General features: G+C 36.4%; 1 protein-coding gene across 1 annotated transcript; it reads left to right on the plus strand.

Moving 5' to 3' along the window:
• The first annotated feature begins 39542 nt into the window (after positions 1–39542).
• DNAJC10 (DnaJ heat shock protein family (Hsp40) member C10) lies at positions 39543–118428 on the plus strand. The gene is made up of 23 exons (XM_077154374.1): positions 39543–39770; positions 41149–41497; positions 42923–43088; positions 44505–44555; positions 48748–48830; positions 49757–49888; positions 50468–50561; positions 51671–51748; positions 53116–53159; positions 56582–56719; positions 67419–67508; positions 68237–68350; positions 69920–70034; positions 88916–89043; positions 89329–89445; positions 96634–96735; positions 97913–98068; positions 98856–98989; positions 99915–99968; positions 108023–108170; positions 113123–113242; positions 116979–117083; positions 117851–118428. Exons 2-23 carry the CDS (start codon positions 41258–41260, stop codon positions 117860–117862), a joined length of 2421 nt encoding a protein of 806 aa, XP_077010489.1. The 5' UTR covers positions 39543–39770; positions 41149–41257; the 3' UTR covers positions 117863–118428.
• The last annotated feature ends 3740 nt before the right edge of the window (positions 118429–122168 follow it).

The raw sequence follows: 122168 nt of genomic DNA on the forward strand, positions 1-122168 counted from the left end.
AGACCAATCTTCACTCTTAATTTGAATGAAGCTAAAAGATCTCTGTCTGCAATGTCTGAGAGTAGGGAACAGTTAGAAGTTCTTATCCTGATCAGGGATCTAATGAAATGAGAGAAAACAAAAAGAATCCCAAAACAGCTAAGCAGGTCCCAACTCCAAGGTGAGACAAATTTATGCCTTCATTCAGCAACAACAATAACAACAACAAAATGCATTTATTGGACATCTACGATGAAGGTCCAGCCTTCTCCCCAGTGTAAAATATTAAGAAAAAGTGTGACAAAAGAATTTGAAAGGAGCCTCCTGCTCATGTGCCCTAGGAACTAGTCAGATTTTGTTGAAATCCCAACTCAGACTCTTACTGTGTTGTCTAGAATGAATTATTTCACTTCTCCAGAACTATGATTCCTTATACATGAAATAGGGACAATTATGCATGCTTCAGGGAAGTTGTGAAGATTATAAATAAATTGCATAAAGTAGCTAATAGAATGCCTGGTGTATTGCAGGCAATCCATAAATGATACACCCTAAAGTTCTACCTTGAAACAGGTCTGGTTGCATATGGGTTTTAGGATTGTGGGTCTTCCTACATTTATCTCCATAACAAATTACCACAAACTGGGTACTTTAAAACAACAGAGTTTTATTCTGTTTTGGAGGCCAGAAGTATAAAATCAAGGTGTTGGCATGGCCATGCTTCCTCCAGAGTTTCTAGGGTGTACCCTACCTTCCCTCTTCCAGATTCTGATATCTCCAGATATTCCTTGGCTCAGGTATGCATAGCTCCAATCTCTGCCTCCATCTTACATGGTCGCCTTCCCTATTTTTGTGCCTGTATCTCTGTACCCTTCAATCAAAGCTGGCAGTGTTTCTACTGATAGAAAATCCTCAAAATCACTGTGGGTTTCCAATGTCTATCATGGGAATCTAATTCCATTAGCAAGAGAGTCCTCCACAGATCTTTAGTGGATAATTGCATCTGTATTTTTTTACTTCTTCAGAATTGACTGATTGGATTCAAGAGTCACACACTTATAATTTCTTCAGCAAAATGTTTTCCAGCCACACCCTTGCCCCTCTCTCCAAAGCAGGCTTTTCCAACAATGAATTTCCTACTTTCACATCCTTTACAATCTGGATAGACTGAGAACCTATCAAATCAAGTACCAGTTCCTCTTTGCTTAACAGTTCCTTCCTCAATATGTCACTTTCCTCTCACGTTTTACTATGAACAACAAGGAGAAACGATGCCTCACACCTTCAACACTTTATGTGGAAAAACCCTCAGCTGAATTCCCAAGTTTATCGCTTACAAGTTCTTCTTTCTGCCCAACAGTGGTAAAGAATTCAGTGACCTTTTCTGTCACTTTATAACAAGGATTGCCTTTCCTCATTTCAAATAACGTTCCTCATTTCCTTCTTAGTCCTCACCAAAATTTTTATTGTTATATTTTACCCACATCTCTTTATGCTGATATATGTATTTTCTAAGACAAGATAGGTTTTCTCTGCTATGCTCCTCATTTCCTTCTAAGCCCTCAGAGCAGTGCCTTAACTGTCCATATTTCTACCAAAAGTCTGTTTAAGGCAACCTAGGTTTTTCTATCATGTACCTCAAAATTCTTCCAAACACTACCCACTACCTGATTCTGAAGCCACTTACACATTTAAGGTATTTGATACAGAAACACCCCACTTCTATAACATTTCAGTAACTTAGTACGCAGTACCAAGTAATTTTGCATCTCAAGTCACCAGGTTCCTGTAGGTGGCCAAGATCTGTCAAATTCAGGGTCTGAGGAAGGGGATAGGACAATGACTCTGAAAGTAGGGGAATTGGTATAGGATTTACAAATGAAAAGTCATTAAAGTGAGTAATAATGTTAGGTAAACCTTCACGCAAACAATTCTTGGGATAGAATGTTAAAGATAGGAAGTCTTCTTGGTACTTGGATTGATCAGTGGTTCTCAAACTCTTTTTCTCAGGGGTCCTTATACTCTTAAAAATTATTGATGACGCCAGAGAATTTTTATATTTGTGGGTTGTCTACTGATTTTTACCATATCAGAAATTAAAACTGAGAAATTTCAAAATTTACTAACTCATTAAAAATAATAATAAATCATTACATGTTAACACAAATGGTTATGAAAAATTACTGTTTTCTGGAACAAAAAATTAAATGAAGAAGATGGCAGTACTTTACATCTCTGCAAATCTATTTAATGTCTGGCTTTATAAAAGAGGGCTGGATTCTCATATCTTTTTCTGCATTCAATCTACTGTAATATCACACAGCAGGTAACCTTTGAAAAACCTGTGAAAAGAATGAGACAGTTGTGAAATAAAAGTGAAAAAGAAATTACTATCTCATTATTATTATGAAAATCGTTTTGACTTCACAGACCCCTTGGAAGAGTCTTGGGGCTTCCCAAAAGCCCCTAGACCATACCTCAAGAGTGAGTGGATTAAATATATACATCTTTGTCCTAATGATTGACTGATATATTTGAAAAAGACAGTTTAACTCTCAGCTATATCTTAGAAAATGTGGCAAAGTGAAACATGCAATTTTCTTGCTTTTGCAACTGTCAAATTGATAAAGTAGACACAAAATCAAATAAAGTTCTAGAGTTTAACTTTTAAAATATAAATAACTTCAAACCTTTGAGGTATCCTGGAGGACTAAATATCATGGAAAGTAATGTTTTAAACAAATATTCTATATGAAGCAATATTTTTTCACTGGAAAGCCTCTTTTCTTTCCCGGTATACTTTGGCAGCTCATGTTGCCTAATTAAAAGTGGATAGGCCATGGTAAGTTCAAAGGCACTGTTAAGGTTGAGAATGGGAAGTTTGTCATCAATGGGAATCCCATTACTAACTTCCAGAGGCAAGATCCCACCAACATGAAATGGGGTGATGCTGGTGCTGAATATGTTGTGGAATCTACTGGTGTTTTCACAACCATGGAGAAGGTTGGTGCTCACTTGAAGGGTGGTGCCAAAAGAGTCATCATCTCTGCCCCTTCAGCTGATGCCCCCATCTCTGCCCCTTCAGCTGATGCCCCCATGTTTAAGATGGGCGTGAACCATGAAAGTATGACAACTCCCTCAAGATCATCAACAATGCTTTCTGCACCACCAACTGCCTGGCCTTCTTGACCAAAATCATCCATGACAATTTTGGCATCATGGAGGAACTCATGACCACCTGCCCACATCTACACCATCACTGTCATCCAGAAGATTGAGGATGACCCCTCTGGGAAAATGTGGCATCATGACCATGGGGCTGCCCCGTATATCATCACTGCATCCACCAGCACTGCCAAGGCAGTAGGCAAGGTCATCCCGGAGCTGATCTGTGTCCCCACCCCCAATGTGTTTGTCATGGATTTGACCTGCCAGCTGGAGAAAGCAGCCAAGTATGATGATATCAAGAAGGTAGTGAAGCAAGCATCAGAGGGCCCCCTAAAGGGCATCCTAGTCTATACTGTGGACCAGGTTGTCTCCTGCAACTTCAACAGTGACACCTACTCTTCCACTTTCAATGCTGGGGCTGGCACTGTCCTCAACGACCACTTCATTAAGCTCATTTCCTGGTATGACAATTAATTTGGCTACAGCAACAGGTTGGTGGACCTTATGGTCTATATGACATCCAAGAGCCCTTGGACAACTAGCCCCAGTGATAGCTGCTAGGAGGAAGGGAGGCTGTCAGCTGCTAGGGAGTCCTGGCCTCACTCGATCCCCCAGTACTGAGACTCACCCATCCTCCACAGTTTCCATCCCAGACCCCTGAGGAAGGGGAGGGCTGAGAGCCCTACCTTGTCATGTACCATCAATAAAGTACTTCCAGCCAAAAGAAAAAGTGGGTGGGAACTTTTGTTGGCTTAATGGCATTTTTACAAATTGAACAAAAATAATGGGGACATCAGGGTGACCATATGTTTCCTGCCATCATTTTGATGACCGTCTACCTTTTAGCTTTTTAAATAACAAGAAAGCCATTCAACTAATTAACATTACTGATTACTAAAAGAAAGAAATTGAAAAGAGCAGTTTTAATAAGGAATAAATCATTAGATCTTTGGATTAGAAATTTATTTTGATAAGGGCTATTCTCAAAAGGATAAATTCATGACATTAGAATTAAACTGTTATATTTAACTACAGAATATTGTTGATGTCATTCTGATACTATAAAACTCCTTTTTAGAAATGGAACAATTGCATTAATGAACTCACTACTATTAACAGGGAACATGCCAGATTTTATAGTCAGTGATGCTAATACTAAGCTCTTTTCTTGTTGAAAAATTCTGACTAATATAAGAGTTACAGCCTTTTAATGGAGAAGAGGTTATAAGTCTAATGCAAAATGTGAGAGGTTGGCTGTGAGGTACAATAAGACCAAAAGGAACTATTACCAGGTCAGACACTTGTATGTAGACAGGAACAGTATTTTGGTGTTGATGGACCTCAAAGACCCTCTAAGAGTCTCTTCCCTTCCTAAAATCCCATTCCCTCATTTAAGAACAGAGAATGTTTGCTCTATTTATTTCACCTCACAAGTCAATATTAAATAGGATTCTCTGTATACCAAAGAATTCAACTGATATTTTTATTTAATCCTACCTTTGATTATATTAATCTGGGCAAAAGGCATACTCTGTGTTTAGTAAAGAAATTCTTTTAGGTGTGAAATATATTCACCAAGAAGGAGGGGGTTGTATAACTTGGAGCTGGTTAGAATGAGTAATATATTCCAAAGTTGCCAAAATAAACTGTTCCAATTTAAAAAAGACAATCACAGAAGCAATAACTTTTTCTTAACACTCCACCCATGTTCTTTCTTTGCTTTCTTGTCCTGGCCACAACATTTTAAAAGCCGCATGGCTTCTAAAGCAAGCAGAAGTTGCAAAAAACAAACAATGGTTCTCTCCTATCCACTGCAATCTTATTTAATCAAAGATAACCACTTATGTGTTGGCAAAATGAACATTCTAATTTGGTACTAGTATTTTAAAAGAATCATTAAAGAGTAAGCAGTTATTTAAATGAGTTCCAGGGTTTATAGTCAAGAAAATTTGGTTTCTCCTAAGGTAGAATGAGGAAATCCAAAAGTAAATTTGGCAGTGATAATAACAGCTGATGCATAGCAATTATTATATGCCAAGCACTGTTTCTAAGCACATCACCTCTATAATAGTCTATTCATTTCATTTACTACAAGTCCATTTACCATTCGATAAAGTAGGTGCTAGTATTGTTCCCCCTATTATAAAGGAGAAAGTTGATGCACAGAGATATAATTAACTTGCCCAAATTCAATTGCCTAAGTGGTACAGCCAAGAGTCAAACCCAGGCAGTGAGGCTCTAGAGTTTGCTACTCTATTATGGTAGCAGAATATAACAGGTTGCTAGTGGCAAAAATACTTAATTTGCATCTGTTGTTTTCTTCAACTTTCAACCTAAATACTTTTTCATAAATTTATACAAATATTGTATAACTTAAATGCTCTAGTTTGTAAATTAGCAAGTGTTTCCTAAACAAATATTACTAGATCATGTGTTACTTAGTATTGTATGGCTATCCATTTCTGGAAAAAGCTTAGCATTCTAGCCTACGCAGTTATAATCCATGACATCTCCATTTACCTAATATGCAAGTAAATCCATCCCACCTCCTTCCCTAACATTTTCCCTGCAAATTTAAAAACCTTATAAGAATTAATTCATGAAGCTGGCTATTAACATTCAAAACTTAAATGGCAGACAGAGAAAAATGTCAGAGAGACAAAGATTAAGATATCAATAAGGCACAGAATGATGCATGTGGACAACCATCTAGTTATTTTTGGGTCTCTCTCTCTCTCTCTATATATATATATATATATATACACACACACACACACATATATTTTTTAACATGGGCAGGTACTGGAAATTGAACCCAGGTCTCTGGCATGGCAGGCAAGAACTCTGCCACTGAGCCACAGTGGCCCACCCTGGGTCTCTATATTTTAAAAGAGAACCCTTACCAGGTGAGGATTCAAGTACAACTGGGCTTGGGAAAGGGGGAAGAAATTAGAAATACCAAAGTTTTGTACAACCAGACACAAATGTGCAAATAAGAATGTTAAGGTATGCAGTCACAATATATTACAGAAGCTAAATGGGTACGAAAACTAGTAGCAGTAATTTTTCCTGACATTTGTACCAAGAATTGAAGCTTGAAGTTGAGTCATTGTTCAATTAGTCATAATTCCAATGTCCACTAAAAATTGAACTCTCCCTTTGAACTACTTTCAGGCATTGGGCAACAAGTATCACAAAACTGTTATCTTCAAGGAAAGGAAAACAAACAAGCTTAGCCTTACCACTGCTGTGGCTTTCTACCCAGATGTAATTTCTGAACACTGGGAGCAGTGGGGATGATCATAAACCAAGCCCAAGAACCGCAGCGATTTAAGGAAATGGAAATCGAAGTTTGGAGCATTGCAAGCAGTTAGATATTTGTGGGACAGAGATTAAGAAAGAAAGGAGAGCTCAAGAAATATGCATGGGTTCCCCTTAAGTCTTTGCTGAATACTAGATCATACATGCTCAGGGTGAAACTTCTCAAGACAAAGCATATAATCAATTGCAGCATTGTAAGCTGGATGATCCCCATCTTACCCAAGTTGGTGAGTTGTTCAAACTCTGACCAGTCAGAACAAAGAGTAGTTGATGATTTACTGAGATATTAATTGGGCACGACAGAGGATTTCATCTTAGTAGAAGACTAAATTATTCCTGAAGTTGAAAGTTTCTCTAGACCCACCCTAGCAATGATTTAAAACAGAACTTGAATGATCAAACAAGCTCACAAACAATTTCCCACTAAACAACAGTTAATGCTCTTTAAAAAGAGTCAGCAAATTCCATACACTTAACAATATAATTCTACGTTGTCTAGTATCCAATCAAAAATTAATAGACATATCAATAAGCAGGAAAATGTGACACAGAAACAGTAGGAAAAAATGCATAAATAGAAATGGAAATGCCAGAGATGAGGGAATTAACATACAAGGATATTCTAACAGATTTTCTAACTATGTATAAGTATTTCAATGAAGCAATATCACCCAAGCATATGATGTTTAACAAAATCCACTTCAATTATAAAGACAAAAATTTTTTATTAAAAAAATGAAAAAGATGTATCATGAAAAAGGTATCTTTAAAAGAGATCAAAAATATAATATCTGACAAATATATTCCCTGGATCAGATTATCTGTCAATTAAATACAGTAGAACACATAATCAGTGAATATGAAAACATAGCCAATAGAATATCTCAAAAAGAAATAACAAAGAAAAAGATTGAAAAAATTATCAGTCTATGTGACTTGTGAGATAATATCATCTGATCTAGCAAACCTTTCATTAGAATTCCAGAAGAGGAGAGAGAAAAGACCGGTACAGAAAAAATAACGGGAGAAAAAAAAGCCTGAAGTTTTTCCAAATCTGATTTTTTTTAAAAGTATGAAACCACAGATCCAAGGAGTCCAAACTACAGCAGGATGAAAACACACTCAAAAACAAAACAAAACAAAACACCAAGTTTGGTGGTTTGAAGCTGTATGTACCTCTGCACACACACTCCCACCCCCACCCCCCCATAAAAAACATGTTCTTAAAGTTAACCCACGCCTGTGGGTGTAACCTATTGTAAGTAGAATCTTTCAATGAGGCTACTGCAGTTAAGGGGTGACCCACCTCATTTAGAAGGGGTCTTAATCCTATTGCTGGCATCCTAATAATGGAATGAATACAGAGAGAGGGAGAAAAAACCATGGAAGCAAGAAGCTGAAAGCAACAAAATCTGGAAGAGAATATAGGACAAGCTAGACAAAGACTATCAGCAAGAATAAAGAGAGAAAATTCATAATGACAAAGGATTCAATAAATCAAGAAAAATGTTTATGTACCCCAAAAATAATATTTCAAAATATATCAAACAAAAACTAACAATAATAAAGTTTAAATATACAAATTCACAAATAGAGTTAGTTCCACACTCCTCTCTCAGAAAATAATAGAATGAGAAGACAGAAAATCATTAAGAATGTAGAAGACTTTGCAATGCTAACAGCTGACCTGACCTAACTGACATTTATAGAATACTCCAACAGCAGCAACATACATATTATTTGCAAGTGTACATGAAACATTTATTCAAATAGACCACATGCTGGGCCTTAAACAAGTCCAATAGATTTAAAATAATTGAATTCACATGAAATATGTTTTCAACCCAAAATGGAATTAAATTAAAATTCAATAATAAAAAGATATCTGGAAATTGTCACACTGTTAGAAATTAAACTCTTCTGAATAACTCATGGACTGAATTCCAACGGAAATTAGAAAATATTTTCAAGTGAATAACAATTAAAAACACAAGTTATCGAAGTTGGTAAGGTGCTGCTGAAACATTTAGAAAGAAATTTATAGCTTTAAATGTGAAAGGTTTAGGAGGCAAAAGGATGAGATAAAAGGACAGTACACCAGAAAATTTAAAGCGGGCGGATTTATTTCTGCACTCCGGGGCTGAGCTCACTGCACCCAAAATGGAGTGAGGTGAGTCAGTGCCTGGGTGATGGCGTGGGCGGCTTTTAAGCAAGGGGGTCAGGTGACATCCAGAAGGGGCGGTTCTCCGGAAGTCAGGTGATCGCAAGGGGCGGCTCTCCGGAAGTCAGGTGGTGGGAAGGGGTAGTTCATCAGTTCCGGAAGTCAGGTGTCCGGAAGTGGCGGTTCCAGAATCCATGTTGGGAGGGGTAACACAGTCTCCACCGCTCTAGTTGCAGTTCCCTTCTCTGTTCCCCCGACCTAACAAATGTTTATACTAGAAAAGAAGAAATATATCAAAGAAGCCACATTTTTAAAAAAGAGCAAATTAAACCCAAGTTAACTAGAAAGAAAGAAAGAAAGGTTATGAAAAAAATCAGTAACACAGAAAATAGAAAACCGAATATCAATTAAACCAAAAGCTGAGCCTAGAAAAAGATCAATGAAAGTGATCAGTTAGTAATGTGATCAAGAAAAATGAGAAACAGAAGACATTATCAAAATCAGGAATTAGAGACATCACTACAGATTCCCCAGACATTAAAGAATAATATGTGAATAATATGAATAATTTTATGACAACTTAGATGAAATGGAAAAATTATTTAAAGATGCAAATGACCAAAACTGACTCATGAAGAAATAGAAATTTTGAGTGGCTCTAAATCTCATAGAGAAGTTAAATATTTAATTGCAAACCTTCTAGCAAAGAACTCTGGGCCCAGGTGGATTCACTAATGTAAATTATACCAACATTTAAGTAAAAAATAAAATCAGTCTCTCCTGAAAAATAGAGAAGACTGTACTTCCAAACTCATTTTAAGAGGTGATCACTACCCCAATATGAAAAGGATAGGATCTAGAACCAGGCAAACCAGATTCAAATTCAGTTTGGCTCGCACTAGCTGTACAAACTTGTGCAAAGTAGTGAATTTTTTGTGCTTTAATTTTCCACGTGTAAAATGGGTATTATATCTGCCTCAGGAGATTTAGTAAAAATTAAATCAATTAACATGTGAAAAATACTTCAGAATAGTGCCTGGCATATAATTAGTACTCCTTAAACATTAACTATTTTCTGGTATTTTAATTTATTTATTTCTGTCTTTACCTTAGTAAATTCATCCTTTTCAGTTTTCCTTCCCAGGCGACCCTCAGATATAGCCATTGAGGATAATAGGAAAGGAGCAGTGTCTCAGAAAGTAGAAGAAGGAACATTGGAGAACAAGGTAAAAGGGAGACCATCTCAGAGAGCTGTCATATTGTCATAACCAAAGAATATACTTTTCCTGCCTTGCTTTTCCTGTCCAACAGGAATTCATATGTGCACTGAAGGAGTGTTTTGTCTAGGTTTCCCACTATATGATTTTTTAAATATGAGGCTTTATTGTTAGAGTTATCTAGTTCCTTCTCCATTCTTCTGATTGGATCCTTTACATTCTGGAAATGATATTCCTTGGGACTCAGCTCTACCACTTCCTACTGATTCCAGAAATCAATAGGTTGAATCCCAACATAGTTCAGATGCAGCAGTTTAAGGCCTGCTGCAGCAAGAAATAGCATGTATAGAAAAAGAATTAAAAGAACTCACCAATTTGTGCTGAAAGGAATCTGAGATGCATGTAGGCAATGGATTCTAAGAATATTTAAATCAGGAGGTCCAAAGGATAAGACTTGGTTGAGCCAAATTTATTGACATGGGTGTATTTACATGGGACTTGCCATCTACATGTTGACTTTGGCACCCAAAGTGGTATTAATAATCTGCTAGTTTAATTAATGGAAGCGCAGACTAGACTGTTTACAGTTAATAAAGTTAGCATGACAGAAATGTCCTGGAATATTGTATAGGAAAGTCTAAAGGCTCAGAAAAAAGGGTAAGGTAAAATGAATCTATGATGTCCAACCTGCTTTGCCACTCCCTAACCATTCTTTCAGGAAGACAAAAAGAACAATACTTTCACGAAGCTATCAGTAAATGCACTGGGGAAAGGAGTGGAAACCTCCTTGAAGAGCTCTGTGGTGGCTATTTTCTAAAGGCCAGCATGATCATAGGAAATGTTGCAGTAAAAATGATTGCTTGATCTCATTGTAAACAATAAAATCGCAGACTTGTAGCAGCCTCATGGTAGGGCTCAACTGACAGATAGGAGAGTGAAATTACAACAAATATGAAATGGTAGCCTAAATTATTTCTGCTCTTCAGTGATCTGAGACTATGGCTAATTGACTACAGGGTTGCAAGAAATATGGGCAGCTATCAATGTGATGCCACATGACACATATAGAAGAGAAAAATTTCAGCTTTGCCAAACAGAAAACTAACTCACGTCACCATAATGAGGATTCACAGCTTCTTACCTATGTCTCAGAACCACATCAGTTCTCAGACCTAGTGTCCCTCAACTAAGACAGAGACTTCAAAATGGCAATTGACATACACTGTGAATTTTCTCTTGAGACTTCCCCAGAAGAATCAGTGCCCTTTTACCAGGCCAGTCATGCAGTGAGAGAGGGAAATGAGGAAAGGAAATCAAAGGTATACAGATTGGGATGGAAGAAATAAAACTGTCATTGTTCACATGTAATAAATTGTATATATAGAAAATGCTAAAGATCAACAAAATCTTTTGGAACTATCAAGCAATTATAACAAGGCTGCAGGATATAGAGTTAATATACAAAATTCAGTTGCTGTGAACTCATAATTTCTCTCATAAAAAAAAGTAAGGTGGCCAGATATAAGGTCAGCATTTTTTTTTAATCAATGGAATCTCTCATTTCAGCAATAACAAATTAGAAAATTAAATGAAAAAGAATCCCATTCACAATTTAGCAATAACAAAAAATAAAAGGCATCAAGATGCCCTTTAATAAGTGACTGGATAAACAAACTATTGTGTATACTTACAATGGGGTATTATTCAGCAATAAGAAGAAATGAGCTATAAAGCTACAAATAGGACATGGAGGAACCTTAAATGCATGTTGCTGACTGAAAGAAGCCAGGTGAAAAAAACTACATACTATATGATACCAACTGTATGACATTCTAGAAAAAACAAAACTATATAAACAGCAAAAAGATCAGTGGTTTTCAGGGACTCAGAGGGATGGGAGCGTGGTGGGGAATAGGGAGGGATAATTGGTGGAGCACAAGGCATTTTTTTTTAACATGGGCAGGCACTGGAAATTGAACCCAGGTCTCTGTCATGGCAGGCAAGAACTCTGCCTGCTGAGTCACTGTAGCCTGCGCTCACAAGGCATTTTTTAGAACAGTGAAGCTATTCTGTCTGAAATCATTCTGCCAGATAAGTGACATTATCGTTTTTTAAAACCTATAGAACTGTACAACAAAGAGTGAACCCTAATATAAATTTTGGACTTGAACTTAATAATAATGTGTCAGTATTGAATCATCAATTGTACCAGACATACCACTCTAATGCAAGATGTTAATAAAGGAGAGTGTTTGCACCTGGAAGTGCAGCTTACTCTTCATACATGATAATTAGTAATTCTCCATTTCTTCTAATACATGTGTTAATTAGGTGCCAAGCATTCTTCTAGTTAAGCAAAAAGATAAATTGAGGCAAAAAGATAAATAAAAACTGATTCCTTATCTCAAAGAATTTAGAATAGTAGACCAATATTCAAAATATAATTGCAAATATATATATATATATATATATATATATTTATATATATATATATACACACACACATATAATTACAACATGGTGTGATAAATGCAATTAAGATCAAGTATGGAGTAGCCAACTATGCTTTGATGGCTTACATAATATGGTTTTTTAGAAGAAATATTGTCTTATTTTGCATGCTACTATGAAAAATACCATACAATGGATTGGCTTAAATAATGAAAATTTGTAGAATAATGGTTTTGAAGCTAGGAGAAAAACATATTGAGGCAGCAGCAAGGAGATGCTTTGCCCCAAATTCTGTTCCATTCTGTTACTGACTGCTTGCGATCCTTGGAGTTCCTCAGTTTATCCCAGCCTTGCATCCCATAATGACATCCTTTCTTTTCTCTTCTGGGTCTGTTGACTTCGAACTTCTGACTCATCCCTGTGGGTTTTTCTCCCTATGTATGACTTGATCTTCTACTTATAAAAGACTCCGGCAATCCATATTAAGTCCCACTCTCATTCAGTTGAACCACCATAACTAAAATAATACATTCATGAGATCCAGTTTGCAAGGTGTTCTCACCCACAGGGATAGGGATTAAGATTAAGATCATGTGTAAATTGGGGTACATAATTCAACCCACCACAAATATGAACAGGATTCAGAAAGATGGGTAGCAATTACCCAGATATAACTAAAAATAATCTCCTTATTATAGTATATTTCATACATATATGATTCCCTCTGAAGCATATGGAAATCCCTGAGCCATGTCTTCATATACCTTTCTCTTCCCACCATAACCAATTCATCACCAAATACTACATATATTAAACCTTACTTTTCTCTTGAATCTGTTCATTTCTCTGAATCTGCACTGTGATGGCTAGGTTCTGTGTTAACTTGGCCAAATTGTGATGCCCAATTGTCTGGTCAGGCAAGCACTGGCCTGACCATTGCTGCAAGGATATTTTGTGGCTGGTTGATAAACTGAAAGCTGGTGTATAAAATCATCAATCAGTTAATTGAAACTCTGGCTGATCACATCTGCTATCAACTAAGGCATTTCTCCCACCAACAAGATAATCTAATCAGTTGAAGGGTTTTTTTGGTTTTTTTTAAGGGAGAAAAGAGATTCTTTCCAATGCTTCTTCAGTCAGGGAGCCTTTCCTGTGGTATGTGTCCAGACCCTTTATGACAGCTGCCAGCTTCATAGCCTGCCGTATAAATTTTGGACTCTTCTATTCCTACGTTGTATGAGACACCTTCATAAATTTCATATTTACAGATCATTCCTGTAGGTTCTGTTTCTCTAGAGAACACTAATACAGCTGGGTACTGGGAGTCATTTTTGAGTAACAGAATCTTAAAAATGGAGTTTTACAATTGATTTTCTACTCTGATTAAGTAAAGAGGCACTAGTGACTCTGTTTCCAATAATCAAGATGACATTGAAAGTCCATGGGGTGAGTTGGCAAGAGAGATATGCAATTTATCACCATTAGATCCTGCTAACTGTGCACTTTTATGAGGCAAGGCTCTGGGTGAGAGTGTTTTTGACACCTTGATGGAGTTTTGTGGAATTAAGAGGTAGAATGTTGGCTGGTTGTTGATATATATGCTGAGTACAGTGATGAGGGAAAGGGATGAGCTGAAGGCTTCAAATTTGCAACCTAAGTGCTCTATGAATGATGTTAAAGTTTCCATGTGTGCCCTGAAAGAAAATTTTATTTCCTGTGGTTGCAACCTTCAGATCTCTGAAAATCATACACAGAGCCTCATTGTACAAGTAGCATATTTACAATGTAAACTAAAATCTAAACCTTGTTGTGTAGTAAGGGCTTTGATTGGAAAAGAACAGGATCCTGAAACATGGGTTGGAGATATATGGCTTGATAATGTTGGCAATAGAAAGATGGAATCTGCTGAGCCTTTGCTAGATAGACCTATAATGTACTTCCCTGAGGGAAGAGCTTGCTGACCTCCAGCCTGCCTTGAGGAAACAGCTGCCCAGCCTTCAGTCTGCCCAGAGGAGTCTGATACCCAACCTCCACCTAATGAGATTAACCCTTCAGTGCCTGCTAACCCTGTAACCACCTCCCCTGGAGAAAGAGCCCTCACACCTCTGTCTGGAGCTACTAATCTCCTTTCACCAGATGAGCTGCAATGGAATGCCCTGAGGTAATTGGCTTTAAAGACACTTCTATTCCTTTTCATGACCCACTCCCACCACGCCTCTTTTCCTCAAGACCTATAACTAGACAAAAGCCCCAACAGGCCCTGAAAGGTGAGGGACAAAGTGTGACCCATGAGGAGGTTCGCAATTCTCCAAGAGAACTGCATGAGTTTTACAATCTATATGGACAGAAATCAGGGGAATATGTGTGGAAATGGATATTAAGGATCTGGGATAATTATGTGAAAAATATAAAGTTGTATCAAGCTGAATTTACTGATATGGGCTCACTAAAGCAGAGATTCTGCATTCAATTTGTAGCTTGAGGGGTTAGAGAGGGCATTAACATTTGTTTGGATGGTTGGTTGAAACAGGGAGGAAAAGGTGGCCTACATTTACTGAGGTCAGAAGGCCAGAACTGCCCTGGTATAATGTAGATGAGGGGATCCAGAGGCTTAGAAAGATTGGAATGTTAGAGTGGATTTATCAAGAAAGACCTGCTTGTATACCTCAGAAATGTCCAGAGAACACATCTTTCTCCAGAAGCTTGGCAAATAAATTGGTGAGACTAACTCCATCATCCCTGAAAAGCTCTGTAGTTACCCTTCTCTGTAGGTCAGGTATTACTGTAGGAAGTGCTGTCACTGAGCTGGAATCCTTAAAAATCACATCCTGAGTTGGCAGAAGCCATGTGGTGACAGTTAATCACCACAGACAAGGTGGGCATGGCCACCATGATGGATAGCAGACTCAAAGCAACAGTCAAAATAATCTGACTTGAAGAGACTTGTGGCATTGGCTAGTAGATTATGGAGTACCTAGAAGTAAAATAGATGGGTAGTCTACTAAATTCTTATTTGAGTTATATTAGCAGAATAATTCTAGGTCAAATGAACAGAAGTCCAACTTGAATTACAAAGAGAGTCACAGCCCCTTAATCAATTCCCAGACTTGAGACAGTTTACAGACCCAGATCCCCTTGAATAAGGGGAGGGCTGGGTACACTTGGGAAGGACCCTTTTACACTGCCCAAAATTTACAGTTAACCTTCTTCCCACCCTTCCCTGAGGAGACCTATAGCCTTTTGCCAGGGTAACTGTGCACTGGAGAAAAGGAAATGATCAGATATTTTGTGACTTATTAGACACTGGCTCAGAAGTGACACTAATTCCATAAAATGCCATTCTGGTTCACAAGTCAGAGTAGGGGCTTATGAAGGTTAGGTGATCAATGGAGTTTTAGCTCAAGTCCATCTCACAGTGGGTACAATGGGTTCCTGGACCCATTCTGTGGTCATTTCCCCAGCTCCAGAATGCATAATTGCAATTGACATACTCAGCAACTGGCATAATCCCCATGGTTCTCTGACTTGTGGAGTGCTGGCTACTATGGTAGGAAAAGCCAAGTGGGAAGCCACCAGAACTGCCTCTATGTAGCAAAATAGTGAATCAGAACTAATACTAGATACTTGAAGAGACTGCAGAGGTTAATGCCACCCTTAAGGTCTTGAAGGATACAGGGGTGGTTATTCCTACCACATCCCCATTCAACTCTCCTATTTGTCCTATGCAGAAAACAGATGGGTCTTGGAGGATGACAGTGGATTATCATTAACTTAATCAGGCAGTGACTCCAATTGCAGCTGCTGTCCCAGATGTGGTATCATTGCTTGAGCAAATTAACACGTTGCCTGGTACCTGGTATGCAGCTACTTATCTGGCAAATGCTTTTTTCTCCATAGCTCTCAGTAAGAGCCACCAGAAAGAGTTTGCATTCAGTGGCAAGGCCAAAACTACATTTCATTGTCCTGCTTTAGGGGTATATCAACTCTCCAGCCCTATATCACAATCTTGTCTGCAGGGAACTTGATCATTTCTCCCTCCCACAAGACATCACAGTGGCCCATTATATTGATGATATCACATTGATTAGACCTAGGGAGCAAGAGGTGGTAACTACTCTAGGCATTTCTGTGTTGAGAGATGAGAGATAAATCCAACAAAAATACAGGGGCCTTCTATCTCAGTGAAATTTCTAGATGTCTAGTGTGGGGCATGTCAAGATATCTCTTCTAAGGTGAACAACAAGCTATTGCATCTGCTCTCTCCTATAACCAAAAAAGAGGTCCAGTGCCTCTTTGAATATTGGAGACAACATATTGCTCACTTGGGTGTGCTACTCCAGCCCATTTACTGAGTGACCAGAAAAGCTGCTAGGTTTGAGTGGGGACTGGACCAAGAGGAGGCTTTGCAACAAGTCCAGGCTGCTGTGAAAGCTGCTTTGCCACTTGGGCCATATGATTCAGCAGATTCAATGGTGCTGGAAGTCTCAGTGGCAAATAGGGATGCTGTCTGGAGCATTTAGCAGTCTCCTATAGGAGACTCACAATGCAGCCCCTTAGGATTTTGGAGCAAAGCCTTACCATCCACTACAGATAACTACTCTTCTTTTGAGAAATAGCTTCTACCCTGCTACTGGGCCTTAGTAGAGACTGAACGCTTAACTATGGGCCACCAAGTTACCACGAGACCTGAGTTGCCTATCATGAGCTCACAGGGGCTCAGGGACACAGACAGTTTTGAAAACCCACAGGGCAAAGTCATTAGATTTCAAGGTTTGAGAGTCATTCATCTTCGGGGCTTTAGCAAGTGGCAGTCCCACCCTTTCCAAGGGTCTACACAGAAGCCTGCATCTCTCCAAATGCAACCTTGGGGGATACTGGGGAGAACACCTTTTTCTCGGCTCCACCCTCTCCAAGCATTGGGGCCACATTCAGACTCTGCCATCTCCGGAGCACAAGCTCAACCCCTCCATATGGTGGCAGCCAGGCTCTCCCCAAACTCCAAGGAATGTACTTCACCCTCTCCAAGTCCTGAGGCAGCATGACCCTTCCACTGCAACAAGGTGGAAGGCCCATCTTTACCTTTGGGGCAAACTCACCCTCTCCATGGGCTTGGGTCTCCTCTCCTGGTCCAAGGCTTCTTGACTTCAGACCTCAGCCTCCATGGTTTTGCCTCTGAAGTTATACTTCCTCCAATGTATCCTTCTCTGAACCCTCCAGTCCAGATTGGCAGCAGCTCTGCTTATACAGATCCCACAGCACTCTCATTGGCTTTCTATGCAGTAGCCTTGGGTCATGCCCATCAGACATAAGGAGTTTCCACAAATCCTTCCTGGATAACTCCATGTCCAATCCTGTCTTTCTCTGAAATGACTGACGGATTTCACATTTGGCCAAATCCTCACATGGGGCACCATTCTTTGGGGTCTCCACTCCTGGAAGCCCAGAATTTTCCATAACATCAATTTCTGCTTTCTTAGTACCCAAGAGTTCAGTTCTCAGCTTATCTCTTTCCTGTCGCATTTCACTATAAGCTGTGAGGAGAAACCAGGCTGCACTTTCCACATTTAATTTAGAGATCTCTTCTGCTAAATATCCAAGTTCATGGCTTTTAAAATGAGCCTTCCAGCCAAAGTCACTAGTCAATTTTGCCAGATTATCTGCTATTTTAAAACAAGGATTGCCTTCTTTCCAGTCTGCAATAGCACACACCTCATTTCTGTCTAGGGCCTGGTTAGAGGTATCTTTAGAGTCCATGTTCCTACCAACAGTCTCTTCAAAGCATTCCAGGCCTTTCTATCAACCTCCTCACAACTCCCCCAGAATCTTCCCCTTATCCACTTAAAAAGCCATTCCAACATGTTTGGTATTTGCAAATACCAAACAGCAAAGAGCAGCACCCCACTCTCCGGTACCAAAATCAGTTCTAGTTTGCTAGCTGCCAGAATGCAATATACCAGAAACAGAATGACTTTTAAAAAGGGGAATTTAATAAGTTGCTAGTTTACAGTTCTAAGGCCAAGAAAATGTCCCAGTTAAAACAAGTCTACAGAAATTCCAATTTAAGGCATCCAGGGAAAGATACCCTGGTTCAAGAAGGCCAGTGAAGTTCATAGTTTATTTCTCAGGTGGAAGGGCATATGGTGAACACGGTCAGAGTTTCTCTCTCACCTGGAAGGGCATACGGCAAACACAGTGTCATCTGCTAGCTTCTTCTTCTGGCTTCCTGTTTCATGAAGCTCCCCAGGAGGCATTTTCCTTTTTCATCTCTGTTCTAGTTTACTAGCTGCCAGAATGTGACATACCAAAGCTGGATTGGCTTTTAATAAAAGGGGATTTATTTCATTAGTTCTTCAGAGGAAAGGTAGCTAACTTTCAATTGAGGTTCTTTCTTATGTGGGAAGGCACAGGGTGATCTCTGCTGGCCTTCTCTCCAGGCCTCTGGGTTCCAACAACTTTCCCCAGGGTGATTTCTTTCTGCATCTCCAAAGGCCTGACTGAGCTGCGAGTACTGAGATGAGGTATGTTGAGCTGCTTGGCCTGTGCTATGTTGCACCCTGTCATTTAAGCACCAGGCAATTAAGTCAAATATCATTCATTGCAGCAGGCACATCTCCTAGCTGACTGCAGATGTAATCAGCAACAGAGAGGTTCACTTACCATTGGCTCATGTCCACAGCAACGGAACTAGGTGCCTTCACCTGGCCAAGTTGACAACTGAATCTAACTACTCTCTGCTTCATGGCTGGTGCTGCAGCATTCTCTGCTCTCTCCGAATCTCCTTCATTCTCCAATATGTTTCCTCTTTTATAGGACTCCAGAAACTTATCAAGACCCACCCAAATGGGTGGGGACATGTCACCACCAAATCCAGCTTAACAAACACTCTTAATTAAATCATGTCCCCAGGAAGATGATCTGATTACAGTTTCAAACATACAGTATTGAATAAGGATTATTCTGCCTTTACAAAATGGGATTTTGATTAAAACATGGCTTTTCTAGGGGACATACATCCTTTCAAACCAGCACACTGGGTCACATGGTAATTCCATATGTAACTCTCTGAGGAACTGCCAAACTGGCTTCCACAGTGACTGTACTATTTTACATTCCCACTAAAATTGAAGGAATGCTTCTATTTTCCCACATCCTCTCCAACACTTGGAATTTTCAATTTTTTTTAATAGTAGCCATTCTAATGGATGTGAATTGATAATTCATTGTGGGTTTGATGTGCATTTCCCTAATGGTTAATGATGTTGAGCTTTTTTTCACAGGCTTTTTGGTCATTTGCATATTTTCTTTGGAAAAATGCCCATCATGTCTTTTCCCCATTTTTTTTATTGGGTTGTTTATTTTTCTGGTTGAATTGTAGGATTTCTTTATATATTCTGGATATTAATGTTTCTCAGATATGTGGCTTCCAAAATTTTCTCCTATTGTGTAGATTGTCACTTCACTTTCATGAGAAAGTCCTTTGATTCACAAAAGTTTTTCAATTTTGCTGAGATCCAATTCATCTATTTTTTCTTTTGCCACTTGTGCTTTGGGTATAAAGTCTAAGAAACCATTGCCTAAACAAGGACATGAAGATGATTCCCTGCATTTTTTTCTAGGAGTTTATAGCTCTGGTTCTTATATTTACAACTTCAGTCCGTTTTTGAGGTGGGTTTTGTATATGGTGTGAGGTAGGGGTCCACCTTCATTCTTTTGTATATGGAGATCCTTTCCCAGCCACATTTGTTGAAGAGACTTCTTTTCCAAGTGTGTGGTCTTTGCCCCTTTGTTAAAAATCATTTGGCCATAAACATGGGGGTTGACTTCTGAATTCTCAATTCAGTTCCATTGGTCCATATATGTCCTTGTGTCAATACAATGCTGTTTTGATTGTTGCGGCTTTGTAATAAGTTTCAAGGTTGGAAATGAAGTCTTCCAACTTCATTTTTCTTTTTAAAGACAGCTTTGACTAGTTGGTGCCCTTATCCTTCCACATAAATTTGATTATTTACTTTTCCATTTCTACAAAGAAAGTTGTTAAAATTTTGATTATGTTGAATCTACAAATTGATTTGGGCAAAATTAACATCTTCACAATATTCACTCTTCTAATCCATGAACTCAAAATGTCTTTCCATTTACTTAGGTCTTCTTTGACTTATTTTAGCAATGTTTTGTTGTTTTCTGTGTATTAAAGTGCCTCTATTGGTCTGTCTCAAACTGATTGGTAGGAAAAGATATGGTCCAATATAAACTTTCTCTTTGATTGTCTCTTAAAGTCAGTCCCAGTTTTGCTATTATTGGTGAGCTTTGCCTATGTTTATTCTGGTGCCAGTGTTTCTGCTTAATTGTTTGCTTTGTTGGCATCTGAGCTTGTTTACTTTTACCCCATATGCAGCTTATGTCTTCCTCTTTCCCAAGTAAATTCCAAATATGATTCTTGATATCTGGCTAAGAGGGTCCATCTCCTCTCACCTCTTACCTAGTCAGTATATTCAGCAAATATTTATTGTATGCTTACTGTCAGGCAAAACATTTTAACTGGATAATTGAGGAGAAAAAATATATATAATTCACTTATTCAATAAATGTTTACTGAGAGCACAATCTAATGAATCATTACAGTATAACCTTATTGTCTTGTTTGAAGTATATTATTCATAACAATATTTTATACCAGTCATATCCTAATGTAATTACAAAACCCAATATATACTATCAAAGAAAAATAATTTTGTGGTTATCTGCCATTTTAAAGTATCTAGTATTTCTGTTTGCATTCCAATAATACAAATAATAAAAATGATTTATTTTAATCTGTAATAAACTGATTTATTGTGCAGTTACTGTAATATACTAGAGTTATATTAAGTTGTTAACTGCCTCTTCAAACACATGTTAAGAAATAATTCCAAAATAAGTATTCAACCTTGCATTAGATATAAAGGAGACTCAGGTGCTAAAAGAATTATTTTGAGGCAGACAGAGCTGTTATCCCAACTGATTTAGTATGTTCTATAATTGAGAAAATGTTCACCGAATTATACTTTTTAGTGATTTACACGTATATTTTACAGGGGACATGTTCTGGCTATAGTGAATAAATAACTTTATAGTATCACAAAAAATGTTTTGGATTCCTTAGTTCCTTATTAGGATATGAAATTTTTTTGCTGATAAATGAATTTCATCACTCACTAATTGATTGTCATATTTTTGCTATGTATTTAAAAACTTCATGGAATGTTTTTTCCTCTAAAATTCCAGAAATGGAATATAACCCTTTAATTTACAAAGATATTGATAATATAGCAGAATACCCATAACTAAGGGAGGTATGAAATGAAGGTATTCTCATTTCATTAAAATAATTTTTCACACCTGCCCAAGACCACACAACCAAGTAAGTAGCAGATTATACTTATTATTAACCTACTACTCATATATGCACCTAGATTACAGTGCATATTTTAAAATTTTATTTGTGTTTTTTAATCAAGTGAAGACATTTATTTTCATGGAGACAATAAAGTTGATAAAATGGAATTAATGTTCACTTTGAAAATGACTACAGATTTAATTACAAAAGCTATTATTTTGTTATAATACCTTTACAAAATCATCAGCATTGAGGCTGATTTATATTTAGGTGTATTTTTTTAAAAACTCAGTATGTGGTTCATAGATGTTTGAACAGTTTGCATTTTATCCTCTTTCCCCATTTCCTTTTTAATTGGGGTTGAAAGGGCCAAGGGAAAGAGTAAGTTGGGTATTTAGTTGAACTTCTGTTTTAAAAAAAATGTTGACTACATCTGTTAAGCTTGTGTCTTATTAAACTTCCGGTTTCATTTTTGCTGGAAAATAATTTTGTCATTCTGTTTTTATAAGTACCATTAATGTATTACTTGATAGTCCTCTAAAAGAGACAGATCAGAAAAGACCTGTATGGTTTTAAAAACTATAGAATTGGAATGAATTGCTTTAAGGTATCTTCAAAAACAAACAAACAAAAAGGATTATTGCTTTTTCTGTGTTAGTCTTGTGCCCCAACCACTTTGCTTAATTCATTTATTAGCTCTAGTAGCTTTGTTGGGGATTTTTCAGGAATTTCTGAATGTAGAATCAAATAGTCTGCAAATACGGAAAGTTTTGCTTCTTTTCTTCCATTTTGGAGGCCTTTCATTTCTTTTTCTTGCCTAACTGCTCTGGCTAGAACTTCCAGTGCAATGTTGAATAACATTGGGTATCCTTGTCTTGTTTCTGATCTTAGAATACTTCTGAGGATTTCCTACATGGAAAGGCCTCTACCCATCCTGTAAATGTATCTACAAAAATGAGAAGATACTTATAATTCCCACATGCTTTCAGCACAGTAGTAATGTCTATTTGCCAGCACTCACCTGATGTTGTGCCCCTGGCATGCACTCCTTTTATAGGAGGTGGAGACCCAGGTTTAGAGCTGCTTTTAACACAAGTTTAACAGTTTTGTGATATTTTCTGAATGGTTTTTTCATCTTAGGTCCTATAATAAAATTTGTCAGCCACTAATATCTCGCATCTCTTCCATAATGAGTGCTTTGGTGTAAATAAGAATTCTTTCAATTAAGTGTTCAGGGATAAGAATTATTCCATCTTTCTTATAAATCCATCTACTCCATTCTTTTTTGTGGAATGTTTGAGAATTAACATCTGTTTCTTTTAAGTCAAAGCCTCACTCTTTTGTGCTCAACATATCACAGACTGAATACTGCGGAGAAAGTTTTTTAGTTTTATGTTTGGTATCAGATAAAGTACCATTGATAAGCACGGAGGTTTTAGTTTGGCTTCTGCTCTTGCTTCCAGATCTGCTATTCAATTGCCTTTTACAGAGTCTGTTTCTCCTTTCTGATGAATAAAACAATGTATTATGGTGACATCTTTAGACAGTATCACTGTTTCTAATAAGGCTAAGATTATGTTTGCATGTTTAATTTCTTTTTCACCAGGTATTAAAAGTTCTCTTTCTCAGAGGATCCGGGTTCGATTCCCGGTGCTTGCCCATGTAAAAAAAAAAAGTTCTCTTTCTTTCCAGATGGCTCTACGAGTATGAACTAGATAAAAAGCATAAAGTCTGTATATATGTTTATCTGCTTTCCCTTTCCCAGATGTAAAGCTCCAGTGAGTGCAATAAGTTCTACCTATTGTGTGACACACCTGGTGAAAGGGCCCCACTCTCCAGTGGAGAATTACCACTGCATAACTGGTTTTTCAAAGTCCTCTCTCCATGAAGCTGCTTCCATTAATGTATATCTCAATGTCTGGATGTTCTAAAGGTTGATCAATTAAGTCCAGGTGGCTGGAATAGACTTCAATTATTTGTATACAGTCTTGCTCAGTTTTCCCTTCCCCACTTGGAAGTAAGGTAGCCAGGTTTAGCCTAGAAGAAGCTTTTAGAGTGATGTTAGGATTATCTAGTAGAATAGCTTGATATATACCTAACCATCCAGCAGTAAGCCATTATCTGCCTTTCTATTCTAACAATGGCAATACATAATATGGTGTGGGCATAGTGGTGGGTTGTCATAAAGAATATTTTTCAGCTTCTTTGAGAATGTCACAGATGGCTGCTGCAGCTCTTAGGCATACTGACCATATTGTTTAACTGTTTAGAAAAATAGGCCATAGGACATCTGGAATTTCCTAATTTGTGAGTAAGCACTCTGTAGTAGTTGGGTTCAGGTGTCAACTTGGCCAGGTGATGATGCCCTGTTATTCTGTTGCTGTGGACTTAAATCATCAGCATACGAAATTCATCTATGACCAATTACATCTGAAGTAGGCTAAGTGGAGTGATTTCCATAATGAGTGACATTTAATTTAATTAGCTGGAGGCTTAAAAGGAGAGCCCAGCACAGCTCAACAGCCCAGCACAATTCAGTTCAGAGCCAGCTCAGACCCAGATATTTTGAGATGCAGAAAGGAACTGCCCCAGAGAAAACTGTTTCAACCCAGAAGCACAGAGGGAAGGCCAGAAGACATCACTGTGTGCCCGCCTATGTGAAAGAGAAAGCCAGAGGAAAGCCAGCTGCTTTTCCTCTAAGGAACTATAAATTTCTAACTAAATAAGTCCTCTCTATAAAAGCCAGTTCATCTCTGGTATACTGCATTCTAGCAGCTTGAGCAAACTAAAACACACTCCTAATACAATTTGTTTTTCTTTGGTTTTGCCTTTCATGTATAAAAATGTCAGCATGTTTTCTTGGGTTTGGGAGGCCTAGGGCTGGGGCTGTTGAAAGTTCTCTTTTTATTGTTTTTAAGGCATTTTTTCATTCAATAGTCCAATTTAGAGGCTCTTGTTCAGAGTGTCAAGGTTTCATATAAGAATTTTGCTATGAGTCCAAAAATTAGGTATCCAAATTCTACAAAATCCTGCCATCCCTAAGACTCTTCAAAGCTGCCTTTTTGTATCTCTGATACTCAGTCTAAAGCGTCTCCCTGATTTGGTAATAGATTTCTCTGTCCTTTGGATAGCTCAAAACCTAAATATTTTACTGACTCTTTGGAAATTTGGGCCTTTCTCTTAGAGACGTTGTATCCTCAGTCTGCCTAGAAATTCCGTTTGAATAGTATTCTTATCTGACGCCTTTTTTGGTGTGACTTGCTATTAGGATTAGTCTACGTATATTAATAATATCCTTCTTGTAAGTGTAAAACCTTACATCTCTGGCTAATGCTTCTCCAAATATTGTGAGAGCATTTTTAAATTCTTGTGGAAGAACAGCCCAACAATATTATTGTTTTATGTTAGTAACAGGGTCTTCCCATTCAAAAGCAAATAGTTCTTGAGATCCTGGGACAAGGGGTATGCAGTAAAAGTCATTTTTCAAATCTAAGACAGTGAACCAACAGAGATCTCCAGATAACGTAGTAAGTAAAGTATATAGATTTGGAACTACTGAGTGTATGTCTTCTACAGTTTGATTAATGGCCCAGAGATGTTGCACAAACTGATATTCATTTAAGGTGCTGGCTTTCAGACTGGCAATGTTGGAGTGAACAACAGGGTGGTATTAATTGATATTTCAAGAACATCTCTATTAATGGAGCAAACCCTTCTCCAGATTTTAATTTAAGTGGGTATTGTTTAACATGGCATTCAAAACCTAATTTTTGAAGTTTCACTTGGGCCTGTCATACTATTTTTGCATTTCTGGGTTTCCCACTGGCCCATGACTCTGGTTTTACAGCATTCAAGATTTTTTCTGGGATAGGTATGGTCTACTTATCTCCTTTGGTGAACAGCAGGGATTGTCTTGGAGGGACCTCTATTGACGAACAATCTGGAGAAAAGATTATTCCAGCATTTAGCTTGGTCAATAGATCCATTCCTAGCAAGGGAACTGGATATTCTGTACATACAGGAAACTAGACTTTAAATTTTCGGTCCCAATTAGGCAGTCTAGCATCTGTAAAAATGGTTTATTTGCTCTTTTACCAGATACTCTTATTATAGCAGCTGATTGGTTGGAAATCACAATACTTTTTTACTTAAGACTGAGTACATACTTTCTGTACCAACAAGAATGTCAATGAATTGCTTTCCTACCTGTATTGTTACCCAAGGTTCTTGGTGGGAGATTGAGAAAAGTGGGGTTTGTTCTAATAGAGCTCCTTTATTCCAAGTCCTTGTCAGTTGCATCATTATCTCATTTTGAGCATATGGAATTTGGATCATTTAGCTTCCCTCAGGGGTTTACCCTGGGGGCAGCTATGGTAATCCCTCTTCCAGTGCCCTTCTTTCTTGCAGTATGTACATTGGTTGGTTCCTCATTCCTCAGGAATTCCTTGAGACTCCTGAAGGGGGCCCTGGGGTTTTACCTTTGTGCTGTTATCTCATCCTGATTGTTTTTGATTCTTGAGAGCTCAGAGAAGTTCCATTTGCCTATTAAAGTATCTATTATCATTGTCATCAACATTGCTTGCTTTTGGAAGTACTGATCTTCTTTAACTTGTCCCATGTTGTTATAAACTTTACAATGATTTCAACAAATCTAGAGATAGGTAGACCTATTCCATGATCAATTTTCTGTAGCTTTCTCCTTTTAGCAGGAAAACTGAGCAGCAAAATTCATATTTAAATTTCTGGCATTCTCTGGACTTTTCAGATCTCTATCCACATACTGCCAGTGAGCCATACAAATACTTTCAAATAAAGCTGAGGGACCATCCTAGTCTCTGCCTGACTTTGTTTATCTTTTATAAGTTATAACCTTAGGGACCAGTTTTAGTTTGCTAAAGCTGTCATAATGCAATGTACCAGAAATTGACTGACTTTTATAAAGGGGATTTATTCAGTTCCAAGCTTACAGTTCTAAGGCCACAAAAATGTCCAAACTAAGGATGATACCTTGACTCCAAAGAAAGGCCAAGTGACTTTCTGGATTTCCAGTTGGGAAGGCACATGTACTGTGTCTAAGGTCCTTGCTTAGCTTCTCTGGGGCAAACTCTGGATTTCTTCTTGCCTTCCTTGGGCTCTCTCCAGGTTCTGACTTTTCAGTACTGTGGATCTTTGCTTAGCATCTCATGGCAATATCTGTTGGGCTCTGGTTTCTAACAGTTCTCCAAGCATCTGTGTGTCAGCACTCCAAGCATTTCCAAAGGTCTGCATCTATATCATGACTGGGCACTCTCTAAAATATTTCCCCTTTTCAAAGACTCCAATAAACTAATCAAGGTCCATCTTCAATAGGGAGTCACATCTCCATCTAATCAAAAGGCCACACCCACAATCGGATGTGTCATCTCTTGATGGAAACGATCCAATTAAAGTTTCCACCCTAAACAATACATCTACCAAGATTGGATAAGGAAAAGACCATGGGTTTTCTGGGGTGCAAAACAATTTCAAACTAGTTCAGGACCCCGTTTTGCAGACCTGCAACAATGTACTCTTTATAATGTTCTAATTTAGTCTGGTTGCCTGTATCATTTGGATTCTACTCAGGGTCTCTGGTTGGTACTGCTGAATTTGCTGCAGCATACACTGGGTTGCCAGGATTTTCTCCGTTTCTTATCTGCTTCCTGCTTTGCCTTTTCTATTACCATTATTCTCCTATCATTGATCTTGAGACCCCAGAGATGTGTCATTTGTCTCTTCCGTTATTGGGAAATTTAACATGGCCTAAATATCAGCCCAATCTGGGTTACATGTTGTAAATATCAAAGCAATTAAGCTTTCCATTTTCTTCAGGTACTCTCTAGAGTGGGTATTATTTTTTATTATATAAGTACAATGTGGAAAATGGGGTGTGCACATAAAAGAATCCTCTTGGCCTCCCTGTTTGTCTACTCCTATAGGCACTTGCCAGAGGGGTAGAGGCTTTTTCAGTGGCTCTGCTGCTGGTTTTTGAAAGCAGCCCTGGCCAAATTAAGTACCCTAACAGGTATGGGAGGGGGGAGACTATTTCAATCTTAGACTCTTTAACCTCCAATAAAGAGGAATACAAAAGAAGAGCTAGGGGAGCTTCTTCCATTTTGGATCTATCGGCCCCTCGGTTAGAGGGTGGAGATGGGGCAGGTGAGGAGTTAATAAAGGTTCTTTTAGATCCTCTGGATTTGAATCAGGGAGGATATTTTTCTTTTTTCTGGTAGCCTAGACAGGTAAAATTTTACATGTTCTTATCAACATTGATTGCTAGGAGAGACATAGCAAAGGATTGAACATACAATATCTTATCCCATTGCTGCTCTCTCCTGAATAATGACTCTAACTTTAATTCAGGATTCTCTTCTACAGAGCCAGTCTCAGAACTTTTCTCTCCTGATTCTAAATCATATTGAGGCCAGATTGTTTTACAGAATTAAACTAGTTTTGCTTTTTGCATAGGCTTATAGCCAAAATCTTTTCAACTTTTCAAAATACAGCCCAAAAGACTACATTCAGGAATGTTACAGGAATTAGAACTTTTCCATTTTAAAAGATTTTTACAATCAGTAACTAATTAGGAACAATTAAATAATAGAAATGCAGGAACACACCAACTAACAAATATAAACAGACACTTAACACTTACTATATTTAAGTAACACATACTACATTTAATAACTAAACCGAACATACCAAATGTTGTGGTTTGCTAAAGCCACTAGAATGCAATATACCAGAAATGGATTGGCTTTTACAAAGGGAATTTATTTGGTTACATATTCACAGTTCAGAAATGGATTGGTTTTTACAAAGGGGATTTATTTGGTTACATATTTACAGTTCTAAGGCCATGAAAATGTCTAAATTAAGGCATCAACAAGATGATACCTGGACTCTGAAGAAAGGCCACTGGCATCTGGAGCACCCCTGTCACCTGGAAAGGCATGTGGCTGGTGTCTGCTGGTTCTTGTTCCTGATTTGTTGCTTTCAGTTTCTAATTCTAGTGGCTTTCTCTCTGTAAGGGTCTCCTTTCTATAAGCATCTGATGGGTCCTCTCTTAGCTTTTCCAGGGAAAACTCTGGATTTCATCTTTGCTTAGCATCTACCAGGGTGTTTCCTGTCTCCAAGCATCTGTGCTTTCTCCACAATGTCTTCCTCTTAAAGAACTCCAGTAAGTGGATTAAGACCCACCTTGAATAAGCAGGATCATATCTCCATGGAAATAACTTAATCAAAAGGTCCCACTCAAAAATAGATCTGCCCCCACACGATTGGATTAAAATAACCTGGCTTTTTTACTTATTATACCTAGGTAACACACCAGCTAACAGTTAAATAGGCTTACTTAATTTCATTAAATATCAATTAATTCTTGGTTTACTTATTTTCCAGGAGTATACTCAACAGACAAACTTGGGTCAGGGCCTCAAACTCTGTAGAGAATGGTACCCAGAAAACAGAACGGTAAAGGGTTCAGAGCAAGGGATATTGTTCTGGAAGGGATATTGTTCAAACCATTGAACTAACTTTCTGATTCAATTTTACTCCTTGTTGACCCACACTCCCAGTTAGATGCCCTGACTTGAAACTGGGAACAGTTTCTCTCTTTGAAGCTTTTTGTTTGTTTGTTTTCAATATTTTTATTGACAAATCACACATATACGGTCCATAAATGGTATACAATCACAATATCACACATAAATGTGTATTTAATGCCTTGATCATTGTGCTGGTTTGAAATGATGTATGTACCCTAGAAAGGCCATGTTTTAATCCTAATCCCATTTTGTAAAGGCAGCCATTTCTTTTAATCCCTATTCAGTGCTGCATGTTTGAAACTGTAATTAGATCATCTTTCTGGACATATGATTTAATCAAGAGTGGTTGTTAAACTGGATTAGGTGGAGGCGTGTCTCTACCCATTTGGGTGGGTCTTGATTAGTTTACTGGAATCCTATAAAAGAGGAAACATTTTGGAGAACGTGAGAGATTTCTGAGAAAGCAGAGAATGGCATAGCCACAAGAAGCAGAGAGTCCATCAGCCAGCGCTTTAGGGATGCTTCCTGGGGAGCTTCATGAAACAGAAAACCAGGAGAGAGCGCTAGCAGAGGACACCATGCTCACCATGTGCCTTTCCAGCTGAGAGGGAAACTCTGAATGTGTTCACCATGTGCCTTCTCACTTGAGAGAGAAACCCTGAACTTCATCGGCCTTCTTAAACCAAGGCATCTTTCCCTGGATGCCTCTGATTGGAACTTTCTATAGATTTATTTTGATTGGAACATTTTCTCAGCCTTAGAACTGTAAACTAGCAACTTATTAAATTCCACCTTTTTTAAAGTTTCTGGAATATTGCATTCCAGCAGCTACCAAACTAAAACAATCAGTTTTTAGAAAAATTTAATCACTCCAGAAAAAGAAATAAAAGAAAAATGTAAAAACTCATACATCCCATACCCCATACCCCTCCCTCTCACTGACCACTGGTATGTCCATCTACTCAATTTATTTTACCCCTTATCCCCCCTATTATTTATTTATTTTTATCTATATTTTTTTCACTCATCTGTCCATACCTTGGATAAAAGGAGCATCAGATACAAGGTTTTCACAATCACACAGTCAAATTGTAAAAGTTACATCTTTATACAATCATCTTCAAGAATCAAGGTTACTGGAATGCAGCTCAACAGTTTCAGGTACTTCCCTCTAGCCACTTCAATATACAGTACATTAAAAAGGAATATCTGGAAGATGGTGGCTTAGTAAGGTGCATGGGTCTTAATTCCTCCTCCAGAACAACTACTAAAGAACTAGAAACAGTACAGAACAGCTCCTGGAGCCACGACAGAGACCAGACACACAGTGTACCCCATTCTGGAATGGCTGGACTGGCTAAGAGACTTCGCTGCGGTGAGGTCCCCGAGAGGCGCGCACTTCCCTGGGTCACGGCGGCTGGCGGCCGGAGCCCCTCCCTCCCTCCTTCCCAGGCCGGCTGGGAGATTTGGATCGGGTTCCCTAAGCCGTGGCAGCTGGCGCCCCTCCCCCACGTGCGGCTTCCTGGGCCAGCTGGGAGTCTCGGAACAGCGGTTCCCCAAGCCGCGGTGGCCGGCGACCGCAGCCACTTCCACAAACGTGGCTTCCCAGGCCGGCTGGAAACCTCGGTTCAGCAGTTCCCCAAGCCATGGCGGCCCTCCCACACGCGGCTTCCCAGGCCAGCTGGGAGCTTTGGATCGGCAGTTCCCCAAGCCACGGCGGCCGGCGCTCCTCCCCCACACGCGGCTTCCCGGGCCGGCTGGGAGCCTCTGAACAGCGGTTCCCCAAGCCACAGCGGCTGGCGACCCTCCCCCACAGGTGACTTCCCGGAGGGAAAGGAAAGAGTCTCCAACAGTAGTAGAGACTGAGCCCAACCTAACACCAATAGTGGCATTAATGAAGAACTACTGACTACTAAAAATAGGCCCTCAGCTCAGGCGAAACTGATCAAGGCAGAAGTCGCCTATTGGGCTAACTGAAAAAGAGGAAAGGGGGTGAAACAGAGACTTCTGCGGCTGTTTCTATGGAGGCTTCATTGCCTCTGGGCTCAGTGCTGGGACTACACAGGTTGCAACTGCCCCGAACAAAGAAACAGGCTGCTTTCAGGGCTCTCTACCACCTGAACCTTCCCTGTGGGAGGGGTGAAACACAACTCAGGTGGAATCCCTCTCTCAAGGAATTCAGTCCCAGGACTTCACAATTTGAAGCCATTAAAACCAACCTACAACCTTTCCTCTGTCTCCACCACACACCCAGCAGCGAGAGTCTTCCAAAGTTAAAGGAGCCACAACATCTTTTGCTGGTGGGACCCGCAGACAGACAAGCACCACATACTGGGCAAGATAAGAAAAACAGAGCCCAGAGACTTCACAGGAAAGTCTTTCAACCTGCTGGGTCCCACACTTAGGGAAATCTGATTAAATGCCCAGATGCCAGCAAAAAATAACAAATCACACCAGGAAAATTGAAGATATGGCCCAGTCAAAGGAATAAACCAATAGCTCAAATGAGATACAGGAGCTGAGACAACTAATTCTGAATATACGAACAGAAATGGAAAACCTCTTCAAAAACCAAATCAATAAATTGAGGGAGAACATGAAGAAGGCAAAGGATGAAAAAAAGAAGAAATGGAAAGTTTGAAAAAACAAATCACAGAACTTATGGGATTGAAAGACACAGTAGAAGGGATGAAAAAACAATGGAAACCTACAATGGTAGATTTAAAGAGACAGAGGCTAGAATTAGTGAACTGGAGGATGGAACATCTGAAATCCAAAAAGAAACAGAAACTATAGGGAAATAAATGGAAAATTTTGAGCAGGGGCTCAGGGAATTGAATGATAATATGAAGCGCACAAATATACGTGTTGTGGGTGTCCCAGAAGGAGAAGAGAAGGGAAAAAGAGGAGAAAAACTAATGGAAGAAATTATCACTGAAAATTTCCCAACTCTTATGAAAGACCTAAAATTACAGATCCAAGAAGTGCAGCACACCCCAAAGAGAATAGACCCAAATAGGCGTTCTCCAAGACACTTACTAGTTAGAATGTCAGAGGTCAAAGAGAAAGAGAGGATTTTGAAAGCAGCAAGAGAAAAACAATCCATCACATACAAGGGAAACCCAATAAGACTAGGTGTAGATTTCTCAGCAGAAACCATGGAAGCAAGAAGACAGTGGGATGATATATTTAAATTACTAAAAGAGAAAAACTGCCAACCAAGACTTCTATATCCAGCAAAATTGTCCTTCAAAAATGAGGGAGAAATTAAAACATTTTCAGACAAAAAGTCACGGAGAGAATTTGTGACCAAGAGACCAGCTCTGCAAGAAATACTAAAGGGAGCACTAGAGTCAGATATGAAAAGACAAAAGAGAGAGGTATGGAGAAGAGTGTAGAAAGAAGGAAAATCAGAAATGATATATATAACACAAAACGCAAAATGGTAGAGGAAAATATTATCCAAACAGTAATAACACTAAATGTTAATGGACTGAATTCCCCAATCAAAAGACATAGACTGGCAGAATGGATTAAAAAACAGGATCCTTCTATATGCTGTCTACAGGAAACACATCTTAGACCCAAAGATAAACATAGGTTGAAAGTGAAAGGTTGGGAAAAGATATTTCATGCAAATAACAACCAGAAAAGAACAGGAGTAGCTATACTAATATCCAACAAATTAGACTTCAAATGTAAAACAGTTAAAAGAGACAAAGAAGGATACTATCTACTAATAAAAGGAACAATTAAACAAGAAGACCTAACAATCATAAATATTTATGCACTGACTCAGAATGCCCCAAAATACGTGAGGAATACACTGCAAACACTGAAAAGGGAAATAGACACATCTACCATAATAGTTGGAGACTTCAGTTCACCACTCTCATCAATGGACAGAACATCTAGACAGAGGATCAATAAAGAAACAGAGAATTTGAAAATTACAATAAATGAGCTAGACTTAACAGACATTTATAGGACATTACACCCCACAACAGCAGGATACACCTTTTTCTCAAGTGCTCATGGATCATTCTCAAAGATAGACCATATGCTGGGTCACAAAGCAAGTCTCAACAAATTTAAAAAGATTGAAATCATACACAACACTTTCTCAGATCATAAAGGAACGAAGTTGGAAATCAATAATAGGCGGAGTGCCAGAAAATTCACAAATACGTGGAGGCTCAACAACACACTCTTAAACAACCAGTGGGTCAAGGAAGAAATTACAAGAGAAATTAGTAAATATCTCGAGGTGAATGAAAATGAAAACACAACCTATCAAAACCTATGGGACACAGCAAAGACAGTGCTAAGAGGGAAATTTATCACCCTAAATGCCTATATCAGAAAAGAAGAAAAGACAAAAATTCAGGAATTAACTGTCCACTTGGAAGAACTGGAGAAAGAACAGCAAACTAACCCCAAAGCAAGCAAAAGGAAAGAAATAACAAAGATTAGAACAGAAATAAATGAAATTGAGAACATGAAAACAACAGAGAAAATCAATAGGGCCAGAAGTTGGTTCTACGAGAAAATCAATAAGATTGATGGACCCTTAGCAAGATTGACAAAAAGAAGAAGAGAGAGGACGCAAATAAATAAGATCAGAAATGGAAGAGGAGACATAACCACTGACCTCACAGAAATAAAGGAGGTAATAACAGGATACTATGAACAACTTTATGCTAATAAATACAGCAATGTAGATGAAATGGACAAGTTCCTAGAAAGGCATGAACAACCAACTTTGACTCAATAAGAAATAGATGACCTCAACAAACCAATCACAAGTAAAGAAATTGAATCAGTCATTCAAAAGTTTCCCAAAAAGAAAAGTCCAGGACCAGATGGCTTCACATGTGAATTCTACCAAACATTCCAGAAAGAATTTAGTACCAACTCTGCTCAAACTCTTCAAAAAAATTGAAGTGGAGAGAAAGCTACCTAATTCATTCTATGAAGCCAACATCACCCTCATACCAAAACCAGGCAAAGATATTACAAAAAAAGAAAACTACAGACCAATCTCTCTAATGAATATAGATGCAAAATCCTCAACAAAATTCTAGCAAATCGAATCCAACAACACATTAAAAGAATTATACATCATGACCAAGTAGGATTCATCCCAGGTATGCAAGGATGGTTCAACATAAGAAAATCAATTAATGTAATACACCATATCAACAAATCAAAGCAGAAAAATCACATGATCATCTCAATTGATGCAGAGAAGGCATTTCACAAGATTCAACATCCTTTCCTGTTGAAAACACTTCAAAGGATAGGAATACAAGGGAACTTCCTTAAAATGATAGAGGGAATATATGAAAAACCCACAGCTAATATCATCCTCAATGGGGAAAAATTGAAAACTTTCCCCCTAAGATCAGGAACAAGACAAGGATGTCCATTATCACCACTGTTATTCAACATCGTGTTGGAGGTTCTAGCCAGAGCAATTAGACAAGAAAAAGAAATATAAGGCATCAAAATTGGAAAGGAAGAAGTAAAACTATCACTATTGCAGACGATATGATACTATACGTCGAAAACCCGGAAAAATCCACAACAAAACTACTAGAGCTAATAAATGAGTACAGCAAAGTAGCAGGTTACAAGATCAACATTCAAAAATCTGTATCATTTCTATACACTAGTAATGAACAAGCTGAGGGGGAAATCAAGAAATGAATCCCATTTACAATTGCAACTAAAAGAATAAAATACTTAGGAATAAATTTAACTAAAGAGACAAAAGACCTATACAAAGAAAACTAAAAAAACTGTTAAAAGAAATCACAGAAGACCTAATTAGATGGAAGGGCATACCGTGTTCATGGATTGGAAGACTAAATATAGTTAAGATGTCAATCCTACCTAAATTGATTTACAGATTCAATGCAATACCAATCAAAATCCCAACAACTTATTTTTCAGAAATAGAAAAACCAATAAGCAAATTTATCTGGAAGGGCAGGGTGCCCCGAATTGCTAAAAGTATCTTGAGGAAAAAAAACGAAGCTGGAGGTCTCACGCTGCCGGACTTTAAGGCATATTATGAAGCCACAGTGGTCAAAACAGCATGGTATTGGCATAAAGATAGATATATTGACCAATGGAATTGAATAGAGTGCTCAGATATAGACCCTCTCATCCATGGACATTTGATCTTTGATAAGGCAGTCAAGCCAACTCACCTGGGACAGAACAGTCTCTTCAATAAATGGTGCCTAGAGAACTGGATATCCATATGCAAAAGAATGAAAGAGGACCCGTTATCTCACACCCTATACAAAAGTTAACTCAAAATGGATCAAAGATCTAAACATTCGGTCTAAGACCATAAAACAGTTAGAGGAAAATGTAGGGAGATATCTTATGAAACTTACAATTGGAGGTGGATTTATGGACCTTAAACCTAAAGCAAGAGCACTGAAGAAAGAAAGAAATAAATGGGAGCTCCTCAAAATTAAACACTTTTGTGCATCAGAGAACTTCATCAAGAAAGTAGAAAGACAGCCTACACAATGGGAGACAATATTTGGAAATGACATATCAGATAAAGGTCTAGTATCCAGAATTTATAAAGAGATTGTTCAACTCAACAACAAAAAGACAGCCAACCCAATTACAAAATGGGAAAAAGACTTGAACACACACCTATCAGAAGAGGAAATACAAATGGCCAAAAGGCACATGAAGAGATGCTCAATGTCCCTGGCCATTAGAAAAATGCAAATCAAAACCACAATGAGAGATCATCTCACACCCACCAGAATGGCCATTATCAACAAAACAAAAAATGACAAGTGCTGGAGAGGATGCGGAGAAAGAGGCACACTTATCCACTGTTGGTGGGAATGTCAAATGGTGCAACCACTGTGGAAGACAGTTTGGCGCTTCCTCAAAAAACTGAATATAGAATTGCCATATGACCCAGCAATACCATTGCTAGGTATCTACTCAAAGGACGTAAGGGCAAAGACACAAACGGACATTTGCACACCAATGTTTATAGCAGCATTATTTACAATTGCAAAGAGATGGAAACAGCCAAAATGTCCATCAACAGAAGAGTGGCTAAACAAACTGTGGTATATACATACGATGGAATATTATGCAGCTTTAAGACAGAAAAAACTTATGAAGCATGTAATAACATGGATGGACCTAGAGAACATTATGCTGAGTGAGATTAGCCAAAAACTAAAGGACAAATACTATATGGTCCCACTGATGTGAACCGACATTACAGAATAAACTTGGAATATGTCATTGGTAACAGAGACCATCAGGAGTTAGAAACAGGGTAAGATAATGGGTAATTGGAGCTGAAGGGATACAAACTGTGCAACAGGACTAGATACAAAAACTCAAAAATGGACAGCACAATACTACCTAATTGTAATGTAATTATGTTAAAACACTGAATGAAGCTGCATCTGAACTATAGTTTTTTGTTTGTTTGTTTGTTTTTATATATATTTTTTGCATTTTTTATTTTTATTTTTTTCTCTATATTATCATTTTATTTCTTTTTCTGTTGTCTTGCTACTTCTTTTTCTAAATCGATGCAAATGTACTAAGAAATGATGATCATACATCTATGTGATGATATTAAGAATTACTGATTGCATATTTAGAATGGAATGATTTCTAAATGTTGTGTTAATTTTTTTTAATTAATAAAAAAAAGATGCTCAAAAAAAAAAAGGGATATCTATATAATGCATAAGAATAACCTCCAGTATAACCTCTGAACTCTGTTTGAAATCTCTCATCCATCTTCGAAGTTTTTTAAGGTACCAACATGCTCTGGTGTGTCAGCAGAACAGAAAAAAAACACCTGATTGATGAACCTCTAGACCAAACAATGTCTAGCGCTGCAAAGGGCTCAGTTACCTTGCTTATCTGTTCTGCTGGGGCCCCAGAACCATAGTCAGTTAGCTTCCTTGTTCCTTAGGACCTTTTGGTCACACCTGTGTCACCAACTGATAGCAGACAGACGATAAATTCTCTGTCTGATGCACTTGAATGACCAATTCCTGGGTTGCAAAGAAAGTTCATTTAAAGGTGCAAAGCAGGAGAGCAGATGGCCTATCAGCCCAAAAGTTTGTCTCCCTGAGTCTAGAGGTTCAAGGTTTTATGGATTCTAACAAGGGGATATGAATTCTTCAAAATTTCAATAGCACATATAAGCAGAAAGGAAGGGAGATAGAGTTATTTCAATAGCAGGTTGAGGCAGAAACAATTTACAAATGTAAAGGAGTGAATCTGGGTTGGAGCCAGTTAATTGCTGGCAAGTTCCTCCAGTAGCATTAGGTGGTTTGCCCTTACAAATTTCTAAATTAAAAAAAAGGACAAAGGCACTTGAGGGTTTTTACAATCATTCTCAGGGATCAGGGCAGCTGGATTACACTTCAGATATTTTAGGCATTTTCTCTGTTTAATTTATCAGAAAGAAAAAAAGGAATATTTATGTAATGATTCAGTAATCATATCATTCATTAAATCCTAACTCCTAGGTTGCATTTAGACTTAGGGAGACAGATTCGAGCTTGTTCCTTTAGCTCCTGTTCTCCTTACCAGCAGCTCTGTAATAAACCTTTTTCTCTCTTTGAAACCCTGGTGTCCAGAACTGATTTTTTGCCCACTAGGCAGTGCGCCCATTTTGTCCCAAATGATTCCCAAATTTTTTCTCCAGTCTAGACATCTCCCATAAGTTATATGGGACATACGTATATTGGACATAATCTAGGGTCCTGGAACTAGGCATATCCAAATAGAACTCTTATTTTTACCCTAAATAGGTCCTTGCTCACTGGGTAGTGCCAAGCCACCTCAGCTAAAAGTTAACCTTAAATCCTCCCATCTCCCACCTCCCACCTCCAACCAATCAGCCATTTCCTGCCAAATTGACTCTATTTCTCTAACACTCTGTAACCACTCTCCCTTTCTTTATTCTTGTCCCCTTTGAATCGTCTCTCCACATAGCTGCCAGAGTAATCTAAAATGATCTTACCATCTCAGTCCCTCATTTTAAATGGCTTCTCTGTCAACTACAAGATTTAAAAACAAAACAAAAAAACCTATAATCTGGCTCTTGCTTAATTTTTATTTGCTGTCTTGCTTTTCATTTTACCCTCGGTATTCTGTCGGTCGGCAGTGTAGGTTATCGATGAACATCATAGACTCTGGAGTTAGGCTGTATAGGTGTGAATCTCTGCTTTATCATGCAATCATACGTCCGTTTCCTCAACTCTGAAACGGGTATAATAACAACTACCTTTATAAGATTATTTGGAAGATTAACTGAGTTAATCCATGTATAATGTGTGCTTAGACAAGTTCCTATCACATATTAACAATTATTACGTCAGACTGTTTTTAACATTTCTGCCTTTGTTCACTCTACTTCCTTTTCTTTCCTGCTATATGCTCATTTAGCCATGGATTCTACCAATTTTTTCATAAGCTCACACTTGATTTTCTACCAATAAAGATACTACCTAATACAACTTATTTCATGTTCGGATTGATGTCATAAACTGGCATCCTTTTCACTTGTGATGTTTTCTCTTTTGATGGTCTAATATGTTCTAGCTCAATTTTCTAGTTATATTGCTGCAGGTCAAAAATGCAGTTTCACTCAATTCATTGCCGTATCAGTTAAGGTAAATGAGAGAAAGAATAGAGTTTGTGTAATTGTCCAGTTTCTAACGTGGACGAAGGTGAAGCCAGGAAATACTGGAGGATACTCAATAAATGTTTTAAAGTTACGCTGATATATACACCCCCACCCCCACCCACCCCATTGCCTGTTCAGCCCTGTAGGCCGACTGCCATCGACGCTACGGCAGTCAAGCTCCCGTTTTTCCGCAAAATTTCTTTTTTCTGCCTCACCCACTCATCAAACAGATAAATCCTCTACAGCCCCGCCTTCCCTTTAAGAACAGGATCTCAGCGAAATACCACGCCAAAACCCGCCCACCGAGTTTGCCCGTCACCAAGGCAACGGGACCCGGAAGAAAAGAGAGGGCTTGGCCTCCCTCAGTCCAGCCGGTGGCCTGTGCAGGGTGCTGGGGTGCGGGCTGAGCGGTTATCGCATGTCGCTCCGCTCCGGGTTGGAGCCGGAACCGGAGCCGGAGCCGGATCCCGCGCAGATGCCACGTCAATCTCAACCTGCACTACCCTTCCCTCCCCGCACCGCCGCGCCCTCCAGGCTTGCTGACTGTCCTCCCGGCCTGCGTCCGCCACGCTTTTCCCACAATGCCCCGCGCCAGGCCCCGCCCCAGCCTCGCCGTGGAAACCGGTGTGGGAGAAGCCGAGCCGGGGCGGCGGTGCGCTTGTCGCTGCCGGTGCAGCTTGTCCTCCCCCATCCCGAACGCGGCGGCCCGGCCGTCGGAGAGTGCGTGCTCCCTACCGCACGCACAGCCTGAGCCCGGCCGGCCGGGTCAGCCGCAGGATATTGAGGATGGGGGAGTAGCTACAAGAGGCGACCCCGCGATAACGAGGTGGGCATGGGCCGGGGCTCAGCCGGAACCGGCGTCCGCCTGAGCCGTCCGGGAAGGGAGGGGCGAAATTCCTGTGCGCCGGAACCTCCCCTCTTCTCAGCTCCGGTGGTGGTTTTGCGTTCCTTCTCCCCGTCTTCCTCCCAATTGTCTACACCACCCTTCCTCTGCTCAGCGGTTTCTAGCTTCTTGCCTCAGTTTCTTACTTAAGCGTCATTCAGGTTCCCTTCTCCAATGGTTGGACTTGAGACCGCAGACACCGGTTAATACTTGACGGTCTGGTTCCCCCAGCGTTTCCATCTTCCCCTTCCCCGCCTCCCATCCAGGAGTGGGGGCAGCTTGAGGACGTCCACTTCTCATTTACCTGCAGCTTCTCCCTTTCCAAGAGCTGCACACGGCCGTTCAGTCACCCTCGTCCTGGCTGAGAACCGCTAAGCAGGGAACACGAGTTATTTCAAAGTGGTGATTGAAAATATGCTCCATTTTTTTCCTAATCGTTTTTTGGCCTCCGCATTTATTTATGCCTATTAGTGTATTTTTTAATGGATGTGAAGGAGGGGTTCGAATGAACTGAAGACCTTTCACAGTTAAAGGCCAAGTTTTTAAATAGTCATTTAGGATTCAAGTTGTACCCTAGAAGAAAATAGAAGCAGGATATTAAGGAGATAAAAATTTTCAAATTATTAAGAAACTTTGAAACTCAGGTATGCAAATTTAAATGTGATGTGCTGAAGATTTTTACAGAGACAAGTCTAAATAACTGATTCCTTTCTCCCTTTTATGTTTCTTATTTCTATTTGTGCCTAACTTAAATTTTGCAATAAAATTACATCGTTAACTTGCAGTTTTTATTCTACTATTTTTATAAATATTCTCTACTTAAATTTGATGTAAGCGTCTTCTGAGAAGAATCAGGAAAAGGAAATGACCTGCCGTGTGAGTTGTCTATTACAATACCACTTCTGGAAGGAAGGGTTATTTGAAAAGTGCTACCCTTTGGAAAATCTATGCTTCCTTCTAGTCCCTCTAAAGTGCATTTCCTACAAATATCTGATTCTGATGAAAATTGGGCAACCTTAAAGGGCTGAAGAAGTAGTCAAAAAGGAAAAGGTAGTACCAAAAAAGGAAGCATCTCTCCCTTGCGTTCTGGTGCTGATCAAGTGTTTCAACTAGCTACAACCATTCACCTACGTTCTGACATCTGTCTTGAGTAATTTCGCGTTTCACACACCTTACTGCCTAGATGTGGGTAGATCCTGGGGTGCTCTGATTTGCCATTTAATGGAGATTGTATAATTGACCGTATTATTTGATGAACAAATGAATAGCATTATTAGTGTTACATTGGGATGTATTTTAACTGCTGTTTTCATCTCTTTAGATTAATGTTTTTGAGGCAATTTTGTGATATTTGATTCATCCTTGGAGTAATGTGAACAGAAGTTCTCAAACTTCCATCTTTTATCTACTGGAACCAGCTCTGTGTCTTAATGTTCACTTACGTCAGAATTGGTATAAGGAAAAGAATGGGAGTCTGGTTAAATAAAGGTGACTATATCAGAGACTTGAAAAGGATCGTTCTCTGTTTTTTAATAGTATATATGGCCATTTTAGTGGGAACAGATCAGGATTTTTACAGTTTACTTGGAGTATCAAAAACTGCAAGCAATAGAGAAATAAGACAAGCTTTCAAGAAATTGGCATTGAAGTTACATCCTGATAAAAATCCGGTAGGTAAAGATTTCTTTTTAAGCATATCTGATTAGTGTATTTTACTATGTTTTGATATGTATTTAAATTATTTGAAATAAGCGATTCAAAATGCTTAATCAAATAAAAAAATCATAATTCAGCTGCCTTACTAAAAACAAAAACAGCAAAATATTCTAGTTTAGAATGGTGTAAAAAGAATGTCAGTACCAAAATGCAATTCCTTCTTAATTTGTAAATTCATTTCCAACAGTTCTGTTAAAGACACTAATCCCCAAACAGAAATGACTGCAAAGTACTTGAAGTAATTTACTTAGAAGTTAAAGTAGGTTAAGATCAAATATCTTAGAACAGTAACAGGAAATTACTTTTTTTTTTTTAGAACTTAGTGGTTATGTCTTGCTAAAAATGGTAGTAATGGCTAATAATAACATAATTCAGTTTTCACTACTTTTTTCCTTATGCACAAGTGTAGGAATCAGAATTAGGACGTTATTACAAATTAAAACTTGAGAGCAGCCAAAATATAGTTAGCGCCCATCATAAATGTTTGATTACAAATCCAATACTGTAATCTTTCAAAACCAAGTTAGTTTTTATTTTTTTTTTGTAATTTAATTCTTAGCGAGATTTGGCACTCATAGTGAAGAGGAAGATGTGGTTAAGTTATTTTTCTGTTTTCTAATTAGAATTTTGAAAATTGAATTTATTAATTTGATGCAATAAAGCTGAGGAAGAGAAACCTTATTTTTTAAAAAGTTTTTGTGTGGTAACCTCCCTGAGATCAAAATTCTGCTACATTTCAGGTGTTCTGATTGTTCTCTAAATTTTCAGAATATGATTTTTTAAGCTTCTGTATGAAAAACCATAGACTTCATATGCAGGCATTATTTAAGTGAAGGCAGCCTACAAGAAACCAGTTCTTTGAAACTCAGTAACAAATGAGCAGTTCCAATCCAGTTTTGAAATGTTACTTTGGAATTAGTGTGTTTTATTTAATTATCTGATTGAGAGGTGTGCATACTATTTTAGTTCATATGTTGATTTTGCTTCAAATAGGGAAAGAACCTGCAACTCTGTTTCTTTGTAATTGTTTTAGGGGTAGACAAATAGTATTCACAATATTAAGGGTTTGAAAGTGTTTGTTTTTTCTCAGTTGCATTTCTTAAAAGGAATGATTTACATTATATGATCATATTTGTCAACCTTTGAAAGAATTAATTCTCGTTTCCTTGTTACTTTTCTTCTTTTTTTGGAAATTGTAGTTCCTTAGAAAAATACTTCCTTTTATATCAACCTATGATAACCTGTTTTATATATGCCACTCTTCCTTATCTGGTATCTAGTCACAGAAATCTCAGGATATAATTAAATCTACATAGAAGTTCTGAGAGACTTGAACTGTATATCTGAAACACTGTGTTATTTCTAATATTTTTAAATAGAATAACCCAAATGCACATGGTGATTTTTTAAAAATAAATAGAGCATATGAAGTACTCAAAGATGAAGATCTCCGGAAAAAGTATGACAAATACGGGGAAAAGGGACTTGCAGATAATCAAGGAGGAGGCCAGTATGAAAGCTGGAACTATTACCGTTATGATTTTGGTAAGGTGATAGGATATTACTTCTGATTTTTTGTTAAGAACCTCTCAATAAGTATCTCTAAAATAAGGATAACTTTAATAATTTAAAAAAAATCTATTTGTATTAATAGAAGTTAAATTTGAAGCCTTTTGGTATTTTTAGAGTCGTATTTTTAAAAGAAATATGTGGGCACGCCAGTAGTGATCACTTCAATAGAAATGCCATCCTTTTCATATAGAATCTTTATTAATAATGGTTTAAGGTGGTTACAGGAATAAGAAAGAAGTCAGGCAAAAGCAGAGGGAGGAAACAAGTTAGACCAAAGAGAGGAAAAGTAAACACAGGTGTCAAGGCAGGAAAAGAGTGCTCTGGTACCCAGTATTTCTCCTAGTCATGAATTAACCTTAGTTGCAGGCTAAGAACTGAAGTATGCTTTTATATTTGACTAAATAAAATATTTTTATTAAATATCTGGGGTGTTTGTTTCTCAAGACAGACTGACTACCTGTTCAACTTAATCTATTTTAGGAGCCGCAAACTGCATCTCATAAAAAATAGAAAACTGCATCTCATAGTCCACTTAATTTCTCAATTAAGTTTTATTGGAAACAGCCACACTCATTTGTTTATATAGTGTTTATAACTGCTTATGCATTACGAGGGCAAAATTGAGTAGTTGCAATAGAGATCATGTGTCCCACAAAACTTAAACTATTCATCATATGACATCAACAAAAAAAGTTTGCTGACCCCTAGTCTATATCCATCATTAATATTATTTTTATACTTCATACAGTAATATATTTTCTCACATTGGTTTTAATTATTATGGTACATAAAATTTATATTTACTACATAAGTTTGTCTCTACTTCAAATACTCTATAAGATTTTTGGTAGAATAAATATGGAAAATATTTTAAAGTGATATCACCTACAGAAACCATATAATCTAGGAACTAATTGAGATCTGTAATCTAGTTAACAGTAATGTACCAGTGTCAGTTTTCTGGTTTTGATATTGTACTAAAGCCACATAATAATGATGTTAGGGGAAGCTGCAGGAAGGGTACAGAGTATGTACTGTTTTTCCAACTTCCTGTAAGTCTATAATCATTTCAAAATTTTGAAAATTTAATAGAATAGAAATTTTCTCTGGAGACGAATTAGGAGAATATTAAGACTCCTTCTCCTCCCTGATAGTGCGTATCAGGAAACTAATATTAGATCTTTAGACCACTCTTTAAAGGTACCAGCAGTGTTATTTACCCTTAGCTTTTCTCATAGAAATTTGTTGCATATTCTTCAAGTTTGAGATTTAGCATACTAATCTGATTTTTGTTATTATTAAGACCTAGGAGTAAATAATTATTCTTATTGACTCTTTAACTGATAGTAAGGTTTTAATTTTTCAATTTTTGTATACTTTCAAAATTAGGTATTTATGATGATGATCCTGAAATCATAACCTTGGATAGAAGAGAATTTGGTAAGTTTGGGGTATCTTAGTTTACCAGGGATACTATAACAAATATAACAAAATGGGTTGGCTTACCTGACAAGCATTTATTGCCTCATGATTTTGAAGGTTAGAAATCCAAAATCAAGAAGTTGGCAAGGCTATGCTTTCTCCCAGAGTCAGTAGCATTCTATTGATGGCAGTTCTCTGGTGCATGGCAATTTCTTTCTCTTCTCTAGCTGCTTCTTCTTCTGGTTCTTGGGTTTTTCTGAGTGTATCTGACTTTCCTCTCTTCATAAATCCTCCGGTAATATGGATTAAGACCCATCCTGATTATGTTTGCCCACACCTTAACTAATAACATCTTTAAAGAAAACATTTATAGAGGTCCTCTTTACAAAGGTGTTCACACCCATGGAAGCATGGATTAAGATTTGCTCTCCATGTCCCACTCATCTAGCTCCTGGGGCGGCTGGGAGGCTGGGGGCCTGGCCTGTGGGATGGCTGGGGGTCTAGTGTGAATGGAAGGTATCCAGGGCCAGGAGACCATGCAGGCCCTGAATGACCGTCTGGCCTCCTACTTGGACAGAGTGAGGAGCCTGGAGACTAAGAATCGGAGATAGGAGGGCAAAATTCAGGAACACTTGGAGAAGAAGGGACCCCAGGTCAAGTACTGGGGCCACTACCTTAAAACCATTGAGGAATTAAGGGCTCAGTTCTTTGAAAACTCCAGACAATGCCCAACTGGCTGCTGATGACTTCAGCCATGCACCAGTCTGTGTAGAACACCATCCATGTGCTCCACGAGGTCATTGATAATACCAGCATTACTTGGCTGCAGCTGGAGACAGGGATCGAGACTCAAGGAAGAGCTTCTCTTCATGAAGAAGAAGTATGAGGACTAAGTAAAGGGCCTACAAGCCTGTATTGCCAGCTCTGCACCGGCCACGGTGGTAGATGTCCCCAAGTCTCAGGAACTCAGCAAGATCATGGCAGACATCCGGGCCCAGTATGACAAGTTGGCTCAGAAGAATCAAGAGTAGCTGGGCAAGTACTGATCTCACCAGATTGAAGAGAGCACCACAGTGGTCACTTCTCAGTTTGCTGATTTAGGAGCTACTGAGATAACACTCACATTGCTGAGACTTACTGTCCAGTTCTTAGAAACTGACCTGGAGTCTATGAGAAATCTGAAGACCAGCTTGGAGAACAGTGTGCAGGAGGTAGAATTCCACTACACCCTGCAGATGGAGCAGTTAAACGGGGCCCTGCTGCACCTGGAGTCAGATCTGGCACTGAACCGGGCAGAGGGGCAGCACCAGACCCAGGAGTATGAGGCTTTGCTGAACATCAAGGTCTAGCCGGAGGCTGAGATTGCCACCTACCACCATCTGCAGAAGACGGGGAGGACTTCAGTCTCAGTAGTGCCCTGTACAGTAGCAACTCCATGCAAACCACCCACCTGCTGGATCGTGGATGGTGCAGTGGTATCTGAGACCAACAACACCAGAGTTCTGAGGCATTGAGGCAGCAGACACAGGGTGCGCTTTGGAGAATGGGTGGCCAATAAAAACTCTTCTGCATCTTCAAAAATGATGGATGGATGATGGATGGATGGATAGAAAGGTAGAATCAATCTTAAGATTTTTAAGAGATAATTAACTACATTGATGGGTTCCATCCATATTTACCACTATTCTATCTCATCTTTAATACTACTCTTTGTAGTACCAGGCTAAGATGGAGAACATGGATAGTAGTATCAATTTGTTCTTAGTGTAAATATCACATTAGCCTACTTGGTTATGGGTCTCTTTCTGTTATCAGTTGTTTCTTTTGGCTTTTCGTTATATGGTCTAATCTTTTTATATAACTAATTAGTAAATAATTATAGAGTTATTTTAAGGTTATATATGTTCTCTTTTGCCAGAGAGGAGTTAGGTTTCCTTCTGGCTAGAGTCACTAACAGTCTCAGATCAGCTTTATCCAAATGGGGATTGAAATGATTCAGAAGCTGATCTTAGAGAGGGCTGATCACTTTTCCGTTCATCTTTCTGTACAGGATTCCTCCTTAGATGCACCCTGAACTCCATTTTTATCCCTCTAGCCTCATGAATCACTTGAAAGCACTCTTTGGTTTCTTGCCTCTCAACTACCTCTTTTAGAATTGGCAGACACTGGCTCTCCGAGTTCTTGTCTCCTCCCAAATCTTGGCCCCTTAATTTTTCACTACATTTATAACTCTGATGCTTTCAAGAGAAGTCTTATATGTTTTGCCCAGTTTTTCTGTTGTTTATAGAAAGAGAGTTAATCCAAATTGTATAGTTCACCATTACCAGCAGTGGAATTCTAGAGTGTTCAACTTTAGTACAAAAAGGAAAATGGAATTAAAAACTCTGTTTTAAACCTTTTTTAAAAATAATGTTTTGCATTCTTTCTATTAAATATGTTGCATAATCTTTCTGTATGTTGCCTTATTATATGAGCCTGTCATTATAAACAAGTCTTAGATAGTAGTAGCAAAATAGAGAATATCTTATACTTATTAGTCATTCTAAATAATACCCACACTATAAATAGGAATATTGCTGAAGACAAGCTCAAGAACTTAGAGATGCGCAAATTACTTGTTTCTTTTCTTCCATTTTTCTATGCCAGTAGAAAATATTAGGTCTAGTCGTGTGGATATTAACAAAGTATATGGTTTATAGTCTCCGATTATGTTTAGAAGCTGAAACTTTGAATTTTGAAGTATACTTGATCTATTCATGGTCTCTGGGTTATGCAGAAACATCCAAGTGAGCTTTGTTAATACAGTATTAAAAATATTTTTACCTTATTATTCAACAGTCAGTGAAAACTGTGCAATTATATTACATGTGATCTGTGAAAACAAAGTGCAAAGAAGGAAGACAATTTTTTTCACTATAAACAAAGTTTACTGTCATATTAAATATCATTTAGATTTATTTTACATATGTATTTTATTTAAGAAGTAATGCTTTTTTCTAATTTTTACTTTTGCTTTTTATTTTTAAAAAACACATTGAGCTTGGTGGGCCATGGAGGCTTAGCAGGTAAAGTTCTCATGCCAAAGACCCGGGTTCGAGTTCCAGCGCCTGCCCATGCAAAAAAAGAAAGAAAGAAAATCACATTAAGCTTATTTATTTACAGTTAGTAAGAAAATCCATTTTTTATATTTAAGTTTGCAATAATAATTCTATTAAAATTTTACCTAAATTAGTACTAGTTGTTGTTGGTCTAAACTATCCTAATTATATTGACCACCTACATAGAATGGTCTATTTTATCTAATTTTCTAAACAGTGCCAAAAAAATAGCCTGTTAAATCCTAAATTTTATATTTTACCTATAATGTATACATTAGCAATTTTTCAAACAGATGTCTTGTATTTGAAATGTAGTCGAATGTTGAGTCCTACACATTTCTAGTTAATCTGAATCCCTTATACATATTTACAATACTGTGCATGTTTTGATGCCTTACTATAATTTATGAGTTTTTGAAAATTTAAAAGTGAATAAAGTTCCATTTACTTACATCAGGTCATCTAATAGGTAACATATAACGCTTCATTGCCTAGACTTTATATTTAAATCAGTTATTTCAGCAAATCTGTATTAATGTTCTAAATTGTTAAAAATCTTGATCTTATGCTTTTCAAGCAATATAATTTTCTGAGGTAAATATTTTATTTAACGACAAAGATTACATTTTACTCCTCATAGTCCTTAATATATCATGTGAGTCTCTTCTTTAGGATTTTGAATCAGTCTTCAGAATTGCTTGATGAGCATGTGTTTAAGCTGTGCTGCAGTTAGAAGAGCTTAAGTCTCAGTCATTCTGTGTCTTTTCTTCATTTCTCTCATCCACACAAATTCTTACATGAGATTAGCTATTGCTTCCTTTTGCCACCTCATTTTACAGCCACATGGTCACATTTATCTTGGATTTCAGGATTGCTTCTTAAGTATGAGCTTGGGAGAGTAAAAAAAAGTCATTGACAGTCGAAATAATTTGTTTTCTTCTTTCTATAATAAGAAAGTTACCCAGAAAATGATACAGGCAGTATGAAATATTTATGACTAACTAGATTTTTTTCATTCTGACCCAAACAAAATGAAAATGTTTTTTTTTACTAAAATATCCATGGACCTTTAGTAAATAATTCTAAATTGCTTCTGTCTTATTTACTTTTAGATGCTGCTGTTAATTCTGGAGAACTGTGGTTTGTCAACTTTTACTCCCCAGGATGTTCACACTGCCATGAATTAGCTCCCACAGTATGCATTTTTTAATATCTTGATTATTAAATTTTTATTATTTCTAATTGATTTATTATTTGACTTTAAAAATGTTTTTCTTTCTTAAACATGTTGGCATTTTTTTTTCTATTAATAGTCATTGTAACTACCAGAAGTAGTTATCAGATATTTTCACATATGTATAATTTCTACATGATAAAAATTTCTCTTTAAGAATGTATAGCTTGGGCAGGCCACGGTCACTCAGCAGGTAAGAGTGCTTGCCTGCCATGCCAGAGGACCTGGGTTCGATTCCCGGTGCCTGCCCATGTAAAAAAAGGAATGTATAGCTTGATCCTGGAGATTATTCTTATACATTAGATAATATCCCTTTTTAGTTTGTGGTGTATTGGAGTGGCTAGAGGGCAGTACCTGAAACTGTTGAACTGTGTTCCAATAGCCTTGATTGTTGAAGACTGTATGACTAAATAGCTTTTACAGTATGACTGTGATTGTAAAAACCTTATGTCTGATACGCCTTTTGTCTTTTATCCAGGGTATGGACAGGTGAGTTAAATAAGTAAATATATATATATATATATATATATATATATATGGTTAAATAAATAATAGGGAGAGATAAAAATTGGATAGGTTGGAATACTTTGGGTCAATGAGAGGGAGGGGTAAGGTATATGGGATGTATGTGTTCTTTTCTTTTTCTTTTTATATGTCTTTCTGGAGTGATGCAAATGTTCTAAAAATGATCATGGTGAAGAATACACAGCTATGTGATGATATTGTGAGCCATTGTATAATGTGGTTGGACTGTACATGTGTGGATATTTCTCGGAACTATTTTTTTATAAAGATGATTAAAAAAAGAAAGTATAGTTTGAAGACTCTTCAAAGGAAGAACATTGCTCTTAGCAAAGAAATGCTTATATTTTCTTTATTTCTCATAGTGGAGAGACTTTGCTAAAGAAGTGGATGGCTTACTTAGAATTGGAGCTGTTAACTGTGGTGATGATAGAATGCTTTGCCGAATGAAAGGAGTCAACAGTTATCCCAGCCTCTTCATTTTTAGGTCTGGAATGGTAAGTGAAAAAGTTAACATTTTTATAATGTTTGTGCACCTGTATAATAAGTGAAATACTAGAGAAAATACAATATGTGAATTTGCAGCATGTTTTAATTTTTAAGTGCTATTTTAGGTACTATATAAGTAGAATCTATGGTCATAATAAATATTTTGAATTATATTATACTTTTTAGATGGCATTACTTTGCTGTATTTCAAAACTAAATATTTACCAACTTCAGTCTCTTTCTTAAAGAACATTATTTACCAGTGTGTGTGTATTGTACTCTAAACTCATAAAGTATTTTAAAGACATTTTCTCATTGAATATAATGCTCTGATACCCCATTTCTTTTTTCAGTTTTCAGTGATGAAACTGAAGCTACAACTAAATCTATTACAAATAATACTATTAGAATGCGTCCAAGGAATCTGTACAGTAAAGATTCTCAGGATATCATCTGGATATACTCTGTACTGTTGACACAGATCTTAAACAATTATGTTCAAAATAATGTAGAATAAAAAGTATTTGATATTTTTAGTGAGTTTTAAACTGAAAATAAAAGATATTCTCTTTTTATTAAAAAAATAGGCTGCAGTGAAATATCATGGTGACAGATCTAAGGAACATTTAGTGAGTTTTGCCATGCAGCATGTTAGAAGCACAGTGACAGAATTATGGGCAGGTAATTTTATCTTCTTAATTTGCTTGATTTTCAATATATATTTTCCTTACTTCATAAAAAGTAATTGTGTCATTTGCTCTGACCTCTGCTAAATAATGGGGATTTAACAAACTAATTATATTTGTACAGAAATGTTTTAAAACAAAATGTAGGAAGTAAGTGGGAAAGCAACTTTAAAATGCAACTAAATGGGCAGGCCACAGTGGCTCAGCAGGCAAGAATGCTCGCCTGCCATGCCTGAGCACCCGGGTTCAATTCCCGGTGCCTGCCCATATTAAAAAAAAAAAATGCAACTAAATGTTTAGTAATGCAAATGTTTCTTTGTTTTCCTAAGTAATTCTGTCTGTCCTATGTCAGGCAGTAAATTCATGCCTATCCAGTTCAATTTTGAGGTTTAAATGCTCTTCTAATTTTAGGCTTTTAAGTTAGCAAATGTCTTTAGGCAGGTTATTTAAGTACTCTGAACTGCCCATAAAATGACATTCACTTTATTCGCATCTAATAGGAAGTTCATTTCAATGAATACAGTTATGTCTGTATTAAGTGTGTACTAAGTACTAGGTCTACAGTGTTAAAATACATAATCTCTGCTATTATGGGCCTCACATTTTAGTGAGGAAGACATTAGTAAACAGTTAATATGCATTGTAGTAACTGTGATAATAGAGGTAAGCTTTAGGAAGTTAGGGAAGAATGAAAGATAATAAAATCCAGTTGAGAAAATGAGAACAGTTAGAAATTAATAGTTTGCAAATGAAAAGGAAGCCTTAAGAGATCACTGTATTTTAGGAACTGGCAATACTTCAACATAAATCTAACAAAAACATGGGTAGTGGGCTGGAGTGGTATGGGGAAAAATGGTTGATAAATAGGTAAACAAAGCCCAGATTGAAAGGGGTCTTACTTGCCAATTTGAGTTTCTTTCTTAATGAAATAATAAATTTCGATTTTATGTGATGAAAGATATGTGGAAATTGGAATGCTCAAGAGGATATTTAGAAAGAAATAAAGTGAATTGGGAAAGAGTGAGATGAGAAGGCAAAACCACTTAAAAGACTTTCAATTAACAAGTAACAGGTGATGAGAAATTTGCTTTATTTTCTTTTAAGGAAATTTTGCTAACTCTATACAAGCTGCTTTTGCTGCTGGTGTTGGCTGGCTGATCACTTTTTGCTCCAGCGAAGGAGGTAATTTTATTTATTATTTTGTTATGATGAATAAACTATGACATTTAAATTTTAGGTGAGAGTTTTAAATAAACTACTATAATTGATTAAGTTCTTGAAACTACAATTTGTACCCAAGATTACAATTTTTAATTTAATGATTATTTGCCTTTTCCATAATTTTAGCATAAGTAGTTATGAAAGTATTTTCTCAATGTACCGTTTATTTTTTTAGGTTCAATGGATGCATTTTTTCAGCTTAATTATATCATGATGTACCTTCATTTGGCAGTTTCCAGAAATAGTTAGTTGTGGACAGATATGACCCTTCCAAAATCATCATAATTTTTTACTTATGCATATGAGAAATTAGTGAATGTCTCAAAATTATATATTTGAATAAGACAGTTTCCCATCTTTAGGAACCTTTCCCTCCAGTGAAGTAAGGATAACAAATCAGTAGCTTCTGTACCAAATCACAAACTGTTAACTCTGGTCAAATGATGATATTGGTTAAAAATCAGCCCCCAAAATACAAAATGCTCTCATTCATTAATATATTCTCATACGTTTAATCCTAATCATGGGTCTTTTCCCCACATTTCACTTCTCAGCTTTTATGGGGCTGTATTCAGAAGGTATTGCCTTACAACTAAAACCACTCAGCTCTATCTAGTAAGGCTTATGTTAGAAAGGTACTGCCTTACAGCAAAAATCAGCCTTGACTTAGCCTCTCACAGAGGGGGTTGTCCTATTTTGGCTTGATGCCCAAATTTCTGTTCATCCACACATAAACAAGACTTGTAAAGTTTTCTTACATTTTTTCACCCCAGGTAACTTGATTTTACTTGTCTTTGTAGGATCTCTGATGCTATAGTTCCCTTTCTTTGAATCTATTTCATTGTGTCCTACTGTTCAAGATTGATAGTACATTCATGTAAATCATGAAGAAAAATTTTAAGATTTTATTGTATTTTGATGCACCTTCACATATTTTATCAAATAGGTCCTTTATATTTTATTTCCCCAAAATCATAAGATCTCTTGGATGAGAGGGAATTGTTCATAGGTAGAGAGATTTGAAAGAAAGATCCTAAAGAGATGCTTGAGAGAAAATTATTCCTCCCTGTAACTAGAAACCCTGGGAAAATATGGGGAAGGAATGAAACAATGAATGTGTCTTTGTGTGTGTGTGTGTGTGTGTGTGTGTGTGTGTGTGTGTGTGTATTTTTGTTGGCCTCACTATCCATCTGGTAAATAAAGGTCTCAATCAATATTTACCAGTAGAACCCAATTAATTGCCGTAGAATTAACTTGGTAGTTTTGGAGAAATACAACTAAAGCTAAAGTTTTATAAAGCTTAAATTGCCTTATAATTTTTCCCCCAGATTGTTTGACTTCACAGACACGACTCAGACTTAGTGGCATGCTGGTAAGCATCAGTCATTTTGTAAAACTATCACCATGTTAAGAAACACATTTAGAAATTGATTCCAAATGTTTTATTTGGTAGTTTCCTGAATGCTTAACTCATTTGTTTCTAGTGTTTCTTGTTTTCAAATAAATGTATTCATAGCTGTAAATTTCATTCTAATTATTTGTGTTTCATAAATTTTAACGTGTTGCTTACATTGTCATTCACTTCTAAGCATTTTCTAATTTAATTGTAAAATTCCTCTTTAATTGAAGAGTTACATGTTAGTGTTTTTGTCCATTCCATATTTTATTTTGTGTTATTTTGCTTTCTAATGTGTGTTTTTTTTTTTGTAGTTATTTAATTAGCTCTCATTGTGCTAGAGGAATATAATCTATATAATGTTGATACTTGAACAATTATTGAAAGCTCCCTTTGTTGCCTGGGAGTTGGTCAATTGTGAAAGTTTCCTGAATGCCATAAAATAATGTGTCCTATCTCTTGATATCTATTAGATCAAATATATTAATTATGTTATTCAAATCCACATCATTTAGTTTTGGATCATACTAAAGCCTTCAATTGCAATTATTGATTTATCTGTTTCTCCCCATATTTCTATTAGTTGTTTCATTATTTTTTTTTAACGTTGTTGGGGATAATGTATTTGTGATATTTATATTTTAGGGGAATTAGTTAATATCTCTCTTTGTACTTGTGGATTTCTTTTTTTACTTTAAATTCTATTTTATCTGATATTAAAATTAACTTGCCTTTGTTTCATTCCTTTCCCCTATTACACACATATATATATGTCACTATATATATATTTAATATATATTAAATAAATATAAAATAAATAATCGAAAAGTCTCTAAGTCTGGATGATCCCATATATATATATGGTATTATTCTGATTTTCTATTTCTTCTCTGTTTTACTTAATTTTGTTTTTATAAGATTATTCCAGTTTTCTGTTTCTTCTGTGTTTCAGTTCATTTTGTTTCTATAAGATTTTGTCCTTTCAACTAAATTTTTAAATCTTGGTATAAAGTTGTTCAAAATATCCTAAGATTTTCAGGTATCTATCGTTTCTCTACTGATAATTTGGTTTTTGTACCTTGTCTGTTTTTCGGTTCCTTAATCTCAAGACGTCTTTATCAAGCTTTACAGAAAAGTTCTAACTTTTGGCCTGTTGATTCTTTCTTTTATATGTTCATTTTCTATTTCATTAATTTATGGGGCTTCATTTTCTTTTTTCCACTTTTTAAAATTTAATTTGCTCTTTTTCTTAATTCTTGAGATAGGTGATTGGATCAGTGATGTGCAGGCTTTCTTTTCTAATATATGAATTTAAACTATAAATTACTGTGTTCCTCATTTTGATATATTTTCGTTATCATTCTGTTCAAAATATTTTCTAATCTCAATTTTTATTTTTTCTTGGAATCATGGATTATTTAGTACTGTATTTAGTTTCCAAGTATAGAGGGGATTTTTTTAGGGATTTTTCTTTGATATTTGTTGCTAATTTAATTCCAACCCTGATTAATGAACATGATTTCAGTTTTTTGAAAGTTGTTGAGCCTTGCTCCGTGGTCCAACATATGGTCAGTTTTTGTAAATTGCATTTGAAGAAAGTGAATTTGTGTATACTTCTACATATATCAGTTGGGTCAAGTTTGTTAGCTTTATTTTTCAAATTTTTAAGCTTTTTTCTCTTTTTGATGTGGGTAGGCTTTGGGAATCAAACCCGGGTCTCCAGCATGACAGGCAAGAACTCTGCCACTGAGCCACCATTGCCCAAATTTTTAAGCTTTTGATGATTTTATTGTCTGTGTTATATCAGTAAATGGAGAAGTGTTTGTCTTAATATTTCCCACTAATATTATGAATATGCCACCTGTTTTTCCCTTTCGTTCTATCAGTTTTTCTTCATATATTTTGAGCCTGTGTTCTTAGATGGATATTAATATAAAATTGTTATATCTTCCTGGTGATCTGAGCTTCTAATATAATGAAACATCCTTCTTTGACTTTTGTAATTGCTTTTGCCTTGAAGTCTAACTATTGATACTAGTGTTACTATGTCAGGTTTCTTTTGATTAATTTTGGCATGGTATATCTTTTTCTATTATTATACTATCAATCTCAGTCTATCCTTATATTTAGTTGCATTATCCCATAATTAGCATATAGTTAGGTTTTGTTTATCATTCTTTATCTCTGTCCTTTTATATTTCATGTTTTCATTGATATATATGGGTTCACACTTACCCTCTTATTAGTTTATTTGTCCCACCTATTTTATGATGTTTTTTGCCTTCTTTTGGATCAGTCAGATATTTTTTTTTACTATTCCATTTCCACAGTCTATTAACTGTTTAATTATTCTTTTACTTTTCATTTAAGTGGACACCTTAGAGATATCAGCTTGCATCCTTGACTTATCCACTTTCTGGACTAATGCAAAGACCCTGTAATACAAATTCCTTTACTACTCCCCAGCTTTTGACGTTGTGTATTTTAATCCTATAATTATCTGTTTTTTCTTAGTGTGTACCTTATATACACTAAAGTGGACACATCTTGACTGTACAACATTTTTACATCTGTATATTGCCATGTAATACCAAAAATTATAAGGAGTAAGGATTTTATATAGTTAGTGTGGCAAGGATGAATGACTCACACATATATGAAGGAAAAGTTCATTAGTCCTTACAGATCTTGGAACACAGAGAAGTGTAGGCCTTGCAGGACACAGGAGAAACATGATGATATATACCTAGGTGTGGAGTTCTTAGTTATTCTGCTTGGATTCATTAGATTTCTTGAATCGGTCATTAAGTATCTTTCATCAGTTCTGAAAAATTCTCAGCTGTCTTTTCAATTATAGTATCTGAACATTCACTCTCTCTTCTGCTATTGGAATTCCAAATAAATGTATGTTGGTCCTCATTTCATTTTCCAACTTGTCCAGTTCCAATTTTTTTTTTTCCAGTAACTTAAGATTCTAAGAAATGTACTTTTTCAAATAGGATTTTGGACTGATTAAAGCAGGTCAGCTACGATAGGTAAAAACCTTAAAGGTACTAATTTTAATGCACTTGTGAACACCCTCAGAGACTCTGATAAACTATATGATAATTATTGAAAGGGCATCCTAATGAAAAGTCTTATATAATAGTTTGATTTTTTTTTTAAATCTGAAAATGTTTATTGAATAATTAGTTTTCTAAAAGAAATTGTAAAAGCAATTGCCTAAAAACTGGTTTTCAATATCTGGGAAAAACTGTAATTCATTATCTCAAAATATTGAGTGGTCATTTAAAAAAGCTTTAAATTTACAATGGAAAAGTTGTGTTTTTAGATCAGTAAAGCTAAATTCCTTTTTCTTCCATTTGCAACATCACTTATCTTTTTGTCTCTAATTTTAGGATGGACTTGTTAATGTTGGATGGATGGACTGTGCTACTCAGGATAACCTTTGTAAAAGTCTGGATATTACAACAAGTACTACTGCCTATTTTCCTCCTGGAGCCTCTTTAAATAACAAAGAGAAAAGTGGCATTTTGGTATGAATCACTTTGACAATTTATTTACCTGTAAATGCATACATACATACTCATGTAATAACTATTTTATACGCAGTGAGCAAAGAAATGAATCAGTTTCATGTTATCTGGTTATGAAATATTTAATTACTTAGAATAAATATTTATTCTGGGATGCTCTAGGTTATAAAGTCTGTTATAGGGATTATTTTTCAACTAGTATTAACCTGTCGTTCTTAAACCCTGAAAGTTTAGGATACACTCTATGTTAAATGAAAGAACATTTATATCTTGAGTTTTCATTTTTTTCCATTTATTTCTATATTTCTAATGTTAAAATATAAATTATTGATATGTTTGACTGAGATCCAAGCATCTGTACATTTTTTAACCTACCTTATAGGATCCTGATATGAACTTGGTTTGGAGATCTACTGATGTGGTCTCCTCTCTAATTTTATGCATGAAGAAACAGAAACTCAAGCTAGTTGTCTAGAAGCTAAGATAAATAATGGGATAGTAGATAGGTCCCTAGGAAATTCCAAAAGAAAGGAATCTGACAAACTTCCTTTAGTTTTATTTTCTGTTAGTGTAATTCTGCTTTTGTTAATACTGATAAAGATACCATGTACTCTTTACAGAATATAAATATACAGTATAGATATGTATTAAAAAAGAAGTAAAATTCTTTAGAATCACATCAGCTAGACAGTTCCCATCAAACCTTGGTAAATACCCTTCCATATTTACTGTACTTGCATGTACGTGCAATTATGGATTTATGCCAATGGCTTAGTCTGTGGTCCAGACTTCTTCAATACATACGTATATATCCTACTGGCATTTCAGCATCTCCTCTGGGATATTAATCAGCATCTCAGACATAAATGTCTATAACTGTACTTCTGTTCTTCCCCCCATAAATTTGCTCTCCCTGTAGTTTTACCCATCTCAGTTAGTTAATGATAATTCGATATTTTTATTGTTCAGGCCAAAAACCTTAGAATCATTCTTTTTCTCATACCCTATAACCAATTTATCAGGAAAACCTGTGGCTGTCTTTAAAATGATTGCATAATCCACCTACACTACTACTATCCTTTATGAGCTACCATCATCTCTCAGCCAAATTACTGCAACAGCTCCATAAGGGCTGTTTTATCCTTTTTTACTAGTCTGTTAACGTAAACAGCCATGTTGAACATAAACACAATCATGTTACTTGTTTGCCTCAAATCATCCTCCAGTGACTCCACTTTTCTCTCAGAGTAAACACCACAACTGGAAGGGGCCTAACCCCTCCCTATACCCCTGCCTTTCCTTCTGCCTCTGCGACCTTATCTACTTCTGCTGTGACTCTTAGTCACTGTGCTAGCCACACTGACTTTCTTGCTGTTCAACAAGGTAATCTCCTGCCCTTGAGCCTTTGCAGTGATGTTCCTTCTGCCCAGAATGCTCTCCCCCAACAAATCCACAAGGTCACCTATTACACCTTCAAGTCTTTGCTTAAAAGACACCTGTCAATAAATTCCCATTATAATTGCAACCTGCCACCTTTCCTCCCACCCCCAGCTTGGTACTGTCACTCTCCCTAGCCCTGCTCTACTTTATTTACAAAGCATTTATCAACTTATAATATACATTGTAATTTTCTTATTTTACTCTTTTGTTGTTTTCCTTCACCGATAAATTATAAGTTCGGGTTTGTTCACTGTTGTTTTGCAAAGGTATAGGAGAGTGGCATATTGTAGGCACTGTTTATACACACATACATATACATGTAGATACACAAAACAGATGAATTCATAAATGCAGGTGTGTCATTTTTAAAAATTTTTTTATTTAATTTTTTTAAATACCAAAAGAACACCTAACAAACGCAAACATTCCTATTTTAATCATTCTGTTCTACATATATAATCAGTCACAATTTCATCACATAGTTGCATATTCATCATCATGATCATTTCTTGGAACATTTGCATCTATTCAGAAAAAGAAATAAAACGAAACAGAAAAAAAATTTATGCATACCATACCCCTTACCCTTCCCTTTCATTGATCACTAGCATTTCAAACTAAATTTATTTTAACATTTGTTTCCTGATTATTTTTATTCATGTATTCTACTCATCTGTTGACAAGGTAGATAAAAGGAGCATCAGACATAAGGTTTTCACAATCACACAGCCACATTGTGAAAATTATATCATTATACAATCATCTTCAAGAAACATGGCTACTGAAACACAGCTCTACATTTTCAGGCAGTTCCCTCCAGCCTCTCCATTACATCTTGAATAACAAGGTGATATCTACTTAATGCCTAAGGATAACCTCCAGGATAACCTCTCGACTCTGGAATCTCTCAGCCATTGACACTTTGTCTCATTTCACTCTTCCCCCTTTTCTTCAAGAAGATTTTCTCCATCCCTTGATGCTAGGTCTTAGCTCATTCTAGGGTTTTTCTCAATTCATTGATGCTGAGTCTCAGCTCATTCTAGGATTTCTGTCCCATGTTGCCAGGAAGGTTCACACCCCTGGAAGTCATGTCCCACGTAGACGGGGGGAGGGGGGGGTGTGATGGTGAGTTTGCTTGTTGTGTTGGCTGGAGAGAGGCCACATCTGAGCAACAAAAGGGGTTCTCTTGGGGGTGACACGTAGGCCTAATTTTAAGTAGGCTTGACCTATCCTTTGTGGGGTTAAGTTTCATATGAACAAACCTCAAGACTGGGGGCTCAGCCTATAGCTTTGGTTCTCCATACTGCTTGTGGGAATATCAAGAATTCAACTTGGGGAAGTTGAATTTTCCCCTGTTCTCACCATTCCCCGAAGGGGACTTTGCAAATGCTTTTTTATTCACTGTTCAAATCACTCTGGGATTTATTGGGGCATCACTGTGGATAAACCAACAAAATTTCATGTCCTACTCAAGGTTCCATGTACTTATGGTATTCAGTTAAGCTGTCTACATAAGTTATATTAGGAAATGCACTAGTCAAAATGTAAATTTTGTACCGAATAAACATTTTTTGCTTTAGTCTCACACATAAGTTGAAATTTTAAAATATTAATTACCATCAGTTTTCAGCACCCTGCAGTAATGACATTCCTTTGTTTTTCCTCATGCAAAAACATTTTTAAATTTGTACATTTAGTCACTATAATTATATACTCTAGGCATTCCTAGATTATACATCTCAGTCTTTATCATCTATCTTTCTGATTTCATTTGTGCCCCAGCCCTCCTCCCTCTATCATTCTCACATTCAGCTTCATTCAGCATTTTAACATGATTGTATTACAGTTAGGTAGTATTGTGCTGTCCATTTCTGAGTTTTTACATTCAGTCCTATTGCACAATCTGTATCCCTCCAGCTCCAATTACCCAATATCTTAACCCTATTTGTATCTCCTGATGGTCTCTTGCCAATGAAATTCTCTAAGTTTATTCACTAATGTCACTTCATATCAGTGAGATTATATAGTATTTGTCCTTTTGTTTCTGGCTAATCTCACTCAGCATAATGTTCTTAAGGTCCATCCATGTTGTTACATACTTCATAACCTTATTCTGTCTTACAGCTGCATAATATTCCATCGTATGTATATACCACAGTTTGTTTAGCCACCCATCTGTTGATGGACATTTTGACTGTTTCCATATTTTACTCTTTTATTGTTTTCCTTCACCAATAAATTATAAGTTTGGGTTTATTCACTGTTGTTTTGCAAAGGTCTAGGAGAGTGGCATATTGTAGGCACTATTTATACACACACACACACACATACATGTACTTACACAAAATAGATGAATTCATAAATGCAGATGTAAATTTTTTAATAAATGTGATCATATGGTGGATTCTGTTTTGCAATGTAGTTTTTTCATTTAGTGTATCAGGAAAATCATTCCCTGACAGTGAATATATTTGTTAATTTTGAATGTAAAAATATGTAATTATGCATTTATATTTGTTTATATATGTAGTATATGTGCATTAATCCTTTTAGTAACTAACTATCCTTGAATACTAATCCACTGACTGAATGTGTCATATTTAATCCTCTTGTTAGATTTTTAGGTTGTTTTTATTTTTCCTGATCATAATCAATATTTGTAATGAATCTTGTATGTTCATCTCTTCAGTTATCTGCTTAGAGAATGGATTGGCTGAAGCAATTTTAAATTAAATTCTTATTGCCTGATTGTTCTACAGGAAAGTTGTTCTAGTATATACTCTTGCCATTAGTTCAAGAGGATTGCCTACACCGTGGCCAACACTTAACATAGGCTCCAGCTTTCAGTATTACCAACTAGTATTTTAGAGAGAGCTTTGGTTTTCTTTATGATATAAAATTGTAGGCTCAGATGCTGATTTAGACAAGAAACAAATGAATAACAGTAAAAATGTAATAATAGAGAGTGATGAATTAAAGAGTCCGTTTCCTAGTCAAGAGGCTACTCTGGAGGTCACTCTTATGCAAGCTTCAGTTAGACATTGCTACCTATCATAGCTTGCCAACCCCCAACCAAAACCTTTCCTTCCAATCCTAAAGAACACCTAGGGCATTACATAAGATTCTACAAAGGTTCCATGTGCTGGGGTTTAACTTTGCAGAAACCTACAACCTCCAGATGGGTCCCTAGACCAGATAAGTCCTGAAATGCAGAGGGGCCAGCCTCTCTAGAACATTAACTAATTGCATCCCCCTATCCCATATTATGGATGGCCCCTTCCAACATGAAAAAGTTAGAACAGGCATAGCTGAAATACCCCTGAAGGGTGTGAGAAAGATCAAAGGTGATAGTTGAGTTACACCGAGAAGGTAGGGTTTAACGAATAAGTGTGATTGTTGAGTCATTATATTGATATTTCTTTTCATCTCCATTATCTTAAAGCAGGTAGAAAAACCTAAAATTGTGGAATTGTAACCCATACCAAACTCTGAGATCTGTTCTACAACTAATTGTTGTGATGTGCTTTGAAATTTATTGCTTTTGTATATATGCTATTTTTTCACAAAAAAAGAAAAACGAACAAAAGAGTCCATGTCCCTCCTTAAAAGCATTCAGATTTTTAAAAAATGTAAAATGCTGTCAGCTAAAATGTCTGGAAGATTAAATTTAGAGATTACAGAATATCTTTCATATGTCTACCAAATTGTATCCTAAGACAAACAAGGTTATAATGAGGTTCTAGATGATTGATCATTTACATATTAAAGCTGCTGTGTTTTTAGAAAATTCTTCATGTAGAGTTTTAGGTCTTTCAAATAATATTTGAACTGTTAAACGTAGGTAGTTTTAAATTAAAGATATATTTAAGAAATCCTGTAGGAAGAAGAAGAACACAAAATGGAAATGGAGAGAATTGTAGGATTCTATTTTAAACTCCTGTTTTATCGACCATGTACATTTACTTGTTTGCACTCTTTGTAACAACAGCTGCTTCGTTGTGAATTAGGCCAGCAGATTTCTGTGAGAAAAAAAAAAAAAACATGCATAGATTGGCAGAATGGATTAAAAAACAGGATCCTTCTATATGCTGTCTACAGGAAACACATCTTAGACCCAAAGATAAACATAGGTTGAAAGTGAAAGGTTGGGAAAAGATATTTCATGCAAATAACAACCAGAAAAGAGCAGGAGTGGGTATACTAATATCCAACAAATTAGACTTCAAATGTAAAACAGTTAAAAGAGACAAAGAAGGACACTATATACTAATAAAAGGAACAATTAAACAAGAAGACATAACAATCATAAATATTTACGCACCGAATCAGAATGCCCCAAAATACGTGAGGAATATACTGCAAACACTGAAAAGGGAAATAGACTCATATACCATAATAGTTGGAGACTTCAACTCACCACTCTCATCAAGGGACAGAACATCTAGACAGAGGATCAACAAAGAAATAGAGAATCTGAATATTACTATAAATGAACTAGACTTAATAGACATTTATAGGACATTACATCCCACAACAGCAGGATACACCTTTTTCTCAAGTGCTCATGGATCATTCTCAAAGATAGACCATATGCTGGGTCACAAAGCAAGTCTTAACAAATTTAAAAAGATTGAAATCTTACACAACACTTTCTCGGACCATAAAGGAATGATGTTGGAAATCAATAATAGGCAGAGTGCCAGAAAATTCACAAATACGTGGAGGCTCAACAACACACTCCTAAACAACAACTGGGTCAAAGAAGAAATTGCAAGAGAAATTAGCAAATACCTCTAGGCGAATGAAAATGAAAACACAACATATCAAAACTTATGGGATGCAGCAAAGGCAGTGCTAAGAGGGAAATTTATTGCTCTAAATGCCTATATCAGAAAAGAAGAAAAGGCAAAAATTCAGGAATTAACTATCCATTTGGAAGAACTGGAGAAAGAACAGCAAGCTAACCCCAAAGCAAGCAAAAGGAAAGAAATAACAAAGATCAGAGCAGAAATAAATGAAATTGAAAACATGAAAACAATAGAGAAAATCAATAAGGCCAGAAGTTGGTTCTATGAGAAAATCAATAAGATTGATGGGCCCTTAGCAAGATTGACAAAAAGAAGAAGAGAGAGGATGCAAATATTTAAGATCAGAAATGGAAGAGGAGACATAACTACTGACCTCACAGAAATAAAGGAGGTAATAACAGGATACTATGAACAACTTTACGCTAATAAATACAACAATTTAGAGGAAATGGACGGGTTCCTGGAAAGACATGAACAACCAACTTTGACTCAAGAAGAGATAGATGATCTCAACAAACCAATCACAAGTAAAGAAATCGAAGCAGTCATTCAAAAGCTTCCTAAAAAGAAAAGTCCAGGACCAGACGGCTTCACATGTGAATTCTATCAAACATTCCAGAAAGAATTAGTACCAACTCTCCTCAAACTCTTCAAAAAAATCAAAGTGGAGGGAAAACTACCTAACTCATTCTATGAAGCCAACATTACCCTCATACCAAAACCAGGCAAAGATATTACAAGAAAAGAAAACTACAGGCCGATCTCTCTAATGAATATTGATGCAAAAATCCTCAATAAAATTCTAGCAAATCGTATCCAACAACACATTAAAAGAATTATTCATCATGACCAAGTAGGATTCATCCCAGGTATGCAAGGATGGTTCAACATAAGAAAATCAATTAATGTAATACACCATATCAACAAATCAAAGCAGAAAAATCACATGATCATCTCAATTGATGCAGAGAAGGCATTTGACAAGATTCAACATCCTTTCCTGTTGAAAACACTTCAAAGAATAGGAATACAAGGGAACTTCCTTAAAATGATAGAGGGAATATATGAAAAACCCACAGCTAATATCATCCTTAATGGGGAAAAATTGAAAACGTTCCCCCTAAGATCAGGAACAAGACAAGGATGTCCACTATCACCACTATTATTCAACATTGTGTTGGAGGTTCTAGCCAGAGCAATTAGACAAGAAAAAGAAATACAAGGCATCAAAATTGGAAAGGAAGAAGTAAAACTATCACTGTTTGCAGACGATATGATACTATATGTCGAAAACCCGGAAAAATCCACAACAAAACTACTAGAGCTAATAAATGAGTACAGCAAAGTAGCAGGCTACAAGATCAACATTCAAAAATCTGTAGCATTTCTATACACTAGCAATGAACAAGCAGAGGGGGAAATTAAGAAACGAATCCCATTTACAATTGCAACTAAAAGAATAAAATACCTAGGAATAAATTTAACTAAAGAGACAAAAGACCTATACAAAGAAAACTACAAAAAACTGCTAAAAGAAATCACAGAAGACCTAAACAGATGGAAGGGCATACCGTGTTCATGGATTGGAAGACTAAATATAGTTAAGATGTCAATCCTACCTAAATTGATTTACAGATTCAATGCAATACCAATCAAAATCCCAACAACTTATTTTTCAGAAATAGAAAAACCAATAAGCAAATTTATCTGGAAGGGCAGGGTGCCCCGAATTGCTAAAAACATCTTGAGGAAAAAAAACGAAGCTGGAGGTCTTGCGCTGCCAGACTTTAAGGCATATTATGAAGCCACAGTGGTCAAAACAGCATGGTATTGGCATAAAGATAGATATATCGACCAATGGAATCGAATAGAGTGCTCAGATATAGACCCTCTCATCTATGGTCATTTGATCTTTGATAAGGGAGTCAAGCCAACTCACCTGGGACAGAACAGTCTCTTCAATAAATGGTGCCTAGAGAACTGGATATCCATATGCAAAAGAATGAAAGAGGACCCATATCTCACACCCTATACAAAAGTTAACTCAAAATGGATCAAAGATCTAAACATTAGGTCTAAGACCATAGAACAGTTAGAGGAAAATGTAGGGAGATATCTTATGAATCTTACAATTGGAGGCGGTTTTATGGACCTTACACCTAAAGCAAGAGCACTGAAGAAGGAAATAAATAAATGGGAACTCCTCAAAATTAAACACTTTTGTGCATCAAAGAACTTCATCAAGAAAGTAGAAAGACAGCCTACACAATGGGAATCAATATTTGGAAACGACATATCAGATAAAGGTCTAGTATCCAGAATTTATAATGAGATTGTTCAACTCAACAACAAAAAGATAGCCAACCCAATTACAAAATGGGAAAAAGACTTGAATAGACACCTCTCAGAGGAGGAAATACAAATGGCCAAAAGACACATGAAGAGATGCTCAATGTCCCTGGCCATTAGAGAAATGCAAATCAAAACCACAATGAGATATCATCTCACACCCACCAGAATGGCCATTATCAACAAAACAGAAAATGACAAGTGCTGGAGAGGATGCGGAGAAAGAGGCACACTTATCCACTGTTGGTGGGAATGCCAAATGGTGCAACCACTGTGGAAGGCAGTTTGGCGGTTCCTCAAAAAGCTGAATATAGAATTGCCATACGATCCAGCAATACCATTGCTGGGAATCTACTCAAAGGAATTAAGGGCAAAAACTCAAACAGACATTTGCACACCAATGTTTATGGCAGCGTTATTTACAATTGCAAAGAGATGGAAACAGCCAAAATGTCCATCAACAGACGAGTGGCTAAGCAAACTGTGGTATATACGTACGATGGAATATTATGCAGCGTTAAGACAGGATAAACTTATGAAGCATGTAATAACATGGATGGACCTAGAAAACATTATGCTGAGTGAGTCTAGCCAAAAGCTAAAAGACAAATACTGTATGGTCCCAATGATGTGAATCGACACTCGAGAATAAACTTGGAATATGTCATTGGTAACAGAGTTCAGCAGGAGTTAGAAACAGGGTAAGATAATGGGTAATCGGAGCTGATGGAATACAGACGGTGCAATAGGACTAGATACAAAAACTCAAAAATGGACAGTACAATAATACCTAATTGTAAAGTAATCATGTTAAAATACTGAATGAAGCTGCATCCGAGCTATAGGTTTTTGTTTTGTTTTGTTTTGTTTGTTTTGTTCTTATTATTATTACTTTTATTTTTTTCTCTATATTAACATTCTATATCTTTTTCTGTTATAATGCTAGTTCTTCTAAACCGATGCAAATGTACTAAGAAACGATGATCATGCATCTATGTGAAGATGTTAAGAATTACTGATTGCATATGTAGAATGGTATGACGTCTAAAAAAAAAAAATGGTCAGCACAATACTGCCTAATTGTAATGTAATTATCTTGGAACGCTGAATGAAGCTGCATCTGATCTATAGTTTTTTTGTTTGTTTGTTTTGTTTTTTTTTCTCATATATTTTTGTACTTTTTATTTTTATTTGTGTTTTCTCTCTGTGTTATCACTTTATTTCTTTTTCTGTTGTAGTGCTATTTCTTTCTCTAAATCGATGCATATGTACTGAGAAATGATGACCATACACCTATGTGATGATATTAAGAATTACTGATTGCATATGTAGAATGGATTGATTTCTATTGTTGTGTTAGTTAATTTTTTTAATTAATAAAAAAAAAAAAAGAAAAAAAAAACATGCTGAGTAAAACTTTGAACAGAAATTAAGGATATTTGTTGGAGAGAGGGGGAGGATTACTTGTATTTTAAGTATGAACAATAAGATTGGATCTAAAACATATTTAAGGTAAGATTTTTGTCAGTAGATTTCACTCTACAAAACTCCTTTGATTTTTGGACATTCTGAAAACCTTTATAATGAACAGTAAGTTCCATCCCAGTTTTCCAGTTTTAATTTATTCTTATCTTAAAAAGATAATTATTGGTTGGGATATGAGGTATCTTAGATCATCAGATATTCTAGCATTATAAAAATTCTTAAAGAATTTAGAGTGTTGGAATTCTGTAAAACATGGTTAGCATTGAAATTAAATTGAACATAATTTTTTTTTCCAGGTAATTTATAGGCATATGAAGATTTTATGCTTTCTTAAGGTGTATCATGATGATTATCATAGAATACACAGCATGGTTAATAGAAAAGTCCAGTTAATGAAACACTTAGAATGGAATTTATTATATGTCATGATTTTTAAGAAATAGCCAGGTATGCAGTATAATGCCAAGAATACCGCATACTTTTTTTTTTTTTGAAAAAGACAACATTTGGAATAATAGCTTAAAAACTGTTTAACTTCTGTGATTATTTCTTAAAACACTGAATATAGTAAGTGGATATTTATTCAGAAAAATTATAATATGATTCTCTTATTTTAGTTTCTTAATTCATTGGATGCTAAAGAAATATATTTGGAAATTATGAATAATCTTCCAGGTTTTGAACTGCTATCGGCAAACACACTAGAGGTAATGCTTTTATTAATAATAATAAATAGTAATAAATGTTGGTAGCATTTCAAGTCTTAACATTTAAAAATCAGCAATTAAATTATCCTTCACTAGAGACAATTGACAACAGCAGTTTCAAAGAATTATTTATCAGTCAATTCCACATTAAACTCTTAAATTTTTGTTAATGCAAGGTAGATGTATGGTCTTTAGAAAACCGAATCTGCCCTTTTCCCAGGAACAAAGGCTTCAATAGTAGAAACTTTGAATTTACGTTTGGAGCATTGTGTTCTTTCTTATAGGACTATTTTATAGTTCACTGAGAATTAAGATGGTACTTTAGAAATATTTAATTTATGGTAGAATCAATTATATTTTCTACTTATTGATAGCAGAGCTAAGTTGATATGCATACCAAATCTTTTGTTAAACCTGATAAATTGAACTCTCTCTCACCCTCAGTCCTTCACTTTTAGCAAAATGTTCATACATACTTTGTATAATCATCTACTTTTTAAGATTTAATTATTTAATGGTTCTTATCCTCCTATATTATTATATAATTGACTTGTATACCATTATTAGAAGTAAACTACAAAGTAAGAGTTGTCAAATGGATCTGAATATTAGATAATGATTGTAACTAATTGATAGGCTGGCTAAAATGAACTTAAAACCAAAAAAGTAAATATTAGAATCCCTAGTACAATTTTTCATCTCTGACATTTTTCTTTATTACTTTTAAGGATCGTTTAGCTCACCATAGATGGCTCTTATTTTTTCATTTTGGAAAAAATGAAAATTCTAATGATCTTGAATTGAAGAAACTGAAGACCCTACTTAAAAATGAACATATTCAAGTAAGAAAAATGTATTCTGCCTGGCCTTTCTTTATGTGCTTTATTACTTTAGAATATATATATATATTTAATTTTAAATAACATAAAAAGGTTTATTTAAAATTCTGTATTGAGAATTCCATAGTATTTTTTGTTCAGGGTTGTGTTTTTTGCCTTTTTTCCATTAAAAATTGACATATTTTAGTGGTTAGAATGCCCATCTTCCATGCAGGAGACCTGGGTTCAATCCCAGACCATGTATCAAAAAAACATATCTGAAAGTAGTTCATTTTCATTTCTCTTGAGTAGTTGGCATTTGATTACATCTATATTATAAAATTTTCCCAGAATATATAGTATAAAAGAGTATCTTTCCTGTTTTAATTCTTAATATTTCTTTATATAAGCAATACTTGCCATTGTTCAAAAATTAGAATATGTAAATAAGCAAATAATGAATTAAAATAAAAATCTAAAGGTCATTGATACTCTTCTAGTGATAATAACCTTACTTAAAGTTTACTATATAGCCCTTGAAACTTTTTGTCAGTGTGTATGCATCGGTGTGTATGTGTGTGATATGCATAAATATTGTAATAGACATACATATAAATATATGCATACTTTTTCATCAGATGGATTCACTATATATTGTTCTGTACATTTTTTTGATTCAACAATTAGGAAACTTTTTCACATAACTATATTATTGTATTTCATTGTATATTTACACTAATTTTTTAATAAGTCCACTCTGACTTTTAAGTTGTTTTCTTTTTTTAATATTAAATAATGTAGAACTTGTATAGTCAGGTTCTTAGTATAAGGAATTTTTTACTCAAAGGTTAAATATTTTTAAGGTTTTTCATCCTTATTACCAAAGATTCCTCCAGAAAGTTAATACCAGCTTAAAATCTCCCTGACAATATGTGTGGCCATTTCTCCGAACCCTTTCCAAACATATCATCATTTTTAAATATTGTCACCACTCTGATAGCCCAAAAGTGATATTAATAATAATCATATTATTTGCTTCTTAGTGGGATTGAAAAATATATATTTTTTGCTTGATTATTAACCATATTTCTTCTCTAGTTTGTTTTCTTTTTTTAGTCATGGTACACTTTCTTTTTCCTGATGGGAAGTTTATCCATCTTTTTATTTCCTAACGGATCCTTTGTCTTAAATGCTGCAAATCTTTTCTTGGTGCATCATTTGCCATTTAATTTTATTTATACCATTTTCTTCTACTCTGTAGCTAAACTTAATCTTTTTCACTACATCTGACCTGGGATTGTATTTAGAAAGTAGCCCTTCACCAACACCAAGATTATGTAAATAGCCTCTGTATTTTAGAAGGGTAAATTACTTAATCAACTTCATATGTTTTGGAAATTTCCTTTCAGGTTTTTGAACTCTCTAAGAGGCTTTTTTTACCCCCACTAGATTGAGTTTCACTGTTCAGTAATGAATTATTTCTATCATTTTCCTGGTCCAATGTTATATTTGGATTCTCTTTATGACTATGTAAATGTTAGATGAAAAAGATTTTATGTTTACGTAAATCTGAACCTTCTTTGTCTATTTTAGGTTGGCAGGTTTGACTGTTTCTCTGCACCAGACATCTGTAGTAATCTCTATGTTTCTCAGCCATGTCTAGCAGTATTTAAAGGACAAGGGACTAAAGAATATGAAATTCATCATGGTAAGAAGGAGAAAAAAATAAAATGTTATTTTCATGTGAAATAATGATCCTTTAATTTTGCTCTCTGTCTTCCTTTATATGCTTTCTATAAATAATTTTTTTTTTCATTTATCTGTGAATAGAAATGATTCTTATGGGGAAAGATATTTTGAATTACATACAATTATTTTATCCTCTTTATACTTTTTAAAATGGTTCTTTTTTCTCTACTCAATATTTAGATCATTATCTCAGCAAAAATTCTGGTGACATATAGGCTAGTAATTTTTTTTATCTTTTTAAAAATAATTTATTTTTAATTGTAGTAAAATATGCATAGCATAAAAATAATTTCAGCTATTTTAAGTGGACAGTTTATTGACATTAAATACGCTGACAATACAGCGTAACTTTCACCACCATCTATTTGCAGACCCTTTTCATCATCCCAAACCAAAACTCATACTCATTTAAACAATAACACTACTTCCCTCCTCCCCCAAACCCTAGTAGCCACTATTCTGCTTTATGTCTCAATGAATTTGCTTTTCTAAGTATGTCGTAAAAGAGAAATCGCACAATAGCTGTCCTTTTGCTTCTGGCTTATTTCATTCAACATAATGCTTCATGGGTCATTCATGTTTAGCATATACTAGCACTTCTTATCTTTTTTTTTCTTTTTAAATTTATTTACTAATTAAAATAAGAACAAACAAAAACATTAATATATCATTCCTTTCTACATATATAATCAGCAATTCTCAATATCATCACATAGTTGCATAGTCATCATTTCTTAGAACATTTGCATCAGTTCAGAAAAAGAAAGACAACAGAAAAAGAAATAAAATAACAGAGGAAAAAAAAGATTATACATACCATACCCCTTACCCCTCGCTTTCATTTATCACTAGCATTTCAAACTAAATTCTGGTGACACATAGGCAAGTGAGTAATTTTTAAGGGTCTTGTTTGTTGGCAAGGGTAAGCAACACCTGCAGTGTCCATTTTAGTATGCTGATGTAACGTATCAGCTATTATGGGTGGTTTCCAGATAGTCTTTTTTTTTAAACATGTTTTATTATAAAATATAACATATATACATATACAGAAGCAATAATTTCAAAGTTTATAGTTATACAATTTCAGGTTTTTCCTCTAGCTGCTCCAAGATGCTGGAGACTAAAAGAAATATCAATGTAATGATTTGGTAGTCATACTCATTTATTAACTGTCTTCTCTGTTATATAACTCCTCCTTCTTTGATCCTTTTCCCAGTTTTATGGGTATTTGGGCTATGGCTATTCCAATTTTTTCATGTTGGAAAGAGAAACCGACTATATGGGATAAGGGTATGAAACTAGTTGATGTTCTAGAGAGGCTGGCTCCTCTGGAGCTCAGGGCACATCTTGCCTAGGAACCATCAGGAGGTGATAGGTTTCTGGAAAGTAATCTTGTGTATGAACTTTTATGTAATCTCAGATAGAGCCTTGGGACTTCTCTCTCTGGGGAGTTAACTCTCCAGGGTTAATAGGAATGATGTTAGTCGGGTTTTGACAAACTGTGTGTTCTAGTTTGCTAGCTGCCGGAATGCAACACACCAGAGACAGATTGGCTTTTAATAAAAGGGGATTTATTTCGTTAGTTCTTCAGAGGAAAGGCAGCTGACTTTCAACTGAGGTTCTTTCTTATGTGGGAAGGCACAGGGTGATCTCTGCTGACCTCTCCAGGCCTCTGGGTTCCAACAACTTTCCCTGGAGTGACTTCTTTCTGCATCTCCAAAGGCCTGGGCTGAGCTACGAGTGCTGAGATGAGGTATGCTGAGCTGCCTGGGCTGTGCTATGTTGCGCTCTCTCATTTAAGGACCAGCCAATTAAATCAAACATCATTCATTACAGCAGGCATGCCTCCTAGCCGACTGCAGATATAATGAGCAACAGAGGAGGTTCACATATCATTGGCTCATGTCCACAGCAACAGAACTAGGTACCTTCACCTGGCCAAGTTGACAACTGAATCTAACTACCACGCTATGGTAATTAACAATATGTAGCTGAAGAGTGCATAAGAGTAGCCCTCCAGAATAGCCTCTTGACTCTATGAGAGTCAAGAAATCTCTGAGCCACTGGTATCTTTCCCTATTTTTGGTCAGGAAGGTGTTCTTGATCCCATGGTGCCAGGGCCAGGCTCATTCCTGGGAGTTATATCCCATGCTGCTAGGGAGACTTTCACCCCTGGATGTTATGTTCCATGTAGCAGAGAGGGTAAGGATTTTCCTCGTAGAGTTGGGATTAGAGAGAGCCCACACCTGAGCAACAAAAGATTTTTTTTTTTCTAAGTGACTCTTAGGCATAACTATAGATAGGCTTAGCTTCTCTGCTACGTAAAGCTTCATAAGAGCCTCGAGATCATGGGATTGACCTGTTGACTTGGAAGGCCCCAGTGTTTGAGACAGTATCAGTGGTTTCCCCTGTGATAAAGTTTAATAGTTCCACATATTTTCTCCACTCCCTCAAGAGACTTTGCTGATACTTTTAAATTATCTGCCCAACATACTCTGGAATGTATCCGGGTAGTACATTAAACTAACAGAATTGCAAGCCCTCATTCCTATTCTGGGCTCCATGTGTTTGGGCTGTTTGAATGAGCTATCCAGATATGTTGAGTTAGATTATATGCTACAGAAAATTTAAGTTTTGGATAAAATAAACCTCTTCCTTTGGTCTCATACAGTAGGTGAAGTTCTAAATGCAGACAGTGTCATTCTTACCCCTTTATTCTGATTTACCATAGTCCCAACCATATTGGTTTCATTCTTATCTCTAATTGAAGCCTGATCTCTTTTTCAATTCTTTAACAGTTATTGTATGTAGCAGTGCTGACTTTCAGAGCTGAGAACTCCAGTTCTGATTCTCAGGTGTCACAGGTACCCAAAGTTCCAGGGAAATACTAGGTTATACAAAAATAGCACAGCCTCTCAAAATCTGGAAATAACATATACAGCTTTGAGCTAAATGGAACTGCTATGAGAACTTACAATCTAGGTCCTAATTTTCTTATAAGTATTTTTAAATGAAACCATACAATATTTGTTCTTTTGTTTCTGGCTTATTTTGCACCACACAATGTCCCCAAGGTTCATACACCTCATTGCATGTCTCACAACTTCATTCCTTTCTGTAGCTGAACAATATTCAATCACATATATACACACGACAGTTTACCACTCTGCTTCTTGGTCAGCGTATCCTTCAAGCTACCTCTGTCCATTGAGCATCTTGGATAATGTCCAAAGTAAACAATTTGTATCTCACATTATCCTCAATTAGTTGTACTATCGTCACCACTCAATTTAAGATCATTTTCATTGCTCCAAAGAGAAAAATAGCAGATAAACACACCCTCACCAGATAGAAAATCCAAACTTCCCCTTCACTCTTGTCCTCCCCCATTTCCTCACCTCAATTATTTACCCTTGGTATTGCTGTGTTACTGTTAATGTCTTCCTGTTAAACATAGCCCATAGCATGCAATAGCAATTTTCCCCGTCTACCCCTCTATTATTGACTCTTTGTATAAGATTCATACCTTTGAAGTACTTCATGCAAGAACTTATTTATTATTTATAGTATTAATTGGCGGGATACATGGCTCTATACAACCCCTTTCAGTCATGTTTACATTCAGTATGGCAGGATTACTTATAAAGCCACTAATAAACTGCCTCCACTTCTATCCATTCCCTTCACATTTAATTTCCACCTCATTAGTAACTGTCCACCCATCTCTAATCTCTGTATCACAAGGTCCCCTATATTCTACATTATAAGTCTCAGTATTCCTTTGCTAAGGTCATTACAGTGAAATAAAACAGTATCTTTCCTTTTGTATCTGGCTTATGTTAATCAACATTGTGTCCTCAATGTTCATCCATGAAGTATCCATGTATTATACTTCAAGACATCATTTTGTCTTCCTGCTGCATAAAATTCCATTGTGTGTATGTGTGTGTGTGTGTGTGTACACTCACACATACACACCATATTTTATCAGCTTGTCAGTTGATGGGCACTTGGATTGTTTCCATCTTTTGGCAACTGTGAATAATGCTGTGAACATTGGTGTGCAAATATGTTTGTGTCACTGTTTTCAGCATTTCTTTATATATACTGAGTAGTAGTATTGCCAGTCATAGGGTAACTCTATATTTAATTTTCTGTGGAACTGCCAAACTGTCTTCTGCAGTGGCTGTACCATTATACATTCCCACCAGCAGTGTGTAAGGGTTGCAATTTCTCCATATCCCATCCAATATTTGTAGTTTCCTGTTTGTTTACTAGCAGCCATCCTCATAGGTGTGAGGTGATATCTCATTGTAGTCTTGATTTACATTTCCCTTATAGCTAATGAAAATAAGCATCTCTTCATAATGCTTTTAAGCCATCTGTATTTGCTTTTCAGAAAAGCGTCTATTCATATCTTTAGCCCATTTTATAATTGGATTTTGTGTTCTGTTATTGTTGAGTTGTATGATTTCTTTATGAATACAGAATATCAAACCTTTATCTAATGTGTGATTTCCAAATATTTTCTCCCATTGAGTTGGCTCACTCTTTACCTTTCTGACAAAGTTTTGATTTTGAGGAGTTCCCATTTATCTATTTTTTCTTTTGTTGCTTATGCTTTGGATATAAGGCCAAAGAACTTACCTCTTATTAATAGGTCTTGAAGATGTTTCCCTCTACAAGTTTATGGTATTTGCTCTTACATTTAGGTCCTTGATCCACCTTGGATTAATTTTGTATAAGGTATTAGCTAAGGGTCCTCTTTCATTCTTTTGGCTATTGATATATAGTTCTCCCATGCCCGTTTATTGAAAAGACTCTTCTATCCCAGTTCATTGGATTTGAGGGCCTTGTCAAAGATCAGTTGACCATAGATTTGGTGGTCTATCTCTGAACCCTTGATTCAGTTCCATTGGTCAGTACTTCTGTCTTTGTGCAATGCTGTTTTGACCACTGTGGCTTTATAATAAGCTTTAAAATCAAGAAGTATAAGTCTTCCCTCTTCATTCCCTTTGAGGTCTCTTTTCCTTCCAAATGAATTTGATGACTAGCTTTTCCAAGTCTTCAAAGTAGGTTGGAATTTGAGTCATATTGCATTGACTCTAGATCGATTTGGGTAGTAGTGACATCTCAACTATATTTAACCTTCTTATCCATGAGCAGGTAATGTTTTTCCACATATTTAAAACTTCTTAGATATCTTTTAGCAATGTTTTGTGGTTTTCTATGTACATCCCTGGTTAAGTTTATTCCTAGATATTTGATTCTTTTAGTTGCTATTTAGAATGGAATTTTTTCCTTAATGGTCTCCTCAGTTCATTACTTGTGTGTAGAAGCTGGTTTTTGTACATTAATCTTGTATCCTACCACTTTGCTGAATTTTTTCATTAGCTCAAGATGCTTTGTTGTAGATTTCTCAGGATTTTCCAAGAAATGTATAGCATCTGTATAGTATAGTATCATGTCATCTGCAAATAATGAAAGTTTTACTTCTTCTCCGATTTTGATACCTTTTATTTTTTCCTGCCTGATTGCTTTAGCTAGAATTTAATACAGTGTTGAATAATAGTGTTTTCAGAGGGCATCCTTGTCTCGTTCTTGATCTTAGGGAGAGGGCTTTCAGTTTCTTACCATTGAGTACAGTGCTGGCTATGGGTTTTTCATGTATGTCCTTTATCATACTGAGGAAGTTTCCTTCAATTCCTACATTTTCAAGTGTTTTTATCAGAAAAGGATGTTGAATTTTGTTAAATCCTTTTTCGGCATCAATCGAGATGATCATGTGATTTTTTTCCCTTTCAGTTTGTTAATGTCTTGTTTTGCTTCAATTGATTTTCTTGTGTAACCCGCCTTTGCATTCCTGGTATAAGCCCCACTTGATCATGGTGTATAATTCTTTAATAATATTTTTTTGGAGAATTTTTACATCTATACTCATTAGGGAGATTGGTCTATACTTTTCCTTTCTTGTAGAATCCTAATCCAGTGTAGGTATTGGGGTCACGTTAGCTTCATAAAATAAGTTAAGTAGTGTTCTTTTTTCCTCAGATTTTTAGAAGAGTTTCAGCAAGATTGGTGTTAGTTCTTTTTAGAATGTTTGATAGAATTTCCCTGTGAAGCCATTTGGTCTTGGACTTTTCTTTGAAGGAAGATTTTTGATGACTGATTGAATCTTTTTATTTGTGATTGGTATGCTGATTTGAAAGGATGTATGTACCCTAGAAAAGCCATGTTTTAATCCTAATCCCATTTTGTAAAGGCAGCCATTTCTTTTAATCCCTATTCAGCACTGTATGCCTGAAACTATAATTAGATCATCTCCATGGAGCCGTGATTTAATCAAGAATGGTTGTTAAGCTGGATTAGGTGGAGATGTGTCTCCACCCATATGGATGGGTCTTGATTAGTTTATTGGAATCCTATAAAAGAGGAAACATTTTAGAGAAAGTGAGAGATTCAGAGAGAGCAGAGAATGCTGCAGTACCACGAAGCAGAGAGTCCACCAGCCAGCAATCTTTGGAGATGAAGAAGAAAAACACTTCCTGGGGAGCTTCATGAAACAGGAAACCAGGAGAGAAAGCTAGCAGATGATGCTATGTTCACCATGTGCCCTTCTGGCTGAGAGAGAAGCCCTGACTATGTTTGCCATGTGCCTTCTCACTTGAGAGAGAAATCCTGAACTTCATCAGCCTTCTTGAACCGAGGCATCTTTCTCTGGATTCCTTAGATTGGACATTTCTATAGACTTGTTTTAACTGGGACATTTTCTCGGCCTTAGAACTATAAACTAGCAACTTAATAAATTCCCCTTTTTGAAAGCCATTCTGTTTCTGATATATTACATTCCAGCAGCTAGCAAACTAGAACAAAAGGGGAGAAACAATCACAAGCTTCTTTCTTATCTGGAAAGGCACATGGTGAACACGGTCAGGGTTCCTCTCTCATCTGGAAGGGCATATAGCGAACATGGCGTCATCTGCTATCTTCTCCTGGTTTCCTGTTTCATGAAGCTCCGTGGGAGGCATTTTCTTTCTTCATCTCCAAGGTCACTGGCTAGTGGACTTCTGCTTCTTGTGGCTATGTCGTTCTGCTCTGCTCTCTGAATCTCCTTCATTCTCCAAAATGTTTCCTCTTTTATAGGACTCCAGAAACTTATCAAGACCCACCCAAATGGGTGGAGACATGTCACCTAATCCAGCTTAACAACCACTTTTGATTAGATCACATCTCCAGGGAGATGATCTGGTTACAGTTTCAAACATTCAGTATTGAATAAGGATTATTCTGTCTTGACGAAATGGGATTTTGATTAAAACATGGCTTTTCTAGGGGACATACATCCTTTCAAACCAGCACACCTTTTTAAAAGCCGTTCTAGTTCTGGTATCTTGCTTTCTGGCAGCTAGCAAACTAAACAGTTGGCTTGTTGAGATCTTGTATTTTGTCTGGAGTCAGTGTAGGTTATTTGTGTGTTTCTGGGAATTTGTCCAGTTCATCTGAGTTGTGTAGTTTGTTGGCATCTAGTTATTCATAGTAACTCTTAAGATTTTTTTTTTATTTCTTCAGAACCAATGATAACAATCCCCTTTCATTTCTGATTTTGTTTATTTGTGTTCTCTGTTTTCTTTGTCAGCCTAGCTAGGAGTCCATCAATTTTGTTGATTTTCTTAAAGAACCAACTTTGGTTTTGTTAATTCTTTCTGTTGTTTTTTTTTATTGTCTTTGTTCTCTGTATCATTTATTTCTGTTTTAATCATTGTCATTTCTCTTCTTGTATTTGCTTTGGGGTTAATTTGCTGTTCTTCCTCTGAATTCTCCAGGTGAGCAGTTAAGTCTTCAATTTTTGCTCATTCTTGTTTTTTAACATAGGCAGTAAATTTCCCTCTCAGTACAGCCTTTGCCACATCCCATAAGTTTTTGTATATTGCATTCTCACTTTCATTCTTCTCCAGATATTTAGATTTCTCTAGCAATTTCTTCTTTGACCTAGTTATTGTTTAAAAGTGTAATTTAATCTCCATGTATTTATGAAAGTTCTGATTCTTTGGTGGTTATTGATTTCCAGCTTCATTCCATTGTAACCAGAGAAAGTGCTTTGGATAATTTCACTCTTTTTAAATTTATAAAGACCTGTTTTGTAGCTTAGCATATGATCTATCCTGGAGAATGTTCTATGAGTACTAGAAAAGAATGTATGTACTGGTGTTTTAAGGTATGGTGATCTATATATGTCCATTAGGTCCAATTCATTTATCATATTATGTTCTCTATTTCCTCATTTATCCCCTCTCTCTGGTTGTTCTATCTTTAGAAGAGAGTGGTGTATTGAAGTCTCCCACTATTATTGTTGAAATATTTATTGCTTTCTTCACTTTTGCCAATGTTTACTTTATTACTTTGGAGCCCCTTGATTAGGAGCATAAAGATTTATGATTGTTATTTCTTCTTTGTGAATATCCACTTTATTAATGTGTAGTATCCTTTTCTTGTCTCTTATGTTGTCTTTACTTTTAAAGCCTGCTTTGTTCAATATTAGTATTGCTACTCCTGCTTTCTTTTGGTTAAAACTTGCATGGACACCTTTTTCCATCCTTTCGCTTTCAATCTATCTGTATCCTTGGGTCTAAGATGAGTCTCTTATAAGCAGCAGATAAATGGATCATATTTCTTGACCTATTCTGCCAATCTGTATCTTTTAATTGTTTAGTCTTTTAACATTCATGGTTATTACTGTAAAAACATCTCTTGAATCTACTATCTTATCCTTTTAGTTTTTATTTGTCAGATCTATATATTCTTTACCCTCTCTCTCTTTTTATCATTAAAGTTACCGTCACTGGTATTCATCAATTCTGTGCCCTCCTCCAGCCCTCTCTCCTGTTTTTTTCCACTGACAGAAATCCCTTTAGTATTTATTTTAGGGCAGGTCTCTTGTTGACAAATTCTCTCAGCCTGTGTTTGTCTGTGGAAATGTTCATCTCTCTGTCGCTTTTGAAGGACAATTTGTCTTGGTACAGAAGTCTTGACTGGAAGTCTTTCTCTTTCAGGATCTTAAAAATATCATACCACTGCCTTCTCACCTCCATAGTGCCTGTTGAGTAGTCCAAACTCACTCTTACATGGTGTTCTAGTTTGCAACCTGCCAGAATGCAATACAGAAACAGAATGGCTTTTGAAAAGGGCAATGTATTAATTGCAAGTTTACAGTTCTAAGGCTGTGAAAATGTCCACATTAAGGCAAGGCTATAAGAATGTCCAATTTGTGGCATCCAGGAAAAAATACCTCAGTTCAAGAAGTCTGAGAACATTCAGGGTTTCTCTCTCAGCTGGAAAAGCGCATGGTGAAATCTGTTAGCTTTCTCTTCAACACTTCTCTGGGACTCCTTCCATTCCATTGGCTCTGTCAGTATGGTGGCTCTCATGGCACTAAAGCTTTCTCCAAAATGGTTCCCTCTTAGGTTCCAGTAAGTAACCCCACCCTTGAATGGGTAGAGACACATCTCCTTGGATACAATCTAATCAAAGGTTACCACCCACAATTGGGTAGATCACATCTCCATGGAAACAATAAAAAAGATACCACCCAGCAGTATAGAGTGAGAATTAAAGGATGTGGCTTTTCTGGGGTACACAATAAATTCAAACCAGGACATTCCACCCTTTGGACACTGTGCTGATTCAAAAGGATTAACCTCTTGTGGGTGCCTTAATTTGGACATTTTTATAGACTTGCTCTAATTTGGATATTCTCACTGCCTTAAAACTGTAAATTTGTAACTGAATAAATACCTCCTTTTTAAAAGTTGTCCCATTTGTATATAAAGTTGTTCATATTCTGGCAGCTAGCAAACTAGAACAGATTTTGGTACCAGAGAAGTGCTGCTGTATGCAAATACTAAACATGTTGGAACAGCCTTTTAAATGGACAAGGGGAAAATTTTGGAAGAATTGTGAGGAGCTTGATAGAGAAGGCCTAGAATGCTTTGAAGAGAGTGTTGGTAGAAATGTGGACTCTAAAGATACCTCTGATGAGGCTCTTGACAGAAATGAGGTGTGTGTTACTGCAAACTGTAAGGAAGGTGATCCTTGTTTTAAAGTGGCAAAGAATCTGGCAAAATTGAATAGTGGCTTTTGTCAGATGGCAGATTTTAAAAGTCACAAACTTGGACATTTAGCAAAAGAAATTTCCTAAATAAATGTGGAAAGTGCAGCCTGGTTTCTCCTTGCAGTTTACAGTGAAATGCAACAGGAAAGAGATAAGCTAAGAACTGAACTCTTGGGTACAAAGAAACCAGAAATCAATGGTCTGGAAAATTCTTGGCTTCCAGGGAAGGAGACCTCAAAGAATAGTGCCCCACATGAGGATTTAACCAAATGTGGAACGTGAAAGCCAACAAGAGTATTGTAGGATCTGTATAAATGGAACTGCTGCCAGTCTGGACTAAAAGGCTCAGAAAAGGGGCAAAGTCTGATGGGCATGATCCAAGGCTACTACATAGAAAGCCAATAAGAGTGTTGTGGGATCTGCATAAACAGAACCACTGCCAGTCTGGACTGAGAGGAACAGAGAAGGGACATATTGGAGGAAAAATAATCTCAGAGGCAGATGGAAGCTAAAATCTAAAGTCATTAAACATCAGCCTAGGAGAGCAGACCCACCCAAGCACTTGGAGAGGGTGAGTTTGCCCTGAAGGCAGAAGGTGGGCCTTCTACCTGCTTGCAGTAGAAGGGTTGTGCTGCCTCAGGCATTGGAGAGGGTAGAGCACATTCCTTGGGGATTGGGGAGAACCTGGTTACCACCACATGGAAAGGTTGAACATGTGCCCCTGTGATGGCAGAGAGCCTGAGTGTGGCCCCAATGCTTGGAGAGGATGTAGCCGAGAAAAAGTTGGTCTCCCCAGTGTCCCCTAAGGTTGCATTCAGAGAGAGATAGGCCACTGTGTAGGCCCTTGGAAAGAATGAGGCTGCTGCTTTCTAAAGCCCCAAAGATAAATGATTGTCATGCTTTGAAATCTGGTGGTGTTTGCCCTGCAGGTTTTCAAGACTGCTTGTGTCTAGTGACCCTTGTGTTCCTTCCAATTACCCCCCTATGGAAATGGGTGTATGTATCATATGACTGTCTCTCCTTTGTATGTCAGCAGCACACAACTTGTTCTAAGCTTTTTGGGTCCAGAGCCAAAGGAGAATTTTGCCTTAAGACTGTCCATGACTGCAGCGACTCTAATGAAACTTTGTACTGGTTTTAACATTGTATTGTGATTGTATTGTAACTGAAAGGGTTTAAGGATTTCTGATATTGTGATGGAATGAATGTATTTTATATATGGGGAAAAAAATGTCTTTTTTAGGGCCCAGAGGGTGGAATGTGCTGGTTTGAAAGGATTATGTACTCTAGAAAAGCCATGCTTTAATCCCAATCCATCATGTGGAGCAGCAGTTTCTTTTAATCCCTATTCAGTACTATAGGTTGGAAAGCTATTAGATTATCACTATGGAGATGTGACTTACCCAATTGTGGGTATTAACTTTGAATTAGAGGGAGATATGACTACCCATTCCAGTTGGGTCTTGATTAGTTTAATACTTTAAAAGAGGAAATGTTTTGAAGAGAGTTCTTTTTAGAACACAAGAATCACAAGAGCCCATGCAGCCAGAGACCTTTGAAGAAGGAAAACATCCCTGTGGGAGCTTCATGAAACAAGAAGCCTGGAGAGAATGCTAACAGATGTTGCCATGTTCACCATGTGCCTTTCCAGTTGAGGGAGAAACCCTAAACTTCATTGGCCTTTCTTGAGTGAAGTTAATCTCTTGTTGGTACCTTAATTTGGACATTTTTTATAGACTTGCTTTAGATTTGTACATTCTCACAGCCTTAGAACTGTAAATTTGGGACTTGATAAATTCTTCCTTTTTAAAATTCATTCCATTTCTGGTATATCGCATTCTAGAAAACTAGAACAGACTCCAAAAAGGCATTCTTTCCAAATCCAAAATACATTCATTCCACAACAATACCAGAATGCTTTACATCGGTTCAGTAACAATATAAATAAAATTCAAAGTCAGAAACAGTACAAAATCTCATCAAAGTTAGCTACAGGCATGGTCTGTCCTAAAGCAGAACTCTCCTCTGGCTCTGGATATGTAAAACTCAGAACACATTATCTGCTGCCAGTATACAAAGAAGGGCCAGTCATGGATACATATTCTCATTTCCATAGGGAGAAATTGGACTATAGGAGTCACAAGACCCAAGCAGTTTAAAAAACCTGCAGGGCAGATGCCATTAGATTTCAAAGTCTGAGAGTCATTTATCTTCAGGGCTTTAGAAAGTGGCAGTCCACCCTTTCCAAGGGCCTAGGATGCAGTAGCCTGCCTCTCTCTGAATGTACCCTTGGGGGATGTTGGGGAGACCACCTTTTTCTTGGCTCCACCCTCTGTAAGCATCAGAGCCACACCTGGGCTCTCAGCCATCTCCAGGAGACATGCTCAACCTTCCAATACAATGGAGTAGCAGCCGGGTTCTCCCCAATTGCCAAGGAATTTGCTGCACCCTTTCCACCACAATGAGGTGGAAGGCCTACCCTCTGCCTTCAGGGCAATCTCACCACCTCCAAGGCTTTGGACGGATCTGCTCTCTCCTGGCCTCTGGTTTCCTGACTTCAGACCTTAGCTTCCATGGTTCTCCCTTTGAAGTTATTTTTCCTCTACTGTGTCCCTTTTTCTGCCCCTCTTAGTCCAAACTGGCAGTGTTTCCTTTATACAGATCCACAATGCTCTTGTTGGTTTCCTATGCAACAGGCTGGGATTATGCCCATCAGACAAAAGGACTTTCCTCAATCCTTCCTGGATAACTCCATCTCCAATCCTGGCCTTTTCTGAATGGCTGACTGGTTCTACGTTTGGTTAAATTCTCACATAGGGCACTATTCCCTGGGGTCTCCCTTTTTGGAAGTCCAGAATTTTCCAGACCATCAATTTCTGGTTTCTTTATACTTAAGAGTTCAATTCTCAGCTTATCTATTTCCTGTTGCACTTCACTGTAAGCTGCAAGGAGAAACCAGGCTGCACTTTCAACATTTTATTTAGAAATCTCAGCTAAATATCCTGGGTTGTCAGCTCTGAATTCTAACTTCCATCCAGCAACAGTACACGATTTTGCAAGGTTCTATGCCACGTTAAAATAAGGGTTATCTTCTTTCCAGTTTGCAATGGCACATTCCTCATTTCTGTCTAAAGCCCCCTCAGAGGTATCTCGAGAGTCCACATTTCTACCTGCTGTCTATTCAAAGCACATTAGGCCTTTTCTATCAAGGTCCCTACAACTCTTTCAGAATCTTCCCCTTAGCCATTTAAAAAGCTATTCCAACATGTTTGATATTTGCAAACCACAACAGCACCCCACTTCTCTGTTACCAAAATCTGTTCTTGTTTGCTAGCTGCTGGAATGTAATAATACCTGAAATGAAATGGCTTTTTAAAAATGGAATTTATTAAGTTGCAAGTTGACAGTTCTAAGGCCATGAAAATGTCCAGTGTAAGGTATGTAGGAAAAGATACCTTAGTTCAAGAAGGCTGATGACTTCAGGATTTCTCTCTCAGCTGGAAAGGCTCATGGTGAAATCTGCTAGTTTTCTCTTCAACGGCTTCCCCAGGCTCTGTCCATTCTGTTGTCTGGGTTGGTTCTGGTGTCTCTCCAGCTTTTTCCAAAACCATTCTCTCTTAAAAGGCTCCAGTAAGCAACCCCACCTTGAATGGTTGCTATGGAAACATCTCTATGAAAACTAATCAAATATTACCACCCACAATTGGGTGGGTCACACCTCCATGGAAACAATCAAAAAGATTCCACCCAGCAATACTGAATTAGAATTAAAGGATATGGCTTTTCTGGGGTACACATCAGATTCAAACAGACTCATATGGTTTCCCTTCTATGTCATGATTTGATTTTCTCTTGCTGCTTTCAGGACTTTCTGCTTTTCTTTGCCCTGTTATATCCCTTAACTCTTCTCTTTCTGGGACACTGATGATTCTATTTGTGCACTTCATGTTGTCCATCATTTCCCTGAGATCCAGTTCAGTTTTTTCCATTTTCTTTTGCCATTTGTTCTTTTGTGCTTTTGAATTCAATTGTCCTGACCTCTAGCTCGCTTATTCTTTCTTTTGCCTTTTCAGATCTGTTTCTGTGTGTTTCCAATATATTTTTAATTTGGTGTGCAGTATCTTTCATCTCTATGAGATCTTCTAGTTTTCTATTTATTTTTTCAAATTCTTCTTTATGTTCTTCTAGGGTCTTCTTAATATCCTTTATATCATTAACCAACCCACTGAATTTATTTAGATCTATATGAACATCTTTGATTAATTGTTCCAAAGTCTTTCTCCTCTCATGTTTTCCATTTGGTCATTTGTTTGGGCCATATCTGTATCCTTGTATTTTCTGTAATTTTCTGTTGTCTTCAAGGCATTTGATTATCTTGAGAGGGTTATATTGAAAGTAGCTTTTACCCAGTTTTCCAAAGTTTTATATTTGCTAAAGTTTGAGTTGAAGTTCTCCTTTTACACTTAGCTTTTCAGTAATTCCCCACCAAACCAAGATCTAGACCTCACACAGGGTATGCAACTCTACTTCAGGATCTGTTTAAAGCTAGAAAGATAGGCAGTTTGCCAGACTGTACTTCCTGTTTCTTCCCAGCAGATGGTGCCGATAGGCCTATTCCCCTCAGGCCCACCTCTCCCAGACTAGGGCAGCCTGGTGAGCTGAATGGAGACCCGATGCAGTTCCAGCCAGGTCTACTATTCCCAGAGATGTGCTAAAAATTGCCAGCTCCAGGGCTAGGGGTGTGGTCAGTGTGCACCTGAGCAGCAATTTCACTTGTAGGCCTGATGAGTCTTGTGGCTCCCAGGCCTGGGCTGTGGAATTGGGTAATTCATCTGCCAGTGTGGGGCAGGACATGGTTTGGCTTGCTTCTTTGTCCCTGCCTCTCTGTGCACTCCTGAGGGCTCCAGGCCTTCATATGGACAGGGGAGCTGCAGGCTGTGTGCATCAGCTGGATGGTGTCTGTATATAGAGGGAAGGCAAGTTTACTGGCTTCCAGTTTCCCCAATGGAGTTCCCAGCTATGGAGCTGAGGGGGCTGATCTCCTAAGCTAGCTGTGAGGGCAGGCACTTTCCTGGATGTCGCCACTTGTTCCCAGTGGAGCCCTGACTGAGCACACTCACCCTGTGCTCTCTGTCCCAGTTCCTCCACTTTTTCATCCAGGACCTTCCTATGTAGTATAGAAGACCTTCTCCAGTCATTCACACCCTGGAACTGCCATCCCAGTCATTTTTCTTTTACGTCTCTAGTTGTTCCCTAGAGCAGGGATGAACTCAGCCTATCCTGTTCTGCCATCTTCCCAGAAATTCCAGATGTTCTTTTGAATTTGTCCTCTACTAGACTACAAGCTGCCTGCCTGGTTAACTCTATTGCTTTAATACTTTCATTTCTACCTTTTAAACTATTTTGAACTTTAGCTCTGTGCTCATTTAAGTAGTTTTAATGCCTCTTGTTTGGGATACTTCATAGCACCTGTCCTCAAGAAGGTCAAATGTTGTGAAAGAGACGTACAAACTAAAACTACTAAATAAATACAATTAACTGAATAACATATTTATTTGAAAAGCTCTGCTTTATGCATTGTGGATATATAGTTATGAGTCATGGACTCTGCATTCAAGAAGGAAAGGGTGAAAAATACTGTATTAGCCATATTGTACTGATTACAAGATCAAATAAAGAGATGCTTACACATCATAGGTCAAGAGTTAACATTTTAATTGAGCGTAGATTGTTCAATTTCTCAAGATAAATATGGGAATAAAAGAAGTAAAGCTTTCTAGACAGATGGACTTGTGTTAGCGAAGACTGGACAGGGTTAAAACTAACAATAACTGCTGTTTATTTAGTGCTTCCTAGAAGTCATTCACTTTACTAAATGCTTTACATACATGATCCAGTTCTCTCTTCACAACAATCAGTGGAAGAAAAAACAGGGTCAGAAGTTTACCTGCCCCACATTGCATGAATACTTGTTGAGGTAGATTTAGAATCTAAATGTGTCCGACTCCAAAGCCTAAGCTTATAGCCACTTAACTATGCCATGTCCTAAAAATGCTTGAAGTGACCTAATTTCAGTAATGGGGCTCTGTTCTTTTTTTTTAATCTTTCATGTATTTCTCAGCTCCCTCACTTCTCTGTGCTTTCTGCCTTATTTCAGATCCATCATCATCTTCATCTCTTATATTATGCTCCTGTTAGATTGTCTGGCCTCTACCCTTTCTTCTTTACAATTGATTTCCTTATTCCGTTTACAGTCATTGCCCTACAACACAGTTCTTTTGTCACTTCTCTGTCCTTTCTTTCCTGTTGCTTTTATGGTAAACTTCAAATTCCTCGAGTAAGAGTAGTGCCATTGTCTGTTTTGCTCAGTGCTCTAATCTCCAGCATCCAAAATGGTGTCAGGCACATAGTAGGACCTCAGTAAATACTTATTAAATGATTGAAATACATTCATGATCTGACTCTGCCACCTTTTCCATCCTCATCTCTCACCTCTGTGAGATAATCTTAGCTCCAGCTACTTGTAGATCCCTGAAAATGCTATGTTCTTTCATTCCTTTGTCCCTTTACACATGACTTTTCCTCTGCTTGCATTGTAATCATTTCCTTCCTACCCCTCAACATATCTAGCAAATTCCCCATCACCCTTTAAAGTTAGCTTTCAGCATTTCCCCCCCCCCCCTGGAAATGTACCATAAACAATAAGTACTTCCTTTTTTGGATGTTCACTAGCATTACAGCATAATTTCTATTATTTCATTGTTTTTAATAGTTGATACAGTTGTTGAGCATACATGTGCCTACTCCAGTACTAGAGAGTATGAAAAATACCTTAAAGAATATTGTAGACTAATAGGGAAAACAGACATGTTAAATAGGCATATTAAAAAAATGTCTGGAGGGGGGCTATTGTTTATCAGTGAGTAACCAAGTACCCCCAAAACTTACGACTTACAACAACAATTAACTCATATAGTTAGAGTCAGGAATCAGGTTAGCTAGGTGGTTCTGGCTCAGAGTTTCTCATGAAGTTGCAGAAAGATGGGCTGCAGTCATCTGAAGGCTTGGCCAAGACTGGAGGATCTCTTCCAAGCACACTCATGTGACAGAAGGCCACATGTGATTGGAGGCCCTATTTCCTCTCCATCTGGGCCTCTCTGTAGGGCTGTTCAAAATATGGCAGCTGGCTTTCCCTGGAACAAGTAATCCAAGACAGAGATAGGCAGACCAAGACAGAAGCCACAGTATCTTTTGTAACCTGATCTCAGATGAGGCAAGCCATCACTTCTGCCATAGTCTATTGGTCACACACACTAACCCTGGCACAGGGTGGAAGGAGACTTGACAAATGATGAGAGTGCACAGAATAGACACTGGACTATCTTGGTGGCTGGTTATAAGGGCTAAGCATGGATTGCACTTAGGAGGAACCCTGAACCCAATTTCTGGAGTCAGAAAAGTCTGGAAAAGGGGTCTGTATGTAGAAATCTGAAGTATCAAAAATAGTTACCTCAATGAAAAAGATGCAAACATTCCAAGCATGGAGAACCAGCTAATGTATTCATAGATCCTAAGATAAGAGAGAGTCTCATCTAGTCTTAGAAAAGCAAAAATTCTATAGAAGGTTGGAATCTTGAGCATTAAGGAAGGAATGAGACTTGAAACTGCAGGGGGCATCAGTCATCCAAATCATGCATCTCATCTGCCAGGAAAAGAACCTGGATTTTTTCCTGAGGGCAAAATAGAGATATTTATGGATTTTAAGCATAAGTATAATTTAATTAGTTTTATACTTTAGAAAGGTGACTGGCTACTTAGAATAGAGGGGAAACTAGATCGAAGGAAGGAAGAACAGGTAAAACCAGTAACATTTAAAACAGGGTCTGACACATAATAGGTATTTGACTTAATTTTGAGTGAGTAGATAAACAAAGTGGCACATTGCAAAGTGTACCAGGCTGTGATTGAGAAAGCTTCTATTTGTGAAACAAAGGAGTATATTCTGTAGACAATGGCATATCATTAGAGGCCTTTAAGCATGAAGACAACATGATTAGATAATGTTTTTGTAAAGTGACTGTGGTGGCAGTATAGAAGATGGATCAGTTCAGGAAGACTGGGAACAGAAAAGACCAGCTTGATAATTACGTAGGGCAGAATGATTTTAGACAGTAGTGTAAGGATTAAAGATTGTAGGAGATAGGATGGATGGAGTTTCTGGGTAGAGAGAGAAGTCAAGACCCTGATCTTATTTGGGCACATTGCAGAAGATTATGCCATTGCTGATAGAGAAAGTGGATTTATTGTGTTTGAAATGTTAATGTGGCATCCAGGTAAAATTTTCCACCAGGCAGTTGGTAATATGGGTTTTGAACTCATAAAAGAGGTCTAGGGTAAAGATACAGATAGAGTTAGGCCACCGTAATTGCTGAGATAAGCAAAAAACTCAAACACAGGAAGGAAATGATTTTTCTGCCTCTGAAGATGAAGGAACATTTTTCAGAGGTCTTACCATTTTCCCTAGTCTTTCAAAAAATGGAAGGGTGTGCAGGCAAGGGCACTCCTAGCAGAGCAAACCTGTGTGTACCATCCAGAACACTAAATCTTCCCCAGATCAATTTGTTTATAAGTGCACCCTCCTTCTTTAATATTTTGAGTGTAAAACTTGAAATGTACTTATGAATACAAAAGACAAAATGTGTATTTTAATTTTAATCTTATTCAATTTAAAGGAAAGAAGATTCTATACGATATACTTGCCTTTGCCAAAGAAAGTGTTAATTCTCATGTAACCACGCTTGGACCTCAAAATTTTCCGGCCAGTGACAAAGAACCATGGCTTGTTGATTTTTTTGCCCCTGTAAGTTATTTTTATTATGTCAAATTTTAATACTGTCATATTTTATCGTCATGGCAAAAATTTCATTTTCTAGATAACCATGAACATTATTAGTGCTACACTATGCCATTCACTTTCTGCCTGCCTGTATTACTTCTAGGTGAGCACTGCATACTTGCTTTTCCAGGAATTAAGATATATACTCATAAGATTTGCAAGTATAGTTTATATTATTTGCCATATTGCTTGTTGCAAATATAGTTTTTTTGTTTCAATTGGTTCAGTACTTATTTTTTTCTTTTATAGTGGTGTCCACCATGTCGAGCTTTATTGCCAGAGTTACGAAAAGCATCAAAGCACCTTTATGGTCAGCTTAAGTTTGGTACACTGGATTGTACAGTTCATGAAGGACTCTGTAACACGGTAAGGTAAAAGTATAAAAATTTCTTCTTATTAATGTTTTTTTAAATATGGAGTTTACTAGTCTAAAAACAATAACTCTTTCAAATATACATCATCCATTGAGAATAATTATTTAAACAATTTAAACAAATGATGCAAAATTGTGATCAGATTAAAACATGAATAGATAATGAATGTGTATATGGTCTTATTTATCAAACTTAGGAATGTATTTAGTTGGCTTCATAAAAATGCTTGTATAATTTCGCAATTATTTAAGATTTTTACGTCCTTTACTGACTACCCTTTGACATTCTGATTTTTATTCTTTGAGTTTTTTCATGCTTGTCTTCTAAATATAGTTAAAAGAAGGAAATTAAAACAATGAACAAGCTTACTGAAGCTTCTGTTTATGGAAGAATATTTTCTTTTTTTTTTTTAAATTTTTTATTAAAAAAATTACAAGAGAAACAAACATTCCCAACACATACATGCAGCAATTCACAATATCATCACATAGTTGCATATTCATCATCATGATCATTTCCCAGAACATTAGCATCAATTCAGATAAAGAAATAAAAAAACAACAGAAAAAAATTTTTACATGCCATACCCCTTACTGATCCCTTTCATTGATCACTAGCATTTCAAACTAAATCTATTTTAACATTTGTTCCCCCTATTATTTATTTTTATTCCATATGTTCCTCTCATCTGTTGACAAGGTAGATAAAAGGAGCATCAGACACAAGGTTTTCACAATCACATAGTCACATTGTGAAAGCTATATCATTATACAATCATCATCAAGAAACATGGCTACTGAAACACAGCTCTACATTTTCAGGCAGTTCCCTCCAGCCTCTCCATTACATCTTGGATAACAAGGTGATATCTACTTAATGCATAAGAATAACCTCCAGGATAACCTCTCGACTCTGTTTGGAATCTCTCAGCCATTGACACTTTGTCTCATTTCACTCTTCCCCCTTTTGGTCGAGAAGGTTTTCTCAATCCCTTGATGCTGGGTCTCAGCTCATTCTAGAGTTTTTCTCTATCCCTTGATGCTAAATCTCAGCTCATTCTGGGATTTCTGTCCCATGCTGCCAGGAAGATCCACACCCCTGGTAGTCATGTCCTACGCAGACGGGGAGGGTAGTGAGTCTGCTTGCTGTGTTGGCTGGAGAGAGAGGCCACATCTGAGCAACAAAAGAAGTTCTCTTGGGGGTGACTCTTAGGCTTAATTTTAAGTAGGCTTGACCTATCCCCTGTGGGGTTAAGTTTCATATGAACAAACCCCAAGACTGGGGACTCAGCCTATAGCTTTGGTTGTCCACACTGCTTGTGAGAATATCAAGGATTCAACTTGGGGAAGTTGAATTTCCCCCCGTTCTCACCATTTCCCAAAGGGGACTTTGCAAATACTTTTCCACTCACTGATCAAATCACTCTGGGATTCATCAGGGTATCACCTGGACAAACCAACAAAATCTCATGTCCTATACAAAGTTCCATGTACTTAAGGTGTTCAGTCAGCTATCTACATAAGTTATATTAGGAGATGCACTAGTCAAAGTATAGATTTGTACCAAATAAACATTTTTTGCTTTAGTCTCACACATTAGTTGAAATTTTAAAATATTAAGTACCATCTATTTTCAACACACTGCAGTAATAGCATTCTTTTGTTCTTCCTCATGCAAAAACATTTTTTAAATTTGTACATTTAGTCACTATCATTATACACTCTAGGCATTCCTAGATTACACCATCTCAATCTTTATCGTCTTTCTTTGTGATTTCATTTATGCCCCAGCCCTCCTCCCTCTATCATTCTCATATGCAGCTTCATTCAGTGTTTTAACATAATTGTATTACAGTTAGGTAATATTGTGCTGTCCATTTCTGAGTTTTTATATTCAGTCCTGTTGCACAATCTATATCCCTTCAACTCCAATTACCCAATATCTTCCCCTATTTCTATCTCCTGATGGTCTCTGTTACCAAGGAAATATTCCAGGTTTATTCACTAATGTCATTTCCTATCAGTGAGACCACACAGTATTTGTCCTTTTGGTTTAGAGTAATCACACTCAGGATAATGTCCTTAAGGTCCATTCATGTTGTTACATACTTCATAACTATTCTGTCTTACAGCTGCATAATATTCCATCTTATGTAAATGTCAATTTTTTTAGCCAACTGTCTGTTGTTGGACATTTTGGCTGTTTCCACCTCTTGGTAATTGTTAATAATGCTGCTATAAACATTGGTGTGTAAATGTCCATTTGTGTCCTTGGCCTCATGTCCTTTGAGTAGAGACAGCATGTAGATGGGTTCTGTTTTTTAATCCATTCTGCCAGACTGTGTCTTTTGATTGGAGAGTTTAATCCATTAACATTCAGTGTTATTACTGCATGGGTAGTACTTTCTTCTACTATTTTGCCTTCTGGATTTTATATGTCATATCTAATTTTCCTTCTTTTTACCTTTACTCATAGTCTTCCTTTCTACACTCTTCTCCACACTCGCTCTTCTATCTTCGTATCTGTCTCGAGTGTTCCCTTTAGTATTTCTTTCAGAGCTGGTCTCTTGGTCACAAATTCTCTCAGTGATTTTTTTGTCTGAAAATGTTTTAATTTCTCCCTCATTTTTGAAAGACAATTTTGCTGGATATAGAATTCTTGGTTGGCAATTTTTCTCTTTTAATAATTTAAATATATTATCCCACTGTCTTCTTGCCTCCATGGTTTCTGCTGAGAGATCTGCGCATAGTCTTATTGGGCTTCCCTTGTATGTGATGGATTGCTTTTCTCTTGCTGCTTTCAAGATCCTCTCTTTCTCTTTAACCTCTGATATTCCGATTATTAAATGTCTTGGAGTATGTCTATTTGGATCTATTCTCTTTGGGGTATGCTGCGCTTCTTGGATCTGTAATTTTAAGTCTTTCATAAGAGTTGGGAAATTTTCGGTGATAATTTCCTCCATTAGTTTTTCTCCTCCTTTTCCCTTCTCTTCTCCTTCTCCTTCTGGGATACCCACAACACGTATATTTGTGTGCTTCATATTGTCTTTCAATTCCCTGAGTCCCTGCTCATATTTTTCCATTTTTTTTCCTAGTTTCTGTTTCTTGTCGGATTTCAGATGTTCCGTCCTCCAGTTCAGAAATCCTGTGTTCTGTCTCTCGAAATCTACCATTGTAGGTTTCCATTGTTTTTTTCGTCTCTTCTACGGTGTCTCTCATTCCCATAAGTTCTGTGATTTGTTTTTTTCAGACTTTCAGTTTCTTCTTTTTGTTCTTTCCTTGCCTTCTTTATATCCTCCCTCAATTCATTGATTTGGTTTTTGATGAGATTTTCCATGTCTGTTTGTACATTCTGAATTAATTGTTTCAGCTCCTGTATGTCATTTGAATTGTTGGTTTGTTCCTTTGACTGGGCCATATCTTCAATTTTCCTAGTGTGATTTGTTATTTTTTGCTGGTGTCTAGGCATTTAATTACCTTAATTAGTTTATTCTGGAGATTGCTTTCACTTCTTTTATCTAGGGTTTTCTTGCTGGATGAATTTGTTGTCTGTCTGTTCTTTGACATTCCGTTCAGCTTTATCTGGACCTTTAGCTTAAGTTTTGATTAACAGAGGAGAATTTTTCTGTTCTTGTGTTCTTGTTTCTTGCTCTGCTTGTGTGGTGCCTTCCCCCCACATACACTTAGGAGGGTCTACTTAGATATTATAGACCCCAGCCAGATTTTCCCAGACCAAACTGGCCTCCTATCAGGAGGAAAGAGTCACCTGCGTTGGTTTTCCCTGAGGGTGAGACCCAGCAGGTTGAAAGACTTTCCTGTGAAGTGTCCGGACTCTGTTTTTCTTATCCTGCCCAGTATGTGGCACTTGTCTGACTGCAGGTCCCACCACCGTACGATGATGCGGAACCTTTAACTTTGGCAGACTCTCCCTGCTGGGGGTGTGGTGGAGACAGAGGAGAGGTTTTAGGCTGGTTTTAATGGCTTCAAATTACCAAGCCCTGATGTCTGAATTCCTTGATGGAGGGATTCCACCTGGGTGGGGCTTCACCCCTCCCCTGGGGAAGGCACAGGCTCCAGATAAGCCCCCAACAGAGCTCACTTCTGCCTATGCCTGGGGCAGTTGCAGTCTGAAAAGTCCTGCCGCTGTATCCAGAGGCAGTCAAGCCTTTGTAGATACACAGCCACAAAAACCTCTGTTTCCTTCTCTTTTTTTCCCCCTTTTTCTGTCAGTCCTGCCCCCCTGGTGCTGGTGCAAAAATGAGCAACCTCCGCTTTGATCAGGTTCACCTAAGCTGGGGGCCTATTTTTAGTAGTCAGAGTTTGTTAATTAGTTCCACAATTGGCATTTGATTGTGCCCAGTCCCTGCTGCTGGTAAAGTCCTTTCCTTTCCCCTCTGGAAAGTGGCCTGTGGGGGAGGGGCAATGGCCACCGCACCTTTGGGAACTCAGGGTTCTGGGGGGTGCTCGCAACCTGTCCAGCTGGTCCAGACTGGGATATGCTGTGTGTCTGGTCACTGACATGCCCCCAGGAGCTGTTCTGTACTGTTTCTGGTTATTTAGTAGTTGTTCTGGAGGACGAACTAAAATGCGCACGTTGTTAAGCCGCCATCTTGACCCGGAAGAAGAATGTTTTCTTAATGAATATTCACTTTCCAGTTCCAGGAAGAAGTGAGAATTAAATACCTCATGATGAAAGTATATACTACAATTTATGAAATATTCTTGACAAGAAAAAGCAAGCCTAAATCAGATCAAGCCCCTGATTTATCAGTGTGTAGGAAATCCAAAAGACATAGAGACGTTAACTGACCATGAACGTGCACTCTGAAAATCCTAGCTTATGAAGAACTTTACATGACCCATGACCCAGTTTATTCATTCAACACATAAATTGGAAGAGATTTAACATACAACAAATACAATGTATAGAGCTTGTTTGAATGCAATTCAACAAGTTGCAAAAAAAAAAGGTGGGGCGGGAGTTAATTCAGAAAATTTGAACACTACCAGATGATTTGTGATTATTATAGGGAAGGCAGTCCTTATGTTTGGGGGACATATATTGAAATATTTATGGAAGAATGATAGAGCACCTGGAATTTGCTTTAAAATAGTCTTGAGGAAGGGGTAGAATAGGTCAGGTATTTATGAAATAAGAGTAGCCATGACTAGATGATACTTGTAGCTGAATAATTAGCACATGGAGTTTATTACCCTCTTCTGTTGTTTATGTTTTAAATGTCTCATTATAAAATCTAAAGCAGGGGTTCATGGGTGGTTCAGGATAGAATGCTTGCCTGCCATGTAGGAGACTGGCTTCAATTCTCAGACCATATACTAAATAAAACTAAAAGCTAAAGCATTTTGAAAAAAAGATGAAGGGTGAAGGAAAGGAGAAAGAAAAGAAGAGGGTAGGAAGGGAAAAGAAAGCAAGTAATATATTTAATATTTAAAATATATTAAAATATATTTAAAAATGTATTAAAAGTAAATACAGGGAAGAATCTTTATAGCATCTGTGTGGGGAATAGTTTCTTACTCCAGAAACATAAAAAGAAACTTTTGTAAGACTACATTGAATTTTAAAACTGTGGCCCAAGGAAGAGACACTGTAAAATTAAAACACACTAAGTATTTTCACCACATATAACTGACAAAATATTGTCTAGAATCTTTAAAGATATTAAAAATTAAAATATTTAAACAATTAAAGATGGTTATTGCCCCTAACATGGAAGAAGAGATGGAAAGGGGTACAAAGAGAATTAAAACAGTCTGCTGCTACAGAAAAAAGTTCTTTGTTAAATACAGGCGAGGGAATGTTGGTATTTGTTAGATTATTCTCTATGTTATATTTGAAATTTCATAAAATCAGTTAAAAATACATAAATTGGGACTTTAGTTTGCGGTGTCTTGTATGTAACTTTAAAAACTTACCCAAAAATATGAAGTTACTGTGATAATATCATCATTTGAATTTCTACTTTTTCTCTCAACTAATTATCATATAGATAATTTAATAAAGTATAAGGTTTAAAACTAATCTGAGTGAATCTGATACCATCGAGGCCCCAACTCAACACTCACCATGTAGTTGACCTTCAGCAAGTCACTTAAGCTCTCAAAACTGGTTCCTTCATCTGTCAAGTAAGTTTAGTAGTTTTAACTACCAGATAGAATTGTTGTGAGGAAGAAATGAGAAACTACAAGTAAAATCTTACAATAATGCTCAACATATAGTAAGTCTTGTTCAATATCATCTGTAATTGTTTTGTAAATCTTCTGAATTATTTGAATTTGCACTTACTTTTCAAAAATAGGATGTTTCCATTGTTTTTTCTAAAATTATTTCTGACCCTAGTCAAAGATTACAACATAATTAGCTAATGAGCGTCTACCAACTTTAAGGATGCAAAGTTCAACTACAGCAAATCCAAAGATAGGGTTTACCTTATAACTTTTAAAAAATAAATAAAAATAGAATTTTGGAAAGATGCTTCTTGGATTGGTGCCCATATTAATTCTGGATAGGAGGTTATGACATTTTATACCATAAGGGCTATATGAGTCCTAGAATAAAACATGACCACATTCTTAGGGCATAATTCATAATTCTTTAGCTTAAAAAATATAGTAGTATACATACTTATTAAATTATTTGTTCATGCTCACTTATGTCCATTATTTTCTTCTACTTCTGGAAAAAACTGAAGTATTTATTTTGATTTCAAAAAAGTACAAAAGCTAGGACAGTCAATGGTGACTCAGTAGGCAGAGTTCTTGCCTGCCATGCTGGAGACCTGGATTTGATTCCCGATGCCTGCCCATGTAAAAAAAAAAAAAAAAATCCTATATGAAAGAAAAGGATTGCTCATCACAGCTTCTTCCCACCTTGGTTCAAGAGAGTAAAAGGGACCAAACATGTAATTATTACCATGCTCTCTTCTCAGCATTTTGATGTCTGTGGGTTTCAGAGTAGCATGAATTTCATTTCTTTTGCTGAATCTAGCTGGGCTAATTTTTTTCTGTTACCCATAGTAATTTAGCAATGGATTTTTTTTAAGTGTTTATTTTTTGTTTTGTTTTTGTTATTTTACATCAAATCAAGTTGGTTATAAACTTGAAGCAAATAGATAAAACTTAGAAAATCTTTGTTTAATTTGTATTCTCTTTCCTAACAGTATAACATTCAAGCTTATCCAACAACAGTGGTATTCAATCAGTCCAACATCCATGAATATGAAGGACATCACTCTGCTGAACAGATCTTAGAGTTCATAGAGGTATTTTATGTTTACAGCACATGGCTTTAGATCCTTCTGTCTGTGTATCTACATCGTATGAATATTTAATAATGGAGTTTATCCTTGTCAAGGCAGAACATTTTCTGACAAATTATTTTTCCAATGTTTTACTCTTATTATATACTTGACTATAAACCCTGAGAATAAGGGCTGTGTTTTGTTACCTAGTACAGTGCCTTGTACTTAATGGACACAACTATTTATTGAACATATCAAATTATACTTTCATATAAAGCCTTGTCACCACCCTGGCCTGTTTTCTCTGTAGAACTACCACAGACCATTTATTTCAGGCCTTATATAAATTACATGCAAGTGAGTTCAATATTATCCATGAAATGTATGGTTATGGACCCTCCACTTAAGGGCCTCCTCAAATCTAGGAAGCTATGCCAAGTCTGCTGCATTTTAACACAGAAGGCCCTGTATTTTTGTCATCCTCGTTTTTCTAACTAATAGCCTTGATTGACTAAAATAGTAACAGAGGCTTGCTGGGGCGGGGGGGAAGAAAAATTCTAGCTTGTGTTTAACATTCTATTCTCTGTCCTACTCATCTCTCCTCCTCCAAAATAATGGTTTATTTTCTTTTTTCTTTTTGTAATGAAGCTAGTATCTTCATTAGCATTTCTTAGTAATAATAGTGTGAAGTTTTGTAAGAATTGTTTTGGAACCAAGTAATCTGTAGGGAGGTGGTGCAGTATTGCCTGTAAAAATGTCAGGAAAATAGGGTGGTAGGCTTTCCATAGTAATTAAGGGCTTATTTCCAAACCAGTTATTCTTGGTTCCAGAATAAAACTGTATGGCCTATTTAGGCCATCTGGGCAACTCTTGGAACTTTTTTCTCATCTACCCATAATCTTAAACTTGTCTCTTTTCCCCACCTAAGATGTTTCTAGTAATATATAGAGATAGACATAATGCAGAACTATGCCTTGATTTAAGAAAACTGATGGGCAAAATCCAAACCTAAAAAATAAATTGGGGGACCATTTCAACTTTTTAAAATAGCTCACTATATAACTTTTAAATATTCTTAAGTATCTTTTGATTTCTGAAAAACAGGAGCTTTTCTAAATAACATATACCAACAGTTTGACAAGAATGTCTGAACAGGTTCTTTTTATGTATGCTTTAATGGACATTATATTTTCTTTAGGATCTTATGAATCCTTCAGTGGTCTCCCTTACACCTGCCACTTTCAATGAGCTAGTTAAACAAAGAAAACATGGTGAAGTCTGGATGGTTGATTTCTATTCTCCATGGTGTCATCCATGCCAAGTCTTAATGCCAGAATGGAAGAGAATGGCTCGGGTATAGTAAAATCATTTAAATTTTAGTATTTACTAAGAATGTTATTTTGAAGCTAAGATGAATTAACTCACAACTAGATCATAATTTATTAACAGTTTTTACCACACCACTTAAATTCCAACTCTATTTCTAATTGTCTGTATGTGAATAGTGCTGTTTTTTTCTGTGTTGTCAGGTACACCTTTGACCAAACTGTTGCCATTGTCAACCCAGGGCCCCTTTATTTTCTATTAAAAATTTTTCTGCCCATTTATTTCTAGAGCTTAAACATACAGATTCTTCACTATTGTAGGGCTTAAAAGTAAGAAAAAATAGCCTAGATATTCGTAAAAAAAAAAAAAAAACATAAGCGTTAAAGTGATTTCCAGTATCTTAACATTTAAGACAATGTTTTTGTCCTCTTTTCAATAAAACTTTTAAAATTTGGGTGTTCAGGTGCTTTTCTGCAATGGAAAAGTATCTCCAACATCATTGCAAAGACTTTCATAAGTTGTTCCTAAACACTTGGAATTTTAGAAATATGTAATTATTTTCTGTAATGGATAAATGGAGTCAGTTGTTTTGAAATATAATAATTGTAATAAGTTCTTGATTGCAAAATAAGATATCCAATTAAAAATGGTCTATTAGGTAATAAGCTTAATCTATTTTTATTTGGTAAAATTGACTGATAAATAATGTAACCACTTTAGGATACCAGTTTCTCTATTGTAAACATATACAAAATAGTTATAAAGGCAATTTATTTTAATCACTTTTATTTATGTGGGTTTTTTTATCTTTATAGATGTTGACTGGACTGATCAATGTGGGTAGTATAGACTGCCAGCAGTACCATTCCTTTTGTTCCCAAGAAAATGTTCGAAAGTACCCTGAAATAAGATTTTTCCCCCCAAAATCAAATAAAGCCTATGAATATCAGTAAGTATTCTCTCAACTGTGAAAATATTTTTGTAAGCTTTTCACAGTTAACATTTTAAAGTAATCCTAGGGTAAATAAAAGTTAATGCAACAGATGTTTATTGGGAACCTCCCGTGTTTAAATGGGCATTCAAAAGATCAAAAGAAAGATATGAACGACCCCATTGTTAATGAAGTTTACAAGGAAAGGAAAAATTAACATTTATTAAGTCCTTACTTGATTTCACATACTATGGTAGATACTCTACTTCATATTATTTCCAGTAATCCACCTAAGTACCCAGTGAGGAACGAAGTATTGTATTACCTTCATGATGGATAAGTAACCTGTGGTTCCGAGACAGTTAGACACTTCCCAAGTCACAGAGCTGTTAAAGTTTGAAGCGGGGATTTGAACCCAAGTCTGTCTCAGTGCCCATGTTCTTTCCATAAAACCATGTGATATTTCCGGTAAAAATTAAAGTGCTAGTTGAAATGAATGTTATTAAAGAAGTAAAAATGAGTTATAGGTTTTAAAAGAAGGCAAGATAATCATTTGAGGAAATTTTGAAAGGCTGCATTTACAAGTTGACGTTGGACATGGGTCTTTAAAATTGGGAAGGAATTTGACAGACAGCAGTAACTTCAGTAAATGCTCAGAAACTAAAGCCTCGGACATCTTTGCAGTTCCCATGGTCTGTAGAAGATATCCAGCAGACACCTACACAGTCAGGTCTAGAGCTCAGGAAGATTTCAGAACTGAGGAAAAATATATTTGGTAAGCTGTGTAAGCAGTAGTTATAGCTAGGTATATCTGAGAAGAGAAATGCTATATGTAGTCAATCAACTAAAATTTTTAAATTGCTATGCAAAGATTGTTTTCTTAATGTATCTAATGATAGAAAATACTATTTACAACCTTTTTGTTTTATTTTTATTCTTTCAGAAGTTACAATGGTTGGAATAGGGATGCATATTCCCTAAGAATCTGGGGTTTAGGGTGAGTATAAATAATATTTATCATTGTATAAAATAGATTAAAACCCATTTAACTTCCTCTTATGTCTATACTTAGATTTGCTGCTGTTTAAGGTTCTAGCATTTTGAAGTACTCAGTAAAGAATTATAATTTCCAGGATGGTGGCTTAGTGAGGTGTAGAATTTAGTTTGTCCTCCAGAGCAGCTAGTAAATAGCTAGGAGCTGTACAGAACAACAGCTGGGGCAACATCAGTGACCGGACACACTATACACCAGTCTGGACAACCTGAACCAGCTGCGATCCCACCCAGAACCATGAGTGCCTCCAGCTGCAGTGGCTGGTGTCTCTGCCCCACATGCTGGTTCCCAGAGGGGAAAGGAAAGAGACTTTCCTAGCAGCAAGGGGCTAAGCCCAACTAAGCTCTGCTTGTAGAATTAATGAGCAAATTCTAAGTACTAAAAATAGGCCCCCAGCTCAGCTAAACATTGAGTAAAAGCTGAGTTTTCTGGGTTTTGCCCCAGTGCAGAGGAGGGCAAGGCTGATGGGGTAAAAAAAAGTTTTTTTTTTTGGCTCAGACAGCACAAAATACTTGAAAAGGTTTGGACGCTAAAACAACAACAAACAAAGAGGGGCCACATAGGACCTAGAACAATGTACCAACTTAAGCTGTTGATTAACAAATACAAGGAACAGGGATCCTGCTCTGAAAACGATTTTTTTCTTTGTTTCTACCCCTTAAAACTGCTCTCAGGCTCCAACTGCCCCATGCAAAGGTGGAATTAAGCTTGTCTTGAGAGGCAAAGAGTCTGGTCAGGTGAAAGGAGGTAATTCCCTCGAGGCTGTGTCTTCCCCAGGAAAGGAGTGGGACCCAGCTCAGGTCGAATCCTTCCCTCAAGGAGTTAAGGTTGTAGCCAGCCTACGACCTCTCCTCTGTCTCAACCACACCCCCAACAGGAAGAGTCTAAAGTTAAAGATACCACATCACTTTATAGTGGTGGGACCTGCAGGCAGACAAACACCACATAGTGGGCAGGATAGGAAAAACACCGAGTCTGAGGCTTCATAGCAAAACCTGTCAACCTGCTGGGTCTCACCCTCAGGTGAGACTCTTTCCTCCTGAGAGGAGGCCAGTCTGGTCTGGGAAAATCTGGCTGGGGTCTATAATACCTAAGTAGACCCTCCTAAAAAAATAAAAATAAAAAAATAAAAAATACAGGCAGAGCAAGAAATGAAAAAACAAGAACTGAAAAACTCTGATCTGTTCAACAAAACCTATGCTAGAGGTCTCATATAAGCTGAACTGAATGCAAATAACAGTTAGAGAACAAAGCCATCTAACAAGAAAATCCTAGGTAAAAGTGAAAACAATCTCCAGAATAAACTAGTTAAGGAAATTAAATACTTAGACGCCAGTAAAAAAATAATGAATCATCCTAGAAAAATTGAAGATATGGCCCGATGAAAGGAACAAACCAACAATTCACATGAAATACAGAGTTGAAGCAGTTAATTCAGGATGTTGGAAAGACATGGGAAATCTTAGGAAAAATCAAATCACAGAAATTAAGGGAAGATATAAGTCAAGGGACAAACAAAAAGAAGAGTTAGAAAGTCTGAAAAAACAAATCACAGAATTTATGGGAATGAAAGTCACAGTAGAGATGAAAAAAGAATGGAGGGTGCACAGGTGATTCAATGGTTAAAAAAAAAACTGGAAACCTACAATGTTTGATTGCAAGAGGCAGAAGATAGGATTAGTGAACTGGAGGATGGGACACCTGAAATCCGACAAGCAAGAGAAAATATAGGGAAAAGAATGGAAAACTATAAGCAGGGACTCAGGGACTTGAATGACAGCATGAAGCACACAGATATACATGTTGTGGGTGTCCCAGAAGGAGAAGATAAGGGAACAGGAGGAGAAAGACTAATTGAGGAAATTATCACTGAAATAATTTCAGTGATAATAACTCTTATGAAAGACTAAAAATTACAGATCCAAGAAGTACAGTGTACCCCAAACAGAATAGAGCCAAATAGACATACTCCAAGATACTTACTAATCAGAATGTCAGATGTCAAAGAGAAAGAATTTTGAAAGCAGCAAGAGAAAAGCAACTCATCACATATAAGGGAAGCCCAATAAGACTATGTGTAGATTTCTCAGCGGAAACCATGGAGGTGAGAAGTCAGTGGTATGATATATTTAAGATGCTAAAAGAGAAAAACTGCCAACCAAGAATTCTGTATCCAGCACAACTGTCCTTCAAAACTGAGGGGGAGGGCAGGCAATGGTGGCTCAGTGGCAGAGTTCTTGCCTACCATGCCAGAGACCTGGGTTCAGTTCTTGGTGCCTGCCCATGTAAAAATGAAAAATGAGGGGGAAATTAAAACATTTTCAGACTAACAGTCACTGAGAAAATATGTGACCAAGAGACCAGCTCTGCAAGAAATACTAAAGGGACACTAGAGGTAGATAGGAATAGGCAGGAAAGAGAGATGTGGAGAAAAGTATAGAAATGAAATGAAAACTATCAGTAAAGGTGAAAAGAGAAAAAAAAATCAGATATGACATAATAAAATCCAAAAGGCAAAATGGTAGAAGAAAGTAGCTAGCCTCACAGTAATAACACTAAATGTTAATGGATTAAACTACCCAATCAAAAGACATAGACTGGCAGAATGGATTTAAAAAACAGGACCCATCTATATCCTGTCTACAGGAGATGCATTTTAGACCCAAGGACAAACATGGGTTGAAAGTGAAAGCTTGGGAAAAGATATTTCATGCAGGTATAAATCAGAAAAGAGCATGAGTAGCTATACTAATATCCAACAAATTAGACTTCAAATGTAAAACATTTAAGAGACAAACAAGGACACTATGTATCATTAAAAGGAACAATTCAACAAAAAGACATAACAATCATAAATATTTATGCACTGAGCCAGAGTGCTCCAAAATACATGAGGCAAACACTGAAAAGAGAAATAGATTCATTTACCACAATAGTTGGAGACTTCAATTTCCTGCTTTCATCAATGGATAAAACATCTAGACAGAGGAACAATAAAGAAACAGAATTTGAATAATACAATGAATGAACTAGATTTAACACACATTTATAGAACATACACCCCACAACAGCAGGATACACCTTTTTCTCAAGTGCTCATGGGTCATTCTCAAGGACAGACCATATGCTGGGTCACAAAGCAAATCTCAAAAAATTTAAAAAGATTGAAATACAAAACACTTTCTTAGACCATAAAGGAATGAAGTTGGAAATCAATAACAGGCAGAGGGTGAGAAAGTTCACAAATATATGGAGGGTCAGCAGCACACTCTTAAACAACCAGTGGGTCAAGACAGAAATTATAAGAGAAATTAGTAAATATCTTGAGGCAAATGAAAATGAAAACATAACATATCAAAATTTATGGGATGCAGCAAAGGCAGTGCTAAGAGGAAAATTTATTGCCCTAAATGCCTATATCAAAAAATAAGAAAGAGCAAAAATCGAGGAATTAACTGTTCATTTGGAAGAACTAGAGAAAGAACAACAAACTACCCCAGAGCAAGCAGAAGTATAGAAATAATGAAGATTAAAGCAGAAATAGACGAAATTGAGAACATAACAAACAGTTGAGAAAAATCAACAAAACCAGAAGTTGGTTCTATGAGAAAATCAATAGATTGATTGAAAAACAGTAGAGTGATGGGCCTTTAGCAAGGCTGACAAAAAGAAAAAGAGAGAGGATGCAAATAAAATAAATCAAAAATGGAAAAGGAGACATTACTACTGACCCCACAGAAATAAAGGAGGTAATGAGAGGATACTATGAACAACTTTATGATAATAAATTAGACAATGTAAATGAAATGGACAACTTCCTAGAAAGACATGAACAACCAACATTGATTGAGAAGAAATAGGTGACCTCAACAAAACAATTATAAGAAATTCAGTCAGTCATTAAGAAGCTCCCAAAAAAGAAAAGTCCAGGACCAGATGGCTTCACCTGTGAATTCTACCCAAACACTCAAGAAAGAATTAGTACCAATCCTGCTCAAACTCTTCAAAAAAAATTGAAGAGGAGGGAAGGCTACCTAACTCATTCTGTGAAGCCAACATCACCCTCATACCAAAACCAGACAAAGATACCACAAGAAAAGAAAATTGCACACCAATCTCTCTAATGAATATAGATGCAAAAATCCTCAACAAAATTCTTGCAAATCAAGTCAAGCAGCACATTAAAAGAATTATACACCATGACCAATTTGGATTCATCATCCCAGGTATAAAAGGATAGTTCAACATAAGAAAATCAATTAATGTAATACACCATATCAACAAATCAAAGCAGAAAAACCACATGATCATCTGAATTAATGCAGAAAAGGCATTTGACAATGTTGACTACATTCAAAGGATAGGAATAGAAGAGAACTTCCTCAACATGATAAAGGGAATATATGAAAAAACCACAGCTAATATCATCCTCAATGGGGAAAAACTGAAAGCTTTCCCCCTAAGATGAGGAACAAGACAAAGATGTCCTCTGTCACCATTATTATTCAACATTGTGGTGGAAGTTCTAGCCAGAGCAATTAGACAATAAAAAGAAATACAAGGCATCAAAATTGGAAAGAAAGAAGTAAAACTCTCACTCTATACAGATGATATGATACTATACATCGAAAAATCCACAGCAAAACTACTAAAGCTAATAAATGAGTACAGCAAAGTGACAGGCTACAACATCAACACTTAAAAATCTGTCGTATTTCTGTACACTAGTAATGGGCAATCTGAGGGTAAAATCAAGGCAAAAATTCCATTTACAACTGCAACCAGAAGAATAAAATATTTAGAAATAAATTTAACTAAGTATACAAAAGACCTATAGAAGGAAAACTACAAGAAATTGATAAAGGAAAGCACAGAAGACCTAAATAAATGGAAGAGCATACTGTGTTCATGGATTGGAAGACTAAAGATGTCAATTTTACCTAAATTGATTTATAGATTCAATGCAATACCAATTAAAATCCCAAAAACTTACTCTGCAGAAATAGAAAAACCAATAACCAAATTTATCTGGAAGGGCAGGGTGCCCTGAATAGCTAAAAATATCCTGAGAAAGAAAAATGAAGTCGAAGGTCTAACACTACCTGACTTTAAGACATATTACAAAGCTACAGTGGTCAAAACAGCATGATACTGGCATAAAGATAGATATACTGACCAATGGAATAAAGTGTTCAGATATAGACCCTGTCATCTATGGACAATTGATCTTTGATAAAGCAGTCAAGCCAGCTTACCTGGGACAGAACAGTCTCTTCAATAAATGGTGCTTAGAGAACTGGAAATCCACATGCAAAAGAATGAAACAGGACCCATATCTCATACCCTACACAAAAATTAACTCAAAATGGATCAAAGAACTAAACATTAGAGCTAAGACCATAAAACTTTTAGAAGAAAATGCAGGGAAATACCTTATAAAACCTGTGTTAGGAGGGGATTTCCTAGATCTTACATGCAAAGCACAAGCATTGAAGAAAGAAATCAATAAATGGGAACTCCTCAAAATTAAACACTTTTGTGCATCAAAGAACTTTGTCAAGAAAGTAAAAAGACAGCCTACACAATGGGAGACAATATTTGGAAATGACATATCAGATAAGGGTCTAGTATCCAGAATATATAAAGAGATTATTCAATTCAACAACAAAAAGACAACCCAATTACAAAATGGGCAAAAGACATGAACAAACACTTCTCAGAAGAGGAAATACAAATGGCTAAAAGGTGCATGAAAAGATGCTCAACTTCCCTGGCTATTAGGGAAATGCAAATCAAAACCACAATGAGATATCATCTCACACTCATCAGAATGGCCATTATCAATAAAACAGTAAACAACAAGTGCTGGAGAGGATGTGGAGAAAGAGGCATACTTACCCACTTTTGGTGGGAATGTCAAATGGTACAAATGCTGTGGAAGGCAGTTTCAAGGTTCTTCGGGAAGCTAAGTATAGAAGTGCCATATGATCCAGCAATACCATTGATAGGTAGCTATTCAGACAACAGACAAGTGGCTAAACAAGCTGTGATATGTACATATGATGGAATATTACCCAGTTTTAAGTCAGAACAACATCATGAAGCATGTAACAACATGAATGGACCTTGAGAATATTATGCTGAGTCAGATTAGCCAGAAACAAAAGAACAAATGCTGTATGCTCTGATATGAACGAACATTAATGAATGAACTTGGAGAATTTCAGTTAAGAACAGAGGTCATCCGGAGATAGAAATAGAGTAGATATTGTGTAATTGGAGTTGAAGGGGTACAGATTGTATAACAGAACTTATTGTAAAAATTCAGAAATGGATAATGCATCACTACCTGATTGTAGCACAATAGTGTAAGTTTACTGAATGAAGCTGAATGTGAAAATGATAGAGTGAGGACATGGGGGCACATATGAAACCAAAAGGAAAGAGAGATTATAAAGGCTGATATGGTATAATCTAGGAATGCCTAGAGTGTACAATGATAGTGACTAAATGTTAAAATTAGAAAAAGGAAGAACGAAGGAATGTGAATATTGCAGGGCATTGAAAATAGATGGTCAGTCATATTTTAAAACTTCAACTTGTGTGAGACTAAAGCAAAAATGTTTGTATGGTATAAAATTTAAATTTTGACTATTGAATTTCCTAATGTAACTTACATGGACAGGTTAATTGAACACCATAAATACTTGGCACCTTGAATAGGGCCTGAGATTTTGTAGTTTTGTTCAATTTGATGCCCTGATAAATCCCACAGTGATTTGAACAGTGAATAAAGAAGTATTTGCAGAGTCCCCTTGGGGAAATGGTGAGAAAGGGGGAAAATTCAACTTCCCCATTTGGAGAATTCCTGATATTCTCGCAAGCAGTGGGAACAACCAAATCAATAGGCCGAGCCCTCTTTCTTGGGGTTTGTTCCTATGAAATTTATCCTTGCAAAGGATAGGCTAAGCTTACTTAAAATTAGGCCTAAGAGTCACCCCCAGAGAACCTCTTTTGTTGGTCAAATGTGGCCTATCTCTCTCAACCAACACGACATGTAAACTCACTGCCCTCCCCCTCTCTACATGGGACATGACTCCCAGAGGTGTAAACCTCCCTGGCAACATAGGACAGAAATCCTAGAATGAGCTGGGACTCAGCATCATGGAACTGAGAAAATCTTCTCAACCAAAAGTGGGAAGAGAGAAATGAGACAAAATAAAGCTTCAGTGCCTGAGAGATTTCAGATCAAGAGGTTATCCTGGAGGTTATTCTTACACATTATATAGATCCCCTTTTTAGTTTAAGATGTATTGGAGAGGCTAGAGGAAAATGCCTGAAACTGTAGAGTTGTGTTCTAGTAGCCATGTTTCTTGAAAATGAAAGTATGATGATATAGCTTTCACACTGTAACTGTGATTGTGAAAACCTTGAGTCTGATGCTCCTTTTATCTATGGTATGGACAGATAAGTAAAAAATACGGATTAAAAATAAAATAATAGGGAGAACAAATGTTAAGACAAATTGAATAGATTGAAATACTAGTGATTAATGAAAGGGGGGAATAGTAAGGGGTATAGAGAAAGCATAGGGGAAACAAAGGTTAAAATATATTGGGTAGATGGAAATACTAGTGGTCAATGAAAAGGAGGGGTAAAGGGGTATGGTATGTATGAGGCTTTTCTTTTTATTTCTTTTCCTGGAGTGATCCAAATGTTCTAAAAAACGATCATGGTGATGAATATACTACCATGTGGTGATATTGTGAGCCATCGATTGTACACCATGTATGGAATGTTTGTATGTTCAGAATGTTTGTGTTGTATGTTGTTTATCAATAAAAATATTTTTAAAGTTATAATTTACCAAAATATGATTGTGCTTTATTACACTGCCATTCTTTGAAGTCATTTTTAACTTAAAGTTTTGCATTATTGTATTTTGATATATCCTTCATTTTTATATAGTGAAAAATCATTTTTATCCTTTGCCACAGATTTTTACCTCAAGTATCCATAGATCTCACACCTCAGACTTTCAGTGAAAAAGTTTTGCAAGGGAAGAATCATTGGGTGGTTGATTTCTATGCTCCTTGGTGTGGACCTTGCCAAAATTTTGCTCCAGAATTTGAGCTCTTGGCTAGGGTAAGTCTTATCTAGCTAGTTAACTAAGTCATAATTTTATGCATGTTTTAATAATTAGATAAAATATTGTAAATTCTTAATTTTCTTCTTAAAAGTTTCCTGTGAATTTTTAAAACTATATTTCATTTCTATGACTTTAACCCTTGCAGACTTCTTTGTTCTTTATTAAAGCTTTTAGCTATCATCTTCCATATAATGGTTGATGACATCATCTTCTACTTAGCCGTGAAAGCCAGAAATCTCAGTTTTCCCCTATTTCTTCCCCAACCACCAATACTCTGCTGCCCTCCAATCACTAAATCCTATCAGTTCTATCTCCTAAATATCTTTCAACTCTATCTTCTATCCATCAGCACTGCTAGCTTCTTTGTCCAAGCCTTCATCATCTCTCAACTAGATCATTGTATATTAGCCTTTTAATTTGTCTCATACTGCCAGTCTACCTTCTTCATTGTTTCCCTCATCGTCTTTCTAAAATGTTGTCTTCTCTGGCTTCCTATTATAACCAAGTTTCTTGACATTCATCCATTGACTTCAGATCCCTGGTTTGACCCTTCTTCCTTCTTCAGTTTTATCTCCATCTCTCCTCTCGCACTTTACTCTCCAGGTACACCACAGGCAAGGTTCTCTGAACATGACACCCTGATTCATCCCTATGTATGCGCTGCTCCTCTCTCTCTGCCCTTTCCTTACTTTGATCATCTGGATTTTTCTCCTCTGTCTCCTACAAAACCCAGCTTAGATGGTGCTATTTCTGCATTTTTTGCCCTTTTCAGTTAATCAGAGCCACTTTGATATCTTATATTCCAGCAGTGTACTAATGCGTGTTATTTATTTACATATCTGTCTATTTTCTAAGACCATGAGCTTCTTGAGGGCAAAGTCCCTTATCTGTATTTCATCCTCAGTACCAGATTCAGTAAATGTTTGTAAAATTAAACTGAATATCACCTGGGTTTTAATGCTTCTTTCTATCATAGCAGTCCTATTAATAACCTAATCCAGATTCAGAACCTCCTTGCCTATATAATCATGGAATTACTGCCACTGGCTGCATAAAACACTCATTAGAATAAGTAAATCAGCACCAGTTCCATTAGGCCAAAACAAAAGTTGAGTATCCCAAGCCATAAGATTTTTTTTTACCAGAGGTATTTCAAGGCTCTTAAAAGCCATAAGAGCTTATTGTAGTTATAGATTGATCATTCAAATAAGAGATTATTCATACTATCTTCTTTTTATATCTACTTTTTTAAAAGACGTTTTTAAATTGAGATATATTCACATACCATACAATCCATCCAAAGTGTACAGTCAGTGGCTTTTAGTAGAATCACAGAGTTGTGCGTTCATCACCCATCAGTTTTAGAACATTTTAATTATTCCAAAAAGAAGATCCCCATACTCCTTAATAGTCACCTCTCAATCTCTCTATCCTTCTCCTGCTCTATATAACCTCTATATATTTCTTTACATTTTATATACATGGAATCATATAATATACAATATGTAATATTTTGTGTCAGGTTTCTTTCACTTAGCGTAATGTTTTTAATTATTTTTAATTAGAAGCTGTAGGTAGGTTTACAGAAAATCATGACAATATATAACGTTCTCATCTACCCCCTTGTTGACACTTTGCATTAGCGTGGTATTGTCGTTATAGTTGGTGAAAGTATATTGAAATAGTAGTATTAACATAGTTTACAATAGGCATATTTTTCCCCATATAGCACTCTTTTACTTTTTTCTTTTTTTTTGCATGGGCAGGTACCAGGAATAGAACCCAGGTCTCCAGCATCATATAAGCACCCTTTTAACACCTTGTAATAGCATTCTACAAGTGTTATAATTCATGAAAGAACATTCTTATACTTGTACTTTTAATCCCAGTCTATTGTACACAAAAGGGTTCACTGTGTTATACAATCCTGTTTTATCATCTTCTAACTTTCCTCTAGTAACATACATAACCCAAAACTTTCCCTTTCAACCACATTCACATAGCTCAGCTCACAATATGTGATACCATAACCACTATCCATCACCACTCTGCATACCCAATTAACCTAAATAGAAGTTTTGTACAAATCAGCATTAGCTCCCCATTCTCTACCCCAGCATATCCCCTGGTAACCTATATTCTACATTCTATGTCTATGAATTTGCTTATTATACTGAGTTCATATCAGTGAGATCATAGAATATTTTTGTGCCTAGCTTATTTCGGTCAGTACAATGTTCTCAGGGTTCATCAGTGTTGTTGCATGTATCAGGACTTCATTCCTTTTTACAGCTGAAAAATATTCCATCATATGTATAAGTTTTGTTTGTCCATTCATCAGTTGATAGACATTTGAGTTGCTTCATCTTCTGGCAATTGTGAATAATGCTGCTATGAACATCAGTGTAAAAATATATGGTCAAGTCCCTGCTTTCCACTTTTCTGGGTATGGACCTTGTAGTAGAATTTCCAGGTTGTGGTAATTCTATTCTTAGCTTCCTGAGGGACTGCCAAGCTGTCTTCCACTAATAGCTTTACTATTTTACAATCCCTTCAACTATGAATGAGTGTTCCTATTTCTTCACATCCTCTTGAACTTGTTATTTTTTGTTTTTTAATCATAGCCATTACCATGGATATGAAATGGTATATCATTGTGGTTTTGATTTGCATTTCCTAATAGTTAGTGATGTTGAGCATCTTTTCATTCTCCTTATTTTTCCTTTTTCTCCAGTATGTCCAACAGAATGTCTTATTCTCTCATCCCTCATGTATTGCAAACTTAGCTTGGTTATACATATTGTTACACAAGTTTATCTCAATATTACAGAAAATACATGAGAAAGATCATTTCTTGAACAAATCTTAAGATCCAAGCAAAAGGCATTATGCTAAGCACTGGGGCTACAAAAATGAAAAAACAAAAGTTACATGTCTAAGAAAATGTTAATCTGGTAGGAAGATAAAGATTCAGTTCCACAAGATAATTGCTGTGGTCGAATTAGTGTGACTTGAGGGGGAAGCTTGGGAAGAAGAATGTCAGAGTCATCCTAGCAAAAGACAAAAGGCTCTGTAGAAATTAGCATTTGAGATAAGAATTATAGGAGTTAGGCAGTTGAAGGGGTTGGCTGGAGAATACGCCAAGCAGAGAAGAAGGTATTTACACAGAAACAGAGACGTGAGAGAGGAATACATATTCGAGATCTCTGCTGTTTGTCCAGTATTACTAGAGTATAAGTCCTGGAGGGGAATGGCAAAAGCTGGTGCTCAACAGACAGGCAGAAAGCAGAAGGGTTGGTCCTTTCTCCCATGTTATTCACGCTGCCTACTCTACCACAGTGATTTCATACAGTACAAAATGTACTCTAAGCTTTCATAGGGAACTTTTGAGTATAGCAGGATCAGTTTTCACATTTTAGAAAGATCACATTGGATGGATTGAACCAGGGTCAATAGGACAGGAAAAACAGCACGAAAAACAATATAATCCTTCCCTTAAGTAACTAAAAATACAAATTAACTAATACATAAAGTAAACGTTGTAGAAATAACAATTAAAATTACATTTCTAGATTTCTCTGACCTTCAGTGTGAGTATAGTTTGTGTATGTGTATGCATGCTTTTGCACACAGCTTTGCTTGGTGCTCTCGCAGCACAAGTTAGTCTGGCTAGTGAAAATCCAGCCTTAGGGGCAAAACTAGAGACAGCAGAGATATTTTAATTTTCCTAAAGAGAAAGATAACCTGAACCAGGATCAGGGGAGCAGTGATAAAAAGTAAATAGATATGAGAGACATAAATAAACAGAACTTGGTGCTGGATAGATTGTGATAGATAAGGAAGAGACTAAACTGACTGTTTCTGGCTTGACCAGAATGAATGGTAAGAACTGGAAGAAGAGCAGATAATATGGAACAATTTCATTTTAGATATGTTGTGTTTGAGATGCTTATGAAGCATCCACTGCTGAAGCAGGCCAGTACATAGTTGAATGTGAAATCAAGGGAAAAGGATGGGGTTCATCAGTATCTAGGTATATAAAATCTTCCTGGGAAATTATTCACAATACAGAATTGTTGACCACAGACAGAACTCTGATTGGGTATTATAATTTGAGGGCTAGGTAAATAAGGAAGCCCACATGCTGGAAAAGAAACAACAGCCAGAGTGGTAGAAAAACCAAGAAAGCATAGTATCTTAAACTCCAAGAAAGGAAAGAAAAAAGAAGGGAGTGGTTAGTAATGTATGGTGTCCATTAAGATGACTGACAAATACCTGTTCAGTTTGGCCAAATAGAGTCATTGGGAGACCTTAGAATAGTTTCAGAGTAGCAGTGAGAACAGAAGTCAGTCAATAATGTGCTGTTAAAAAAGTAGATGATGAGAAAGTAGTAAAAGAGTAGACTACAGCTCAGAGAGAGAATGAGAAAAGCAGAGTGGTCACCCAAGAAACTAATGAAGTCAGAGAAGGGATACTTTTTCCATCATATGTATATAGCTAAGGAGAGAGCGAGAGGTGTGTCAGGCAAGTACCCAGCATGTAAATGGCCTATTCAGCCTTCCATGATACGAAGAATGTTGCCTCAGCATGTGAGACCAGATAGAGGCGGAAAGATGACAAGAGAAACTGGGATATTGTGGGCATGATGCACAAAAGGTATGGATAGCAGAAGGAAGTTGATATAATTAAGCATGAAGCTTCTCAATTTTCTCAATAAGGCAGAGGACAGTTTGCTACTGAAGAGTAGGCTCGGGGTGAGTAGGAGGCTTATGGAGCTGGAAGGAATTTGGCAACTATCTTGTTCAAAAGAGAAGTGTGAAAACTAAGTTTTCCAAAAATTAATCCTTAGGTTTATAAATACTTGAAATTTTTAGTATGTATTATTTTTTGATTGCCAGAATAGTTTATGCCAAAGAGAAAATAACCAACCATAATTTTGTTTTTTCAGATGATTAAAGGAAAAGTGAAAGCTGGAAAAGTAGACTGTCAAGCTTATGCTCAGACATGCCAAAAAGCTGGTGTTAGAGCCTATCCAACTGTTAAATTTTATCCCTATGAAAGAACAAAGGTATGTATAAAAGAACAAAGGTATGTATAGGCTTTCTTCTCTGTTTCCTCCCTTTAGGGGGCCAAACTCAAAAGATTTGTTCTCAGTTCAAGTAATGGCTTTTTCTCATTTCTTCTCCCCTTGTCATTTTTGACATTGTTGCATATTACCAAAACAAGCTCCCATTTATTTACATATGTATCAAGTGATTTTCAGTGGTTTTTCTCTCACAGTTGATATGATTACCTCACTTATCTTAAGATTTTATTCACGAACAGGAAAAATACTAGAAAAAGACATAATGAAATATTAATACTGGTTTTTTTTGGGGGGGCGGGTGCGGGGGGATGCATAGTCTGGGAATCGAACCCAGGTCTCCCACATGAAAGGTGGGCATTCTAACCACTGAACTACCCGTATACCCCAATACTGGTTTTCTATAAGTGGTAGAATTCAAAGTAATTTTCTGTGAATTTTTGTTTCCTATTTGTTACAAAATTAACATGTATAAAAGCAATAATTAATTTTTTCCATTAAAGGAAAAACCTGTAAGAGTATACTGTCATAGTATCATAATACTTTTGAAATATTATCTCTGCCATTTCCCCTCAAAAAAAAAACGAAAGAAAGGAAAGGAAAAACAGTTTACTACTTCTTTCAACCTGGAAAAAATATCAGGTTGCTTGGTTGATTGAATGTATGGCTTGATAGTAGACATTTTTGTTTTCTTTTTTTTTTTAATTTCTATGAGAAAAGAATTGTTTCTGTTACATCTGGTCAGTTCCTCTCCCAGAACTTACTATCATTTTCTATCAGAGCCTCCCCACCAGTAAACCTCATTCTAATGAAAGATGTTTTCCTGACCATCAAATTTCATCTGTAATCAACTATTTCACTAGTATCTAATAAAACAGAAAGCCAAAAAGTTAAGTGGAAATTCTTATTTATGTATGTCTATCTCTTCTCCTTTGACTATAAATGATGTAGTCTATTGTATAAATATAATAATCGGCATGTAGCTGTTTCAGGGATACCCTTTATAAAGTCCTTGAGTCTTAAGACGGTTTCACAGTAGAATGAAAATTGCAGAGACTTGGTGGTTACTCCCTTTATGTGATCTTTCTCTCTGGACTTTGGTGTTATCATCCTATGAAGGAAAGGTTGTTAGTTGATACCATCTCTAAGAACTCTCCAAAATTAATATATCATATAGCAACTACAGTAAATAATTATTTAAAACATCTACTTGGTGGGTTTGTGTTTTGTATTCTTGGATGTGGAGGGGTCTGTCCAGTGTTGAATGTGGGTATCCTGTCCATCCATGATAAGTATGGTTGAGCCTGTTTACCTAGCACCCCTAATACAGATGCACTGTCCTCTGACTTATCAAGGTAATGAAAGCTTAGAATCATACTATCACAACTTACTCTTGTTAGCCCCACTTCTGCCCATCACCATTTACAAACTTATCAGGCTCTGTATTCGTCCTCTTTGTTAACTCAGGTATTATGATAGCATCTCCTTCAATGTCTTTGTGACTCAGTATCTGTGTGAGTGTGTTAGACAGAGAGAGAGAATGATTTTGAAATGTTTAGGATTGGGATGATGAAAATAATTATTTTTTCTTATTATAAGTCACAGCCTTAAAAGAAAATAGTTTTTAAAATAATCATCATCCAAGAGTGAGATAAAGAAAGAAATTGGGATCACAGACTCAGATGCCTATAGGAGGCAAAAAATAACCCCACGCAAATGATTAATGCTTTCCATAATAGGAACTGATAGATGTGATATCCTGGAGACCGTGTCCCTTCCCTTAACCATCGGGAAATACAGGCCACATGTTCTTACCCATCTTTTAAGAGAACCCAGAAGCCTGGGCTTAGATGTGAAACTTAATTTTTTATGTTGGCAAGTAATTCAACTTTTTAAGATTATAGGACAAACAATTTGTCTGCAAGCCGTATTCAGCTGTGAAGTACTCCTGGTTTAAAACAACCTTGTTGATTATTTAACTTTTTAAAATAGATTAGTTTATTTCATCATATTTAATTACCTTAATCTTTTATCTAATTTGTATACAATGTTCCATTAAGGGAGAAGTTGGAGATAAGCATAACATAATTTATAGCATATTTTTACTTTGCAAAATCCAGTATTTGTTATATAACTTTTATATAATAAGCCAGTCCTCTTTGCCTGAGAAAAGTGAACCTTATGCCTCTAAGCAGGTAATATTCTTCTCCTACTCCACAATAGGCATAGAACTCAGAAGGAAAAAATCAGAGAGCACACACCAACTTAAATAATTCATAGTGGCAATGAGTTCAAGGACTAATGGTTATTAGACACAAGAACATCATTTGTACATTACAAATTCAGTTAGCTTTTTTTTGCGCTCTGAGCCTTAGTGTCTGGGTGTTTATATTGAGTAATATTTATTAGTGGCTTAAAGCACAGAATAAAAGTTAGGGTTCCTTGGTTCAGCCATAATTACATTTTGGAGCCACTGACAATATGCATCTTCCCAATAAGTAAACTAGGCATCTAATTCAAATTATACTCTATGATCATTGACACAAAATCATGAACTTCATCTTGCCAAGTTAAAATAATAAGACATTAAACACTAGACATGTGATTAACTAAACAAGAATTTTGCCATGTATTCATGCTGTCTGATATACACTTTGAGAAAGAATCAAAACCTGATATTATTTATTGCTAATTATAATCATTTTAAAATAGACTAAATAAGTCAAGTAGATGATGAATTTCAGAAGTCTAGAATTGGCAGACATGTAAATTTTTCAGAAGGTTTTGCAATTTGCAATCTCTGACTATCTTAAGAACACCCTGGAGTAGGCAGAATTCCTACAGGAGCTTATACTAGAACCTGAACTGTCATTCCTTTCGAATTCCCAGTTCTCAAAACTGAGAAGTGGATGTTGTAAATATAAGGGTTTATTCAGGTAGAATGATGTTAGAAATTCCACTACAGTGAGCAGTATTAGAATTAACCAGCCCATACCAAGGGCTGTTTCAATTTGAAAAGATCCTGTGGAATCCACAGGACAAGGTTAGGACCCAAAATGCCTCTGTCTAAACTGAAAGGCCAGAGTAGATCCAGAGGTGCAACCAGACAGAAAGGCAAAAGCAGAATAATAATTGGAGTAAACTGGCTATTGTGAATACAACACAAATACAAACCAGGCAGACTGGTAAACACAAAAACAAAATTTTGTCATTGTTTGAGAGTTGGGGTTCACACCAGGCATGAGGAAGCAGGTTGCCCCAGATCCAGAATGAGGATATATTGCTCCCTGCCCTGCTTTTCAGCCACCTTCCTGCTGTGGGTAGATGAGAACCAGGAGGGTATACGGTATACATTGCTTTCGATTGTAGTAGTTGGTCAAGGTTTTATCAATGCCAATGACTGTATTATAATTATTTCAGTCTTCTGGAGACTTCTTTTCTTATACAAATTAGATATCTTTAGGCATTCTGAGTTAGAAATGTGTTTTTCCCAAGGAGTTATTTTACACTTTCCATGACACTATTATCAGTATTTAATTCAGGTATATTGTGGGTTAACTGTGTTTTGCAGCATTATTTCCTTGAAGAAATTTGAGTTTCAGTCTCTTAAGTTTGGGGAACAAAAGGAACATTTAAGACATATTTAATCCAGTTTCTTAGATGAAAATGTAATGTTTTTATTAAATACTTAAGATTATAAGAAGACTACTTCTAATTTTAGGAAAATATTTGGGGACAGCAAATAGATGCCAGAGATGCAAAAGATATTGCAACCTTAATATATGAAAAGTTGGAAACTCTACAAAATCAAAGAAAGAAAAATAAGGTAAGGAGCAAGCATTGAGCTCATTTTAAGATAAGAAAAAGCAATAACAAATTTTGATAATTTATGTGTCAAACAGGTAAAATAATCCTTAGAAATTTGGACAAGTAAAACCATTTAACAAAAAGTAGTCACTGTCACCATAGATTAAAGGCAAATTAAGCCTTGAATTGGTAAGAAGAAGTATACTAGAGCTTCATAACATTTTTAATAAAAAATATTCTTTTGTTCTTGGTATAGCCAAAATGTATTGAACCCCATATTCGTCTTGGCACCTCCTTGAATTTTTATCTATCAAGAAGCAGTACAACCTTCTTGCCTGCTAGCTCTTTTAGAGGGGCAGTTCATTTTATTCCTTTTTAAAATCAGTATTATTCTAGAGCATTCTTAGAAACAGACCAAAGAGTTAATGAATACTGGAGTGTTTTCTGAATGGAATTTAAAATAATCACAGATTATGTATCTTGGATTCTTTCCATTTAAGAAGAAAGAAGGACAAAAGAACAGCGCAGCCTCTGAAAAGTTTAGTTTTGTAAAACTATATTAGAATATAAGACAGTTGAGAACTCAAGTCCCGAAATAAATTTACAGCCTGCTTTGAGAATTATGTATTATACAAATCTAAAAGAAAAGAGATGGTTATGAATCTATATTTTCTTGGTTTCAGTGAATGAAAGTGTTTTTCTGTTTCAGTTTTTTCTCAAGAAATTTTATGTTTAAAATTTTGACTAAACATTTGAAATAGAAAACATTATCAATCATTATTACAGGATGAACTTTGATGTTGAAGGTGAAGAAAAACAAAGAGAAAGGAATTCGAACAAATGACATCAGAATGCACCTTTTCAGAACATTGCTATATTCATGATGGGATTAATGAACATTAACATGGACTTGAATTGTGCTGCCAGAATTCTGTACAACTTAAATCAGGGGTCTGCAAACTTTGTCTGTAAAAGGCCAGATTGTAAATATTTTAGGCTTTGCAGACCATATATTGTCACTTTAAAAAAATAATCCATTTAAAAATTGTAAAAAACGATTCTCAACTTGGGGTGGTACAAAAATAGGTCACAAGCTAAATTCAGTACAAGGATCATAGATTACTGACTCCTTGAAATGATATTTAAGGTGGTAGCTCAGACATTTAAACCTGTTCTGTTGTATCTACATACATGTCTAAGATGTACAAAGTGAACTTTTTCACTTAAAGTTTTATAGCCAGCTGAAAACGGATGACCTGGTTTCTCTACCCATTTTTCTAAAAAATTCTCTCTCTAACCATAGAGAGAGATTTGAAAAACACACAGTGTGGAAAAATAAACAAATACCCTATTTTTGTGCTATATGAGAGATTCTTCATTTTCTTTCCTTTTTAAAGGTTGAATTGCTTTTTTTTTTTAAAGGTTGAATTGCTTTTAATTTCACAATCGAAAATAAACTTTTACTGTGGTAAGTGCACAAATCCTAGAGATTGCTATAACATCCAGAAAAATTGTATAAAAAATTTATAACCATTAAATGGGCATTATAGAGTAGCCAAATGTATCAGGTATCAGGAGTTCTATATTTTAGAGATACATATTCCTTTATTTTCCATAATGGTTGATTTTTGAGGCATCTTTCTAATATTTAAGTATTTGCCTTCTGGTCTTTCTGTGTTTTGATCTGTATCTTCTATTTACATTTGCCTTTTTGGTCTATAGTTCTGAGTTTTCACTCTTGTCCAGTCTCTTCATTATTCAATAGGAAACATCACTTTGCAGTTTGAGTAGAGCTTATGATACTATGGTTGTTCCAATTATTGCTTTATTATCAAAGCTGCCTTTTTTCACATAAAGGCTATAACATTTTTATAAGAAAATCAAGCATAAGTATAGGGGTGAAATCTTTTCATTTCTGAGTTTGAAATCAAAGAACCAAATTTTTCTTTTGCATTTTAACAAAACATGGTTATATGAATTGTTTAATTATAATTCAGCATGTATGGAATGGTAAAAATCCTAGTTAATCAAAAAGAAGTCAGTGGATTTAAGTCAGTGGGTTAAAACTTCAATTTTTCCAAAAAGCTATTACAATTATGCTTTGTGTTTGGAAGAATTTTATTTCGTAGCTACAATTTATACAAAAAGTAATAGACTTTGTTCATTTGCAACCCTAACCCTGTTCTTCATACTCTTTCCCATATTTTTTCTAATATATATTGTAACCTTGTATCTTAGAGTCTACTTTGTACATATGGGCACATTGAAAAAGTCACAACTTCTAACCTTAACACCAACTTTTTGAATTATGATCAGTCCATGGCAGGTACCTTTCATTTGTAAACTAATCTAGAAATTTTTCAAATTTGACTTTTTTCTATAAGAATCCCCAAATAGAATGCCTAAAGAAGTCTTATTTGGAAATTATTTACTGAATTAATGTACTATTTATATGTATACCACTGTGCTGACCACTGAAGAATATGCAAAATTCTGTACATTCCCAAGTGTCTGTAATTCAGAATTCTGACATTGAACTCCTAAATAAGTTTACAAGTACTTAAATTACCACTTATGAATATATTCCCTGTGCTTATTAATTGGGAAACACGTTAATAGAGAAATAGTAAATCTGAACCTTGTAACTGGTAACTTGACCTGTTACATCATTATGGAATGAGATCTAAAGCCAGGCCACTCAGAAGTCATAATTAGCACGTATAAAATAAGTAACATCCATCAAGAGATTGTCTTATGCAGTTGTATCACTGTGGCTGGGTATTTAAAATACAGTTGGAAGGATTAGAGGATTTAATGGTCATGACTTGTACAATAGAGCACGTCTGAAAAGTGTGAGGTGAAATGTACCTTTTCTCTCAGCAACACATTTTTTCTATACATCTGGGCTTGGGTAACATGGCAGCAGTTCCAACAGGCCAGAGTGCATTCTTTCTGTCAGGCAGCCAGCCTTGACAGTTAGATAGATACATTTGAATATATGGTAATGTAAGACTATTTGGAGTTTGGGTTTTTTGGCATTACATGAATGATGTTTCTTATTCCAGTTTCCCAAATTTTCGCTTTTCATGTTTTTGTTTTTTTTACTTTAAAGCATATGGTTAAGATAAAGGAAAATAAAATGGAGAAATGATTGTCATATGAAAATTTTTTGTACTGTAAAAGTTTTGTTATTTACATTTACTGTTTTCTGACAGTACTCAAACTGGAAATTTTCTGTGAAGTGTATATATTAAAAAAAAAAAAAAACCCATAGTGTTTACCATGGGATACTTTTACAAAGATGCTTACTATAAGAAAGTTTTTATAATAAGGAGTTAGTGTTTTGAAGCCTTTTTAACAGAATCTTTGTGTAATAATGTAGTCTTAGTTCTTACATCTAACAAGAAAACCATATAAGTGCCTTGAATTAGGCACAGTCCTTCATGACTCCTAAGAAATAATAAAAAGGTTAAATTAACCAGATGCATTTTAAATTTTCTGTAATACTTACAGGATAAAATTTTTTCTGAAGATGAAAAGTAAATAACTTTTCAGGTAATATAATGCTTTACACATATATCAAAAAGGTTAAATATACCCATATTTTTCTGATGAATATGTTTCAGTATAAAAATTTAGGCCAATAATTAAGTAAGTTATTGGTCATATACAAAAAGTTAGTGATTGAGTCATTTTTCAATTTATTGTTGGATTTGCAGGTAAATTCTCCTGTTGTCAGAAGTTACTGTGTGAGCACCTGGCTATATTTTGTGAGAGATAACTAGTCAGAATTATGGCCAATATGCTGAATTGGCTTATGTGGGTACTGGGCCAGGAATGCTGTATCTTGACCACTTGAGTGCATTTACTAGTAGCCTGCTGTTCTGAAAACTAGTCAAAAAGGTGTGTGTTGTTGCCCCCAGATAACTTGTGCATGTTCATTAACTACAGATAGAGAACTTTTCTTTAGACAACTATTACTCCAAAAATTTTATTTGAGGAGGTAAAATAATCCTTGTAAAAACAGAATAAGATGGCTATTGCTTTTTGGAAAATACAAAATCAGAAACTTAGGAAAGTCATATTCTTAGTGATTTATTTATATTGCCAAATGGTAAAACCCTAGATACTTAAAAACCTGGCTCTGAAGCCAATTAACCAGCAAACAGCCTTGCCAAATGCATTAAATTAACTGTTTTAAGTCATTAAGTATGTGACACTTATATACTTAAGCCAAAAGAAAAATGTCAGGAGCTACTGCCAATTGAAAGTCAGTCAGACAAGACAATAAAACAAGCTAGTTGGTTTTTTTTTTAGTGGGCAGGCACTGGGGATCAAACCCGGGTCTCTGCTATGGCAGGTGAGACCTCTGCCTGCTGAGCCACCGTGGCCCGCCCAAAGCTAGTTGTTCTAAGTGTATTTAGGAAAAATAATTTGATTTTTTATAAATAATTTACAAAAACTAATTTTCTCTACCATGAAAATTATAAAGGTAAGGTAAAGTATGTACCATATTTCCTCTCTGAGTGAATTTAGACTTCTAACAGTCTCTAACCCAGCTTTCCTCAGTTCCATTTTTAAAATATCCTTCACTGTCTCTTTTATATGAGTTAAACCTTTTACAATGATTTGTATTTGTATTTATATTCTTCGGGAAATTTGTTACCAAATCCTCGTACGGTTACTATAAAAACTGAAGATATTACTAAAAGATCAACTATTTTATTTTTTTATGCCTCAGAGATTCATTCCTTCTCAAATAGTCACCAAAGAACTCAAAACTTAATAATATGATACATAAAAAAACCTGTGATCTAAATAACCATGTTAGTGCTTTGAAATTTTAATCTGTATTAACTCTAATAAATTCAAAATTAAAAACTTATTTTACAATATTGCATTATGTTGTTGAATTTAAATTTTGTAATTATTATACCACTAATATACGTTCATCTAAGAATTACTATATAGAAATTATTTTTTTACTTCTAAATTATAGCTGGTATCCATAAGTGTAATTAGGAGCCTTATAGTGCATAGGGGTGTTGTGGTAAATACAGTAACTTTTGTTTAGAATTTAGTAATTTGCATTATATAGCTGAGG

Source organism: Tamandua tetradactyla, chromosome 3 (assembly GCF_023851605.1).
Source record: "Tamandua tetradactyla isolate mTamTet1 chromosome 3, mTamTet1.pri, whole genome shotgun sequence".
Taxonomy (NCBI): Eukaryota; Metazoa; Chordata; class Mammalia; order Pilosa; family Myrmecophagidae; genus Tamandua; species Tamandua tetradactyla.

Excerpts from the sequence above, each read along its gene's own strand:
- DNAJC10 (XM_077154374.1), top strand. The coding sequence starts at position 41,258 with ATGTTCACTTACGTCAGAATTGGTATAAGGAAAAGAATGGGAGTCTGG. Across the intron at positions 89,446-96,633 it reads ATGAAGGACTCTGTAACACG|TATAACATTCAAGCTTATCC; the intron begins GTAAGGTAAAAG and ends CTTTCCTAACAG. Across the intron at positions 98,990-99,914 it reads AATAAAGCCTATGAATATCA|AAGTTACAATGGTTGGAATA; the intron begins GTAAGTATTCTC and ends TTATTCTTTCAG.